Genomic DNA, 144,179 nt, shown 5'->3' with positions numbered 1-144,179 from the left:
CCACCAGGTTAAAGATGGCTTTGAATTTACAAAAATGATTTGTTCCTACCTGGTTATGCTTCAGTAATCTCAACAATATTTTAACCTGCCACTTGGGTACTAAATATATGGTGTATTTAGCTCTGTGTGATCCCACATTATCTTCTCAGACTATATTTTATTTATTTATTAAGAGATGAATACTTTTACTGATATCTTTCTTTGTAGCAGGCTATACCCTTTGGTTCTAATCACAAAAGAATGTAATATCTGAGAGTTTAATAAAAATATGAGATAACATGACATTAGGACACAACTCGCTTGTGTACATCTGGATCAGATTACTGAGAATTGGTTGAAAGGAGTGATTATACAGTTAAAACAAAACAGTGACAAAACAGTAACAACAACAAAAAAACTAACCCAAAACTCTACCCTTCAGATTTTTTTTTCTCAGACATATCACTGCCTTCTCAGTGATTTCATTTCCTGGTGATTAAATCTTGAAGTTATTGCACATGATAACACACTACCTTAAACTCCACAAAATGTGCAGAGGTGAGAAACACAGATTGCTTTCAGGCTTTACAAGATTCTGCAGTTGGGATGAAATCAAACAGAAATATTTTACCTCATAGGGAATACAAAGGAGTAAAAGAGCAGAAGTTTTCAAGGTCTTGTAAAAGTTTTTGCTCCCATTAAAACCAATATCCTCCCGTTGCTGTATGACATCTGGGAAATCTGAAGAAGCCTCCCCATGGATTCATTTGAAAAACACGCTTATAATGGCTTCACTGTTCAATGCAGCAATTATGAAATGTGTAGAATGAGATCTGGGGAAGGCTTGGGAAGGCAACTTGATGTGCACAGCATCACCAAGAACTCACTGCTTCCTCCTGCCTCTCTCGTAGGGCAGTCTTGCCCTATTATTTTAATTTCAATTTTTGTTTTTATTTTTATTTTTATTTTTATTCTTTCACGGAGAGGAGGAGAAAGCAGCCTGACTGTTCCCAGAGATTGGGTCGCCCTTGGGCCGGGCTTTAGCCACTGTTAACTGCCGGTGTCCCTCTCCGTAGGGCCGCCCCGGGCGCTCTCCTTGGTACCCAGCTCACGTCGCCTCCGCTCCTCCAAAGCAGAGCCCAGGGCTCCCTCTGTAGGTCAAGCGCGGAATTGAAATCACCTCCGGGAGCTGCCTCGTCCTCGAAAAGGAGGGAATGGGAACGGCGGGGAGTTGGGTCCGGCCCCGGAGGTCACCCAACACCAGCACCACTCTTCTCCCTGCTTCCCACTGCATCCTGGGGGGTTTACTTATTTATTTATTTCCTGTTTTCTCCAGGACTCTGATGGGTAGAACCATGCTGAAGTGTACAGCAGGTCTGGCGAGCTCTAGGGTGTGCGAGCCACATCAAGCCACTGCCCCAGGGGACACATCTGCTGTGTCTCTGCTGGCCTGCCTATCAGTCTGCGGGTGTAGTGCTGATCTTGCCTAGGAAAATGTCTTTCTTTAAACTCCAGATGTCCTTCATTAGCACAAGCTGTCTTGTTCCAAGATGAGGGGTCACAGCACATCTGAAGAAATAACAAGACGTCTGTGCACCTACAGCCCTGTGGGGTTCTTGCATGATGCTCAGAGCAAGTGTGATCCTGCACGAAATCAAAGAAATTACCAGAACAGTTAACTGAAAACATTGCTACCTCAGGCTTGATGCCTTAAGTTTATGAAAAAGTAAGACCAAGAGATAAGTCATGCACTGCTGGCCCCTAATTGCTAAAACAACATTGTCAAAAGCATATCTCGAAATGCCACAGTAGTTGTCAGTCCTGGTGAGCTAAAAGAACCATCCTGACTCTGTCGAGTAAAAAAGACGTATTGGAAAATCAAATCATTCACAGATGGGAGATTTTCTGTACAGAGCTTATAGGATAAAGAAATATTCATGATTCCTATAAAAAGGATTTGTTCAAAGATAATTTTGCTACTGTTGCTAGGACCAGAGACCAGCAAGTGGAGCAGAGCAACTGTTTCCCTGTGAGTGCACCAGTGCATAAAATAAGACTCAGAAACAGGCAGAAAAAAATACGGAGGGGCTTTGCAATTCCTTTTGGCTTCACTTCATAAAACAAAGTTTCTGCCACTTTCTGGCTTTGACTGATCTCCTTGGTCACCGATGGGGTGTATCTCAGTTCAAACAGAAGGAGAGCTTTCTCTGAAATCAGGGCAGAAAGCTTCTCTGCAGTTTTCATGCTTCTTCTGTGAGTAAAACTGGGTGTTGAACTCAGAAACAGGCCACCTGCACATGCCATTTGGGTGGTTGGTAGCTGAGCAGTCTCTGAGATAGTCTCTTTTAAAAAAATAAATACTCTTGGCATTGTACTGTTTTCTAAGAGGAAGGAAAAGAAAAAAAAAAAAAACTTCATAACACAACTTTAATCCTTCCTTATTGATATCTCTGTAAATGTTTTTTCAAATGCAGTACTGGCAGTACTAATTGATGTCTTTCAATCTTGCAAAACTTATCAGAGATTCTCACTGATCAGTGACACAGAGGGGGAAGAGAAAGGTTGGTCATTTGTGCCTTCTTTTCTTAAAACATACAGCTGGTGCAGTCTGGTATGCCAGGAGTAGCTGAGAGCTGCCCATAAGTCATAAAATCACAGAATGTCTTGGGTTGGAAGAGACCTTAAAGCCCACCAAGCTCCAGCGCCCTGACATGGGCAGGGTTGTCACCGTCTATGTCAGGCTGCCCAACGCCCTATCCAGTCAACCCTTAACCATGCTTCCCTCTCCCCATGTGACACTGAGTGATTTCTCTGAGCTTCAGTTTCTATACTTGTAAAGTGAGAAAAACAGATTTGTTCCCCCTTTATATATGCAGTTTATGCGCAGCTGAATATTATGCACGTTTCTGTTGCATTTGCATTCTCTATTCTCTATTGAACTTTTATTTATTCCTTGTACTACAGTCTGTTCTTTTTTTTTTTTTTTTTTTTTTTTTTTTTTTTTAAATCTGAAACACTCGTTTACTTGTTTGTGGCACACTGGTAGTTAATTCTATGCGAAAGAATAAAATAATCTTCTTTTATAACAAAATCAAGCTCTTTTTTTCTTCCCATCCTTCATCTCTTCAGATGGAGGCAAACTTGTCTATTTTTCCAAATTAACAGTTGGAAATATTGTACTTCGTATTCGTATGGTGCCTGAAAAGAAAGACTTAATAGTCTCCTTTTTTTTTAGTGCTCGTTCAGCTTCAGATCAATTGAGTGTGAAGGACAGTGGGAGACAAGACAGTGAATTTAATGACTGTGAGTTCAATATCACCAGAGAAAGGCTAAAGAAACCACCTTCAGAGGTGATGGAAAAACAGGTTGGAAAATATAAAACTAACATCTCAATTTCAGAATGCAAGACATAAATGAAGGCAATGATCTGAAAAAGACCTTATTATTGTCTTTTCCAAAGCCTCTAGATGAGGAAAGATAGGAGCAGATTGAAAAGTAGGGATGTCTGAGCCCCTAGATCTCAGCATCTCTGACTCACTATGAAATATCTCAGTGATGTTATGCAGGCACAAAATCATGGAGGAGGCTGAGTTCCGTGTTAAGCACTATCAGACCCCTGAGTGACTGGTTTCTGAGTGCTTTGTTCTTGGAGGCTCAGTTAGACATAGCAGAGAGAGGTCTGAAAGTGAGCAACTACTGAGCAATGCTTTGTTAAGATTTCTTGAAGCTGTGCAGCAGAAAATACAGACATTGAAATCATAGAATCACAGAATCCTAGAATCATTAAAGTTGAAAAAGACCACTAAGACCATCTAATCCAACTGTCAACCCATTACTACCATGCAGACTAAATCATATCCCATCAAGTGTTCCTGAAATATTTGTCCTACATCTGTCCATGTATGTTGCAAAGAGCCTACTGTATGGGTGCACTGCAAAAAATATATGTTCTATGAGCAATTGAACTGCTGAGTGTTGAATTGTAAGTTTTGCATTGATATATATTAATTACAGCTCACTCCATCGAAGTGTTTATAGAATCCTAGCACCATTTTAGGACATGATCTAACTTCCTGCAAAGTCAGCACAAAGAAATGTTGATATGCTTATTTGTAGATATAATAAATAGTTTTTTGGTAGAGTAAGCACACCAAAGATCTTCCTACAGTAAGAGTGATACTGCTGATCCAAGCATAAGGTTGCTAAAAATAAACCATTGCTATGAGAATATTTTATTTGTAATTCAGTAAAACATATTGGATTGTAGCTTTCTAGAGAAATACTTATTTAATTTAAAAGTCTTTAGAATATTGTTTCCCTTCCAGGTACTATGGACTCTACAGAAGAAAAAAAAAAAGAATAGATGCAGAAAGCTCTTGTGGTTCTTATGACCAAAAACTGAAAACAAGCAAAACACTTTCCCTGTATTTCAAAAAATGGTTATATGACTGCATATTCTACAATGCCAATTAATCAGCACATACATTGATTTGGAAAGTCTAGTTTTAATCCCCAGCAGCCAAAGCTGAATAACTGCTTTTATTACATGAATATTCCCAAAATGAAAAAGCTGCTGAACGTATATGAAAGATTTCTAAATCACATGCACACAAACCCAGGGTCAGGGCAAGACAGAGGATTAAATAACCCTTCTCGTTACCCTAAATGCCTCCAAAATAGCATTACTATGAAAGAATAGTGAAAAGATACTGCAGATTATCATAAGAATGCACTTGGTACTTTGTCTGCGTTCTTGAGAAAATATTTCTAACTGAGATGTGTAAACAAAACCGCAGCAATGGCAAATATTACTTTAAATTATATAAAAACCTATGAGTGTTTAAACAAATCACTTTTTAAAATCACCCTCTGTACTCCGTCAAAGAATGTTCGGTCAGTAAGAAACCGGATGAGGTTCAACAAAAGCAAGTGTAGGGCCTTACACCTAGGGAGGAATAATTGCATGCACCAATACAGGCTGGGGGATGAACTGCTGGAGAGGAGCTCTGCAGAGAGGGACCTGGGCATCCTGGTGGACGACAGGGTGGCCATGAGCCAGCAGTGTGCCCTCATGGACAAGAAGGCCAATGGCATTCTGGGGTGCATTAAAAAGAGCGTGTCCAGCAGGTGGAGGGAGGTGATCCTCCCCCTCTACTCTGCCCTGGTAAGGCCTCATCTGGAGTACTGTGTCCAGTTCTGGGCTCCCCAGTACAAAAAAGACAGGGATCTCTTGGAAAGAGTCCAGCGGAGGGCCACAAAGATGGTGAAGGGCCTGGAGCATCTCCCCTATGAAGAAAGGCTAAGTGAACTGGGTCTGTTTAGCCTTGAGAAAAGAAGACTGAGAGGGGACCTGATCCAGGTTTATAAATATCTGAGGTGTGGCGGCCATAGTGGTGAGGCCAGTCTCTTTTCAGTGGTACGTGGAGACAGGACAAGGGGAAACGGACATAAGCTGCAGCATAGGAAGTTTTGCACGAATGTACGTAAGAACTTCTTCACGGTGAGGGTGACGGAGCACTGGAACAGGCTGCCCAGGGAGGTTGTGGAGTCTCCTTCTCTGGAGATATTCAAGTCTCGCCTGGACGCCTACCTGTGCAACCTGGTGTAGGGAACCTGCTTTGGCAGGGGGTTGGTCTCAATGATCTCTAGAGGTCCCTTCCAACCCCTACAACTCTGTGATTCTGTGTGATTCTGTGATTCTGTAAGTGAAAACCATACTAAGACATACAATTAATGCTACTAACAATTAAAAAGTAAACAAAGCCAAGTTGCATCTTTATTCTGACAGGATTACATACACAAATAAAATATTTAAGTGTAAAGTTACAGTTAAACATGCTATTTTTTTATTCTACTTCTTGAGAATTACTTCTTGTCTGATATACAGTAGTAGAATAGTGGTTAATGGAGTTAAGTCCAGCTGGCAACCCATTACAAGTGATGTCCCCCAGGGGTCGGTACTGGGCCTATCTTGTTTAATATCTTTATTGATGACCTAGATGAGGGGATTGAGTGCACCCTCAGTAAGTTTGCAGATGACACTAAGTTGGGAGGTGGTGTTGATCTGCCCTTCAGAAGGATCTAGATAAGCTGGATCACTGGGCTGAGGCGAATGGGATGAGGTTCAACAAGGCCAAGTGCCGGGTCCTGCACTTTGGCCGCAATAAGCCCAAGCAGCGTTATAGGCTTGGGGATGAGTGGCTGGATGACTGTGGAGAGGAAAGGGATCTGGGGGTGTTGGTTGGTGCTTGGCTGAACATGAGCTGACAGTGTGCCCAGGTGGCCAAGAGGGCCAACAGCATCCTGGCCTGCATTAGAAATAGTGTGGCCAGCAGGAGCAGGGAGGTAATCATCCCCCTGTACTCAGCAGTGGTGAGGCCTCACCTCAAGTATTGTGTTCAGTTTTGGGCCCTCATTACAAAAAAGACATTGAGGCCCTGGAGCATGTCCAGAGAAGGGCAATGAAACTGGTGAGGGGTCTGGAGCACAGGTCTTATGAGGAGTGGCTGAGGGAGCTGGGATTGTTCAGTCCGGAGAAGAAGAGGCTCAGAGCAGACTTCATTGCACTCTACAACTTCCTGAAAAGAGGTTGTGATGAGGAGGGTTTTGGCCTCTTCTCCCAGGCAACAAACAGGACCTGAAGAAATGGCTGCAAGTTGTACCTGAAGAGGTTTAGACATAAGAAAAAACTTTTTTTTTTTTTCAGAGAGTGGTCAGGCACTGGAATGGCTGCCCAGGGATGTGGTGGAGTTGCTGTACCTGGCAGTGTTCAAGAGGCATCTGGATGAGCAGCTACAAGATATGGTTAAGTGGCTTGTGGTAGCAATGGTAATGGGAGGATGGTTGGTCTAGATGATCTTGTAGATCATTTCCAACCTTGTGATTCTATAATTCTATGATTCTATATTTGATGATCTATTTCTTTGTTTTTTAAAATTAACATAAAACTGGTCTCAGTTCTGCATTTAAAACAATGAAGGCAGACTTTTAAGCCCATGTGGCTAGGTAAGTTCTGTGCTTTTGTATGAGTAAAAGCTCCTCCATTAGGAGTCTTAGAAAATCATAAAAATAGCTGTACAAGAGGGATGATGAATCACAGAATCATGGAATCACAGAATGGCCTGGGTTGGAAGGGACCTCAGGAAACATGAAGCTCCAACCCCCCTACCACAGGCAGGGCCATCAACCTCCCCATTTAATATTACACCAGGCCACCAAGGGCCCCCATCCAACATGGCCCTGAACACCTCTGGGGAAGGGGCATCCACAACCTCTCCGGGCAGCCTGTTCCAGCACCTCACCACTCTCTCTGTAAAGAACTTTCCCCTGACATCCAACCTAAATCTTCCCTCCCTCAACTTAAAACCATTTCCCCTTATAAAGAGTTGACTCCCCTCCTGTTTATAGGCTTCCTTTATGTACTGAAAGTCTGCAATGAGGTCACCCTGCAGCCTTCTTTTCACCAGGCTGAGCAAGCCCAGCTCCCTCAGCCTGTGTTCATAGGGGAGGTCTCCAGCCCCCTGATCATCTTTGCAGCTCTCCTCTGGACCCTCTCCTCTGGACCCTCTCTGTCTTTCTTGTACTGGGAGCTCCAGACCTGGATACAGTACTCCAGATGGGGCCTCACAAGAGCAGAGTAGAGGGGGACAATCACCTCCCTGTCCCTGCTGGCCACCCCTCTTCTGATGGAAATGAGTGTAGTTTATTTAGAGGACTATTACAAACACATATTTATATGCATGCATCCGTATATACATACAGATACAATCTTTTTTTCTTCTCTTTTTTTTTAATGGATTATAGTGATTCTGGCTGGAATGGAGTTAACATTCTTCATAGCAGTCTGTACAGTGCTTTAGTTTGGATTTATGACCAAATCAGAGTTGATACCACACTGGTGCTTTGCTGAATAAAACTTGTACAGTGCCAAAGCTTTCTCTTTTTCCCACTCTGTGCCCTAAGTGAACTGAGACAGCTGACCTGAACTGGTCAAAGTGATGTTCTATATTCTATAACCTTGGGCTCAGCAGCAAGAACTGGAGATATAGTTAAGAAGTGCAGGTGGGATGGTCTTTCAGGTTGACGATTGCTCAGAGGCAAGAACTGGACATTGGTCTATTTGTGAGATGGTGGTGAGAGACTGCCTTTGTGTTTCTTATTTTCTTCTTCCTCTTTCCTTCACTTACTAAGATGTCTCAATCTTGATCTACAAGTCAATACCTACAAGCTTTTGCATATCGTATTCTGTCCTCCATTCCACTGGAGATGGGGGAGTGAATGAGCAGCAGCATGCGTGCTTGGCTGTTGGCTGGGGTCAGTCCTCTACATAGACAAATAAGAATTTTGTTAATGATAACACAGATGTAATTTTCAGAGGGCATAATTAATACTTCGGTAATTCAGTATAAACATCTTCTTATTGAGTTAAATACTCTTGGAATAATAATGCCCGCAAATAAAGGAGGAATATGAAGCTTTATCAGCGTTGGAGCTCCCCATAATGGTGATATTAAGCCTGAAAAGATGTTCCCTGAATATGGGTGAAGAGCGGCCACAGAAGGTAGGTGTAATTGAATGAATATTTCAAAAGGGGAAATCCTACTTCAAAAATGTTTGCTCTCAGAGAATGCTGAAGGAATGACTTATCACCTGTTTGTATTCATTTCAGATAATATTAATTTAATTTCTAATCAAAAGCAAAGTTTGAGAGCTGTTTAATAGAGGCTTTGGTTAAAGATTTTTAATTAAAGTTGAATAGTAGGTAACAAACTACTGTTATTAGGGCTGCTGACCTATGTGAAGATAATTTAAGGACGGGCATGGGAATGACAATTTATATGGGCTAACTAAAGAAGGAATAGAGCAAATGTTTTCTGTTTAAAAATACGTGTATTCTCCTGGATCATTCTGTAACAAATTGCTTTTCATAGCAGAAAGACGTAATTCAAGCAGCTTAGAACAATGAAAAAAGAGAAAAATATGCAAACTGCAATATAAATGAACAGTGATCTGGGACCAGTAAGTTATTTTAGTGGATGAGTTAGGATGCTCTTTATCCACTACTCAGATAGCTAAAAGCACTGCAGAAAGGAGCTACATTTTACCTGCAAATTCTTCTAAATGATATTCTTTTTCAGCTTTTAGTTACATTATGTGTACTTACTTGAAACAGGCACTTTAGATTTTCCTCTTTTGAAAACTGAGATGATTTTTGAATTAAAACCATGGGAGCAAATGCTGACTCTTAATTTCAGATGTGCTTAGTGGAAAGATGTACTACTTCAGAAGTTCTGAGATTCCACATCCAATCAAAATCTCCCCGAAAGCCAAGGCATTTTTAAGTCTGCTTTTTGGATAAAATGCATTTGTGCATGAATTTTAGTCTAGAATCACAAGGTTGGCCCATGTCATTCACTGAGCATCGCTTTCCAAAGTCACTGTGAAAATTAGATTGCTGTTAAATTGACTGTTATTTTTTTTTTTCCCACGCTTTCAGTCTGCTTCCAACTGTGTATATAGGTACAGCTGAGACCAGAGAAAGGATAATGGAACTTGGTTGTTACCTGTGTTCTATCACAGTATCAATCATACATAGTATTTCGTTGTTGCAGGTGACAGCATATTTCATTAAAGGAAGTCAGTTCACCTGAACAAGCCAGTCTGTGAGGTATGACAGGTGAGTGGCTGCATCATTTGCAGTTGCAACATTCCAGCTGAGACTTTCATTCACTGAGGGAAGGGTGGATGAGTAACTAGGATTAAGAGCCACTAGCATCATCCCTGGGGAAGCGGCTGTCACCTTGGAACAAAACCCTTGGCTTGTTTGAAGCATATACATAACATTTAGTTTAGGCTGCTGTAGTAAATTATCTTAGCTACTTTTCAGAGACCAAAGGTAATAAGTGAGGCTGGCAATTTCTATGTACAGCCAATGACAAGCAGTAGGATCCTCCAAGGGGCAATTCCGAGCATGCAGCTAAATTGGCTGAAAATGGATGATGTAGTTACCTCCTTCCGTGCTCATTTTCTTTATCCATTAAAGGGAAATAATCGTTTTCTTTTTTTTTTTTTTTTTTTTTTTTTTTTTTTTTTTTTTTTCCCCTTTCTCTTCCTCCACTCTTCCCTTGCAATGGATTGTTTTTCAGGTATGACTTCCTCAGTCTGCACAAAGGCAATTTTAAATCCTGCATTTCCCATATGTTCACTGTGTTCTACAAGCCAACATATCCTGTAAGCAATGTATGTTAGAAAAGAAGAACACTCTAGTGTTTTTAACTTTGTATATCTCAGCATTGCTAACACAGAATAGAAAATTATTTTCTGTTCCCTATTGTTATATTGATATGTCAGCTATCCTGTTTGACCTTAATCATTGAACCAATCTCTATAGAGATTGAACTGATCTCTGTAGAGGACGAGTTTATTTCTGAGATTTGTTATCCATGCATATAACCTATAAAGACCCAAAAGAAAAACTCATGTATCAAACCCACACCATAAAGCCCATATCAGTGAGCTCATCACAGGGGTGGAGGAATCCATTCTTAACAAGCTATACCAGTGCAAAACGGGCTCAGAGTAGGCATGCTAGCTACTATGGCAACAATCTAATGAAAGCTGGGAATCACCTGCTGCCTAGCCTGTCGGCTGGCTTGAATGCAAGGCACTAATTGCTAAACGACTCTGCTTTCACCAGATGCCCAAGGGCTCATTAACGTCAATAGGATAACAGAGCCATTAGCAGGCTTGTCTATGGATTGTCCACTCAAGGTTTATGGAAACCTATATTCACCCATCGCAGGTTAAATTATGTCAGAGAACCCCAAGAGTGTTTGGGAAAACATTTTTCTAACTTCTCTCCTATCACAGCTCAAACAGGTTTTATGAGGCTCGCAAAGAACTTTACTGTGGCTTAGCATGTCAAGAATGAGGTCAAAGTGCATTTTTCTGGGGTGACAACAAAAAGAGGGATGCAAATTGCGGTTTGGTAGTTTTTCTTTTGATATATTATTTTTTTTTTTTTTCTCTGTCTGTTTGAAATATTGGCTGAAATTCCAATGAGAACCTAGAAATGCATGAGATTGCTCTTCTATCATTTCTCAGATGTAGAGTTGGCCAGGCTGAGTTAGGAGAGGACAAACTGAGGGTTAACCATTGTATAGGAATGTGAGTAAGGAGATGACAAGACAAGGGTTAACCATTGTATAGGAATGCAGGTAAGCAGGATGTGAGGCCAGGTAAGAAAAGAACATCTCAAAACTCTATTGTAAACTTGATGAAACATTACACAAGGCAGGGGTCAGGATTGGATTACTTCTGTTGAAGACAATGAGCCTTCATCTCATGACCACCAGAAGGAGACCCCCATGGCACACGTGCAAGAGTTAGGGACCATATGCTGATGGGTTCTTGGAAATGTAATGAATATGTATACGAATTCCGGGAAAATCATTGATTATGTAATAGTTTGGCCTATAACTGTACCAAGTTTTGCCCTACGGTCTGCAAGTTAGGTGGATCTATCCCCTTGCACCCGGTGTCTGTGCAGCACTGAATAAACCATACCTGCTTTGTAATCTTACTTGGGTTGCAGAGTTTGATTCTGCACATCAAGACAAGTTTACTTTAAAGCCTATCGTGAGGTATCTTCATTCACTGACATTTAGGATAGAAGCTGAAATGGAGGCAGGATTGAAAAGAATCTTAGACCAGTTTAAAATCATGATGATAATTCTATTTCATCATGGTCTCTGTCTATCCTGATTCTTTTCCTCCAAAGGATACCAAGATTGTAGTTCTCAGAGGTTGAAATAAATCTGGGCTGTGTGAACAGCAAGAGAGAATAGTTTTAAACTTAGACAAGGGAGGTTTAGGTTAGATATTAGGAGGAAGTTTTTCACACAGAGGGTGGTGACACACTGGAACAGGTTGCCCAAGGAGGTTGTGGATGCCCCATCCCTGGAGACATTCAAGGCCAGGCTGGATGTGGCTCTGGCAGCCTGGTCTGGTGGTTGGCGACCCTGCACATAGCAGAGGGTTGAAACTAGGTGATCTTTGAGGTCCTTTTCAACCCGGACCATTCTATGATTCTATGAACTGAGAAAGAATATATTGGTGCATCTACTGGTAAGGGCCTGAGGCTAAAGCCTCTTTTTGGTTGCTGATTTTGGTGCAAGTCTGAGAAATGAGCAATAGTCAATTCATTATAGAAAGGAAGATTGTTTAACTAGAAAAATAAATTGGCAGATTCCTACTACTTGCTGCAAATGACCACTAAAACAAATATTAAAATAAAACTTGTATGAACTCTATTTTTTTCCCTTTAATATCTAGAAAAAACTCTTTTTAAATGATGTCATTTTGGCTGTCTTTACTCTCACTTTACAGAGAATGATATGGAGAAGGGCTAAGCTGGGCAATCAGTGCAGCTGCATGTTCAGAGTTTCTTTTGGGGAAAATGGAATCTCTCAGTTACTGAATTCTCGGATATGTTTTGGCTGCTTCAAAAAAAAAAAAAAACAAACGAAAAACAAACAAAAAAACAGTTCTGCAAGGAAGCATCTGTTTTTTAGAAGCTTTATAGAGAGAAAGATCTCATCTGCTTAATTTTGGATGTCTTAATCAACCATGCATGCTTGGTTTGGAAGCTTTCCTGCCATTCTCTGGTGAATGTATATGCAACTTAGGCACAAGCTTAGTAGCACTCCCTTCACTAAGCACCTGGAGCTAGAGAGTGAATAAGATGTTTAAAGTGGGCAGATTGGCTCTCAGCAGCTATTGTCTGCTGCAGTTATCTTTTGGACACATGGATAGAGCTGCCCAAGGTTAGGTTACGATTTATAACCTAATGCATCCTAATGTAGCATATTCCATTGCATTTTTTCCCCACCATCTGTTAATCACGTCAGTAAATCCAGTGCAAGTAGGAGGTGCAGAATCCTTCCAAGGGTGTTATAGAAGATGATATCTTTTGCAGACTTAACGACAGACTTAAGGTGAGTGCCCTGAAGTTAAAGGGAAGCTGTTTAGAGGCAAAAAAAACCCATAAAAACCCAGGGTAGGTGTGTGGTATGTTATAGGAGGAAACCATTGGCTATCTATATACTCCTAAGATAGGTGGTGGCATGATATTTTCCTTGTCTTGGCACTTGACCACCATTGTCAGAATAGTCTCATGAACAGTTTTTGTCCCTATCCAAGAGCATCCTCTCACATAATTCCTAGGGGAATTAACATGTACTGGGTGTCATTTCCAAGAGGCATTTTGTGTGCTATGTTTGGGAGAGCCAGAGAGCACAACTGTGGATATTGGCCTTTTTATACCAGCCAACCTGTATACCTGAGACCAATCTTGATTTATTGGAGCAGACACAGGCTCTCAGTGACTCCAAGTTCTGTTGTTGACCTCTGTCACTGAAATAGTGCTGTGCTGTAGTCCAAAGAACTGTACTGATACCAAAGTGACTCATTAATTTTGCAATAAATTTCAGAGCCCTTCACCTCTAATGCTTGGTTAATTTGTATTTTGTGTTCATGCATTGGTATACTTTTAGAGCATTTGCTGAAAAAAGTCTCCCTGGAACTGTCCACTGGTTAAAATAGACATTTAAGATTAAATAAATAAATAAATAAATAAAAATAATAAGTTAGCCAAATCCATGAGAAATTTTGAAACAGAAAACAAATAGTACTTCAGTCAGCTGATGTTGCTTACGAGAAGAAAAGTCACTTTGGAAAAATTGTAAGTAGTCATTTCTCCTATTACATTTTCTGGTTGACATCTGACCAAGTCTGTTGTTTGAAAAAGGTAGTTACATATTTCTTATACTGAGATATTTGTTTAAATGTACCTGGTGGGAAAGTTGAGAAGAAAAGTTTTGTTCTCAATCTTACGCAAAACCAAATACACATAGGTAAGATTATTTGTGAATGTTACCATCTTCTCTCAGAAAGACAAGAGCAGTCCTATGTATTAAGAAATGTGTCTGCAATAGTCCCCAAAGTGTAAACAATAGCTGTGCTCTACCCTTTTAAGGAGATGGCTTGTCAACCCATTGATTTTTCTCAGCTCCTTGAATGATGGCATGAGAGGTTTTACTGTATTGTAATTAACCAGGGAAAAAGCAAATCACTTTTAAAGTTAGCCCATGCACACACTTGCTATTTGTGATATGCATGAAAATTAATTACAGTTTGAATTTACTCAACACAAAGAGATGCTAGTGAATCACAATTTGCAGTTCATTGAATAAATGTCAGTTATTGATTTCTGTGGTTGAGCACTAGTGAGGTAATGCCATGTTTGCTACTCATTAGAGGTGGCATAGCACAATATATCATAAAATGTAATTAGGGGAACATCAATCATTTAAAATATGCAGCTAAGATTAAATATATTGCTATGCACAGAGAAATGAAAGGGCTCATTAACAACATACTGTAATATGACGAGAAGAGAGCGCTTGATTTTCAAAAAAGGAATCTTCCACTGTGTTGAAGATCACGACAAGCCTCTTCTTCATATTTTAATTAAGGTTTTAATCTGATTTTCTTGTGCTGCTAGAACAGATGAACTTTCATGCTTAACATTTTGTCAAAAAATATTTATGATAATGTTCGTTAAATGTTGATTAGTAGAGCTTCTCATTAAGGCTCTTTTAAGGCTGGGCAAATGTCTTTTTGAATAGGGTATTCAGTTCATCTTTGCCAAGATCTGAAATGCAATTGCTTGATCACAACTTACTCCAGCTTATCAAGTGGTTTTTGGTATCTCGCATATGTGAAGAGGCATCGAGACGGGACAATGAGAAGCAGGGAGGGAGAGAAAAATCAAAGCTTTACCTTGCTGTGAGGGAACTTCTTTAAGGCGCTGGTAGCAAGGTGAAAAAAATAAAAGAAAAGCTAACATTCTAACACTCTCCTTCTTCTTTCTTTAGCAATGCTAGTAAAATTTCAGTCAGGGTGGTTCTTGCAGCTCTGTAAAGCGTAATTCTACTCCGTGAGCTGTTAGGAATGCTTGAAAAGTTAAAGGCCTGTAGAGAAGGCTAATTTTAGCTCTCCATGCAGTGGAAGGATTCAGTTCTTGTGAATGGTGTGAAAATGATCTTTTTACCCCTTCCTGCAGAGTCCCTCATCAGTTCTGTCCAAGGCTGTTCTTTCATCTGAGCAGCCAGGCTGAAGCAACAGCTGAGAAGAGAAGTCTCCCAGGAGGAGGAACACTACCAAATAGCTGGGTTAATTCTGCCACTTCAAAAGCTTTAAACATTTCCTTACCTGACGGAACACTGGATTTTATAAGTAATCTAGTTTCGAAAGTGTGGCTCTTCGAGAAAGGGCCTCATTATGCCATGTGCTGAGTAGGAGGCAGAGCTTCTGTCTAGCGGAGATTTTCTCTGTTTTTAATGATTACCAGGTATTGAGACCCTGATTGAGAAGCAAACCATACTAGCCTTTCTATTCACATTGGAAGTTTTTATCTTTCAAATATCCTTACTTGTCATCCACTTCTCTAATTTTAAGGAAAAAAAGAAGAAATCTGTCCAGAACAAATCAGCTAAAACATCATCTCTTTTTTTTTTTTTCTTCCTCTCTCAGGGCTGGGGCTGACACCTTAAGTTATTGAACAACAGAGTTTCTTAAAAGGTTTTCGTGATTGCTTTAATGTCCCTACCCCCAGAGTCCTGTACTCAATTAGAATATAAAGCCAGTGCTAGGACTCCAGCATTCTAGAAGTTCTTGATCTTTCAGGGGAATCCAGGCTCCCTTTCAGAGTTCTTATGTAGATGCTGGAACTTTAGTCCTAAACCAATTTATCTCTAGATCATGTTTTGCTTGCATGAAATTCAGTCCTAGAAGCTGTATTTGTGCAAATACATTTTCCATGAATTCACCATGCCTTTTCTCCATCATTTTCAATGAGCAATTTTCCCATCTCTTCTGCAATACGTTTTCCAGAAATATGCTGATTTCCAGCAATATACCTATGCTTCTGAAAAGGATGTCAACCTGGTGTGGGAGCAGGACTGTAAACTGTAGAAGGCTATAGACTGTAGGATTGTAGGTATTTTCAGTTCATTCCTGGTCCAGCAGTATTAGTAAGAAACGATGAACATCATTTCCTGGTTTCTTTTCTAGGGCACCAGGATCTCTGGACTATATTGATCACACGTTTGACTTTATAATTCTTGGCTATAGATCTATTAACTCAATAACTAATAACAGTTCCGTCTTGTGTATAGACTTACACAGAGGATCCATATGTTGATTCACCTGAATGCACATGAGTGCATTATGTTGATTTAGTTTGCTTAGATACCCTGCTTGATTTCCACCTGTCACTCCAGGGAGTAGATATCTTGTAACTTTCCTACATCTTATCTACCTGTTCTTTGCAACTACCTATGATACCCTGAGGCCTCCAAATTGGCAGAAGATGCCTATCTATGGAGAACAAATTTCCTTGAGTCAAGATGAACCTGAACCATAACCAGCTCTCTACTGTATTAACATATCCATCTGAGCTTAGTCTTCCATAATAGTCACAGGAGAAAGTCATCTCAGTCATTTTAGTTTTAGATGTTTACTTGAAGTAAACTTTGGAAAAGATAAGTCATATCCTAGCAGTACCTGTTTTCCACTAGAGCCCAAAAACCTGGCTTATGTATATGGTCCTGTGTGGAGCCAGGAGTTGGATACAAAGATCCTTACAGGTCCCTTCTAACTTGGACCATTCTATGATTCTGTGGTAAAGCTTATGTAACACTCACCTGCATTCATCAAGGGGAGTCCCATGCCAAGTGCTTCTTCAAGTATTGGTTGTACGTGACAAGGTTTTGGTAGTGTGGTTGAGGGAGCTTTAGGGGTGGCCTCTTTGAGTTCCAACTAGCTCTAAAAGTGGAAACTCCTTCCTCATTTCCATTCCTCCTTAGAACTTACCTTGTACGTGTTCATATCCTTTTATACAAAGGAAAAGTAGAAGAACAGAAGTAAAATTCCAAATTCCAGAAGGTTTGTTTCTATTTGGCCAATCTTATCTTGTGATAAGACATATACTAGTGATATTTTGTCCTACATAAAGTCAGAGCTCAGCTTTAACTTGTGACTCTTGTGACTCTTGTAATAAGATTACACATAAATGATTTTCCCTGAGTATAGTTTGTTTGTTTATTTGGCTGTATTTCTGTTTTTTTGTTTGTTTGTTTTTTGTTTGTTTTTTGTTTTTTTTTGGTCAGATTTTCTGGAATATGTGATACTAAGGCACTAGAGAAAATTTTAAACTATAATTTTCAAGTTGAATAGAGTAGTAAGTTTTAATATTATAAAGTGCTTTAGAAATAAAATAAATGATGTAGACTGCGTTGGTAATGTATCTACAATAGTATTTTATGTGCATGTGTGATCCGTGGTGTTTTGGTCAATAATGGGGGAGAAAGAACTAAGTAAATTGATTGCCTACATAAAGTCAGACCCAAGACAGTAATTGTATAATTAATGTGTATTGCACAGCTTTAGCCGAAAGCTTACAAACCTCATCTACTTAGCAATATACATTTAAATAATGTTTCAGAATTCCAGGGAGAGACTACACTGTATGAATAAAATAGCATTAATCCACGTCTAGTTGAGCAGAAGGCACAGCCAGAATATATGAATTTATACAAAGCAATCCACGGATGTGCCCCAGTGCTTTCTTACAAAGTTAGCCATGTAGAGAGCCTTTGTTAGTTTCCTTTTTATCTTTATTTTCAAATAAAAGGAACAATTAAAGCATTTAGCTAAACAAAGAAGAAAAGGCGAGGTAAAAAGAAAAAAAGATTGTGAGTCAGCCAGTCTTTCTGTATCATTCAACAGGCAGCATACGGAAATTGGGAGCGGGCCATCTTTCTCTGTAGGTAAAGGCAACTGTCTGAGCTCCACTGAACAATGACTTTTCCTAATGCATCACAATTACAGTGACAACTGTGCTAAATAACTTTCTATTGGAAAAGTGTGGAAGCTTCAAATGTGCTATTAGCTTGCACATTTGTTCATTTGGTGAGGTAGTCTGCTGGTTGAATGTTGAGCCGCAGTGCAGTGGAATGTATGCAGTCGGTCATGGATTTCAAAGAGAGTTTTAAATACGTAGCATGACTTTCTGAAGGTTTAGTATTTCTTAATGCCTGTTTCCTGTATTGGCAAGTAGAAAAAATTTAAAGCATTCATTCAAGTGATATGTATAAGTCCAAAAAGTGAGAAGTGTCAAAAGAGGATTTTCCAAAGTGCAGTGTTAACTTTGATCTAAGACCAAGAGCTAAGAACGTGCCAATGTCATAAAAGCAGAGTTCACAGGATAATTCCGCTTGGGAGTGACCTCAGGACATCTCTAGTTCAATGGTCCTAGGTTGGTGATTGGGGACTGCACTGTCTTCAAAAGCCACTTCTAGTTGTATTCAAAACACTTGAAAATCATCTTTTTGTGCTCTACTCTCTTCAACTGTTGCACCTGTACTGCTGTTGTCTATTCATACAGCAGAGTTTTGACCTCTTAAGCATTTCAGGCTTTCCAAAGGCTGAGAGAAAATATTTATACGTACAAAGGCACATTACCAAACATTCCTATGGTAAATGTGACTTCAGAAATGGATGGACACATTTTGAAGGTAAAGGTGACTGGAGTCCACCTTCGACATCAGGATGAGATACCAGATTTCAGGGCTTCACTGAATGCTGTTTGTTGCCTCTAATGGAATCTTAGACAATAACTCTATTTAAATGTCAGTATTTCAGTGTGATAATCCAGAATGAAATCCAACGTTTTATAATTAATCCAGCTGTCTAAATGTAGGTATATGGTGCCATCTGATATGTTAGTGCATGTTCTATGTGCCGTCTAGCTGCCTGTATCGATGACAGTAGATCTCCTATGAGTCCTGTGTCACACCTGCCAGCTCCATGTAGATATTGTGGATATGCTAACACCCATCAGATGACATCAGCTCCTATGTTCAGGTGGCTAAATCAAGACCTTAGTGTCTTCAAACAAACTAGCTGGATAGCAATTTCTGTGTCTGTGGTGAGAGTAAAGAGACAGAAAAAAAGAGTTATTGACATGAAGGTTGTCAACATTTGAATATTTAGTGTTTAATTACTATTTTTTTTTCTTGCTTTTTTTTCTTGTTGAAGTTTCAGAACAACTAGATTTGAGACACAATCAATAAGTCTTGCAATTGTATTCTACAGTCTCTCTCCTATTCTAGTCAAAGTGAATTTGGCAACACATATACATGCTTGATATGTGTTAAAAAGACTACAGTGAATGGAAATAGTAATCTGTGTACTTTCTCCATTTTTAGGGCACCAGTGTAAGAGAGTATTCATTCTGAGTTTGAAGATGCAAGCTTTACATGATCATGTGTCAGATTTGCTGAGTACCGTGCTGAGGTGCAGACAATTATTTCTGTTATATGATGGAACATAGAGGGCCGAGGTGAGAGTTTTTGTCTCACTGATATATTGAAATCTGAGCTCAGTGACAAGTAAGTAATGTTTGCATATCTTCCTTCTCAGCATGTGGATTTTCTTTTTTTTTTTCTTTCTTTTTTTTTTTTTTAATTTACTTTTAGTTTTATTTTCCCTTCCTGTTTCTCAGCTAATAACACATTGTTTATTTTATTTAAATTGAATGACAGTTTGCCATGAGGAGATATTGATATCACCACCTTCAAAAATTAAGAATAATAATTCACAAGTTGGGCTTCAAAACCCACAAGAATTCATTAGAGGAAAGTTTGCTTGTCATTGAAAAAGCCTAGGGTGACAGGCTTAATAAACGAGTCTGTACTGCAGACGTATAAAAACAGATGTTATTGATACCACCTCTGCAACTTCCAGGGTTTTTAGGTCATTTCTCTTTTCTTATGGCACTGGATGTAGGGTGAAGGCACCAGGAATGATCAGATGAGTTCATTGTTTTTATGAGAGAGGTGAGAGGAAGAATCAATAAAGCTCATGTGATGTTTGTTCTAAGGAAAAAATGTTAGAACTTTGAAGTGGTTAAGTTAGATTCTGAACTGATAGAGGAATAAATGGCCAGCTCCTTTAAAACCAGAGGCAGAGGCAGGTAGGAAATACACATGGGAGTCTGGAAGCTGGATCAGCGATCTTGATGTCTTATCTGGAAGTACTAAATAACTAAGAGCTGATATGATCGACCTAAAGGAAATAAGAAATGCTCTTCTCTTTAAGCATAATTAATGAAGATAAGCAATCATGTTGTACTGGTGATTGCAGTAGCAATAAATGTAAGCAATCACATCTGAAGAAACTGCAGATGATTTACTTGGCTGAACCTGGAGAAGTCACTGGTATATTTTCCCATTATTTACTCAGCTTAGCATTTAAATGAGTAAAAACCTCAATGTTTTTCAGCCCTTCAGGAATGTGGACCATTAGCAATTTACCAGTAAAATTGCAGCTCCAGTACTAGAAAGATAAGAAAAGTGGGGTACAGATCTGGTTAATCTATTATGGAAGAATTTCCTCCTTCTTTTGCACTTTCTAAGAAGTGATCCATGAACATCAGAGCTCTGGAGGAGACTACCAACATAATAGCTTGAGTGAATTGCTTATTTGTTTACCTCAAAGATGCTGTCATGAATGTACAGCTTTAAGATGTATCCACACCGGAGTTTTAAGTTTCATACTGTTTCAGTCTATTTAAATTAGGACATTTGACTCATGGTCTAGAACAATAAAGAATGCAGTGAAGTGAGATAATATCACAAAATAGAAAAAATAGTTCTCAAGGATGTAGGAGGAAGATATACTCTTTTCTCATAGAATCATAGAATCATAAAATAGGTTGAGTTGGAAGGGACCTTAAGGTCACTGAGCTCCAACCCCCTGCCGTAGGCAGCTCAGCCTACCCCCTACCCAGTAGCTCAGGCTGCTCAGGATCCCATCCAACCTGGCCCTAAGTACTTCCAGGGATGTGGCTCCCAAAACTGTTCTGGGCAACCTCACTGCCTCTGAGGAAAAAATTTCCTTCTAGTATGTAATCTAAATCTCCCTTCTTTTAGTTTAAAGCTATCCCCTCTGGTCCTATCACTGTTAGACTGTGTAAAAACTCAGTCACCCTCCTATTTATAATAAGTTCCCTTCAACTATTGAAAGTCCAGAATGAGAGGTCTCCCAGGAGCCTTCTCCAAGTTAAACAAGCCCAGCTTCTTCAACCTTTCTTTGTAGGAGAACTGTTTTTTCTTTCTTTCTTTTTCTTTAAAGATATTTTCTCTCTAGTCATGCACTTGAATGTTTTTTTTTTGTTTGTTTGTTTTGTTTTGTTTTTTTTGTTTGTTTTTTTGGAACCACACATGTGTTCTTCATCCCCAGATCCACAAACATATGAGCAACAATGGGCAAGCCCTAGTCCTCTCATATTACGCCTGACATAACAGATCATGATGAAGTCCAATGATAACTCCTGGAAAACTCAAGGACAGAAGCCGTAGGCTCTTATGTCCCTTTGCTCAGTAGCATTGGTTGGTTAGACAAATATATATACTTACATATGAGAGGCATCACAGAAGTATTTAAAAGAATTAAAATGAATTATTGGACAGGCAAGTATGAGAATAACTGATGTAATTGATGTAACTGATGAATCTCAGCCATGCTGAAAATGCAGGAGCCATCAAATCTCCATGGAAATCTTGTAGCTGCATTTTGAAGCTCATGCACGTCTCTCATGCATGCAATTATTTAGGTTTTACATTAAAATAACTGGAAAACTTACAAGCATGGCTCCCAAAACAAACCTGGCAGGTACTCTCAGCAGCTGGGAGGGCGAATGTAAAATAGCATCTTTTCAAATCCATAAATTGTGTGAAATTCAAGTGCTGAGGAGAAAAACAGGGCCTGATGATTAAATGTAGAGAGCTGTCATTGCTGCATTATATTAAAATAACTTGCTTCTAGCAAACCACACACTATTTCTTTCTTAAAATCTGTCAGTTTTCCGGAGTCTGTTACTCCGGCTGGCTGCATCAGTAGCTTTGGAGCTATGTAAGTTTCACAGTGAAGAGGGGACTTACAGAAAGATTTTGCATGAACGGTGGAGGACCCATTAACCAGTGAATATCCACTGCCATGTGCAGGTCATATTTCCCTGTGCCTTAATGAGGCTCGGTACAATCAGAAATTGAAAGTAGAAATAATTCTCAGATGCATTTTTAAGTCACAGCAAAGCTCTGGGCAAAACAGAATTCATTTGTTTATGGATTGTTATCATTAATAAACAGATCAGAGACTTATTACTGCCTCAAGCACAGCACTTTTAATAATGTCCAAGGCAGATAGCTATTAAAGCCGCAAACAGCAGCACAATGGAGCTGGCCTGAATGAGCAGAAGGAAGAGAAATAGCACATCAATGGCAAAGTCCCTGACACTCGGAGAATGAACAGAGGTTTCTCATTATAAAGACTGCTCTTTCTCTGTACCCTTTTTCTCCCTGAAACAGACTCTGGTGTCCTCCAATAGATCTCCATTAAGTTTGTGCTTTTTCTTGAAGCTAGAGGCATATTCTCTTCTACTTGACCTCTGGGATTTTTCTTTACTCCACAAAGGGCAGCTTTAATATGTCTCTGCGAGAAGTGATTTTCCTGCCCCATGAAATTTTGTGCCTTAAAAATCGAACAGAACTGCCTTTTCTTTCCACAATGATTTATTTTATTGGTGTGTTTTTCACAACCAGACTATCAGGTAATTTGGAGATAAATATCTGTATGGTTTTTAATAGGTGTGTAATAGTATAATATATACTCTTTCTCTCTTTCTTTTTCCCCTGTTAATAGGGCTCCCCAAAATTATAGAAGACTATAGCTTTTTCTTTTTCTTTCTTTTTTTTTTTTTTTTTTAAAGTGGATCAGATAAATTTTCAGTTGCCGGGTTAACTTAGAGATCAAGGGGATTCGAACCCAAGGCTCTCATCCAACTAATCAGACCCATTTATGTGGCATGGAGACTGAGACAGGCATCCTCTGTGCAGATTCTCTCAATTTCCAGAGATTTCTTGCATCTCATCCCCAAAAACAATCTGCTTCCAGATAATGGTGTTCTGCCTCTGCCTATATTTCCCATTGAACTGGTGGGTGTACAAGAAGCACGTCTCTCCTTCCAAGCGTGCAGATTTCTTCACAGCCTGGAGCTGGCTGAATGGCTGTGAAAACCATGCAGGTAAAATTGAGTCAATGTAGAAACCATTTGTGTGCATTCTGAGGGCATTTACATGCTTGATGTGTATTTGTGCTTGTGTGAATGTTTGTTGCATGGATAGGCATGTCACATTCGTTTAGGTAGCTCTTCTTTCGGAGGGAGCTGTGAAATTAAGAGCTTTTAGAGTTCACCAGTCCAGTTAAGGAAAGGCTAAAGAAGGTAAATGCAGGAAAAAGAGACCTGAAATGAGAAATAAGGGGAAAAGAAGAGGAAGAGGCAGCTCTTGAAAATGTGTAGGACTGTATGGTAATGAATAAAGCTTGTGCAAGCTTTATGATAGGGAACAGGGCCAAGGAGTGAGGTGAGAAAATCTGTGAATTTATCATCTTGTAAAAGAAGTGAGGTGAAGGCTTTTATCAGGGAGAAACTGCACCTCCTTTTTTTATGGCCTCCTTAGGTGAGACTGTGCACAGATGAGATGTGGAGCAGAGAGAGGTCTGAACTATAGGCCAGCTGCTTCTTTTTCTAGACACCTTTGTGTATTTTCCTCTCGTGAGAAAAGGTGATCTGAGCAGGGTAAAGCAGGAGTTGTAATTGCTGAGGATATGGTATCTTACCCTCAGATTGTGTAGGTAGAAATAGATGAAAAAATGCATCCTCTGATAGTTCTATTTCTCTGGGAAACTATAACTAGTCCCAGCTACTTGCACTGTCTGACTAGCAGGCTATGACAAAATTTTGGAGGAATAAACATAAGGAGTTAGGGATGGGTACAAAAAGAAAGGATTTGATAAGTTCTTCTCATCAACAGCTATTAATGCTATTAATGAATTAATAAATGAATTAAAATGAATTAAGGGGTGGGGAGAAAAGGAAGCATCCCAGAAAATGCTGAAGGGTGGGTATGGTATTACTTGTCTTAAAATAGAGTGTACGTGAAATAAACATAATACTTTTCCTACACCTTCAAAATCAATTTTATCTGAGGACATTTCTCATTATATTTGATCTTCTTAACTATTTGAGTGCTTTGCTTGCAATTGTTTTCTTTGCAATAGATATCACTGCACAGCACGTGCCTTAGCCCATGTTACATAACTCATTGGATGATGGTAGTAGTGGTTTGCAACTAATTGATGTATCTGTGTTGTATTTTCTGTAAAATCATATCCATCTGTGTAGATGATTTCAGTGAGTTTTAACAGGGTCTCTATAAGATGTTATTACTTCTGTCATGCAGAGACAACTATATAATGATTTGCATAATTATAGATAGAAGAAAATGTTAGCTTGCATATTTAAAACTGTTATATACATTTCCACCTCATTAAAGAAAATCACTGGAGCTAGGTGGCATACTCAGGTTGGAGATCAGGTGGCAAAGCATATAGATAATATAATCAAATTTTCTAGTGCTAAAGAGTTCCAGCTGAACAAAACCAATAGAACTGTCCTTGCTAGCTAAAAAAGTTGCAAAGGAAAACTCATTTAAAGAGTGCTTCTGTGAACACACATTTCTTTCTGTCACTGTAACTCTAACCTTGGGGATCAGTCACTTTGGATGTGCTAAAGAGATGCTTTCATGAATAAGTGATGATAGGCTTTAATATAATTAGGGACCTTAATAGGCGATGTGGGAAGAAGGTTACAGTACTTGTGGTGTGAAAGCAAGGGATTTCAATCTGCAATTCAGATATTTTCTTCCTCTGTCTAAATTTGGTACTGTTTAAATTTTTGCTGGTGAGCATCCATGGAGTTGCTCAAGCTTATAGATAGCTCTGGATGTTTCAGTACATATTACATGCCATGATCATAGCAGATATAAAAGGAGGCAGATTCTTCTGACCTCATGCTTGTACTTTAACCCTTATCTTCCAAACACCTCAAAGCATTTCTGAAGATGGTCCTACCTATGAGAAAGTACATGTGCTTCTGCTGTGCTTATTCAAATTGAATGGCTAGAATACAAAACTAATTTAGGTAAGATGCTTGCCTTTTCTCCATTTTTGTTCAATAACATCAGTTGAGAGTGGATCTAAATTAGTACATAAGAGAATGCCTGGGAACAAGTGTAAGAAGTAAACATTGATATTTGTTAGCTTGCTCCCTAGATCTGTCCCAGGTTATTTCAGCCAGTTTTTTGAAGGAGTGATCTCTTGCAAGAGGTTGATCTGGGGCAGTGTGTATGTCATCCTTAGTCTTGGAACAAAGCATGCTTCATGCACAGAGTCAACTTAGAATCGCTGGAAAATTACACTGTAGAAAGAACTCTTACAGGCTCTAGGATATACAGCCCACTTATTCTCATAAAGTGGTGTGAGTGGGGCTTACAGCCATTGAGGAGATTCTGATCTGTGTGAGGTTCTATGAGAAATCCCTAGCAATACCCTGATTTAGACAGGATTATCTAAACTCTGTTGGGGTTTTTTCCAATTCTCTCCACAATTGTTTTCACTGGATCAGTAAGATAGAGAAGATCCTTAGAAGCAGAGAACTCTACAATAAAATAACACAGTGTATCTCAAGGCTGGAAATCAGTGCTAAACAGCGATACATGCTCTGGTATCAGAACTGTAGCTTTCTGAAGATGGTAGTCTATCTGGGCTTCTATTTGGATGTCTACCAACAGTAACTGAGGGTGCTGCATTTCTGTTTGGGGCCTCCATCTTTTGATCACTAGATCTCATAAATGTTTCTAAATGTCATGTTTTTCATACAGTTCTACTTACATCAGATGGATTTGATATGAGTGCGACAACAAGTGTTTTTGAAATTTGCAAGTTTTGTTGTGGGGGTGTAACTGGTATTCGAATAAGCCATGCAAATGAATATTATATAAACTTGGTGAATCATACCAAGGTATGAACTGCACAACACCTAACTTATTATACCAGGGGAAAAAAAAAAAAAAAAAAAGTTAGAAATCTTTGACATGAAGAATTTCTTTCAAAACACCCAATCATACTTTCTAACCAGTTAGTATACTTTGTGTATGCATCACTTAAGTATTCTCTTATATGCTACTAGGTTTTCAATTACAGAACTGTAAAAGGAAGATTTTATAATTGTTCACATGGGAAATGTAGCAAACACCAGCGCAACATATTGATGCAGAGAAAATCCAAGAAGTGGGGTAACATTAAATTAATCCTAGCCCCCTTTGTTTTCTAGTAGCAGTTTCCCTGGTGATTTTAGCTAAGATGTGGAAAAATCATGTCACTGGAAGGCAGTGGTAATTTTGTCACTGATTCACTACTATGAGATTTTCTCTGTGATACTTATCATTAGATAAAAGCACTGAGTAGTGGCAAACTGATTGATCAAGGTCATTGTAAAAGTACTTTTTGAAATGCAGGCAGCAATGTCCCAAAATGGCAAGCAAGTTCTAGTTCTGTCATTTAGATGCATGAGCAAAGCTTCAATAAACAGAAGGAACAGTGAACATTTATAAAACTCCTGCTCTCGGTCTGCTAGATGTAGCCTCGTTTGTCAATCTGAGGCCCCGAAAACTCAACGCTAAGATGCTTCCCAATGAATTTTGATTCTGCAAGGAGTTACTCACCACAGGAACAATTTGTCTTTAGTCTGACTTTCTCGGATTTGTAATGCTTCACCTTTTCATTTTGTATGCTGGCCCCAAGCGAAAATGTGAGCAATTCATTGCTGAATCACCCTATCTCGTGCAAAACCTGTTTGAAGACAAAAGAGATGATAACATACATTTTTGGGAGAAGACTATGTGCATTGTGAGTTGTGTGCCAACCTCCTTTTCATTTCAGAATATTCAACAGATATCGATGAACTTGATGTTTCCATAATGTCCAGAATGACAATTTTATATCTATTGATTCATCAAATGCTCCCCTTCTGGCTATTTCTGTTTAATATTAATATTTGGAAACTCTTTTCAGGGTCATGGCTTCACATATAACACAAACACTTTTCTATCTAAAAAGGCAAAAGGAATTGGATAAAGTGAAATGGGAAGTACAATATGACAGCATGATAAACTTGAGGAGATCTTGAAGATGATCCACAAAAGGGGCCTTGGTAAAGTCTATGAGAATTGTTTCCCAGTCATGGAGAAGAGCAAAGATGAAGAAGTAACAGCTCCTCCTTGAAAGTGCAGAAAATCTATGGTGGAAGATCTGAGGTTGGATATTTGGCAGGATGGTGGTGTCTGATCAAAAAGTAGTAGTGAGGGATGAAGAATGCATTTTACTCCTGTTATGTCCTGTCTCAGATGAGACTCAAGCTCTTCATTGCTGCTTCTTCTGATCTTCTTTTAATCCTGAAGCCTTCTTGCACATCTAGTGGTGCAACAATAATTAAGGAGCCTAATTCCTTGTGTTTAATCCTCACTGCCAGAAAGTTGGTAATGTCCCCAGACTTGCCAGTTTGAGGGTGTTTTTACCCCTAGGTGGTGCAAAGACCTTTCTGTGAACACACTGGTTTTATGAAAGCTCTGGTTCTAGTGGGTCACTGAAGAGAGGCAGGAATCACCATGTCTGTCTGAATGGATCTTTAAGAAAGGCGTCTCTTGTTGATCTGTTTGCAACAAGAAGCAAGCATTTTGGAATTTCTGGATCGTTTTCTCCCTATAAGCCAAGGATCTATACCTGATATTAGACACAATCACAACTCACTCAGGAGTCTCAATTAGTTGCATGGCATCTGGACTATCACTTTCTGATGAAACACTGTGTGAGAACCTGAAGCATGCGGGAAAATTAATGTGTATTATCATCTTATTTTTGACGTTGCTTACTACTGTATGTACAAATAGGTTTCCTCCTCAAACAATGAGTTACTGATGCAGTTCACCTCTCTTATTACTTGATCATAAAGTTCCTATAGTCCATTTTGAATACTTTTTACATTTGAGACCACGGTTTAAATGACTCTGCTATGTTACCAGTTCAATAACTGCATGACAAACTTCAAATTTGTGTATATCAATCAGAGTGAAAACACTTCCAGGGATAGGAGTAGTAAGGTGGATGAAGAGCCCTTAGCCCAATCCTGCAGTGTTGTTAGATTGGCTGCTTTTTGTTGTGAGATTGGTACAGAAATGTTTTTTACAAGTTTGTCTTTGGAAGATCTTTGCTGCACTGAGGTAGAGAAAACTAATTCCTTTGCAGCTTGAATTCTGCAAAAGCTGGTGAGTTTTCCACGGGAATGGAGACAACAAACCACATAAATTTTTGCCTCATCCCACACCCTGCATTATTTAGGTGTCAGAGTTTTTTAAATGACAGTTCTGTCAAGCCCTGTGAGTTTGTAATGTCTTTCTTTCTGATGGTGGAATTAAAGACGTACGTTCGTTTTATGTTGCATGAAAGTAATTTTTAACGCTAAGACAAAAAATGCATTTTTTATTGTTCTTTGACTTTCTCAGTGAGCTTCTACAGACATTTAGTGTGTTGGATAATTCCTGCTGAGGGAGCTATCTTGTTTTATACTGCGTGCATCCAGACAAATTTATTACAAAATCAGTTTGATTGAGATTTAAGACTTCAGACTTTTCTTTCTTTCTTTAGTCTTTCTTCCTTTCTTTCCTTTAGGATTAAGTTTTTCACTCAGTGGGTGGTGACACACTGGAACAGGTTGCCCAAGGTGGTTGGATGCATTCAAGGCCAGGCTGGATGTGGCTCTGGGCAATCTGGTCTGGTGGTTGGTGGCCCTGCACACAGCAGGGGGGTTGAAATTAAATGATCACTGTGGCCCTTTTCAGCACAGGACATTTTATAATTCTATGATTCTCTGATTTTTCTAGCATTTAACTGTAATTAACAGTTATCTCAAAACCTCATTATATCAGATCCCTGAGTCCAGCTCTGAAAGAATTTGGAAAGCAGTACAACTATTCCAGGCTTATGCTGAAAATTTGTTAAGAGCAAAATTAGTGTCACTGTTTCCTGGCAACAATTAGAGCAATGCCCAACTGTATCTAGAAAGGGAGAACTTTGCCTGATGAGTTGTGACTGTGCTTCCTAACCTCTGGGGGACTTTTCTCTATCCTCTCTCTGATTTTAATGGGAGGTAGCATGCACTTTTGAGGCTCTATTCACTTCACTTTAAAGGACACTAACACTATCTCAGCTATAAATGAAAAAATGCCTGAAAAGCATGTTTCATTAACTACAAGAAAAACTATGAATGAATAGGATCAGCTGAGAGTTCTTTGCAAGTCTAAAGCTAAGGAAGATGAAACCAGTGAAGAAGAGCCCTCTATTCTCTCAAATTTTAAATGGAACTCACATGATTCTTTTGTGAGCAAGGAGAGCAATGAGCATAAGACAAAATAATGTGAACCCTTTATGTAACTCTAAATCAATGCATGTATAAAAGGCTGTCTTCAAATTTGATTCCACGAGGAAACATTTCCAAACTACATTTGGCTTGAATCATGAGACGTGCATCTGAGTTTGTTTGCCCTGAAGGTAGTTGGCCCAAACTTTAAAAACGATTTTGAAGATGAGTATCTGAAAATCCCAGTGACTACCTCGCTAATTCCTTGGGCGCTTAGGTGTCCAATACCAGGGACAGTCCTTGTCTGCAGCGATACCTCTTTTTCCCTGTCTTTTTTAACAGGGAATGTGAAGCTGTGGGACTTCAGTGTAAATAAAGATTAGCCTCAACGTGACAAATTTGTGATTTGGAAGCAACATTCATCAAGGAGTGGAAGAAATATGAAGTTAGTTAGGCACAGCAATGGCCACTTTTTAAGTCATTTCTTTTCTTTGTTGTTATTGTGAGATAGTGCAAAGGATCATTTGACTTCACAAAACATATTTGCTTTGTAAAAAATAGAAGAGCTATCCTTCTTTTAAACAAGCTTAAAAAAAATCAAAGTTTAGAGGATCCAGTAAGTGACTGATTAAAGTAGAAACAAACAAATAGTATTAAAATGAGAAAGAGTGAAGGGTGCATTTAACCTCAAAAGCAATTTGCACAGTGCCTTGTCTGTTGGTGCTGTTAAAATAAACAACGACACATCCAGGTTTATATGTCACCTCATAGGACAGCTGCAAAAATCGGTGTGAAGTCGCAGGATGTTACCTATTGAATCCATTCCAAAAGTAGCTTGTTCCACAGCCAGCAGCAATAGATATTTTGATAAATATTTGAAAAATTATTTTTTTTGTTTTTGCCCTCATGGTCCTGGAAAAAGCCACTAGATGGCACTGGCTTTTCATAGCTGGAAAATAAGCACTGTTTTGCCAGAAGAAAATGGAAAGCTCTAGTTCCACTGAATTCTGCTTTATATCAGTAGGTGGCAGATTTGTACTATTTATGGAAAAAAAAAGAAAAAAAGAAAAAAAGAAAAAAAGAATCAACACCAAAGGTTTAATGTTCTCTGCTGTATCTTGCAAAACTGTTTTCCTTTATTTTTCTCAAGCCTTCTGCATGTAACAAATAATATAAAATAAAAATTATGAGTGAAATGAAAAGGGACTGTTACTTAAAACCTTTGTTTCGTCTTTTCAAATTAGGGGCAGAAATACACTAGCAAAAAAGAACATATTAGAGCCATTAATAAAAAGGAAATTAAAACATAAATGAATGAGAACACAGTTCTAAAAACAATTCCCAATTAAAGTTTCAAAGTTAATCTAACTAAAAGTTATCTAAAGTTCTAAGACATACAAATTATTGTAAGGCAAAATAGAGAAATGCCTCTTGGTTTAAGAATGTATGACAGGGATACTTTTCACTTCTATGATGCTTCCAATCTATCTCAAAGCCATCTTTGTGTACGTGTGTGTGTGTGTATGTTACTTTTTTAAATAAATCTGCGGAGCTGAGTAAGAAAAGATGCAAAAAAATGATAACCTCAATATTGGCTTCATTTTTGGATGTTTGCACTCTCTGTAGTGAAAGAAATCTGGTAAAGAGGTGTGGCTCCCCTGAAATAAATACTGAATTTTATCACAAAAGAACAGTTTTCAGCTTAGCTGTCCTGAGAATCCTAACAATCAGATCTCAGATGAGTTGCTGGGAAGGAGTATGCCTACATGGGACAGGTACAGCTCCAGCTGAGACCTGGGCTTTCTCCAAGACAGCAGCAGAGTTGCTACAGTTGATGTAATTCTTTGTCTGGAAATAAGCTTTTGAAGGGTTTGAGATAATGCTGTTTGCAGGACCTGAGCTTTTATATCTGCAAGAAGGGTTCTGTGAACCAGCAGAGACAATCTGAGGCTAGGAATGAATCTTCTCTCTCCCCCTGACACCCTACTAAAGTATGAGGTACCTCCTTCTACTTGGAGCTGAGAACTTTGCATTTTACCCTCACTGCACTTTTACATTTTTCTCCTAAAAGCGGTGTGCAGTGTCTGCCTCTTTTTATTTTTGTCCTTTTGCTTTAATCCAGAAATGCTGTTGGAACTGTGCCACCCTCTTATGTAACAGGCCAGTGCAGTCACCCAAGCAGCAACAGCTGGTGCTCAGCTCCCACTTTCCCTGGGGAGGCTGCAATCCGTGTCTCACAGCTCCCAAGAAACACCAGACCGTGGGATGCTGGTGTACAGGAGCTCTCTTTTCACTCATCCTGCTGACAGTGCACAGAAAAGACATTATTGCGGTCAGTGCAGAAACATGAGTGCATCCCTGGAGGGACGTGGGCTTGGTGCTCCCTGTTGCTTTGAAATGGGTGCATGCAAGGCCATCTGGTGAGGCTGCTTTGTGCTTTCACTTGCTTTCTGCTCCCAGCACCAGCAAAATTATCTCTTTCCTATGCCATGGAAAAAACTTCAGAAAGATGCTGAGGAACAGAAGCAGTCAAACATCTAAAAACCTGCTTATTTTCAGAGCCTCATTTGGGAGATAGCTGTAGCCTCAAAACCCCTCGGATGGTACTGGGGATTGAATGAAGGTCTCTCTGTGATGCTGTAACAGGACTGTTGTCACTGCATGAGGGCAGGGGTAAAGCCACATCCTCAGTCTGCCTTTCCCAAGAAAGCTGTGCAGACCACAATATGCAACGAAGGCCCAGATTATGTAGGTGTTTTGGGCAAAGAAAATGAAATTGGAGGGGAGTTAGTGGGTTTCTGGATGCTGATTGGACTTGGGCATTACATGGAATACATCAGTGCAGTTCGGACTGAAGGTTTTTCTGTGCACATCCGGAAGGTCTTTAGGCAGAGAGGGAAGTATGAGATACCTTTTTGGGACCAGGCGTGTCTGAACAAAGGTTTCATCTCTGCACCCTAAATCCCATGTTTTCCTCTTTGTTCTCTTCTACAGGGTTCCTAAATAGCCTGCAAAAGAACTCAGAACAAATCAATCGATATGCTTGAACAGAACTGAGCAGATATATTTCATTCCCTTCTATAACTCTGGAAGCTCAACAAGCTTCTGCAAACTCCGCTGGGGCCTGAGTTGAATAGTCTGGCAGAAGGATAGCAGAGATTAGACCATTGTATTGCACCTAGAGCAGATATAGTCCCTCAGGGATGTGTGTGTAGGATGGATTGGGGAAAACTGGATCAGAAACATAGAGTGCACAACAACTCCAGGCACATTACACCGATGCCTGCTGCTTGGGCAGGATAAATGCAATTAGTTCTACCTGCTGTGCTAATCCTGCAAATCTCATCCCAGCCAATTCATTGAAATTGCATTCTCTAGCTTTCCCTTTGTTTGTCACGTAGACGTTCTCGTGCCTAATTCTGTGAGTTTAACCAGGGCACCACTCTGCTCACAGTTGCTGGAGGGGATCATAGCAGGAGTCTTGCTCTCACATGTTTTGCTTTTTAAACTTCCAGCTGACACCATCCCCATCTTAGAACAGCTATGAGCTCCTGCAATTCCTGTCAAAGCCAGTTCAGTATCCTGATTAACACAGGCATGAGATTAGCCAGCATCTCTCAGACTTAGCATAGGAGTCATTTCTTTCAGCTTTAGCTGCATAAAAAGAACATACTCAAGCTATTCTTCTGAGCAGCCTTACTCTAAACAAGAGAAACTGTCACTTCCAAGTGATAGTGTCTATCCATTCCCCCACCATTGACCTCATCTTACGACAACATGAATTTCCCATTCTTTCGTTTGATTATGGAGGAAACTGTGAGAGCTGGCTGAGACTGGAAATGTAAATTGGAGGGTCCCAGTACTAAATTAGGTGAATACCTCATCTCTATGAATGAATCCAAAAAAATCCTGAAGCTGATAGCTGTACTCCAAGGTTGCAGGCATTTCTCTAGTGCAGCACTTTTTCCTAATCATCACAAGAGAGAATCCTTCTGGAATTTGATAGGTAGGCAATGAAATCATAGAATTGGTCAGATTGAGATTGGCCTCAGAAGGTGTCTTGTTCAATGTACAGCTCAAAGCACGTCCAACTGGGGGTCAGAATAGGTTTCTCAGGGCTTTATACATTTGAGTTTTGAAAAATAACAGTGGAAAACGTGCTCCACTGCATGCAACTGTGAAAACTGTTTTCCTTATACCCACTGAGATCTTCTTGTTCCTATGTCAGGTACTTCTGTGAACAGCCTGGCTCTGTCTTCATAATTTACTCCTCAAAGACACTGGAATCTGCTGCATAGTCTCTCTCATGCTACCTCATCTCCAGGCTGAACAAATCCTAATCCCTCAGTTCCTCCTCACAGGGCTCCAGTCCCAGCCATCATGGTGGTCTTTGCTAAATTTCTTGTACCAGACCAGATTTCAGTTAGTTCTCCCACACCAGCCTGCAGAATATCACTCACACACCCCATTAGGATCTGCCTCAAGCCTGGACTCCTAGTAACTCCACCTTTGAGGACCACCTTGGTTTCATGGAAAAGTTGTGGAAGAACAGAAGCTGACAGATTAATTATTAAGGTGAGAATTTCAAGTCTGTTTCGTAAGACTGTATATTTCTGCCCCAAAATGTTCAGGCATGTAAAAGAAGGCCAGCTGCTCTCTTGTTGCTGTGTGTCTCAGTTGAGAGGAATCACGACTTTGGCCTTGAGCAAGATGAAGGTTTGGGAGCATTCTAGTGTCAGGCATCCAAAATGGTTAAGAAACTAAAAAAGAAGATATAAATGTACCTTGTGAGCTCTTTGACAGATATCCATGCCTAATCCCATTCAACTCTAACTCTGATGAGTTCAAATTCCATCGTTCAGTGAACTATATGCCCATGTACATACTCTCATGTTTTTTGTTGATTCTGGATAGCCTCAGATACTTAGAAACTATTATCTGTAGAAGAGTTTGACATTCATGGCATCTCTTCTGTGGTTCAACAAGCTGATATTTTTTCCTGCAGTTGATCTCATTTCAGTGAATGGAAGTATTGTGCCTCTCCTTTAGTATTTGATACAAAGCAGTGTGGTTCTGACATGCCCATGTTTAAAATGAAGCAACGTCCAGCCATTTATGTCCATTTATTAAAGAAGCTGCAGTTCGTTCTTACCACTAGAACATGAAGAGTTGATTATAGTCAGATGGCAGATGAGATTCCTGGATATAAGGAAAAAGTTTTTTGCGATAATGGTGGTGAGGCACTTCAACAGATTGTCCAGGGAAATGGTGAATGCCCCATCTCTGGGAGATATTCAAGGTCAGACTGGATAGAGCTTTGAGGTTCTGCAGAGATCTGCTGCAGGTGTTCCTGTTCATTGCAGGGGAGTTGGACTATAGGGCCTTTAATAGTCACTTCTAGCTCAATCAATTTTATGATTCTATGATTCTATGCCTGAATTGGTTTGTTTCAATTTAGAGGCTACCTTGATTATATTGAGGATGTTAGATCAAGTGTCACACTCATGTCTGCTGCCTCTGTGGGTAGAGTCACTAATTGAAATTCACAGTTGCACTGACCTCATGTTGTTCTGCTCTAGACTATCCTACCTCCATCTTCGGTTTTAAATTCACACACTTGCTCTAGGCTTTTTGAGAAATGTTGTATGCCTCTGTGTATGTACTGTCTTGGCTGGGGCAAAAAGGCAACAGTGGCTTTTCTACTTGTTTCCACAAGCCTCTTATCATAAGAGGACAAATTCCTCTCCTCCTCTCCTTCATCTGTTATTAAAGCAGTCCCAGAGTAGGATGTTAACAAGGACTGGATCTCATCTCAGTTTACGTTTTTTTTTTTTTTTTTTTGACAAATATGGGATTCCTTTACTGCCTTGGCATTAAGCACTTTTTAAAATGTAAATTTCTCAGCTGCAAGGAATCACATTAAAAAAAGTATTCAAAAAGCAACTGTCTAAATCAAAGACTAATTGGCTGCCAAATTATGGGTTTATGCAACTCCCTTGTTGCAGCTTGTTTTGCCTTTTTTTTTTTTTTTTTACCAGAGGTAAGTAAGAAAGCATCAGAAAACACACAAAAAATATTTTTGTTTTCCTTCCATAATAAAACATGTGATGTCAACCCATTTACTTTGAAAACTGCTGCTTCATGCAGTGAAATTCCTGTCTACCCGAGATTGTCTGTCCACCTTCAGTTTGCTTCCACATGGAAACTGAAACCACTCCCATGATCAAATCCTGGCCAAGACAAGGAGCATAATCACCAGCAAGATACAGGGTGAGTCTGGATTGTATGTAGACACCTCAAAGACCTGGCCATTATTTATTTTTTGCACAGAGGGTTCAGAGAATCATAGATTCATAGAACCATTTAAGTTGGAAAAGACTTCTAAGATCATCTAGTTCTACCATCCACCTTCCAACAATATTGCCCATATCAATCGTGTCCCTAAGTACTATACCTAGCCTTTCCTTCAACACCTTCAGTGGCTGTGATTCCACCAGCCTTCTGGGCAATCTGTTCCAGTACTTCACCAGTCTTTCTGAGAAGAAATTCTTCCTAACAGCCAACCCAAACCCCCCTCTGGCTCAACTTATGACCATTCTCCCTAGTCTATTGCTGTTTCCTGGGAGAAGAGGCTGACGTTCACCTCACTAGAAACTCCTTTCAGGTAGTTGTTGAGAGCAATTAGTTCTCCCCTGATCCTCCTCTTATCCAGACTAAACACTCTCAGTTCCCTCAGCTGCTCCTCAGAAGACTTGTTCTCCAGAACCTTTGCCTTTCTCCTGACACACGATGTTGCTAAGATCACCTTCCTCCCATGGCTGTGGCAAGGGACGTGAAAACATATGGTCTTCTGTAACTCAGATTTTTTTTATTCTCTCTCTGGTAGGGCTGTTTAGAAGCTGAATATGCAAGTGAAAACTCGAAGTGCAGCAGTTGGTTAGCTTTATTGTGCAGGTCTGGATGGTGGCCTCAATCTTACACCCAGGGAATTTAATGAGAGGGTGAAACTATTTCCTTTGCAAATGTTTGCAATCACATAAGTAAAATGCTCTGAACTAAGACCCACAGGCTCAGGAATTAATGCAGTACTTGAGGTACATTTTTTGGGTCAGTCTCTTTGCATTTGACCCACAATAGGCATGAAATTCGGAGATGGTTGTATGGTCTCCCTGGGATGTAACAAGAGTCAGATCACATTTTCCTTTCTCCTTTCTTTCTCTCTGTGACAGTTCCTCATCCTGCCTAAAGCTCTATTCGTGCCAGCCTTTCAGAAACATCATATGCAGCAGACTACCTGGATGCAGTCATCTTCTCTATATGACCTTGCAAAGATGCTATTTTTCTCCGACTCTGTGCCAGGATTTTATCTTAATCCTTTGTTGCAATCTCAGTATAAAAATTCACACTTGCAATGAAGAACAAGGATTTCAGGCAAATTACAATGAAGCAATGGGAGTTTCTAGTAAAGCACTTGCCTTATTTCTTCAGCTATAATGCTTACCTTTTCCTCTAAGTTTTCCCACTGATCTGTGTTTAGCAGGATAACCAATCCATGGCCACTGGGGAACTGTACACCCGACGCTATGCTGCAGACTGATTAGACAGGAATTACCATTAGCAGTGGAAACACAGACCTGATTCTTCTGCTTCAGCTATATGGTACCTCATTAGTGGATTAGGGGAGGTTGGGGTGGGGTGGTGAATAGAGTGTCCCTGTTTTAACAGTATATGTACTCTGAGAAGTAATGAGGATTTTATCTAGGAAAGGGCTTATGCTGTGTATGTACATACACTAACCAGGATGGTGACATACCTTCACCTTTGAAATATACTCTCCAGTAAATAATAACTTAGAAAGAGAAGGATACAAATACTATTCCAAGAGCTTTTCGAACCGTACTGCATCTTTGCTGTGTGAAAAATAAACTGCAAAACGAAAAGATGAAGAATGAGCCTACCATTTTGCATCCTCACCTTTTAAAATAAAAAAGTGGTTTTAAAATGCATAAAAATGTTCTGCCATGATGAACTGCACATTTATAACCCTATTTAGTGAAGTATTTTACCTTTGTAATTTTAGAACTGTCATTTCGACAAAAAATATAGATGAGCAAGTTGGCCTTTCACATTTAATGTTTTCGTTCTTATTTGCAATTCACCAGGTTCAGCTTTGATTAAAGAAGTGGTATAAATGGAATGCATAATGGTCAGGACTTGAAGAACATATTACTCTGACAGTGCAGGATAAGACTTTTTTTCTTTGTATAAGCAGATTTGGATTCTTCACCTTAGAAACTTCTTGAGCCCAGGCTGCTGCTGGCTTTATCACATCTGAAATGCATCTCGTCTTTGACTTCAAATTTACATAGAAAAAGACTCTTGATTTAAAGTGGAAAAGACAAAAGTCGGTGGATAGGCATATTTATAAACCCACACTTTATTATAGCAGACTTTCAGTGAGTGAATCATCTTTTGCAATCTGACTTTGACCTGAGATGGGCTGTAGCTGTTGCAAAAGATCTTGAGGCCAAGACTAGCTGGTGATTTAAAGAGGTTCTCCTCTGAACTTGGTATCTCCTGTTGATGGGGAATTTCCTCCACATTGGCTCCCATGGATGCTCAGGATAATATGACCCCGAATTACCTTACAGGAAATGTTCCTTTCTCTACTTTACAACTCAGAGAGTTGTTTGCTGCCTTCAACTCATTTTCTTTGAGAGCTTCAGTTCTTCCAGGTTAAGTTTCGGTTTGTAGAATAAAACAGCAAGATAATCTGCTAGCAAAGTTTGCTTTTTAAATACTCAAATGCATTTGTGACTGTTGTTTTGGTAAATACATGTTAAACATAAATTCTATCCCCTATGTCTTACTCCAATTAATATATTTTGTATTACAGTTTAACATGTAAATATATATATATATTTCTAATGGAACCACTCTGTACTCATAGTCAGTAACTGAGATCTGAAAATCCAGATGATCCTCCTGAAAAGACCTTAGCCATGTAAATAATTTAGTGATCATTAAGGCCAAGTACCAAGGAATGAATTAGGCAGCCATTTAGTGGCTAGTACCAACATCACAAATTTATCTACCAAGAGTATGATACTACCTTTGCTATGTGCTGGAATTAGTTCTGATTTGTGCCTTTTGTCTCATTGGGTTTAATCAGATGGACTTCCCCTCCTCAAGAGTCTGTGCGAGAAGAGTTTGTTTTAGGGGCCATATCAGTTTGGATGAGAAGAATATAAATAAATAACTAAAGAGGAAGACAGATGTGAGAAACAAAGGAGATAACGGAATTCAATTACAGTATTTGGAGAAGGGCCTGACAGAAGGCATGAAACATCTATGTATCTAGGAAGGCCAATTTTAGGAACTATAGTACTGGTACACTGAAGCATTCACTCTTCGTTTTTAATTTCATTCTTTGGATGCTGGTTTGCAACAGACCACTCGTCAGCATCTTTGAGCCAGCAAAAGATCTGACACCTGGCTTCCCACTCCTATTCCAGGGAATTTCATAAGTGGTTTAGGCAAAGCTGAACAATCTTGAGATAGCCCATCATTTTACATAATTTACCCTGTATTGTTTAAGAATCTTTCTTTACAGGTAGAAACTGGAGATCTGAATCTCTTTTAAGAGAAATTCAACATTTTCTGTAGTTGGTTTAGTGACAACTGAGGGAAAGATGGAGCTCTTTCAGGTATTTTTTATGCCAGTCTAGGTTTGTGAAAGTTTCCCAGCCAAAACTATTTGTCAAATTAATGTTGAATTCACAAATTGTTTTGGAATGGATGAAATTGCTTTTTGGGGATATGAATAGTTCATTCACAGGAAGAAAAATGTGCCCAGCTCTGGTGTATTATAGTGGCAGAGATACACCCAAATATTGCTAGAAATACCTTCCTGACTGAGAAAGGGTGACGAATCCCACACTTAACCTTAAACATACACTTAAAAGCTTTCCTGAATGCAAACTATACTCATCTTAATGGAAGTGCTGAGCCTTAATTTTCCACTGCTTTATGTGCTCCTGTACATCTGGGCAGGCTAAGTGCTAAGAGAATGCAATATGCAAGTTGTTTGCAGAAGTGTTCACCACATCCTCACCTTTTTTCCAGAAGCATTTATGCCTATGCAGCTTTCTTTGACAGCAGAGAAGCAGGTCCAGTTTGTTAAAATGCCACATTTTTGTATTGCTCTGTCTCATTTGGTTTGCCTGTGAAGATTATTAAATGAAGAGTCTCAAAAGAGATAAATGAAATCTTTTGCTAACTGCACCTTTTCACATCAGGGCAGTGAAAGCATTTAAGTCAAATACAGCTCTTCCAGGCTGAGTGTGACACCTCTGCTGCACCTTTTCTTCCTTCATTGCCACTTATCCCACTTAACGGTGGCTTGATTAGCTGACTAAGTGGAAATACTGAACTGTAGCTGAAATTCTCTCTTTCCCTATCAGTTCTTGAAAGGCCAAAATGATAAATGGAATTCAAATCTCAGAGCCTCACTTGCATCACGAAATGTCAAACCAACTGCTTTGTCTGGGTTCAGTGTTTCTTAAACTCTGTTCCCTGCCTACTGCATCCATCTTCTTATGTGTTTGTATATGTGCATGTGACAGAGCACATATACATAATGTAAGGTCAGAATTTTTTTGTGTTGAGATGTAGGTGCAGAAGTATTACAGATTTTAATATCTGTATATTAAAATGTAATATTAAATAAATATTATTATAATAAATATAATAATTAAAATATCTTCAGTCTCTCCTGCTCATTAATTTTCAGCAATACAAAGGTCTGAAGCATAAGGCAAGAAAATGAAAGGAAGGGAAAAAATAAAGGAAAATATTTTGAAACTCCAGAACTATCTGAGTTGTCCCTATTTAGAACATGTGGAATTCAAGGTTTCTGTGAAACAGAAGCCTAAGTCTGTGAATGAGTCTTATGTTCTTTTAAAATCAGAAAGACTTCTTGTTACCTTTTTCATAGTGTGATGGGACTACAGGCAAGTCTGAGGTTTGTATTCTGGGCTGGGAGGAACTCACCGAATTTCCAAGCCTTTTTTGAATACCTTTCCTTGGAGAAGGTCCTTCTTTTCTGACAAAAAATTATGTTCAAGGTACAATTTGAAGATTTTTGACCTCTATTTATTACAAGCTTCTTATTATCTCTGTGATAGATATAAAAAATATGTGGAATGCTTGACATGGCATCAAGTCCACTTGAACTTTCTGCTGAGGATAGCCAAAAAGCCATTTCCATAGCAGAAAACATCGGTGCTCACTTCCATATCAAACTATGAACCAATAATAAAAGATCAAAAGATCAAACATGGTATAATGTACCTTTGGAGAAACCAAGTAAGACCATGTTCAAATGTCCCAAGACCCTTTTCAGTCCTGGGAAGCAAAACTTTTCTCACCATGATGACAAAGGCAAAGAGCCTTAAATACCTTCAGATTATCAGTTTTGGACAGATGTGCCTACCTGCCCCTGAATCTGGGATTGTTTGCAGTCTGAATATGTGAATGAGACACAGTTGCATAGCAACTAAAACAGATTAGTATTACAAAGAGCACTAGTGTGTCTGTAACTGCAGAATCTACTATCCTGGACATTACAATGCTGTTGTATCTTACAATTACCATTTTATCACCTTGTGTGTTGTGCACCTGTTTCAGGCTTCTAATTGTACAAAGCTCATTCTGGTGAAAGGATCATGAGCATTTTCAAGCAGTTTATAATGAGGATGTCATTGGTTTTCATAGTGTTAACAAGATTACCATCATGTGTTCATGAATACTTAAGCACATTCAGTAAAAAGGATGGGAAGTGAAGAGGATGAACTATTGCAGCTATAAGACTGTTAATCAAGGCTGTAAATTATCTATATCCTTTAAATTCATGGTGGGACAGCATCATCAAAGCACTGTTTCTCCAACCAGCTGCAGTCTGAAAACATACTCTCCTTTTTATTTATTTATTTATTTATTTTTCAAGAACATACCATCTTCTGCAAGTTTTCAAGACAGGATTTTTTGCTCAGAATCCCAAAGCACATCTCTCTACGAGCAGTGTCAGAACTCAAAGGAATACTACTCAATGTATTGGATCTAGGGGAGGATGTGACAGTGGTCGGATGCTTTGCTATTCAGGCCAATAGTGCCTGAATATGTGCAGCTTTCTCTTCAGGCAGCTCCATCCATTCATTTACTGATTTTTCTATCGAACCTCCTTCTGCCACCTAATTCATTATTGTTACTGCTCTGGAATCTGCTCATTCACACTCCCTCTGTGACATGGAAAATTCCCACTGCTGCACTACTCTGGGGACGCAGGACCCTGAATTCATAGCACTGATGGGTACTGCATGTGATGTAAGAACACGTGAAATTCCTTGGATACATCAAAAGGGATAAAAGAGGGGGAGGATCTGATTTCTGGCCCAGAGATTGAGTGACAGTGACCAGTCCCTGTCAACACAACTTAGGACTACCCCCATTAGTAGAAAATTCCTGTTAGGATAGTTGTGGTCCAACAGCAAGGGATGACTAATAGCTAAGTAGTGTGGACAAATTGGTGTTCTCTCGGACTCAGACATTTTTTTATTAGTGGTTTGGACAAAGTTTCTGAATAACAGCCATGTTTACAGCTCCATTCTTAGGTCTCTATCATGGGAACAAATTGTCTGTTAGAATCTCTATAGGGCTACAGAGGTTTCTGGTGAACTCTTCGGCTCTGAGTAGTACCAAACTACCAAAATTCTCACTTGTTCCTTACCTTTTCACTTCCCAACAATAACTCCGAAAGATTTTCTGTCATCCTTAAAACTAAAATACATTGCTGCATAATTAATTATTGTTCTGTGATATTGTGATAATTCCCAAAGGCCAATTATTAACTGGAAGTTATTGTTAAGATTTAAACGTCTGCTTAAGTGCTTTAGATACATAGAGGGTGTGTTAAGTTCTGGGCTCCAGTGAATAATCCATTTTTAAAATTCACTGTAACACATCAGAGGAAGTAGAGGCAAGGAGTTCCCATCTATTGCGTGACTCTAGCCTTTATTAGAGTTTAATGACCATTTCATCTTTTAGTTTCTTTATATCCCTTGAATCTTTCCTCCTAGCTATATGGTGGGGCACTGTGGGCAAGTGGAAAGGCCAGTGGTGCCAGTCCTTCTCAGCATATTATGTCACTCAGTAGTTAGTACGTGCCTGTAAAATGTAGAAGAAAGAGGTGATTCTGAGTCTTCTCTGGCAGAGAAGCAAATTAAAACTGGATTCCAGTGTGGCAGCTAAAATGACCAGAATATTGAATAAAAGGTTCCCACGTAACTGGTGATGTTTGTTCAGTGCTGTCAGAGAGTGTTAGGCATGTTCTCTCTAAGTATGCTTAATTTGCTATTGAGCAGGATGTTGGAAGGCACATTGACCTTGTTGTGCCCTGAGGTACTGTGTTGAATTTAAACCTATGCAAGACTCAATTAATATAGGCTTATTTGTAACCATCTCAGAGACATGTCTTTCATATGACACTCTACCTGATACTAGGGAATACTGTCTCTAAACCACTTATCTGCTGTCTCAATCAGGTTGGGTGTCAATGTCAAGTGGCCACATGAGGAGGAGATGTTTTTTGAGCTTTTGTCTTTGTTCCTGATGCTTCCAACATTTCAGCTGATACAAACAGCAATGAAAATATTGGACTCTAGCATTTACACTAGTTTCCTCTAACTTGTGATAGCCAGTGGTTGGTCTAAGGATCACTTATCACACCTGGTGATACGGCTGGAGTTGGATTCTTGTTTGCCTTTAAGGAGTAGAGTGAAACAATAGAGTAAGCAAAATTTGCAGTTAATATGATGGAGTTATACAATGCAAACCTTTGACAAACTTAAACAGACTGTGTTAGAAACAGGCTTTGTACGTAATTTCTCCTAAAGTTGACATGAAAACACACTTCTAATCAGAAGGCTAGAAAACAAAATTCTTTCATGTTATTATTATACTATGTCTTTTTTATCTTTTTTACTTCTTTATTTTTTGCCTTAAAAAAACCTAACCAAAACAAAAACAAAATGCTGTGCTGAACCTCTAGTACCATAATTGAGCAGAACAAATATTTTTCATTAAACACCATGTATCCTTTCTGTTCCCATTCTCAGGTCCCTTTGAAACTCCCAGGAGTAGCAATCTCATTTGCCTCATATTCAAATCTTCCATCTTGAGAGGACAGTAAAAATAAGTATGATTGCTTTTAACCTTAGTTGAGGTAAATGGAAGGTTCAATAACTTCATCAAATAAAGCTTGAATTTTATGGTGCAAATGCCAGTCTTCACAGTTCAGTGAACTTTTTCAAATAGTACACAGTCTGCCTATATCAAATTTGTAGAAAGGGATTGATTTTGTTGTTATTGTTGGAATGAGGCCATTTCAGTCTCGTTGCATGCTTTCCTGAAATAATGTCATATTAAAAGATAAATGATAAACAAATCACTGTTTTTAAGGATTATTCAGAATGTTAACAACAAATATGACAGACTTTCTGCTGTAAACTTAAATGGCAAGCCTCAACCTGATTATTAAAGTTCTGATTTCCACAGTCATAGGATTATAGGGCAGGCATTTTTGTCTGCTAGACAGAAGCATTATGCTTTCAACTATAACTACAGACTGTTGTGATTATTATTTTTTTCCCCATCTATTTCCTTAGTTTTGTGGTGGTATTGATAAGATAGCTATGAGAGACTGCAAAATGCTTCCTGTGCATAGCTAATGCTAACAACTGTGGTAGCAGGAGTGTATGCAATAAAAGCAGACACATTTAGAACATTATCCATTTCCAGACTGATAGTCAGTGACAGGACAAGTGGTAGCTGTTTAATGAATTATTTTGAAACCTGTATAGTAGAATGAATTCCCCTCAGATTTTTATATCCATATTTTCTAAGGCCATTTATATGTAGCTTTATTTTTTTTCCTGTATTTGTTTGCTTTTGTCTATAGTTGGGTAATGAAAGGACTGCTTTTAGCAAACACAGGCAGCATCACATTTAACTGCATCTAAAATACAAATACACCTAAAATTTGGGTTAGGAAGTGAGTAGCAACAGCTCCTTAACTGGTGTCAATGTGCATAACTTCATAAAAGCCACTGGCATAGCACTAACACACCCAAGCTGAGCCCATGACTGTCCTTAAATCCCTTTCAAAGCAATACATGATCAAAGCCTTCTTTGTTTCTTCTCCCAAATAATTTGCTATCTAGCATTCATTTCTAATTGGTTTATCGTAATTTCCTTTTTGCCAGTGCCTTTTGGTGGCACTGAGAATTTTAAGAGCTGTGCATCTTGGGACTGAACAGGCAAAATTTATGCAAATATTAACATCTCACTGAGGCCCTGGACTCAATGGTGCATAGATTCACCTATTGAAGGTAAGAGCAGAATTATCTGAACCTTTCAGTATGGTCTGAGCCCTAAAGATGAGGTAGCAGGTAGTCTTGTAGTTTTCAGTTACCCAAGTAGTAGGTAATAACTAAAGGTTTTCTTGTATTAGCATAGGAAGGGCAAAAACCAGATAAAATAAATTTAGTCCTATAAGACAATAGAAACAAAAAATAAAATCTGTGATGGTGGTAAATCTCTCAGCATGTGTTCAAGTAAAATGGAGAAAATATCTGCAGTCTGGGAAAAACTACAAACAGAAGCTTTTGTCTTTTACTTGGAGACAGTAACTTGGGGCTAAAACTAATAGATACAGTAGGAAATGGGGACGTACTTTGCAGGGGAACATACACTGGACATATTTTCTCCTCCTTACTCCTTACATGTGGCACTATTAGGCAAATCATCTGTGATGATTGCCTGCAATGATGATTATTACTCTCTAATGTGTTTTCCTTGCGATCTTGAGGGATTTAAATGCCCTTGTCTGTAATGTACTCTTTGGGACAGTGGTTCACTTTTCTTGTTTCCTTTCAAGATCTGTAACAGTGAGAACTTAGTCTATGAATTTGCATGGTCTTAATGAAAGTAAAGCAGCATCAGATGAGAAAGAGGAATTGCACAACAGCTAGAGAAATCCAGGGTGCTGAACTCATGTTTTGAGAGTCGGATAGTTTTTTAACAATCAGTGGACAGATTAGTTCACTGAATCCTGCTGTACAACTACATGATATGAGAACTTAATGCCCTTAGACTGCTTTGAAAAGCCTAGTCTTAGGGTATGCTTAGTGTAGCAGGAATGTGATTTGTTCTGTTAAAATATCCATTAAGTCCTTGCAAACTTGATATCCTAGTCCTGACAGATAATTGGCGTTGACCTGCTCAGAAAGTAACCTGACCATAAAAACTAAGTCGGTACTCAATATGCATTGTCAAGGAAGAGGTAGATAAATATGAGGGAGTTAGAGAAAGCACTTCATTAAAAACACAATATTCAGACAAGGTTAGAAGTAAATTATAGATTCTACTTGCCTCTAGGTTTGTTGGGAACAAGGGCCTATGTGCTGAAATCTCTTGGGTATGGTTGTCATCAGTCATAAAATAAAATGTATAACCAAGGACTTATGTGGATAGTTTTTGTCAGACAAGAAGTGTAGGGGAAAAAGAATGATGGGAAAGCTTAAACAAAAAAGAACAGGGTAGAGTAAGAAAGACTGGTAAATATTAGTTAAAACAGTAGGAAATCGAACTTTGACCCATTGTGGAAGGTTGTCAAGGTGAAATCGACATTGCACGTTAGAATGTTTAACATATTCTGTGCGTCAGTATTTTGATTTCATATTCATTTGATAAATAATGCAGTGAGAACAGGAAAAGGTGCATATGAACCTTCTCTGACATTGGTTGTAACAGTGGAAAGAAATAGGCTTTCAGTGCCTGGAATGTCAGTTGCATTCTACACATACTAACACATACTAACAATTACACAGAAAAAACACTCAGACAGCAAAATGCAAAATTATCTTTTTACAAGTTACTCTACTGCTGTACTGGAAAGGCTTAAATAAACTTGCATTTCATTTGCACATGCTGCAAAGTGGGAAATATATCTCGAGTCTATTTGTTTTTTGGAACTGGGCATTTTCAAAACTAACACAAATGAAGGATGATCCTCAAACTGAGTCAAAATTTGTGTTTCTTATGTGTGTACACAGACAGGGAGAGGGAAGGAGAGAGAGATTGAAAATAAGAGCTGAATATCTGTAGCTTATCCAGGTCCCTGGGAGGAATCTCACTGGAGATGTGAATTCTCATCAACCACAAAAAATTGAGAGTGCCTTCCCTGACCCCACAAAAAGCTCTCTTTGAGAGTCTTTACTCCCTCCCTTTGGAGGTGCTTTGCCACTTCTTTTCTGAATGGAAGCAGCTAGTACTGTGAGAGATAAAAGAATTAAATCCATATTCAATATAATGATGAATCAATCTTTAAAAAATATGAATGAAAACCCACCCTTAGGTTTATAAAGAAATATGGTTGAAGTCAAAGCCAGCTTAATCAAAAGCTGATTTTCTATGCTGTTTTCATAATATATGTAGATAAGAGGAGTTGGAAATAGTTAATGGTAGTACTGCTTCTGCAAGGTAATGACTCTGATTGTTACTTTTGGCTTTTATTACAACTGGCAATCTGATTTAATGAGCAATCAGATATAGTATCTTGAATTCTATTATTTATTGCTTTGTTCACTATTCACTCTGCAATCTGGCCTTAGATAGCTATCATTTCAAATTATTTGGTTCAATGCTGCAATTAGGTAGTCTCCTAAGTAATACTTTCTTCTGGCACATGATAATAGTTGAAGAATAATTCTGTTCTCCCCATCAAGACAAAGTTGCCTGGAATTGTGCATTCAGATTTCTCCTACATGTCGGCTATTTGAGTTACTGTAGCTCCTGAAATTATGCAGTTACTTAACTGCAATAAAACTATTACAACTAAAGAGTATCTGAAAGCTCTTCTGATTAAGAGACCTGTTATTGCATTATTACTACGGGAAGAGCTATATGGGAACACTCAAGCCTACCAGCTTTGGAGTCCCATCAATATGGAGCAAAAATAAAGTTCCTTGGGTTCATTTGTGCTTGAATGGGATCTGGAACTGCAAAACACATTTTTTCCCCAGTGTATTCATTATATGAGGTAGGCCTGCCATCGAATAAAAGGTATATTATGTCAGATAACTAAATATTCAGGTGTTTAAAGGCTCTTACAGAAGAGAGACAGACTGTAAAACAAAAAGCAGTACTCAGATGACGTTAGCCTGCTGCCGGTTTCCATTTTTCCTATGGTCTTTCTGCCAAATCTAAGGGAAAAAAAAAAGAAAAAAAAAAAAAGAAAAAAAGGTGTTGTCAGATTCTATATTTGTTACAATTTTTTTTCCGCAGTAATGAAATATCAACATTTTCATGGTTTGTATGCTACATGAAATATAATATTTTGCTGGAATCTTTTGACCTTTTCAAAAACCTGTATTTTGATTGTCTGGCAATTCTGCTATTTCCCTGCAGGTTAAAGAAGAAAACTATGTTTTGTGAGGAGGTGAATTTACAATAGCATTGCACTGAGTTCCATGGCAGGTATTCAGAAACAGACTGGATATTCTATTGGAAATAGGGATGGTGGTGATTTGTAATGATTAGTCCTGCAAAAGGCAGTGACCTGGACAGATTTTCTTTTTTCTGAGTGTCATTGTAATAGGACCTTCTCTGATGAAAAAAAGAAAAAAAGAAAAAAAACTCTTCTCAGAAAATGTCCAATTACTGAAGATGAAACTCAAGTCAGGGCTCCAGGAGTGATACCCAGTACTGTTTTGCCCCTAAAGCCATCTTGTTTTTTCCCCAGCAACATAGATAAACACTACTTTATTCTCCAGCATAGATGCTTCGGGCTGACAAAATCTCCTGCATACAATTTCAGGAAAAATGTCAGGGTTTCGAAAACTGTTTTATATATAAGAATGAAAACACAGCTTTTCAAAATATTTTATTAAAAAGAAAAAGCCAGGTCCTTTATTCCTTAGGGTGATATTAAGTAAGCAAGAGAAATATACATGAGATTGAGACAAGATGTAGAGCTGAGCTGTGTTTTCATCTTCCTTTACAACTTCATGCTTCCACCTATTCCACCCAGACTAGTGACAGAATGAAACTAATTTCTCCTATCTGCTATTACAGCCCCTTCATGCAGCTGGCTGGGTCTTCTTGCCTGTTTCCCTGTTTGTCCTTTCACACTCCACATTGTTTTATGATGTTTACTCAGCTGAAGCATTCTCTCTTCATGTGTCCACTCTTCTCTTTTAAATTCCCCCATAAAAGCAGCTTATTTTTTCTTTCTGGTTTTGTGCATAGCATGCACTCGTATTTCCTGCTGTATAAAGGCCAGCCTCAAATCTATGGAAAATCTTCCTTTGCATGAAAGCCTTTGACTGAAATCCTACAGGCTTTGTTGGCCTTCTGGTAGGGTGTGAGACAAACAACAGCAGAAATGTTATAATCAGAGTGTTCTGGAAGCACAGATAGTAGGGTGTTTTTTTCCAAATGAATTTAAGTTGCAGGAGATGGCAAAATACACATATTGCCTTTATAGTTCCCAGTTCCAGTACCACCGCTTTCAGACCTTTAATGTTAGCAGTGGCAACCTGGGCACAACCTATGGAGAATGAATTTCTTCTTAACTACCATATGTGATTCAAACTGCCATCACACAATTTTTGAATAATAATTTTCCTGCTTTGTTATTTTCACATTTGACATTCACTTCAACCTTCCTATATTGTAAAGAAAATAACTCTGATTTAGGTAGTTATAAGGTAATTCAATGTTTGTGTCTTCATCACTTGGGCATTTCAGTTGTATAATATGTTGTCTTGCTTTATCCACCTGATCCCTTTTTCCCATCCATAACATTTCAGTAAAGCTATTAGAATGAGTGACCATTTGTCTTATCATTCTTGTTATGAAAACACACAAGATTTTCAGGATCACACACTACCTGTTTTGATGATAGTATTAAGTATAACAATGTGACTGATCTTAGAGACTTTGTAATAGATATTTCCTCTGTTAAATCAACCCTTTTGTTAGATACAATAATTTAACTTTGTTGCAGTGGGGAGAGAGAATCTGCTATATATATATATACACATATTTTTCCTAGAAAATACTGAGTGTATACGTGCAAACTTTAGTTTTAGATTCTTCATTTTCTCCGAGGCAAATTCTGTTACTCTGGGTTACGTGTGCCAGGAGATATTTATCCAAAATACAATTTCTTAAACAAAATATTCAATGTTAGAATTTAGAGATTGTAACAACGCATCTCAAATCTTGTTCAGAGGCAGAACTTCACAAATCCAGGCTTTACTATAATAAGAGTATGAGTTACACTGGATACTCACTAAGATTTCATTGTACATTGCTCTTACATGGTCTCCCATGAATCTCTTGTATAAAAATGCATTATTGAGTGTTGACCAAGCAGAGAAGCTTCTGGCTTTTCTTTTAGGAATTAATTGCTGGATCAGATTATATTGGGTCTAAAACAAGAATTGTTTCCCTCACTCCCTCTGGGAAAAACAGAATGTAGATTTCTCTCGCTACGCTGTGCTCAATGAGAACACAGTAGTCACATGAAAAATATTCCTGTAAGCCTTGCTATTACTGCCTGACCTCTTCCTAACATTTGTGAAGTGCTGTAAAAAGAAGAAATGCAATCGGTTTAGTCAATAAAAGAGAAATAAAGTCTTCCATGAGAAATTGCATCGCAAGCCTGTGTTTCCAGAGTTTGGGCTTAGAGGCTGCTTCATGCAGGAATGTTAGCAAGCTCCATTACTGCAGCAGCTTACTAAAGCTTCTCAGTACAAGCTTGGACACTATTTTTAAATGGTGCAGAGTAAACCCTTTCCTAATTTTTTCTTAAGTCTTCTGTGATTACCAGATAGATAATTGGTACAGTATTAATAAGACTCAAAATAAAATAATGGATAGTGTTCACTACATAATTACATGAATTTCAAACTCTAATTATTAATTGGGATAGATTCACATAAAAGTTTTAGTCTTGATTCTGTTATAGCATTTCCAAAGACATAAGGATTTTTTTACAAGATTTTATTTCTTGAACCCTGCGTTGGCACAAATGAGTTTTTAATTTACTGAATATTTCTGCATCTTCTTAATTTTCCTGGAGACTCATTTTCAGGTCCTTATACTCTTAAAACCCTTTATGGCTGTTTTCCCAATGCCAAAACTGACTGAGACTTGAAGATTTTACCCAAAATGTATTTAATTAGAGTCAAATTGCTGCAAAGCTTGAAATGAAAATGTAGTTAAATGCCTCCCTCCTCTGTTTTTTAATTTTATTTCTTATTTTCTGGGAAACTCTTGAACAGTGAAGGTCTGATCACAGGTAAAGGACAGCTGAGGTGAGAAGTATGAGCTAGTAGAGAAGAGCAGTCACAGAAAATTCCTCTCCAGAACCATCTCTGCCTGTTCAATTTCTATTCTGTCCAGAGGAGCTATAAAACTGGATAAAGGTGAGTAATAGATTTTCGAGACATCAGAAATATAAATTATAGCTAGACGTTTCCTATCAGGATTCCATGCTGTTAATGATAAACAGTCAATGAGATGTATGCACTTCTAACATTTTTATAATGAATCTATTTCTTCTATGACAGTCTGTTGTCAAACATTATGCTTAGGAATTTATAAATTTTGATGCCATATTAATAGATAGCCCAGACATTCTAAAATTTATCTTCTTTTTATGAACATGACACTTTCACATGTAATATACCAAATAGCTCTGCAAACAAATGCATATATAGAATTGTTCTCTATGTTAAGAAGTAGATAGATTGAAAAGAGCTGCCTCTAGAAAACAACCATGACCAGATTGTTGGCTTGGGGATTAAAATTAGGGACCAGACCTATAAAGGACATCTGGTAGTTGGAGTCTGCTACAGGCCGCAAGATCAAGGGGATCTTGTTGACAAGGCCTTCTTGCTTCAGCTGCAAGAGGCATTACGCTTACATAATGGGGGATTTAATCCTCATGGGAGATTTCAACCACCCAGATATCTGCTGGGAAAACAGCACAGTGAGCTGCAAGCAATCCAGGAGACACGGTGTCCAATGAGTATAACCTCCTTGTCTGGATATTGGACAGAGATGAAATGTTATTAGACCTGGTGCTCAGCAGTGTGGAAGAGAACATTAAAGAGGTCAAGACTGGAGGCAGTCTGAGCTGTGGTGGCCACACCCTGATAAAGTTTGTGATTTTGTGGAATATGAGCTATGTAAGGAGAGGAATCAGGACTCTGAACTTCAGGACAACTAACTTCAGGCTGTTTAAGGAACTGTTGGATGAGATACCCTGGGAAATTGTTCTTAGGGACACAGGGACAGAACAGAGCTGGCAGCTCTTTAAGGACACCTTTCTGAGAGCACAAGATCTCTCCATCTCTCAGCATAAAAATCAAGCAGAGGCAGAAAACCAGCATGGCTGGGCAAGGATTCTGCCTTTCCTCTTTTCCCTCTTATTCTCCCTTTGTCTCTCTTTTTTTCCTTTTTCTCTTTTTCTCTCTTTCTCTTATTTGTATGTTTACAGTATTATATACTAGATGTCCTCAAAAGCACTGAAATGATGTCTGTTCTGCAAGTGTGATTTCACTTTAAATCAATTCAGAATTGTTTGCCCAGGAATGAGAGATCAGACCAGATTCAAGACTCAGAAAAATGCACTCTGCTCACCATTGCCAGGAAAACAGGTTTTACCTTTGAAATTATGCTTGAATATCAACCTTTTCACTCATCAGTGTTTGATTCTGATTGTTTGTAGAGAAAATATTTGCATTAAAGCTTTCCTGCCCTTTGCACCTAGCTTAGCCCTAAGGATGCCATGATTTCAGATGACAAGAAATGTATCAGCTTTCATAAGGTTAAACACAATTTTATTTCTGCAGAGGTCTGGTTCTCCCCATGCTGCTTTTATTCCAGTTTAACTCCACTGATTTTATTAGCTGCCAAGTCAGGTGAAGTGCTCATGAAACTCTTTCCTTTCTCTGCACTGCCTGCCAGGCAGTCACTGCCTCCCCACCCTCAGACTTCTCTATAGTAGTGGCTTTCAAAGATGGGTCAGGCTCTTTTTCCTAGCTTTGTTATTGGCCTGCTTCTTTCTTACAGGCTCTTCTTTTTGTTGCTGTGGGAGGGATGAGGCCTCCCTCGTAGCAGAGAAGTTTTGGAAATGATACATGACATATTCAAGTCATGTCTGGCAGTGAGTTGCTTATTGCAAGATAAATAGCACTGAAGATCAAAATGTATGAGAATGGCAGGCTAGGACTTTTGTTTACTTTAGTATCTTATAATTTGAATATTAATCTCTTCATTTTCAACAATACCAATGGCTCACTCATTTTCTACAAATACAGTGAGTGTATTTTGAATACTGCTTTACATCAAAAGTCTGAGAAATTGAGAATAAACCTGGTGTTTTTTAACAGAATCTGTGCTGAAAAAAAAAAGTTTTCCTTTGTTTTCTAACAGAAGACTGGACAGTTTGGTAACATCTCGTTGTATATGCAGGCTTCATGTATGTTCATTATTTGGAGTCTAGGAAGGGATGCCAAATAGTGTAATTAGGATAGCAGTTGCAAAGGAATTGGTAGCTAATATCCAGCCCTCCAGCTGCATATGGCGTTTGCATATAAATGTGACAGCTGTGTGTGTGTGGTTATCCTACTTACTGAAGTAAGGATGTGAAAAAATGAGAACGTGAAGGGAGACCTTCACAGAAGGAATTAAAAAGCAGTATAATGCACAGGGTAAACAGCAGGGGTGGTAATGTGGCAGCTTAAAGGTAGGAGGGGGGAATGAGAAGAATTTGTGGTGATTGTTATGGAGTCTATAATCAGATTTTCAAATATTATAGGGCACTGTGAGCAGGGATGGGAACAACTAATAACAGCTGTGAGCAAATCAGGATGGAGAGTCCACTGGTGTATCAATGTTGTAAGACAGACTGCTTCTCCAAGAGATGCTTTTCCAAGCTGATGCTACCTTTCTTAAAGACTGGTATAGGCAAGATGACTGTGAATGGGTATATTGAAGAGGAAGCTGATAACAAAGACACAAGCATGGATAAGAGAGAGTGCAAAAAGAGAGAAGATGGAATGGAGAAGACTGGAATGGTAGCTGTTTGGAGAGAGGTGAGGGAGTGTAAGGAAGTCCAGAGTATGTCCTACATAACCCTACATGACAGAAGGAGAACAGACCTCTGTCCCTAATTCATCACAGGGACCAGACTGAGTTCTGTAATTTTGTCTTTTGCTATATTCTCCTGAAACAAATTATTTTAAAGTCTTCCTTCTGGTGAGTCTCTGAACACTTCATAACAAATCATCTCTTCTAGGACATCACTCATTATTAGACATAATGATGGCATGTTTGAATCTCTAAAGCAGTAATTTATGCTATTAGCTGAGTTGTCTTGATGACCTTCACTACACTAGTATTTTACTCTCTCTTTCATATTCCTGCACTTCATACATACCAGAGAATAATTCATATCCTTGGTAACCTTTGTAAATGATTTCCCCAGAGGTTTTTCTTCATCAATACCAGAGAAAACTAACCCATTGTCATCATCCTCTAAAAAGTAATTAGCCATGAATAATTGCTCCTTCCTGACATCTTTCTAACTTTAAACTGAATTGATTTTTTTTTTTATTTTTTTATTTTTTATTTTTTAAGTCGATCTATTAATTGTGGAAGCATTAGGCTGCTTTCACACTTTTATTCTCCCATTCCTTATTCTCTACTTTTGTTAAAAGTGCTCTGGATTATATTTGCTTGTCTGGTTTAATGTTGCTTGCACAGTTTCCTAGCTTTACGATACTTTGAATTCCAGACTGATAGAATAGATTTTTCTATACACTGTTATTAGATTCGATTTTGGAATACTTTTACTTTGTGAGTTATTTTCATGAAAGTCTTAGGCCAGTTTTACAGGATGCTTTTTCTCCTACTCACCCAATAGGATTCTCGGTGTGTCTCTGCCAAGATAGATTCATGAACAAAATATTTATCAGAATTGTGGTTCACTGTCTTTCTGTAACTGATCATCACTTGATGTATCTTGCTCAGTATGTGCTGCATGGGGTCTTCTGCTGCTCAGGACTTGGTAGTGTGGCACACCTGTGATGTGTTTATGTCTCACCAGTGAAGCCAAGAAATACATACCAGCTCTGCAAGTGTGTGACTGAACAACTATCTTGCCTGTGCTATAAATGAAGCTTCTAAAAGAAGCTGTCTAAAAAATAAAAATGAGGAAGAGAAAAATATGTTCACATGCATCCTCAAGCAGTCCCCTTGATGGGAGACCATTTTTTCATCAGCTTTGTCTGTGCTCCTCCACTTCCCATGGAAGACATTTTATAAAGGTAGTTTATACTGGAAATGTTTCTTCAAAGGACTATGAGGGAGAAATGTGCTTTCCTTCAGCATAAGAGAACCCTTCAACTGTACAGCTACACAGGGACAAAAACTCAGTTGTTTTAAACTGCTACAGCTCAAATGACTTTAATAACAAGCAATGATGGGGTAATGTTGTATTTTGTGTTTCATGTGTCTATTCCCATGCTTCTGCATAGGAGAAGAAAATCTCACTATTTTTCCCTAAAGGTCTGTCTGCAATCATCCTGATGTTGTTTGAGAATTACTGTATCTCCACCTTTCTTTCAGGTAATGAATTGGGCTCAAAATATGCTTCAGAAAACTTTGCATCTACCATAATTTTTTTTAACCTTTCTTTTAGTTTTCTTAAGAAATGTCTTCTTGGACATTTCTACATATTGTTTAGCTTTTGGTATTTGTAGGCATCTTTATTTGCAATATATCTTCATCCGTCCTCAATATATTTTATAGGTCCTCTATTTTTCTGATCAGTTCTCTTATTTTACTCCAGTTTGTTTGTTCTACACAATTATCTGACTAAATGACTAGATCTGTGTTAGTTTACTTTTCCATCTCTAATACAATAGATTTTTTAAAAATCTTCCACCATTGCTTGGTCTCCCTTAATTTTTCCTGGTAGCTTCTTGTTTTTGTTAGCCTTCTACATACCAAGTCCTTCTTGATTTCCATTAAAGTTCTTTTTTAGGATTGAACTCTTGCTTATTTAAACCTCCCAAGTGAAATTTTCCAGAACTGAAAATCTTTGCAGTGCTCATTTTTTATTCTGTTGGAGAGAAGCATTCAGTAGTCACTATATTCAGGTTTCTCTCTCTCACTTTCTTTTTTTTTTTTCCCACTCTGTAAACTTTACTGTAGACTGAGGACATCTTAGCTGCTGACTTTGACTGCTTCATGAATCCTAATGTTGCCTTCAAAATGATTTAGATATTTGTCTCTGTACACATTTCAGTGGAAATTCCTCCAGAAGTATGGCAACTTAGCATATTAGTCCAAGAATATTTCATACTTCCCTTTTGTGTGCCTTGAGTATATTTTCCTTTTCTGTGTTTATATCCCAACTTCTATCTTTGCTGTAAAACTATAGCTTGCTGAGGTAGTAAATATTTTCATGGACTACAATACCATGTAGTTTGTCCCTCCTTTTCTATTTCAGCCTTGGACTGCACTGCTTAGATTGAAAAGATGACTGTTTAGATTGAAATGATAACTGCCAGGGAGATCCCTAGGGGTAGAGAATATTATTCTATAGGGAAATTCTAGCTTTATGTAAGGGTTCTGGTTATACAGCTGCCACCCTAAAAGGGCTTCTGTATTAGTCATGATTTGTCACATTTATTTACATTTCTATACTTGAGTAGGACCTGCTGAATTTGGAGAACATTCAGATTATATAAACTCCATGTATGTATACAGCGGGAAATGGAACTTGTCTCAAACAATTTAAAAAATTAAATACGTTTTCCACTTTTTGTTGTTGTTGTTGTTGTTTTATTATTATAAAAATATACTGGGCTGTATTAAAATGGACTCAAATACAGCTGCGGCAACTTCACTGATTTGTATCCCTCTGGCATAGCTCAATCTACAAGATGTCAACAAACAGACTGTAAAGATTTTTCCGAATGCATGATCCTTTCATGCCACCACAGACTCTGAGAGACTCCTTATTATTATTTCTGATCTCTGTGGTTCTTGATATTATGAAATCCTTCTGTAAACTCAGCTACATGCACATTTCATCTGTACAGAAAACACTTAGGTTGGCTTTTCATTTTTTCCACTTTCAAAACTCTTTGTTCCTGTCCATAAGAAATTAAATTTCTCAGGGGAAGAAGGATTGAAGCCTCAGTAGAAGATGAAATTGGGAGGAAAATCCCCTATTGACTGTACTGTGTAACAAAAAGATTCACAGGCATCTCACCAGGAGTGTTATTTAACCCCAAATGCTTCTATGTTGCCTTCTAAATGAGCTGATATTTTTCACTTGGACTAAGTATATCTAATTATTCCTACAGAATTGTAAAATAAATGAGCATATAAATTATAGATTAGGAATGAGGATACTCCGGTAAGTATTTCATAGTCATAGATTATGATCATAAAATGGCCTGGGCTGAAAAGGACCATAATGATCATCTAGTTTCAACCCCTGCAATGTACAGGGCCGCCAACCACCAGACCAGGCTGCCCAGAGCCACATCCAGCCTGGCCTTGAATGCCTCCAGGGATGGGGCATCCACAACCTCCTTGGGCAACCTGTTCCAGTGTGTCACCACCCTCTGTGTGAAAAACTTCCTCCTAATATCTAACCTAAACCTCCCTTGTCTCGGTTTAAAACCATTCCCCCTTGTCCTATCACTATTCGTCCTTGTAAACAGCTGTTCTCCCTCCTATTCATATACTCCCTTCAAGTACTGGAAGGCCACAGTGAGGTCTCCCTGGAACCTTTCTTCTCCAAGCTAAACAAGCCCAGTTCCCTCAAACTTTCCTCAGAGAAGAGATGCTCCAGCCCTCCGATCATCTTAGTGGCCCTCCTCTGGACCTGCTCCAAGAGTTCCACGTCCTTCCTGAACTGGAAGCCCCAGGCCTGAATGCAGTACTGCAGGTGGGACCTCACAAGAGCTGAGTAGAGGGGGACAATCTCCTCCCTCTCCATGCTGGCCACCCCTTTTCAATGCAGCCCAGAATACTGTTGGCCTTCTGGGCTGCAAGTGCACACTGCTGTCTCATGTCCAGGTTCCCATCCACCAGGACTCCCAAGTCCTTCTCCACAGGGATGCTCTCAAGGGCTTTTTTTGCCCAGCCTGTATAAACACCTGGGATTGCTCTGCCCCAAATGCAGCACCCTGCACTTGGCCTTATTGAACCTCAGTAGGTTTTCATGGGCCCACTTCTCCAGCCTGTCCAGGTCCCTCTGGATGGCTTCCCTTCCTTTCAATTTATCGACTGCACCACTCAGCTTGGTGTCATCCTCTAACTTGCTGAGGGTGCACTTGATGCTATTGCCTGTGTCACTGAATATAGTTCAGCTTTTCTTTTTTTTCCCCTATTATGTTATTGGTTGAAGTTTGAAATGATATAATCCTTTTTAAAACTTCTTTTAGAATGGCCTGTATTATTTCTTCTTTGCTCCTTCTGAAGCCTCCATATATGCAAGACTATTTATTACACTATCACTTGCTAAAACTTAATAGGAAAAACTCTTGTGTCAAGGTATCTATAATAGGTACAAGTAATTATTTTGTTCCCAAAATTTGTCTGCTTCTTCTCTTTCTTCTTCTTCTTTTTTTTTTCTTTTCTTTCTTTCTTTCTTTTATTTTTCCCCAGAAGGTATGTCCTAGTGATATGAAATTGCATGTGCTCCATTTAGATGGATAGAGAAAAAAACACATAGTCAAACTTGTTAATGGGGGATCCAGGTGAAATTCCTTATCCAGTTTAATTTTCAGCTTATTCAGGTGAAATTTCTGTCAGCAATTAACTTGCCCCCCATATTGTTCTAGAAGGCATTTCAAAGTTAACAATGCGAGTCTCACTGAACCTAGAAATAGTGCCAACTCTCCCATGTTACTTCTGAGTCACAGTGTTGTCAGCTCCTGCTTTTAACAGAACCTCATTATATTTGTTGTTTTATACTTGAGGTCCCAGGTTCTGGGTACATGCCTCATATTTAATTTTTAAAAGTACAGGCTTATAGTTTTTGTGTTGCCTTGGAAATCTTTGATAACTTGACATGTGTGAACCCAACAGTCTTAGAAACTTAGAGTTAAAAACAAAAACAAACACAATATTTGGGAGACTTAACAATTTCAAGTTTTTTTCTGGCTAGTTTCATTTGTTGGAAACTCCTGTAGAGAAAATTCACGAGCTTTGAAAGCTTGCGGTTAGCAGTGTGGAATCATTAGTAGAAAAGAACAGTTTCCCTTTATTTGCATGAAAACATACCTCTCACTGTGTGGTTTGTGCTCAAAGCTCAGCAAAGCCCAAGTAGATATTCTGCCTTGCAGCTTTTCAGCATAAAAGCTGCTTAGGCCATCTAGGCATGGCAGTGGGCAAATGACGGACAGACGTTCAAACCACAGATATCCTCTTGGTTCTCTTTGTATCTACAGGCAAATCATACGTGACTTCATTTCTGCCATAAAAAAAAAATTGGGCTGATATTATTTTGCCCTTTCCAAAGCTGTTTCAAGGATTGATTCATTAATATTTGAAGCGTGTTACTGTGAATGGGAAGGAAAGTAGAGATAGGTAGAAATTGGCAAGCAAAGTATGCACTGAAGCGGAATGAAATATTACTACTTACATTTGCTGAAACTGTGGGTAAAACTATCTTTTACAGTACTTCCAGCTACACAGGAATGCACTTATAAAATATTTATATTTTACATGTTTCTATATTTTCAAATGCATTGCAAACCCCCTGGAGTTCAGGTGTAGTTCTCACAACAATGTGACAGGTGGCAGGGCTATAGCTGTTATTAATTCCTGAGGGTTAATCCAGTTCCTATCTGCAGGATTATGTAAATCAGTGTGGGTTGCAAAGACAAGCATTGCCTTGTGTTCCCCTGGCATGATCTGATGAGATATGGGGGTCTTTTGCGACTGCCATCAGTGGTTAAACCCAAGCAGCTGCACACACTGGTAGAATGGATCACATGCTGATTTACCTTCTGTTTGAGGGAATTTAGGTAGATAGACCCCAGGGGGAAAGCTATATGCTCTCCTCTAATCACTGGCACATTCCTAAGAATCCACTGTTCTCCACCTGGGCCACCTTGCTAGTGAGCCTGGGACTGCTCACACGCAGCAACAGCTGTGTTTTCTCCAAGGGGTTTCAATACAAAATTCTTCTTCAGAGACAACTCCAAACCCAAGGTGTTGTGATGACTGCATGACTTTCTTAAAAAACAAAACAAAACAACAGTATTACTTATCTTGGAAGAGAGAAAGTAACACGAAGAGGACCTTAAACAGTAAAGGCTTGTTTGTATGTCTTTCTTACTTGGGTTACAGCCAAATACTGACAGAGATACTAAATAGGTTTCCTCTTACCTGTCAGTCCTAATGGCAATGGTTAGGGCTACAATCTCTGTTTGTCTCCCTTACACACCTGTGAAACACCTACTACATTCTGCGAAGAGTCATATTTTATCATAGAATTCTTCTGTCTCCCCTTCCTGTATTTCTGCAAGTCTGCTGAGAAGTGTCTTTGCCTGAGGTTCTTGGTTTTACCCTTCCCCCTCTCCTCTCTCCCCTCCCCCCTCCCTTCTCCCTCCTTTCCCCTCCCTTCCCTTCCCCTTTCCCTTCCCCATCCTCTCCCCCTCACCCTCCCCTTTCCCTTCTCTCTGTCTTTCTCTCATGAATTCCCACATCATAATTTATGGCATCTGATGAAAAGAGTGGCTTTAACTGTTAAAACCTTGTGGCATGGTACTGCAAAATAACATTTTGCAAAACAAAGGTAAAGTTGCTAAAAGTTTTGAAATAGCATGTTTGCACTTCTCCAATATGCACGATCTCTTCTCTTATACTGAGAAATGTTTAGCCAAAAGTTTTACTGCAGCTATGCCCTGTTTGCAGTCTTGTGAGGCTATGCTGCTGCTGGAATCAGAAGCAAGTATGATGGGGGAAATTCAAGTCTGGTTAAAGTGCTGCCATGGACTTAAATTAAGCCAGGGCTTTGGCTGAAGTTTTTTCATAGCAGAAAGCCTTCTACAGGCAGAGAGGAAAGGATTCCACTGTAGCCTCTTTTTGACTGGGGCTGGAAGTCAGCTCATCTAACTTAAGCTGCCTGTAAGTCCGGTACCTAGTCTAAACCAGTTTTCCAGGCTACCTTTATAATTAACGGAAGGAGATAAGCTCCAGAGGGCAATTCATGCTGCTCGTCTGAGACATCTGCTTTAGGACTGGATCAATCAGTCTCTTCAGTGCTTTTCTTTCTTTGCTGACTATAGGTGGACGCCAGACAACTAGCTTCAGCCAGAAGTTTCTAGTTAGGGAGGTGAATAGCATGCTTATTATCTGCAGGGTGTCATGCCTGTGGAGTAGGAGTACAAAGTCTTGCAGGACTCCTGCCCTCTTGCTTTTTGTGATTAAAAAAGGAGTCAATGTTTGGGAGTGATTTTGCCCTTTGCTGTTTGCAAAATACTATCCTTAGCTGCGAAGCTGTAACGTCAGGCTCGATGTGGAATAAGATAGAAATTAAAGCAGACTTCAGACATGAAACACAAACACACAGCTTGTAACTAGCAATTCCTCTTGCAGTGGTTACCAAATATTCCTCTCAGGCACTGTGACTATTACAATAGCCACGCTCAGTGCACAAATCAGACTGCCAACCACTGTTAATGAGGAGACATAAACACAGCATCTTTAAAAGAGATGATTTCTGTGCAGCCCAGGTGAAACTGGGGAGGGGAAGCAGTGGCCACAATGACAACTTGCCCATTGTAGATGCACAGTAATAATGAGTTTGTAAGGCGAGACATGCAGTGTGTTACTGCTTTTTGTTAACAGTGGCATTTCTGGGCAGTTGTTTTTCTCCACCTTGCTATTTAAAGGAGAAGAACTAAAAAAGAAGACTCACAATAGCGATGTAAACCCTTGTAAGTGGTGAGGGGGCAGAGGCAGTGTCTACAAATGGCAGTTTTTGAGTTTGACAGGCTAAAGCAAAGTTAAAAACAACAAAACAACCAAGCCTCTAAGTAGTGTTTCTCTAACTACTTTCAAAGATGGCATTTTGAGCTTTATGTTGCTTTAGTCAGTGATGTGCTTTAGCAGAGAAACAACAGGAATCGCACTGAGCTCATCTCAAACACACATAAAATATTTTAGTATCTTTTCTTTTATCTCCTTTTTCAGATACAGCTCAGGAGGAATATGTTCCAAGTGACAGCATCTTTGACAACCTGTACTTTTTGTTCTACCTTTTGTTCTTGCTGTGAAAAGCCATGTGATGAAGATTGCTGGAGAACATTGATACCTTCCCTGCTTATGTTAAAAAAAAAAAAAGGAAAAAAAAAAAAGCAGAAATACTCAGAAATAACTGTGTACTTCCCAAAGGGTCAGATTGAGTCTTCAACAGCAACATACACTGAAAGGCTCTACATCTCTGAAACAGCCTGGGGAAGGTCTTATCCTTGTCAGGATGTATCAGAACCAAGCAGCAGGGCATGGAACAGTATTCTTTATTCTAGTGCTAAAAAATTTTTTCACCATAAGCTAATAAACCTATACAGAACCATACAGATGCCTTATGCTGTTTTTGTATTTCAATATTCTTTCTCCCATTTGCACCAGAAAATGATACTGTGATGTAGAGAAAGGCATATTCCAAGAGTATAGACTGTGCTTCTTTAACCCCATAGCTGTTGATTTCTTGAATTGGAACATTTTCATTTTGAGAATTTCAAACTTTTGAGCTTTGCCTTAATTGTACCTACATTCAAAGCCAGCAGGCACTTATGAATGTATTTAACTTTACTCATGTGACCAATGATAAGCTCAAATGCAAATAATTTTTGAGAGGCTTTTCCACTGCCCTTATCTCTGGTAGTGAAAGTTCTCACAATAATAATGAATTTTCTTCACGTATACCCAGTGTGATAAAGCAGTGCTATTATTCCATTGTACACTAGGAGAAATGACACAAAAATTAAGTACTTTTCTGAAAGTTCTCTTTACAGTAAAAAAAAAAAAAAAAAAGGTTACACGTCCAAAAATGTTCATTGTATTATTTTAAATTAATTGCTCTTGCTTTCCCAAAGATTTTTCTTACTCCATACATAGAGTAAGTGGTACTCGTAAGTGCTTGCAGTCATTTATGATGAGAGGACTTTGCTTGAAAATGAATAAAAACTATCTCACAATGTAAGCACTTGTGTCTGTGTGTGTCTAAGTGCTTATATTGGAGTTTATAGTTAATAAAATAAACTTTAGATACCCTAGGTTTTCTGTCAGGGCAAGCATTTACAAGAACACCAAAAGCACTAAACAAATAAATAGAGATCATTGAGAGGCACTGAAGAAATACACACTATATTTTCAAAGCAAGGTCATTGTTCATTAATATTTCTATGGAGAGCTTAGCTACACACTGAATTCTTCACAAGCTCTACTTATCAAAATGCTTGATGCTCAAAATCGTTGTCTGCATGTAGAGAAGCAAAACCAATCATTCACTTACAGAAGTGAGAAAACTGGCTAAGAGTGTAAACTCTGCCCTCATCCTGATTTTGTTTTTCTTCTAGGAAGTAAAATGACAGTTTTGGGGGTTGTATTCTACTAACTGCAAAAGATCAGATATGAGCTGTCTAGTGTATCTCTGGGCAGAATCCAATGGATTTTGATAGTAAACAACTGGAAAACAGAATGAGGAGCCCACCATCCACTTGACATCAACTACACCGACTGCTCTTAGACAAAATTTTCTACAGTTCAGAAAGATGTTCTGTGGAGAAGTGTCTTCTTACATAAAAGAAAGATCATTCTCAACAAAAGAATTAAAAATTCAAAAAAAAATCATCATAAATAGGAAAGGGATAGTGAGGGATATGGAGGAAGAGGAAAATGAATTCTGAATGAAACACAGAAGTCACAATAGTCTCTGATGTAGGAGGAGGAGAGGAAGAAAGAGATCCATGTAGGTGTTGGAACTGAGGGAGATGGAGAAGGTGAATGAGTATGCCAAGGGAGAACAGGGAATCTTGATAGAGAAGAGTGGAGATAAAGAAGCTATTACTTGCTAGAAGGAGAGCAGATCCTTAGTATAATGGAAAGAGATCTGCAATAAGTTATTTGAAATACATAAGAAAAATATTATATAGAAGGTTTCAGGAGAGGTGAAGGAAACAAAGACTGCTGGTGCCTACATTAAATCTGGGCTGCAGCTATAATAAAATGTTCACCAGTTTATGGAGCAGAGTAGCCTCTGCAATTTCTCATCTGATGGAGTGTCCAGACTATCTTCAGGAGAAAGAGAACTTTGTCATACCTTCTCACTATACAGGTACCAACACTGAGTGGGACTCAATTTCAATACCTTCACTGAGTGGAGCCTCGAAGGTAGGTCTAGATGGTAAATTTGGTGTTAGGTGCTGGGATCAGCTCTCAAAAATAGGAAACTACATACAGTATTTTTATCTCAGTGCCCAGGATTGATGATGAGGTAGTACTGTAGTTCAATGGAGAAGTGAGCATTAAAACTGAAAAGACTTAGGCTCTGAAGACAGCAAAACTTCTATTCTGAGAGAAAACTGTAAGATCAAGTGCTGTGTTACTAAAATTGCAAGATATTTGTTTATTCAGTTACTCAAGACCACCTGAATGGATTGCACAAGTCCTTTCTAGCTATTTAGTTAAACTTAATACCTGAAGCTTTCCAACTGTAGATTCATTTCATTACCGGCTCTTGGATGAAAATCACCTCAGAACAGACAAGAATCCATGATAGTTAAATAGTTTGCAGAAGCTGTTGAGATAAGTTTTTTCTTTCAGATGAAACCTTACCACGGAAACAGTACAAAGATGAGAAAGAAGATAAAGGTGATGTGGATGACTTGGGAAGGCCAAGGAGGATATTTTCTTTCTCAGTACTTTGAAACTTATTTAAAACACAGCTTTCAGCTACAAGAAAAAAAGAAAGAAAGATACAGACCATTAAGCTATAATGGAGATACATCTTCAGATCTCTTTGAAGTACAAGAGAAGATATATATAAAAACAATAGTTAGCATTTTTTTTAGTGCTTTATATCAGAGACCTTCAAAGAACTTTGAAAAATTAGACCTCACAGTCTCTCTGTGATTTGTGTATGAGCTGCCATTATCATTTTACAGAAGATTAAAAGGAGTCCTAGGAAGAACTCAGTATACCTCTCCATTTCCAAGCCTATGCTTCAACTCCATGACAGTCTTTGTGTTACTGTGCAATTAAACAGAAGTTTAAAATAATAGACACATTGCTACATATGCATTAAAAATACTTTAAAAATACATTTAAGTGTATGCTAATGACAAAATTCTACTTTGAATGCTTTTGTGTACTTCACACAGCCAAAATAGGGTTGATACATTGGCACGTTCTTAAATAGATAACATTGTGTAGCATGAAAAATTGTTTTCTGTTTGTTACAGTTGCTGAAATTGTCAGAACTCCCACTGAAGTGGTTTGCTTTTGTAGCCCTCAAATTCTCATCTTCCTCTGTTTTTCTCAATACTCCTGCACATTTCATGGATACTGTGGATTTACATGGATACTGTGGATTAGGACACTCTGAGTTAAAAGATTTTCATATGCTTACACTTGAACTGATTTTTGGCCTAAACAACTCTTTGACCACTTTTCAGAAGAAGAAATAATCAGTAGGACATGCAGCTGCTGTGTAGGGCCAGGGGAAATTAAAACGTTTCCCATAAGGAAACAAATGAGCAAAATACATATGCAACTTGATTAGAATTTGCATTGTAACATCATTAATTACTAGAAAGCCACAGGTGGGAATGACATGAGGCATGAAAATATGATTATGAAGGGGGAAATGATGATTCTGTGTCAATAGCACAGTTCTTACAAAGGGACTTCAAACTGGTGAATGGCTGAAGTTGTCCAAACAACTTCAAACAGAGGAAATGTTTCATAAGAAAATAGTATGAAACAATAGATTTTTCTAATACTTAATGCTTTTTAGTCCTTTACAAATATAATTTATTTTATTTTTTTTTTTAATGCATTTAACAGAAATAGGTGTAAACACTTAGCAATCTACTGGTCTTCTGATGACAATAACTAATCTTGACAGACTGTAATTTTACAGAAATGCTCAGAATAAGAAAACAAGTTTTTATCGCAAGTGAGATTGACAGCATAGGGATGTTCTGGCCTCTCTTTGATTGTGATTCATCTTATGCTACCCCATCTCTTTTTGGCAATTCTGTTTAGGCTCTTCTGTCTGGAAGCTTTACCATAGGGCTTGGCCACTGGCATAGTCCAGGTTTTAAAATATTGTTGCAATCTTAACAGAACTAATCTGGGGTCTTGTCACAATCTTTCCTTGCCACAAATAAATAAAAAAGTAAGATCTTTCTAGGCTTCTGAATACAAAGATCTGTCACCTTTCAAAGAATTCAGTAGTGGAATTGATTAATGAATTAAATCTTCCTTCAAGTCTCTGTGTTGCCAGCAAAATGAGTAATATTCAGAAAAAGAAGCCTTGCCAACCTTGAGGCTATGTTGAAAGTCTCCTCAAAGCGCAGGTCTGACAGAGAGATCAGTGATAAAGCATGCAGTGCTGATTCTGATGACTGAGTTGTGGCTACCAGGCCAAAGAACCATCATTAAATGGGGTCCCATCCTTCATCTGCTTGTAACATATGAGGTACAAAAACAGAAATTTTGTGAATAGGGTAATTTGGGTAGCTGACTCCAATGAACACAAAGCTCTGCTCTCTATTCCTGCAGGATATCTTGCATTAATTTTATGATGGAAAGTGATTTTGTCTGGAACAGCCGTAGATATCTCTATGTAATTGAGTTGGAACACAAATTCTTAAATGGGATGAATTAAGAGCATAAACAGAAGGCAAAATGATACTCATCAGCAGTAGCATATGACTGTTCAGGAATACGAGTCCTTGTATGTAAATAGCAGCATGGGTTAAAATGCAGCCTCTAAGGCTCAATATATCAGCATGAGCCTCAGCCTATACACAGTGCATTGAAGTCTTTTCCTGCCTTTCCCCACAAAACAGAATAAAAATTGTTTTCTACCCTTTTCATATTCCCTGAGAGGAAAAGCTACCTCCTGTGCTCGAACCAAACAGTTAAAAGTAAAACAAACAATCTGAAACAAAACCCAACACCTTTTGTTGTTATAGGATTGTTTCCTATCTCAAGTAAAGCAATAAAAATATTGATTGGTGGAAGAAAGCCGGAAAATCAAAATGATTTGTCTCAGTAGTGGTTCCTAGAAGAATGAGCTCCTCAGCTGCTGCTGTAAATTGTCCACCTTCCATGGATTTAGGCTTTAGTGCAATCATCACATGTGTGTGAAATGTCACAAGAACTATTAAGCATCAGATATTAGATGATAAAAGTAAATAGAAAATAACAATGTTTGTATTTGAACTCAAGTCCTTCGGTCATTTTCTGCCCTGCTTTTCTAAGCTAAGTAAAACTGAAGGACTTCACTTTATTCCTGCTACCACAAGTCACAGATCGCTTATAGCCATGGAATGATTTTGTCCACCAAGCTCCCCTCTATCACCACTGGAGTTTGGATCAATCAACCTTGTAAAGCACAACCCTCAGTATGTTCAGTATTATCAGCAGCAGCCAGTTTTCTCTCCCTGCTATGAGGCAGTACCTCAAAAAGAGGTGCTCTGAAAACCTTATGTGTCAAACATAAATTGTCAACTCTTCTGAAGAAAATGCAGATTCAGAGAAATTCATTTTACCGGGGTTTCAGGAACCATGACAGTACTGCCACACTTTTGCTACAGGGACTTGGGCAATCAGAGGCCAGCTGGGTGGGTTAATTGGGATCTTTCACTAAAAAGTACTGCAGGATTGCAGCTACTCATTTTAATTCTTCATCCTCAGGTAAGCTTCTCCTTCCTGGATTTTCAGTCTCATAATATTTTCATATGCACCATTTTCTCTTCTGTCTCCGTATTCCCTCCTGTCATTTTGTATGCTCTTTCTGTGTTGTGTGTCCTCTGTTTTTCACTGTTGCTGCTTTAGCATTCTGATTCTAAACTCAGTAAGCGTTGCCTGTGGTCTAATCATTGTGCCTGCTACGTCTTGCTATTAGAATTTGCCCTCTCTCTTCTCATCTGTTTCAGTAATTGACCTCTTTATTTGTTAGTTTAACATTTTCATTCCTTGCTCTAGTTATCGTCATTATTCTACTTATATAGACTCACTAGTGTTTAACTCCATAATCATTATATAGAGAGAAAAGCTGCAAGCAATTTGGAATAGTAAGTCCCTCTAAAAAGAGAAAATGCTTTAGAACAGTTTTTTTTTTTTTTTTTCTTCAAAAGATTCTTTTTCAAAGCTAATCAACTAATGCACCAGAATAAACTGCTCTGTCTAGAGAATCAACACATGCCTCTCTGCCCAGTGAGCAAGAATGAAATGCCTCAAGGAGAATGACGTTTTCTGCATTATCCACATTCAGAACAGAGATGGTGGCCAAAATATTGACTGTTGATAGCTATTAAAATTCTTCTTGATGGCTGAACTGGAGAATTTGTTTTAACATAGGCCAAACCTCCAAATCCTATTTCCTATTTATGCTGCCCCTGCAGTTTTAATTGGAGAAGTTATGCTTTTCCTCTTAAACTCTGTAGTACAGTTTTAAAATAAATCTGTCATATGTCACTTCAGAGACAGTGGCTTGACTCATAAATCTGGACTCAAACGACCTAGACAGGCAATATTAGCCATCCTTAGTCTCAAGGCAGGATCAGCTATGAATAAACTCTTTTCTCTATCATGTGTTCCTTTTAAAAAGCCTGTTCAGCAAGACTCCTCTATAAACTTAACATTAGAAAGGTTTTCTTATTGGTGGTATAAATCTTGCTTGAAACAGGGCAAATGAGTAATCTCTTGTTCTACCTATAATAAGCACAGAGATCAGCTTATCTCTGTTGTTTTTTTTTGCAGCAAATTTTTACATATTGGAAAACAGTGGCCCTTTATGTCCTTCCCTGTGACAAAATGGACCCAATCCTTTCAGGTTTTTTTTTGAAGTATTGTGTTTTATAGACCACTGGTAATTTTTATTTTCCTGTGGAATCTTTCCTTTGGACTCTAAAGATCACTGACATGCCATCATTTTGAGGTTTTCTGTGTACTGAGCAGAATACGAGGTTTACCTCTTATGCTTTACGTATAATTCTGTTATACATATCATAAGGGCTACTCTCGAAGGAATGCCTTCTATTTTATTATGTTGGCCCACAACATCAAAGATGGATGCTTGTGGTATGGCAAACGAGGCCAAACTTTCCCACAAATATTCCATTACATTTTGTTGTTGTGTGACAGATGGCAGCAGTGGGGCAGTCTGACAAAATGGCATCTGACATGGAAGTGCGTATGAAGCAAAGGTATGACACTGAATTTCTCTGTGTGGAAAACATGGCACCCATTAGCATTCATTGACTCTTGCTGAATGCTTATGGAGACCAAACAGTGGATGTGAGCACAGTGAGGTGGTGAGTGGTGCATTTCAGCAGTGGTGACAATGATGTGAAAGACAAGCCATGTTCTAGATGGCCGTGCACAGCTGTCACACTGTGAAACGAAGAATGTCTCAATCAGCTCACCCATGCAAATTGGCTAATGGTGGTGACTATGTTTAAAATAGTACTATACATATAAGAATTTGTTCTATCAAATAGTGTTATTGTGGTATTGGTATGTTATAGTTTCCAATAAAAATAAATAGGAGGCATTACTTTTGGAGCAATCTATATAGCATAGCACATATGGTGTGTTGTTTTTTTTTTTTTTCCAGTTACTAATTTTTTTTTTTTTTTAATATGTTAGAGTTGTTCCTTAATGGCAGCACTAACAACAACAACAACAAAATGGGTGGTGACCTCAAATGCAGAAAATCCTGCAGAGTATTATAAAACATGCATTTTAATGCTTGTCCTTCATTCCTTCCCCTGTCTCCCATTCAGGTGTTGCACAGTCTTTGACTAGAAAGAGACTTTGAGAGCTAACATATTGTTTAATTGTTACCACTGAGCTACTAAAAGAGAATTCCTCTTTTGACAAGGAATTAGCAGTAGTGATCCCTACGAAACTTACTCATTCTGCCTTCTGTGTACAAGGTTAAATTTAATGTTCTTCTGCCTCTCAGAGAGGAGTGGACTTATGCTTCTCTAGCAATTCTAAAACCCTTTTGCGTAGAAGTAGCTACTTTCAGAATACTGTAAAGCCTTAGATAATACTCAAGCTTTGTTAAAAATAGGCTTGATCTCCAAAGCTTGGGAGCTAATACAATGTAAAGAAGGACAGCACAGAAAGATATTTTTCTTTGCATACATCTTTCTTGTCTTCAAGCAACTCACTTTGTTATCTTAACTCTCATCTTTCCGGTTCTCTGCACGCCGAACTCTAGCTGAAGTTAATGGGAGCACTGCATGCAAACTTCCAGGTTCAAGCCCCCTCTCAAAATAATCTCTCCTACACTTGCAGATTCTTTGATATCATGAAAGCTTTACCGTAAGGTTGCTTTCCTCTTGTAAACAGGATCAAAGACAGCATGTCATTTTATTTTATTTTATTTTATTTTTGTCTGCTGTCTGGTTGCTGTCATCTCTTTCTTTTCTGGCTCATCGTGTATTGTACCTTGAACATTATATCTCACAGCACTTCACAGTTTGGTTCCACCCTCTTTGTGTGGTACATGACACGTTGAAGTGCTTTTTCTATCAATATGGCATTTTGTACGATATACACAACTCTGCTAAGCTAATTGTGATGTTGTGCTTCTAGATTCAGTACAAATGTCCTTTTTTTCAAGCTTTCTCTTATGCTTACATATCCTTTACTTTCTAAGCATGTAAGAACTCTTCCTAACTGATCTATTTGTGTGACAATTTCATAATGTAAACTGTTGCCATTTTCCCAGGGCAAAAATTAAAACCTTTTCTAGATAATACCTCAAAACTGTCTTGAATATGTCATATGGTTGTAAGTTTCCTAAAGTATCTCAGTCTTGCAGTGTTGCAATGTATTCAAATGGTACTTTTTTCTTTTAACACTTTTTCATAACCCTTTGGCAATACTAAGCAGCTGAACAGAGAGAAAACTCTTCTGAGCAGAGGAACCTCTCTCAAATTCCAAATTACACTAAAGAAGGTCATTCCTGCCCTTCTCAGGAACTCCAGGAAAGTAATTGCATTCCTTCAGTCAAAAAGGATCCTCAAAGCCAAGTGTATGCTGTGGGGTTGTTTTTTTTTTTGTTGCTGTAATTTTAGTTTTTATTTATTATATAGATATATATATAAAGGAATAATTGAGCAGATGTGATGGAGTGATTGTTCTTCTGTGCACAGCACTGCTAGGTGTATTGTGAAAAGATGCCATTAACTCAAGGAGAATGTGGAAAATCTAACAAGGAGAATAGCTTCTTCTATTTACTGAAAAAATGATTGAGAGGCAATCATTGCATTTATTTATTTACTTTTCACCAGATTTAGCTACTCCTCTACAAAAAGGAGTTCTAATTGCTGGTTTTAATAGACAGAGAAGGGCTCAGTTTGGTTGACCCACACCGAATGAAGCCGAACTCTGAATGTCAGAGTTTGGAGAGCTCGTTTGTAAATGACAAACTGTAACTTCATAGCAAAGAGCTTTAAATAAGATAAAGGCAATTTCTAACAATACAGAAGGAAACAAGAATTTTAGACCAGTTTCACGCGGGAAGAACACCAAGTCATGAAACATGGCAAATTCCCAGCCATTCCATCTCTGCTCAGCATATAGGGAGATGGCATGCATTGCCACTAATGAGTGCAATCCCATGTTCACTTATGTGAATGTGATGACATGCAAACAGAGTTTCATCTTCAAGATCTTGAAAGCTTTCCCGGAATGGGACAGATGGATTTGTAATTTTGCTGTCCTTTGCACCTTTAGTCAACTAGGTGAATTGGGAAGAGCACATCTTTGCTTTCATGGGGTATAAACAACCCTTGTGGATTGGTCCTCGACCACTGTGCCAGATTCGTGCACTCAGAAGCAATGGTGAGCTCTTCTCAATTCAGAGAGAGACTTCAGGTTTTTACTGCTATACAAGGGTACTGCATCTCTCTGTTTTGTAGCATTGCAAGGGCCTTGGGCATTTGTTAGAGCTCTGTTCCAGATATCTCTTTCTGATGCGCTTACCAGTTAGATCTCAAGGGGTCTGAATTGTTTTAATTTGAGCAAAGTTAGTGGATTTACTTACAAAGACGAAATGCAATGGCCTGTGATACAAAAGAGGTGACCTTCAGCTCTGATTTTAAATCCTGTTATGAATTCCTATGCATAGATATTGCTGAGGGAAAACTTTGGCACAACATGTATTTAATTTAAAAGTGGTGTTTATTCCAATTGTACAGAGGTATTCTAGCATGTATGAAGAGTTAAATCCAGAGAAAATCATTTTAACCAAAGATCAAGATGAAAAGCCAAGTTACATTATAAAGATACTTAAGCAAATGTACCATATTTAATCTGCTCTCACATTAAAGCAACTTCTAATTTGCACTTTCACTTACATTTCTAATGCAGTGGTATTTATTACCTTTTGTCTACCTTACCAAATGAGCAACAATCTCTAGAGATCTCTCCTCTCTGATTAGAAAACACTTGCTGCAAAATAATAGATTTATGAAATATACATGAAGAAACTTTTATTAAAATTACATTAATAGATAAATTCTGCGCACAATTACACTTGGCCATTGCAAAATCAATGAATTGCACCAGGATAATAGAGAGCAGAATTTGCCCCAACTGAATAATTTTAGCCGATTAAATACAGTGAAACGAGATATTAATATTGACACTCTCTGTTTGAAATATCCTGCTCCTGTGGACCCTGGATTCATGATTTAGGACTCTGTCTGGAGGATCAAAGCCACTCTGTCAGCCAGTTCTGTCAGCAAGACAATATATGCTCAGACAAATAGTCTCATATATAACTCCACTTCTGGGAGGTAAAAGGAGGAGAACCTTATTCTTTCCTTCTTTGCACCAGGTCAGAATTAATATTCACCCGCAGCACATGATGATACATATCTGAGTAAGCTTTACACTGCCTAGCTCAGGCACTGAAAGCAACAGAGCTGCAGCAGCATGGAGTTCAGCAGAGGCCAAGAGCCCAAATATTTATTCAGACTTCTTTGTCACTAGCTTGCTTTGGTACTTCTTTTAGGTTGGCAACGATATGAGATTGGCCGAGGTCCAAGCAGCAGGTTTATTACCTCCAAATGCAGAGTAGGGTTTATTAGCCTTGGTAGAGCACTGTGCTAATATAATATATATGATGTTGTATATATAGGGAAGTAAAGTGTCTTTAATTCTTCTGGTCTGCAAGCTAGATCATAGATCTGAATTGTGTTTTGTACTCCAAGGAAATTATATTCCCCATCTGAGGCAATGTCTGGCCTGGGGAAGGAAAAAAACATCTGGGGCTAATGACTGTGCTGAACTGTCTGGATGTTTAGTCAGGGCTTTGTTGCTAGAGTGCAGACTTGCGGGCAAAGGAACAAGATGGTTCCCATGAGAGATGCAGGCTTATACAAGGACTCAAAGAACAGGGGTGGTGTGGGAAGACATAGTTGCTCAAGGGGATGGAGCTGTGCAGCCTCCCAGTGGAGTGACCTCAGTGTTAAACACCTCAGAGTCACTTCGCTCTCCATTTGCACTGAACTGCAGAATTATGTTTTTGAGAGGTTTCTGATCTAAATGCTGCTTAACAGCTGTGAGATTCCAGTGTAATTTAGAGATGCCTAAAGGTTTTGCACTGCTGCTTTGTGTGGACTGTCTGCCACTCCAGTCACTAGATCTCAACAATTATAACAGGGAAGGTTCAGGTAAGATATTAGGAACAATTTCTTCTCAGAAAGAGTGGTGATGCATTGGAGCAGACTGCCCAGGGAAATGGTGGAGTCACATTTCCTGAAGGTGTTCAAGAACAGTGTAGATGTGGCACTGAGGGATATGGTTAGCAGAGATGGTGTTGTTGGGCTGACAGTTGGACTAGATGATCTTAGTGTTCTTTCCAACCTTAATGATTCTATGATTCTGCTTAGCATTGCTGGTGGATAGGAGCAGCACAGAAACCACTATAATTAAAAGGAGATGTAAAGGTGATGTTTGAAAAATTGCTCACAGCTTCAAGGGTGTTAAATGTCTGCTTCTAAATGAGCTATCTGACTGAAGACAAATACAGCAATAAAGAAGAATTAAAACATTAAAAAAAAAGTAAAAAAAAAAAAAAAGTGTGGGTATACTGTGGGTATACTGACAGGTTGGGAAGACCCACACAGAAGTAAATTAATTACACTTCAAGTAAGGCAGGTTGTTCTTCCTGACTGTTCTTACTCTTCTTGTGAAGAATCTGGAGAGAGGAAGGAACTGTAATCACAGAACAGAATCATAGCATCATTTAGGTTGGAAAAGACCTTAAAGGTCATCAAGGCCAAATGTCAGCTGACTTACCAACCACTAAATCCTGTCTCTCTGTGCTATGTCCAAGTGTCTCTTAAATACCTGCAGTACTCTCTTGGACAGCCTATTCCAATGCTTGACCACTTTTTTTTTTTTTTTTTTTTTTTTTAAAGAATAAATTCTTCCTATTTAATCAAAACCTCCCAGTTGCATGCTAAGAGCTTTTCATCATGTCCTGTCACTTCACACCTGAGAACAGAGGCTGACACCCTCAATCACTGCAGCTTCCTGCCAGGTAGTTGTAGGTAGCAATGAAGTCCCCCCTCAGTCTCTTCTTCTCCACACCAAGCACTGACATTCTCAAGCAATCTTTATAAATCTTATTTTCTTGTCCCTCCGCCAGATTCATTGTTCTTCTCTGTGTAGGCTCAGTCAACCCAAAACTCTTCTTCTAGTGGCGTGACCAAATCTGAACACAGTATTTGTGGTGCAGTCTCACCAGTGCTGTGTACTGAGGGACAGATGTCATACATGCCTACTCCTTTTCTTCTCTGTTTTGCACGATAGTTTCAGGTACTCTTTTTTCTTGCAGTGGACGAAAAAGCTGTGTCTTTATCTGAGGAATCTAATAGCTTCACCTAATTTGGCTTTGGTCACTGATCCCATATAAGAACACTTTTACAGCTGCATTTGTTAAAAAAGGACCTGTGGGTTGCAATCCCCAGAGCCTGGCTTGGGAGTAGATGAACTGCAGAGTGTGAAGATTTTCTGATCAAAACCAGAGCTGTCACTGTGGTCAGCCACAAACTGAGCACTTGCTGCCGTGGTAGGCTGGCAGACAGGCATCTCCACACAGTTTACGACAGGACGGCAGAATGGGACTGGGGAACAGGACCCCGCATCCCTCTCGTTGTGTATGCTGAAAAGAACAGCTGGATTAAGATGCCTCCTTCCTTCTGCAGCTCTTCTTATCCACACTGAAATCGCCAAGGCAATAATATGTTGGATGTCTGAGGACTTCAGAATGGATGCCCTATTATTTCTCCCTTTTGTTTTGTTATAATACGTGTGACCTTCAACTGCTTTCAAACACTTTTCACTCCACAGAGAAAATACCATGCTGAATGGCTTAACCGTGATTTCAGTACAAAACTAACCAACAAAAAAGCATCTGGGACAAAAGCAATAATGCGGGCAACGACATTCAGAAGTGTTAGAAGTAAATCTAACTGCACACAAAGCAGAGTTCAGCTAAGTGTCACTGCCGAAAAACATCCTCTGTTCTCTGTGAAATGAAGTTAGAAAAGAGCTAAATCGAGTACTAAAACTCATTGAATGCATTTAAAGAGCTGGAAGATAGGGGATATGCCTGCTGTGAGGGACTGTGGGCACCAGTTTTGCAACTCTGCGTATTTTACAGGTGAGACTGAGAAGGACTGGTCTTTCAGCTGGTGTAAAAGCATGGAGAGATTTGCTTACACATGAATCTGCTCCATGGCCTATGCTTATTTTTCCCAGGTAACTCTTTAGGTAGTCCCTGGGGTTGCTCAGCCCAGAGCAGAGGTGCTGATGGGAGGCCTGATGGTGGCTGCAGCTCCTCACAGGGAGCGGAGGGCAGCGCTGAGCTCTGCTCTGTGTGACAGCGACAGGGCCTGAGGGAACGGCATGGAGCTGTGTCAGGGGAGGGCAGCTGGGGGTTGAGGACAGGGTCTGCACCAGAGGGCAGTGGGCATGGAATAGCCTGTCCAGGGCAGTGGGCACAGTCCTGAGCTGTTGGCCTTCAAGGAACGTCTGGAAACCACTCTGGAATATATGGTCTGATTTTTGAGTGATTCTGTGTGGAGCCAGGAGTTCAAATGTGTCTAGTGTATGCCACAAACATGATGAGAGGGCTGGAGCACTTCCCTTATGGAGACTGCCTGAGAGAGTTGGGCTTTTCAGCCTGGAGAAGAGAAGGCTCTGGGAGGACCTTATAGCAGCCTTCCAGTGCCTGAAGGGGCCAATATGGGAAAGCTGAAGAGAGAATTTTTATACAGGCATATAGCAACATTATGATGGAAAACGGCTTTAAACTGGAAGACGGCAGATTTAAACTAGATATCAGGATGAAATTCCTTACTGTGAGGGTGGTGAGACACTGGAACAGGTTACCCAGTGAGGCTGTGGATGCTCCCTCCCTAAGCTTTAGGAAGATTAGGGGAGATTTAGGAAGCATTCAAGGCCAGGCTGGATGGGGCTGTGAGCAACCTGGTCTAGAGAGAGATGTCCCTGCCTTCAGCAGGGGGTTGGAACTAGATAATCTTAAAGGTCTCTTCCAACCCAAACCATCTTATGATTCCATGATCCTTGTGGATCCCTTCCAAGTCAGGATATTCTACAATTCTATCTTCTGTGATTCTGTAATCAGTCAGATAGCCCTTCTTATCTGATTTTGAGTGTGCACACGGAGGTGATGGGGAAAGGTTGAGGGAACTGGGTTTGCTTAGCTTGGAGAAGAGAAGGCTCTGGGGAGACCTCATTGTGACCCTCCAATATTTGAAAGGAGCATATAAACGGGAGGGGGTATGACTAAGGGTGGATAGTGATAAGACAAGGAGGAATGGTTTTAAACTAAGACAGGGGAGATTTAGGTAAAATATCAAAAGGAAGTTTTTCACTCAGAGGGTGGTGACACACTGGAACAGGTTGCCCAAGGAAGTTGTGGATGCCCCATCCCTGGAGGCATTCAAGGCCATGCTGGATGTGGCTCTGGGCAGCCTGGTCTGGTGGTTGACGATCCTGCACATAGCAGGGGGGTCGAAACTACGTGATCATTATGGTTCTTCTCAACCTCGGCCATTCTATGATTTTAAGATTTTATTTCCAAATCAATAAAATAATAATCTATTGTCATATGCTTCCCTATCTTCGCCCACTCTTTTCTCACAGTTTTAGTGTCATTCAGATTAGGTTTAGTCCTACATGTCAGAGACAGAAAATGTGTCCCGGTTGTGCTGCAGGAACAGGAAAAGATGTACAATTTATTTAACAAAGTTATGCTGCGGCACACGAGTTCTTTCAGACACAGGGGGTAATGCATAAGCTGATGTTTCATTTGCATGCTAAGGAAGGTCTGAATGTCTGCTCATTCTCTGCTTGGATCACAGTAATATGCATGAGTGAGAAAGGAGGATAATAACCAGTGGAAGGAGTTGCTTTTATTAACATACTTTTGCATTTCTTCTTTTAGATGAAAACTTTGGAGGCAAATATTTTCTTCCTTACTTAGGTGTATGGGTTTGTGTGTGCGTTCCAAATATTACAAATGGAAAGAAAAAGGTGTCAGTCTTGTTTATTTTTAATTAGATAAAACAAAAAGAGAATGTTCACATGGGTTTGATAAGAGATGTAAAATACTCCGACAGTAAATACTGTTTTCCTGTCAGCTTCAGTGAACAAGAACTTTGATATTTAGCACCAATTGAAATGGGCTTGTGCTGAGACCTTGGCCATAATTACAGAATCACAGGGGTTGTAAGGGACCTCTGGGGATCACCTAGTCCACCCCTGGGCTACAGCAGATTCCCTACAGCAGGTCACACAGGAAAGTGTTCAGGTGGCTTTTGAGTATCTCCAGAGAAGGAGACCACAACCTCTATGGGCAGCATGTTCCAGTGCTCTGTCACCCTCACAGCCCTGGCTGTATGGCCTCTACACCAGCTTGCTTTTGAGCATGTCAGCCTCATTAATATTTCTTGCTTATGTTATCGAGGCTTTGGCAGTCAACCAGTCAAGTAAAAAATTAAAGAACTGGTATTTATCTAAGGAGGCTGATTCTTCTTTTCTTTTCTTTTCTTTTCTTTTTTCTTTCTTTTCTTTTCTTTTCTTTTCTTTCTTTCTTTTCTTTTCTTTTCTTTTCTTTTCTTTTCTTTTCTTTTCTTTTCTTTTCTTTTCTTTTCTTTTCTTTTCTTTTCTTTTCTTTTCTCTTCTCTTCTCTTCTCTTCTCTTCTCTTCTTTTCTCTTCTTTTCTCTTCTTTTCTTTTCTTTTCTTTTCTTTTCTTTTCTTTTCTTTTCTTTTCTTTTCTTTTCTTTTCTTTTCTTTTCTTTTCTTTCTTTTCTTTCTTTCTTTCTTTCTTCTTTTTCTTTCTTTTCTTTTCTTTCTTTCTTCTTTCTTTTCTTTTCTTCTCTTCTCTTCTCTTCTCTTCTCTTCTCTTCTCTTCTCTTCTCTTCTCTTCTCTTCTCTATTCTTCTACTTTTTTTTTTTAAACTTACTATGTTGTTTTAAAAAAATCCGTCTATTTATTTAATTATTTATTTATCTTTTATAAACTTCAGGAATTCTGAAATGTTTTAATCACACTGAGGATTTCAGACTCTCAGAGACAAGAACGATTAAATTATATTGTCCTCTGCAACCTTTATATGCTTTCAGCACTGCATATTTTCCATCCTCAAATCCAGGAAACTTATTGCAAAAGAAGTATTTTGCTTGACACTAAAAACTTGGGATCAAGGAAGAACAGATAGGAGAAGTAAACCATAAAAATCATAAGGAATTAGAATACCTTGTTCATCTATAGTCTGCAACAGGAAATGAATATTTATGTCTCAAATGTTATGTTAAAACATTCTTCCTTAATATGTATTTATATACAACCTTCCACAAGAAGACTGCCTTCAAAAGCAGCAGGCACTGACATCCTGTCTTGCCACAAACACAACATCTAATCAGATCTCAGAAAGAATTTATACAAGACTTTGTGAAGTGCCTTACAAATAGCAGACATTCTATTGAAGAAAGCATCGCCATTTCAAGATGAAGAAGTAAATCTGTTCAGTGCTTTAGGAGTTTGAAGCAGCTTTAGGAGTTTAAAATGATTTCTTTAAAAAATGTAGGTTCCCTGCTTAATGTTTCTCCTGGACCCCTCTGGCTAACAAATGACTTGTTTATAACATTTCTAAATATAGATCCAGGTAACAGATTAAATCTCATTCAAAGATCGCTTCTCTTCTAAAACAAAAGTAATGAAAATCTTTTTTTCTTTGTTATATTTCTTTGCTTGTAAAGAAAGCCTCTGAAAAATTCCTTGTTAAACTGAACGTACTTATCATTTTCCTATAATCTGAATATATTTAATCCTTTTTTTCCAAATAAACAATGGAAATATTTTCGAGCACTTTTTTGTCTTTTCTGTTTTGTTATTGAAAGCTTTACCCTATTTGTCTAGAAAAGAACCAGCACCTCTGGCAGGATTCCTTACGTTCATATGTTTTATTACCTTTGACAGCTACATCCTTTGCTTTTTACTTGATTATTTTTGTTTCCTTCCTTAATCAGTTTCCTGAACTTTCTAGCTTCTAAATTTATACCCTTTTCTGTCATGTTGCCTTTTTTTTTTCTCATTACAATCACACTCACATGCACACACACAGATCACAAAAATATTTTAGCTTTTGCAGGTGCTTTTGTTCTCTCTGCTCGAGTTGTTTTATAACTATAATCACCTCATTCTTCATTTTTTTCAGATGCTGGGGTGGTAGTTTTTTGGCCATCAAATGAAATAATTAATAAGTTTATCAAAATTATTCATACCTCTCTCCAGTTATATCAGCCTGTAGTTGTTTTCAGCTCTGTGAACCTCTCTCTTTTAAATCACCAATCATTACTTATTTGAACTTTCTATTCTGACTGCATATAATGAATGTAATTAACTCATAATAACTTGCTCCTAAAACTATATTTGCTTTTAGATCTTAGATCAGTGCCCTTTTATCTGCCAAGATGCAATCAAATTTATCTTTGCATGACATTATTAATTTGAGTTAGAAAACTGTAAGTTTTTTTTTATTTTTTTAATTATTATTTTATTTAAGAAATTCTGAAGTTCTTTTTCTACTGATAGATCTCTGATATATATCACTTATGTTGAGATGTTGCTTCTTCTTTTTTTTTCCTTATGTAGGACAGGAGGTTTTTAAAAAAGTTATTCATAATGTTCTGAAATGTGAAATGATTATTTGAACCACTGGCTTGTGCCCTACCTTGTACTATATTGGCTAGGAAATTGATCTATAAACCTTCCTGATCACTTGTACAGCACTTTGTCAGTGGCTCATACATAAGTATTTTGTAGAATGTAAAACAGCTTCCTTATCCTTTCTATTGCAGACCCTGATTTGCACTATAGCTTGTTCCTCAGTGACAAGTTCTTCCTCTGATTCTGCAACAGTAATTTTTCCAAATATGTTTTCTCCACATATCCTTTCTGTATGCTATGTGGTTTCTTTTCCTCTGTTCCTCCTTTGTGTGTCTGCCTCCAAAGCTTGGCTGGAAAATTGTTTATATAAAAATTCTTGCTGCAGAGTCTCATTCCCTCAGTAATCTGGGAAGGCTTAGCTACTTGATGATTTCAAGCACTGATTCTGATCAAAGATCCGCTAGGCACAGCCAGATGGGTCCCACCGAAACACCGAAAAGACGATTAGGAGGCTTGATGGGAGATTGAGAGACTATTCCCACAGACTTCCCAAAGGATGAAACTTGAGTTCAAAATAGACACACACATGCATGCAAATGCTCTCCCAACTCACCTTTTCCAACTGTGCTACCAGTGAGCATGGACTCTGCAGCTAGCCTTTCAGAATCTCCCTTGTTAACTGCTCTGTTTGCCAGGCTCAGCTGTTTCATTCAGCTTTTTGATTCTGAGTAAAGTTATTTCAATGGCTAAGCAGAAGGAAAGATGCATGCAATGCCCTTATGGATTATCTCAAGTTATGAACTGTGCGTGGTGGTTCAAATAGTAATATACATGTATCACGCTGAAGTGAGAGATGGTCCCACTGATCACAACAGAAAGACAAAGAATAAACAAGCACCAGAATTTTCCTTCCTGGTTGAAAAAACATTTGATTTCTACTAAAGCTGAAAATGCCAAAGAATATTTTCAAACTTTTTGACAGACAGACGGAAATGTCTTAGGGAACCTGACGCAGAGCAATTATGAATGCTCAAACACAACAAAGATTTTGAACATGAAAAGAGAATACTAAAAGGATTTTTATACTTGACAGTTCATTTCATTGTATTCTCTTTTTATATTAAATTATTAAAGAGAGATATATCAACGTGTATATTTTCAGTCCCTTTTTGCCATTTTAGCTTACTGGAAAAGTTTTAACGTAACCCAACAAAATATTTTCATAATATTTAAAAAATGTTACAATTTGCTGATTTTCCTTCAGTAAATTATTGGTTGTACCATCTGACTGGCTATTATTCCTCTTTCAAATGAAGCTGCCATCTTAATTTATTAAAGTATTGAGAGTGGCATATGGATAAGAGAATTTGCTTATCATCTTTTAAGTGTATTTGAACTCTCATCTGTATTATACCACTGAATTTAACAGCACCATGATTTTTGGAGTATTTATGTCTGCAAGAACTGTAATACTATATTAGAATAAAATAGACACCTAACTTGGGTACCAATGATTCTTTCATGGTGCTGAGACAAAAATGCTAGAGTTTTGGGGGCTATTTTCATGCTGCTTAATAATTAGCATGTTTTTAAGTTTTTACAGAGAAGTTTCTATAATACACTGTGTAGACCACAGGCATCTATTCTGAACTGTTCATATGGGCACTGCTATAACACTGAGTCAGGCTCCTCTTTAGAGAAAGTAAGTTATCCCATCTCAGGATAAGTGTCTAAGTTAAGTACACTAACATTTACTTGGAAATACTCATCTCTTCATTGAATGCAGAAGCAGCTTGGAGACTAGATCAGCCAAGTACTGAACATTTAGATTGCTAAAATTAGGTGAGATATATCCCACTGCAGGAGCTCAGGCTCGCTGCTCAGTCAATGGAGAGGCAGGAGACAAGAGTCTGAATTAGGAGTCAGTGTCTCTCCATCTGCTCTATGAGGACTTTGCAAGTGTAACTTGGGCATCTACATGAGAAGGTGCAATCTAAATGCCTGGAGTGGGATACCTTTGTCATCAAAGCACTTTATCCACTCTACTAGGAGTTACAAAGAGGTTTACAATGGCACACTGTGCTGAAGTTATCCAATTCCGAAGGATCCACACTGTGCTTACAAGAGGGGTTTGCAATACATAACTACAGAGAGCCACAACAGTTAAAGTCAACTCAAGTTTTTATGCGATACTATTGGGGGAACAATTGTCTTCATTTCCCCACTCCGTGTGTTATTATCTTCTGCCTAAATGTAGATTATGTGCAGGAACCAGAACTTTTATTTGACTCAAAGGTGCCATGTACCTTCCTGGCACTACGATAATATACAGGACTTGCACGTAGCCAAAATGTTTTGATACTGCTAACCAATATTTTAAATTCTCTGTAAGAAGTCTGTATGTACCTTCTTCTCATCAGCACTCTCATCCCTGTCATACAGACCCCTTCACAGTTAACATGGCTTTAAGCAAGAATGAAAAAAAGCCTTGTTCTAAATTTATGTTTTCTTCTTCTAGCATCTTGGCCAGCTGCAGCTTCTGTTTACTGTTCAACAAACCCTTGGAGTACTGGAATAGTTGCTAAGCTATCAGCAAGAGCTGGGAAAGCTGGACATTACTGTAACTCACAATTTGATGTGTGCTCCCTGTGGACAGCTGTTCACTAAAGAAATTTTGGGTGAGATCTGTTCTATTTGCAGAAATCTTACCAAGGAAAAAAAGGAAATCTACTGCATAAAAGTCAAAATCTCACTGACTGCTTTTCTAAAGGAGTTCTTCTAGCTTTACTAGGAATTAATTGAGTAATAAACTGAGCAGAATCTGGCCTTGTTTGTTTGTTTGTTTTTAAGTAACTGATTTTCAAAAGGCTATATGATATGGGCAATATTTTTGTAGGAAAGAGCTGCAGATGAGCTTTCTTCCCAGTTAGAGTGCTGGATGGCAATTTATGTCATATATTACTGCTAATTTTCCTTTGATTCTGTTACCAATCTTTGGCCAGTATAGTCTGAAGAACTGAAGAGAGTAAAAGAGAAGAAAGGGAAGGCAGGAAGAGTTAGTAAATGACTATTTTTGGAGACTGAGGTGCAAGTAGAATCACACCTTCTGTGCCTGTCACCTAGGTAACCTTTTGCAAAGCATTTCACTTTTCTAAAACTAAATGTGTGAATTATTATACAGGATCACAGCTATCTGTGAGGGGCATCCTCTTCCCACCTGTTCCTTTTCCTTTTTCAACGATGGGTACTCCACAACATCTCTGGGCAACCTGTGCATATATTTGATCATCTTCAGAACAAAAATGTGTTTTCTTATGTTTGCATGGACTTTTATGGTATCTCAGTTCATGTCCATTGCCTGTCCTGTCACTAGACTTCACTGTGAAGAGCCTTGCTCTGTCTTCTCCAGTATCCCTAAGAGGTAAGGATCACCTACTGGTAATATTCTTCTTGCAGACTAGTATGTTCGTCTTTCTTTCTTTTTTTTTTTTTTCTTTTTTTTGCAAAGGCACAACGCAGGCTCGTGATCTACTCATTGCATACCAGATCTATATGCCCTTCTCTGTAAAGCTGCTTTTCAACTAGTCAATTCCCAGAGTGTACAGGTTCAGAGGGATATTTTGCTCTACATGCAGAATTTGACAATTGTCTTTGGAACGTGAGGAGGTTCAAGATGGTCTACTATTCCATTTTGGCAAGGCTCTTTTGAATAGCAACACAACTGTCTTGTGCATCATCAACTTCTCCCAATTTTGCACCCCTATAATTTTTTCTGAGGGTGCATTCTCTCCCATTGTTCTAGACAAGATGTCCCAAACCTGTGCAGAATTCTACACAATTTTGGAAATATTACTGTCCCCTTGGATATACTGCTTGTGACTGGCCTCCAAATAGACCTTATACAAGTGATCACACCAATTTAAAGCAATTAGTTTAGGCAGCTTTCAGTCTGCCCTACTTTCCATTTATAAAACCTGTTCTGCATTATTTTATCAGTAAGTATATTATGATAGACAGTCTTGAATGCCTTATTGAAGTCAAAACAGGCAACAAATGCTGCTTGGACCTGATCTGTCAAACAAGTCATCTGTTGGTAGAAGACTTGGTAAGATGTAAATTCCCCTTCATATAATCATGCTGACTGTTCTGAGACACCTTACATTATTTTTTTGAAAATATTTCTGGGATTATTTTCTCCATCCCCTCTCCAAAAACTGGGATGAAGCTGACAAGTTTACAGTACTATGGATCTTCCATCTTGCCCTTGTTGAAGTGACATTTATTTTGTTTCAGACCTCAGAAACCTTTGCCAATCACTGTATCATATTCAACTCTAAGTGTGCTTTTGTGTTTTCTCTTCATGGTTTCACAATATCTTCAAGTTCCCGCTGGGTCACTTGCTACTGATTCTATGACCTTTATGTTTTCCCTGTGTATCTGTATTTTGTTAGGAGCTACTTGGTCACTCCTGCAGGCCTCCTACTGCCTTAACTTGATTTTATTCTCATTAGAGTTGACCATTCTTTCCTAGACCCTTCTACTCCCCAGGATGATCTCCCATGATTCTTGCAAGCATATATCTGAGTAGGTCAGTGTCTTCTCTCTTGAAGTCCAGTATTATGATTCTGCTATTTGTTTTGCTCCCTCCTGTCAGGATCCTAGACTCCTTTATTTCACGGTCGCTGTAGACAATGCTGACTCTGACCATCATGGACCTTTACTTCCTTGTTTGTAATACTTGCAGAAATTTCCCCTCACGTCCTCGATTCCTTTTTTGTCTGTGTCAAGAAATTACCAGTGCACTCCAAAAACACCCTGGTAGTGACACTTTTGTCTTGCTTTAGTAGATCTTAAGTAGTATCTTTAGTAGATATTAGGATGGTTAAAATCCTCCATGAACACCAAGGTGTTCAAATAGGATGCACCTTCCATTTTTTTTTTGGAAGCTTCCTATAATTTTTTTCCCAGTTAAGCATCCTGTGGCAGATGTCAGCATTGTCCCTCTTGGTTTGGCCTCTACCTCTAAATCATAAGCTCTCACTTTGCTCATCACTGGTCCCCAGGAAGAGCCCCATGCATTTAACAAAAGGGCAACTCTCCTTGCTTTCCTACCCTGTCTATTTTAAAAAGCCTGTATCCACCCATTGCAATACTCCAGTCACGTGGACTATCTCACCACCTCTCTCTGATCCTGATGAAACTGCACTGAGAGGAGAAACTGTAGCTTCATGCAGATATCTAATGCTTCCAGTTTATTTCCTATTTTGTGTGTATTAATGTACGGGCATTTTGGAGTGGCAGGAACTGTTGTGTGGTTGAGGCTCAGCCAACTCAGAGGCTTCTTTGGACACAGTCTCATTTACTACTGCATAGTTCCATATCTGCGGGCAGAGTGCAAGCCTTCTTCTTGGTGCCATAAGCCATGAACTGCCAGCCTTTTTCATTTTGAGAGTCTCTATTTCCCTGACAGATAAGCTCAGACTTGGCTGTCTGTCCTTCAATGCTGCTGAGGGTTCAGGCTCTTGAAGCTGCAGGATTTTGGAGACAATCTGTTTAATCTGCTTTGAGCAGAGGGTTGGACTAGGTGATCTCCAATACTACCTTCCAACCTCAAATATTCCGTGATACTATAAAACTGCTGCACAGACTGCTGTGTCTCTTGGTTGCCTGTACTGGCTGTGGTTCCTATCTTTCCTTCTCTTCCTGCCTCCCCTAGCTTTGGAGGCTGTATCTCATCCAATGTATTCTTTTGTTTCATTTTGCAAATTAAATGGACAATGGAACTATTTGGTCCAAGGATTTCTCCATCTGTCTCAATCTGAAGCAGACTCGAGTATGAGGGGCTATGAACAGCCACTTCTTACTGAGTGATTGGTTCATTAATCTATATTTACTGTTATTATTTTATGAATTTTGAAATCTGTAGTCATATCTCATTCAGATAAATCTTCTACTGAAGTGAGCGGAAGTTTAGCTGTGTAACAAATGGGTAATAAATGAATAAGACCTCCAGGATTTGGCATGCTAATGATTATAATTTAACATTACTATAGCTCTTTCCAACTTCAAAGTGCTTCACGAACATTAACCATTCTAATTAATTTCATTTAGAGATGTTCCTACTGTATCTTTTCCTCTACTGAGCACTGTAGTACACTTACTGCTGTATTGTAATTCAAAGGTTGTTATGGTAAAGATTTTGACAAGAACAGAGAATCCCTTGTGAAAATTTGCAATTGTGCTAATTACATCAGAGATCAGATGTCAAGATTATCCTTGAAAAAGATCCCAGCACATACCACAGGTATACCAAGTCTCTCAATAGAAGAGCTAGACTTGGCCAATCTACCACTTCCTCTGGCATTTCCCTGCTGTAGGGATAAACAGATTTAATAACTTGCAAAATTGATTGAAAGCCATGTTAACATTCATACTCAGCCTCAGAAAATGCAGATGAGAAAACAAAGAACCTATGTAACTATCCTACCTCTACCAGTCAACTTGTCAAAGCCACATAAAGGAGGACAGAAGAATGACATATGATTGTAAGACAGTAAGGCATCTGTGTTTCATAATTTTCTATCCTGAGATACATTATTCTAAGTGTTATCTTGTTAGGCTATCTTACTGGGAGTTACAAAAGACAGTGTAATAGATACTTATCAGTAATTTGACAGATTGGTCCAACTTCCTCACTATGGGGAGCTGGCTGTCAGTTTTGGGATGTCTCTTCACAGGCCTTGTATATATAGCTGGAGTAGACTGTGAGCATAAACATTTGGCCACTCAGAGGTACAAGAGGGGTTGCCCTTCTGCTAAGCTTCACTGGCTGCCTGAACAGATTTCCTTCTTGCTGGCTTTTTTTTTTTTTTTTTAGACAATTCAGTAAGGTATCATCCCTTGGAAGCCTGACAGTTGGTGTATTGATATTTTAAGTTCCTGTTCTAGGACACAGTAGCACTGTCCATGGGGAAGTATCCATGAGCCTTGGAGCATTTAGTGATTTGGAAATTATGTCTGACTAGGATACCTGTAGAGGTCAGTATCATTTTGCAAGTATTGCTAGTGAAAGTGAGTTCAAACTACTGTTTTTCTTGTAGTTATTAAGAATATGAAAGGAAGGGGAACTTACCCCATATGATGTATCCATGATGTACCAGCAAGAAGAGAGTCTCGGACTATGAAAATGTTACTCCCTGAAGGCAGTCCCAAGACCAATGGATTTCTACTGCTTCTCAGTCACACTGTTCAGTACTAGCCTCCTTCATAGTCCCCCTAGTTGGTATGTTCCAAAATGGAGCAGTGGGATGAGCTAACAACCTGGGGACAATCACAAGGCGAATGTTGAGTTTCCCTCCCAGCTTTCTTATCTATAACAGTTTCAGCAACTTTTTCTAAGTCCTCCCATACTTTTTCTGACAAGTCCAAATTGAGAACTATGTTTCAGGCTGGAAGATATCATGAACCTTTGAGAGAAATTTTTGTAGAAATCACGATTCTGGTGGACACAAATTCATTTCAACACTGTATAATTCAGACATCTGTTTCTGTGGTAGTGAGCCGATATGTATCTGAAATGAACGAATGCAGAATCAGATTGTGTTTGTGTATCATTGAATATCTGATCTTCAGTTGCATATAACTGGAATTCATAGTGGCTCCTATAACAGTGCTTCTGATTTCCCTTTGAAAGATGGTTAGAGATTCACTGAGATGTTCCTGTAGAAAAAAAATCTGTATTTAGCGTTACTTTGAAATTATACAGTGGTACTTAACAGAATATTATATTCCTGGAATAGTGAATTCAAAATAAGAAAAAATCATTTAATTTTTCATTACTGTTAATAAATGATAGATGTTTTCCAGAAGAAAAATCTTATTACATTTCTAGAGAATCACATTATTTTAATTACCATTCATTTTCTTTCTTTCCCATCACTGTCGAGCTCCTTAAATAACGGTAGTCCCCGTTGCCAAGGATTTTAGGCTTCTTCATTTGGGACCTGAATAATACTTTGTTTATGATTTAACACCACAGTGCATTTCTCCTTTTTCATGTACTGATACTCCTCTGGTTGCAAAATATTACTCAGTCCCAGTTGTTTGTATAATATAAACTTCTTAGTCTATCTACTCTTTCTCTTGAGTTACTGGATGCTTCTTAAATGTGATTTTAAAGAAGTGAGGTTTTAACCTCAAGGCTGTGTAGCCCTTCTTCATTGAAATTCTACGTGCTTCTTTTCCAAAAAACACTATCACATATCAAAATCAAATGGCATAGTGGAGGCTAATGTTTAATCAGAGACATTTGCAGTTTTATGAATCTCATGCTTCTCTGTCCCAAGATAGCAGTGACCGCGGTTGGTAGGGAGATGAGATGGGTTGGCATAGCAGTCACAGCTGTGTGAGGCATGGTGCTAGTGCCAGGCTGTCGGGTCCCCAGAGTTTCCCAGATGTCTCTAAGTTTCTTCTTTTTCCCAGGTTCCATCTTGAATCTCCATTTTTGGAGTACCTCTGAAAGTTATTTATTTCCACTTGTAGTATTGTGTAAAAAATACCTGCCTGGTGACCTGTCTCTACAAAACTCTTTTTCTGACTTGCTGTAGTCACTGTTGGTGCTCACAGTCAGCTCTGTTGTTGCTTCTTACTGAGGATGTTTATAGACAAATTTGGACAAATTTCCACTTGATGGCCAACAGGTTTTTTCACAGCTTGACTTTTTATTTTTCAGGAGCACACAAATCATTCAAAGGTAGGATTTTATCTATCTATCTATATCTATCTATCTATCTATCTATTTATTTATTTATTTTCAGCAAGAGATTTGTCATATTTCATCTATTTCCGAAACAAAATGTCAGTTACAGTTCGTGGACTTACACTAACAGCTCTGCTAATTATGTCCAACTCATTTTAACTACTTCATGGGCCCAGAACAAGACTTGTTGTTGCCAAATTGTATGCTGACATATTGTATGACTTATCTAATGCTGTGGCATAATAAGGTAATGAAAAAATGGAATTCAGGGTTTATATTCTGCAATTTAGAAAATACAGACCAAAGAGAGAAAAAGTTTCAAAAGGTTACAAACTTCCTGCATGCTCTGGAGATCTTGTGATGCTGGAGAAAATTTGTGCTCTGGAATAAAACACAGATATCAAATTCTAAACTACTCTGTTGATGACTTTAAAGCAATGAATTTGGTCTATGTTAGCATTTTCCCCAACCTCCTCTATTTACTTGCACCAAGAGTTTATCCTTAGCTTATTGAAGGTTGCTGTCATATCCTACAGTGCATCTTGAGCAAAGGGAGCGCCATCTCAAAGGATTGACTGATCAATCCTAGCTCTAAGCTCAGTCCCCGTCATTGTCCCTTCAAGATCCCCAGGTGATTGGCATTTTAATGTTTCACTCTGATTCTTCTGAAGCTGTGATTTAGCATGTAGAAAATAAAGTGCAAAATCATGCTAAAACTGTAATAAAAGATGTTTACTACATTTAATTGTCATCAGTCATTCTATTAAACAGTGAAGGTATATTAACAAGGGATACGATAATATCACCATAAGTTCATATGCATTTTTAGCAGTTGTAAAATGTGTTAGAATTATTTAATACCTTTGCAACTGTTTGTGTTAGATAATTAATGTGAGGTAAGGAGCTGTACTGTTATTTCAACTATCTGAAAAAGGCAGAACAGCTCAGTTTAACCTGATAGTTACTAATGAGCAAGAAGCAAAAAAGTCAGACGACCTTTGCCCAAAAGCAAACGCTAATGCAGAAGTAGTCTACATCTTCCAAATGTACTTGTTTGTTTTGTCTCTACAAGCATATGGATTAGGCTACCAAAGTGTTTTCTGCTCAGGGACTGCATTTAAAAAAAAAAAAAACAACAAAACAAACTTTCAGAAACAGAAGAAGCAGGCTTTCTAATCCTCACTGCCTGCCAGCTACTTGCAAAATTTGTGTAGGAGAGAATAAATGGCTGGAATTGTAATGATTATGACCTACGAATCACATTTTCTAAGACATTTAGATGAGTGCTTAGGTGTGAAGCCCCATCATGGGCAGTGAATCTCCCTGCTTTTACCTCCTGCAAATCAAAACTGCTTCAGTACCTCTGTGGAGAAAAGGTGGGGAATCAGGCATCAGAATGTTCAAGATGAAAATCACTGCTCAGCTCTCACTCCAACCCTGAAAAGCCTCAGAAGCTGCCCCTAACAGTCTCTCAGTATTTAACTTTTAAACACTCCAAGAAGCTCACGTTCTGCTTCTGTGCCTGTCCAGAAGTACTCAGTATAGAGAGTGCAGGTGGAAAGTTTTAGTTCTACTCTAATGATGAATATGACAAAAATGCACTGGTGGTTGCTGTGTTCTTTGAAAAATGTGCAAAGGATAGCCTCATGTCTGAGCATTCATTTAGGTATGGGAGACACAAATTCAACTCACTTCTTTACCCAAAAATGTTCAGGATCACCTTCTTTCCCCTGCTCCTGAAAGAATAACAGAACTCCTATGTATCATCTTACCATTAGCAGTCATATGATCTAAATCCCATTTTCAGATACCAAATTCTTATTTTGAGTGTAGGGTTGAATGTTGAAATCAGTAATAAGTAAAAGTAGAGAAATGTCTGGTAATCACTTGTATATTTATGTATATTCATTTGTACAACTCATTTAAAATTGTTAAAGAGCTGCCTGAATGGAAGACGGTTTCTCTTGTGGTATCATCTCATTGAAGTTACTTTTGATTTCAAGTTCTCTTTTCCAAGCTAAAGAAGACTTCTCAAAGTGGGTATCTCAGTTATGGGCTCTTGACTCCGTCTATGCATTTAGAAATATCGACATTCAGAACTGAAGATCAGTTTGCTATTTTTGGTGTGTACAAAGGATGTGCATGTATTTGAGGGAGGGATATTTAAAGATAACAAACTCCCTTCTTTTTTACAGTGAGAGCCAATGCTTAATGGCTAGACAAGATGGAAGATATTTTTGTCTTTGTATGTATTCCTTGTGTTCTCTGAGCAATTGTGCAAGTCCTCTAGTATACAGAGGTATGTTTTATTTCATTATTATGTATGAAATAATTAAATAAAATAAGCAATATCAGATTACAGAAGAACATTTGTCAGTAAATGGTCAGTCTAAAAACCTTCTCCATTACTTTATACCTGTTTTTTTTCCACCAATGACATGTTACAACAGATCAAGTCAAAAATAAGACCTACTCGTTCTTTCTTTAGGGGCTTTCTGAAAGGACTGACTTTTGCCTTGTATGTCTCTCTTGCTACTTGTCCATGGCCAGTGAATTCAAGACAGAATTTGACCAAATGAATAAAAGATGATTAAGGAAAGAGAGAGAGACTTTTTATGTGATCTGACAGAGGTAGGACAAGGGGGAATAGTTTTAAACTAAAAGAAGGGAGATTTAGGTCAGATGTTAATGGAAAATTCTTTACTGAGAGGGTGGTGAGACACTGGCACAGGCTGTCCAGAGAAGCTGTGGGTGCCCCATCCTGCAGGTATACAAGGCTAGGTTAGATGGGACCCTGGTCAGCCTGAACTGGTGGGTGGAACACTGCCCACAGAAAGGGATTGGGACTGGATAAGTTTTAAGGTCCTTTCCAACCTGAGACATTCTGTGATTCTATAAAAGATGAGACTAAAGTCATCTTCCAGCCACCACCACCAGGGTCTTTCCTTTGCATGACATTTGTCTTGGAGATGCTTTGCTGATCCTGACACATCTTTCTCTTCCAGTTTGCCAGCTTGCCTGTTATTCAGCCCTGTAAGCCAAAACGGAATGTTTAAAGCGTCTGATAGAGCCCTTTGTAACAGGAGAGGGAGCTCTCACAACACCGATGGAAAGTTTTTGAGGGTGCTGTTTACCCAAGGAAAGCAGTGAAGGACAGAAACCTGTCTTTGTTTGTAGCAAAGAGGAAGAAGGTGCATGTACGTGCATTAACTCATGGAAGGCAGCTATAGCTTAGGCTGCCTATGCCACAAACAAACAAACAAAAATCCAAACAAAAAAAACTTGGAATTTCAGTGCATTTAGCAGCTACAGATTTCCACAAAACTTCTAACAGCTTGGTCCCCTGTCTGTGCCACAAAGCATGGGAAGATATCCACATATGAAAGGAGAAATCCCATGGCCTTTCTCTCTAGGTCGGTTGAGCTTCTTTGTTGCTGCTGGTCACGGTGGCACAATGTAATGCTTAGCACATGAACATCCAAAGTGAGCATCAACAGAGGAGTGAAACACGAATGGATTTGTTATCTCACTGATTTTGTTTTAGGAAAACTTACTGATATGATACTGGAAGAACTGTCAGTTCTGATCTCTGGTTTCACCATGGTCCAGGAAGTTAATTTTGCCTGTCCAGAATTATGTCATGTGCATTTTACATAAGTGGAGAGTTAACCTAAATAATTAATTAATATTTCCAATGCAATGTTCTAATATCTTTTAAAGAAAAATAAAGACAGAAGTATTTTATCTAGTAAAAACACCGTAGAAAAACTGATATAAAACACCTCATAGATTTTATTTCTGGAAATTTCCAAGGAAACAACAAAAAGCAACAATCCAAAACAATTCCTGATCTATGTGCTTTGAAGCATTGACAGAACCTTTTCCGAAATCAGAAACCTCTATGTCTTTAAAACCACATCAGTAATGAGCTACATTTGCTGTGCAATTATTGCTGTAAAGTTGGTAAGGAACAGTATATTTGTTATTGTTTAGTATTTTTTTATAATATGTAATAGTTGATACTGTTATATAACTTCCTATTATTGTCAGTCTTTCCATAAAACTTTACATATGTACATATATACATACATATGTTAGATCTCCTAGGTGATTTGGTAACTGCATGAAAACAGATGTGTACCTCTTCTCTGTTCTTTATTTACATCCCTTCCGCAGAAATTTTCTTGCACAATGTAGACATTATTCCTTTAGTTTTCTATTTGTGTACTGAAATGGCAGAGACAATAATGACAGCACAACTATAGGGAGATGAAAGCATAGAAATACATATGAACAAATCTGCTCTCGTTTGTTATGATGTAAATGCCACGATGCTTTGTTTGCTGCAGTGAGCAGACCATTGATTTAGGCCTTCAGCTTGCACCGAATTCAGAACATGTTAGACTATGCCAAAGGACATCATTATCAGTGTCAATGAGGCTCTCTTTGGATACCAGTGTTTTATCATGAGGAAACTCAGTATAATTTCCAGAGGCCAAGGAATGTGTCACTAGAAAAAGAATGGAACTAATTTGAGCTATCCCTTTTCTCTTATCTTTATAGATGACAGGGAGAGTAGTGACTCATAGTCCGTCATAAATCTGAGGAATGTCAAGAGAATTCAGAGGAATTCTTCAGATGGAGATCAAAAGCAGAAACTTTTTGTAGACTTATGAAGTACCCAGAAACATGATGAAAATGGCTTATGACCTTATGAGGAACAGAACTACATTTAAACAAGGACTTGCAGAAACAGAACATTGTTGTTATGAGTAATGCTAATTCTCATGTAGTTTTGGAAAAAAAAAAACTAGGAGAAAACCTGATTCAAGTCTCCTCTCTCATTTCTTCACAGGAAAAAAGATCTGAATCAAGGAGAGATCTTCATTGCTGCGTACTGAAAACAAATTTCAATATCGTCGCTTATACTTAACCAATTATTGGGATAATTCTCTAGCAAGGAGAGGAAGATATTCACCTGAGAAGGAAAGTGGAGCCCTATGCTAGTATTAGATTACTTGACTCTACAAGGACAACAAGATTGTTAGGCATACTTCAATTTCTTGGCCAATCTCATGGGTGGTGCAAAATATTGATTCATGTTTCTTCAAGTGTAGAAGGGATCTGAATCTCAATTACCAACACTCTTGACCTATACTCATATAATTTGTGATTGAACTAAAATAGAGAAGTTTTTTTTTTTTTCTGATCATTTTCTAGGTGTAGGCCATCATCACCTTAATTTCTCACAAGCTGAGGGAATGAGGTATTAGATGTTGTGAAATGAATATTGGATAAAAAAAAAAAAAAAACAAAACAAAAAAATCCAAAAACATGCTGTAAATCTGTTTCCTCTGGAATGCTTCTAATTCTTAAATATGCCTTCCCAATAGAAAAACTGGTGATTTCTGTGGCTTTAGTTTTGATGAGATTATCAATTCTTCCATGCAGATTCTCTTGAGAAATGGAGTTTATCCTGTTACTTTGTCTTAAAATTGATGTCTAGTCTTAAAGTAGAGAGCAGAGCAAAATGTAGAGCAGGTGAAAGATTAGAATTTATGTAGGCTTAAAACTGATTGTTAAGAGGGAATTTATTGAACCTTATAAAATCCTCAATTGCATGCATAATGTCCCTATACTTTACTGTTTCCTTTAATATAAACCAAGGAATTATAAGTATGGAACAGATGGTAAGAAACACGTTTTCCATACGGATAATTGTAAGTGCATCTTCCTGCAGAAAGGTTGTTGAAACAGTTTCTAGGACTGAAAATTCTAACCTGTATTTAATCTGTGTGAAAAAATATAGGTGTGAAGTTTTGATAATTGATTTTAGTATTAGTTTATGAAATGCGAAACCTAAGACAATCTACTAGTCCACTTGAGATACTCAGCTATAGAAGAAATAAGGAATTGCTCTAGAATTATTGCAGAATTTGACTGTGGTGAATGTCGATGCCCTGTGAAATCAAGAGAAAGGGTAAACATGCATAATGGAACCCAATGAGTAATCTTTTGACAGTCTTTATGGTTTCTCTTTGTTTGTACTTTTTCACCTACATAATTTCCCTTTTAGTGGTCCTGAAATCCTTTCTAACAACTAGCATCCATGCATTTGCAGATCCTGTTGGTATTCTTGTGGTAGCATATTCTACACATACAGAGCTGTCTCTGAGCTGCCTGCCTATACCTCTCCCTCATAAACCTTCTTCAGGACTAGTTTTGAAGAGATTTACTGAAGAATCCTGCTGATTGATGAACTCTACAGCATGTTCATAGGGCATAAAGAGAGGAAGAACATTTTGGGAAGAACCTAAAATCTACAAGATAGAAATGAATTCACTCTCAAAAACTGCATAATCTGTGAAGATTGGTAAATAATTCTTAAGGTTCATTTGTTCTTTTTAGGAGTTAAATTCTTTTCTGGAGGTGTCATTCTCTCTCACAATGTGTGGAGCCAAATGGCACAAAAATCTGTCAAGAATCCAAATCCTTAACTTATTTACATTGAAGTCATTTCAAAGTTGTGTTATGGTAACCAAAACTGAAGTGTTGATAATCAATACAACGCTTTCAGATTAAATTACAATCTAATGCTGTTTCTTCTGTTATGTCTGGGTAAGTCAGGAAGGTTTTGATAGTGACTTTGGTGTCATTGGCATGGATTTCAAGTGGTTTAATTAAGATTAATTGGAGCCTGTATTTCTGAAATGGGTATTGCACATGTATTTTGAATAAAGAAGTATAAAGAGGTATATCTCAAAGTCATACCCTTGTTGAGGATTCAATGACCATGTAATTAGACATAGATATCACATTTTCCTTTACTTAAATCATTCTTTACTGAGTAATATCTTCTTTATTGTTAGTGGCATTGGACTATTTCCCAGAAGCTTGCTTTACAGATACTGTGCCCAGTGGTAGATGCTCTACAAGCACAAAACAGTTCTGGTGTAGTGCAAAATACATGGGTTCAGAGGAAAAAAATTAGTACAATCTATATATTAGTAGATGTTAGAGATATGTAGATACTAATATCCCTTTTCATCCTTTGAAATGATTTAATATAATAGTTCCAGACCAGACAAATAAAACAACGTTCAGATAATGCCAGAGGATGTATTGACAGAACACAGTCATCTGGATAGTGCTGTTCTAACAGGTTTACATCTCTCTTATGGCTGGCTGCCTATTTGGAACAAGGGCAAAGCACACAGGATCTATGTACCCATTCAAAAGAAGCACACACAGTGAGGCAAAAGCACTCAGAATAGAAAAAAAGAGGTGTTCTTCATCTCTATTAGAAGATGGGGGAAAAGGATCATCTTCACAAGGAAAAAAGACTGAATAGTGTCATCATTCTTAAGATGATGATCTAAGAATGATCAATAGCATAACATCAAAAAGCAAAATTCCTTATTCTTATATACTTCGTACTACACAAATCCCCGCCATTCTCCCTTAATGCAAATGCTATTTACTTCCATGATATATTTCTCTTTTTAATTCCACTCATATTAGGCAGATTATTCATCTTTGCCTTACAGCCAGTGCCATAATTGCAAATCCTACAGGTTCTCGAACTGGCTATAAAGTAAAAGTCTTTTTAAGATTTTCAGCATGGTGACTGGTTGCATAAAGCAGATTATTCCTGTCTAGGGTTTCCAGGAAATTGTTGTATTCTACTTATTACCTGTCTTTGAAATGAAAACATCAAGATAGTTTATCTCTGAAATTCTATACTCCACAGTATACGAGACCAAAAACTTAATAGCATCATGAATTTCATATAAAATAACAATACATTCATCCAAGATAGCTTTCTCTCTATTCCACATCATGTAATCACAGTCAATAAACTTATACACCATTGCACCATATAAATGTATTAAAATCTCTGATTGACTGAACTAATCTTTTTTTTCAGAATAGGCTGTAAATAAGTAAGCATGGTGCTGGATACAAACATTGGCTATATGTCTCTTGTGAAGAGATGAATCCAGACGTGTTCTGATATTTAAGAATAGTTTAAGTGAAATGTTAATGGAGAGAATGTACTCTTGAATTGCCTTGCAAAACACAAGTAATCCAAGCAGTCCTTAATGGTCTTCCTATCTATTGACTATCTTTTTCTGTCACTTAGGTCTCAGCAATTACTTGGTCTGCAGCAGAGCTGCAGGGAGGTGTGGATTTAAATTATGCATAGACATAGAAGTATGGACTCAATTCTACTCAATTTAGGTACCTTGCTGAAATGCTGGAATTAGGAATCTGGTCATGGTAACTCCATACTCAATGGAAATAGACAGAAATCTCCAGACAGTGATTCATCTCTTATGTGGTCAGAATTACCCTCTGGAGGTCATTGTCACTCTAAGTTTGCTATAGAGAGAACCTTGGGCAAAGCTGCATTTTGCATGTAAACCTCAGTTAGGTTGACTTAATCTGGTCACAGAGCTTTTCTCATATAGTTAAATGAGCAAGCTCATCGAAATCATTGAGTTTACACTGATTTAAAATACTCAAGAGAGAAAACTAGAACCATGTATTTTAGGAATTAGACTTTACCATGGAAAAGTATTTCCTTTTAGCTCATAGAATCATAGAATCTTCTGTGTTGGAAGGGACCTTTAGAAGTTGTGTGGTCTAAGTGCCTTGCAATGAACACCTACAGGGACACCTACAGTTAGATCAGGGTGCTCAGAGCCCTGTCCACACTGACCTTGACTGACTCCAGGGACAAAGCCTTCACTGACTCTCTGGGCAACTTGTTTCAGTGCTTCACTACCCTTATTATAAATAACTTTCTCCTTATATCCAGTCTAAATCTCCCTTTTTTTCCAGCTTGAAAACACTTCCCCTTTTTGTATTTCAACTGATGCTGCTAAAAGGTCTGTTCCCTTCTTTTATACAGTCTCCCTTCAAACATCCAAAGGCTGCTCTCAGGTCTCCCTGGAGCCTTCTCTTCTCCAGACTGAACAGCCCCAGCTCTCTCAGCCTGTCCTCGTAGGAGAGGTGTTCCATTCCTGGGATCATTTTTGTGGCCCTCCTCTGGATGCTCTCCAGCAGGTTCATGTCTCTCCTGTACTGAGGACTCCATATCTGGATGCAGTACTCAGGTGAGGTCTCACTGAGACAAAGTAGAGAGGAAGGATCACCTCCCTCAACCTGGTAGCCTTGCTTCTTTTGGTGCAGCCCAGGGTATGGTTGGTTTTCTGGGCTAGGGCAGTTTGGACAGGAGATTAAAAAATTATCCCAGGGATGGAACACCTCTCCTACGAGGACATTTGAACACGGTAATTTAGGTGTTCCAATAATTAGGTATTTGGTTTAATATGGGTATTCCATTAATTAACTGACAACTACTTTTTCATGCTTATCTTCATGCCCTTCCAAAGTTCATTTCTGCCAAAATGTTGTGCCCCTGACCCATGTGCTTTGAAGTCACATCTCATTTCACTGACCTTTAACTTAGCTGATGCTGCAATGGCATTTGAAGATATAAACGAGCACAATATCTCTCCACTGAACCAGCAAGAACCCTGTGAAGTAACACTAAGCAGCAAACTCCTGAGCCTTGGTACTAGACAGCAAAGTTCCTATGGACTCCCCTGTGCCCAGGATTTTATGCAGTGACCCTGTAAAAAATACAATCACTGTTGTCGTTTTGTCTGTCTCCCATACTCATTTGTCTGCAATGTTGTTTGCAATTTCTATGCTTTAGAGTTTAAACATTTCATGTAGGGACCCTGCCTGAATATGTCTGTAAATCACCTATCACACGACTGATGTAGTAATACAATAATAATAATTAATTAATAATGTGCCTGTTCCTTAGAAGTGTCAAGAACTGGCAACTGACATTGATGTCAAACCCTCTCAGAGGAATCAAGTCATTAATAATAAATAATAGCAAGAAAATAATAATATCACATTCTGTTTTTTCTTAGTGCTGTGATGATCAAATCCTGCTTTCCATTTGCTAACTACGTGCATATGGATCAAGTTACAGAGAGCATATACTGTGAGTCATACTACTTAAATGTTCCTTATGAGCTTTGTGCTGTCTTCATACAATTGGCACCTCAGTGAAATTTGCAGAGCCTGCCAAATATATTAAAAGGAATGCATTAAAGGGATCAGAAGTCCAACCGTCCTGCAAGATAAGAAAAACAGCTAATTATATATAAGGTTGTTTTAAACTTATTTTATTTTAATCCCCAAATAGCTAATTTGAATACCACCATTTTCTCTCCCCCTTAGAGTTTGGCTGCTTTTGTATGCCACTGAACTTCCTCCTGTAAAGCCATGTATTCAGACACCCTTGCAACCTTGCAACCTGATCTAAGGCAGAAGCAACATAAGAAGGGCATTTGTTTCATCACTGGTCACAATGCACTTTCTCTTCTGCTGCACAGAAGACTTCATTTGAGGCTGCCAATCAGTCATCTTTCAAGCATAAAAATCACTTTGTAACGAAGTAGTTATTATCCACATAATTCTCTGCTTTTCTTAACTGTTGATTTTCTTAGTCCTTTGTGTTAAGTTATTACATCAAAGTTGATTGAAGGCAGTTAAATGGTAATCACTTGATTTTTAATGTTGCAGGAATCTCAAAGGACTGTGTTACTTGTAATTACAGCATTTTTCTTTACATTGCTTTGAATCTTAGGAGACAATCCTTTCACCATTTTTCCTGGTTAATCTGCCTTTAGAATGGCTTTATTTCTTCAGCTCATCAATTTTTGTAATGCTAGTCAATAAAAAACAAAACAGAGAAACCGCACAATGGTTCCTCTGCTATGTAGAAATATATATATATTTCTTGCCAAGACTGACTGAAACCTTAGACAGTTTCTGCATCTTTGTTTACAAACACGTGTGAATGAAGTCTCCGTTGCCTGAATTTTTAGAAGAACTGGCATTCTTATACTATCAAGTTAATGAGCACAATTATGAAAAGAAAAAGAAAAAAAAGAGAGCAAGATAATGCTAAATATGTTAGGAAGAACAGATTACAATTATGAAATTTTGGTTTAGGATGTGTTTTGTACTCCTTCAGTTATTCTGTTATGATGAAGGCTACTAAATTAATAAGCCAACATCCAGAAGAAAAGCAAGACAGACACAGCAGTGCTATACCACACACAGAAGCATATGCTGGGAACCATATTTATCCTTTGTAGTAACACAGAATTCACTCTAAATGCATTTACTTCAGATTCCATCTGCTCCATTTTTGAAACAAGAAACTGTTTTATCATCTTTAGGCAAAGTATTTTTTCTTTGGTACTAAGGCATTTAGACTCAACTGAAATATCTAAACATAGACATGTAGAAACACTCTGGGGGCTTGCTGGCCATTTGTTGTACTACCCATGGGCATGGACCTCTAGTAGGTCAGTCATATGTTCTATGTCTCTATGTCACTTGTGGCCATCTCTATTATATCAGGCATTTCAAGAGGTACAGCAGCTGATGTCTAGGCACTAGAGTCCTACCTAGTGTGCCATTTTACCTAGAACAAAGTCTTTCTGAAGCTTTTAATGCACTGTTAAATCAAGAAATAAGTCACATTCACAATTTTCACATTTCAGAGCACTTGTAACTTTTGACATTTTTGTGGATCCTAGATAGAGGAATGACTCTCTGTCATTCCAGAATTTGTATAAAGGCTTATATGTTTTATGGCCATTATTATCATAGGGAAACTGCAGATGTAGTACGTACTAAACTGGAAACTTCATACAAGAACTGGAAACAAGAGTACATGGAAGTTCCCATATACAGAATAACTTACAGTTTTTGCTTTTTCTGTTTCTATGCTGAAACATCAAGTAATTATGTTAGTATCAATATAGTTTCTTGTAGCACAGAAATGTTGCTTTACACTTTTCCTCTGCTCCTCTCCCCTTCCTTTCCCATTTCCCCTTTCCTTTCCCCTTCCCCTTCCCTTTCCATTTTCCATTTTCCCTTTTCCCCTTCCCCTTCAATTTCCCCTTCCCTTTTCCGTTTTCCCTTCCGCTTCTCATTCCCCTTTGCCTTTCTCTTCTTTTTTCCCTTCTTCCCCCCTCTCCCTTCCTCTTCCCCATCCCCCTTTCCCCTCCCCCCTTTCCCCTTTGCCTTTTCCCCTTCCCCCTTTCCCTTTTCCCCTTTTCCCTGTCCCTTTTCTCCTTTCCCCTTTCCCTTTTCCCCTTTCCCCTTTTCTCTTTCCCCCTTTTCTTTTCCCTTTACTCTTTCCCCTTTCCTCTTTCCTCTTTCCTCTTTCCCCTTTCCCCTTTCCCCTTTCTCCTTTCTCTTTCCTCTTTCCCCTTTCCCCTTTCCCCTTTCCCCTTTCTCCTTTCTCCTTTCCCCTTTCCCCTTTTCCCTTTCCCCTTCCTCTTTCCCTGCTGTTATTAGACCATGGTTTCCTGTAGCAGAGGTTTGAATTCAAATCAAAGTTAACTGATGGGAGGTATAGGCATCTCCTGGAGCAAGACCCAAACTCCTTCCTCCTTCTCCTCTAGTTATTGTCCTTTACGAAAAGGTACAAAAATAGTACTCACTTTCTGACCTAGAGAAGCTTGAGTCTTTCCCTGGATATCTACTCTTTATAGAGCTTTGATAGAGCTTAGTTCCAGAAAAGATCTTTTTACTGTTGCCTTTGGAGTATTGCTCTCTATAGCTGTGAAAAAATGTTATGTTCTGAATTTCTTCAAGAAAATTTGAGCATCATAGAATACATTCAAAAAGATTTCCACAACCTAAGATACCCTAATAAACAGTAAACAAATTTGTTTTGCAATGATAGCTTTATAGTTCATTTCACTGTATTTACTTCAGTGGTTTTTGTGAGGTTACAGTATTCAGTATGGGCTGCTTCTCACTCTCTTGTAGACACTTTCAGTAGATGTCAGATGAAAGTGCATAATCACTGTCACCAAACATCTCTGACTACAACACTCCCATGGAGGTCCATCTAGAGAAGATTTATCAATATGGGGCAGTTTGGGATGTTAGTGAATGATGAATCTTTTAATCCACAAACTGGTTCACTCTCAAAGGTCAGTTGTTGGCATACACTACAGGCCGTGTATATTTTTAGGGCTGGGAGAGAACTGAGATTTTGATGTATAAAAATGGTATGAAATATAAATATCATTCTTATTTTCCAGTTAATCCTTTATAATGATTTGAGTATTATGAACTTTTGGGCCATCATTCTCCTTAGTTATATATTTGTTCCTCTGAATGAGATTGTATCCATGTCCTGCAAGTGGAGATGGCAAATGTAACTAAGTGTAGGTATGACAGTTCTTGTGTCAAAGTGTGCAATGGAGTAGAGCAAAAAAGTGTATCCGAAGAAAGAATCTCCAGTGTGCTACAGCAAGTTTCACTGCTGCAAAGAGCAGATTTATCTCTGGTCTTAAGGTGGGCATTGAGTATTTGGAAGGGACATCAAAGGTGAGCTGTGAATCTAGAGTTGTCTCCTGGATTATATTGTATATAAGGTATAAGTGCAGGCCAGTTGAAATAAGGTTATCATGAAATTAGTCACTCGTTTCAGAAACTTTCCTATATAATTTGTTCCTTCCCTTGGCTAAAGTTACCTTCTAAACTCCTGGCTGTGAAACTGAATATGAAATGTTTGCCCATGAAATACTGCTGAATTGTAATTTTGTGTTTCTGAACTGTTTTATTCTCTCTCCCCAAATGCAATTCTCCTTGAAATAAAAGAGATCTGACTACGAGATCTATGTTCTCTTGTGCTTCAACCATTTATACAAATAATACTATTTAATTTTTCTTATATGGCACTTCAGTGAGACTTCTGGTGAGACTAAATACAGCTTGCAAGAGTAAGAGCTCTGAGGATCAAAGGATTTAAAATATTCTGCTCTTGTTAAGCTGCTGATGGCAGTCAATGAGTAGCACAAAAAAAAAAAAAAAAGACAAAGGGTTGCTTATGTGCAACCTTCATTTGAAAGCAGGTACTCTTGCAGTTATCCAGTAGAAGACTCAGTTCACAAGTTGTTTGTAGACTACAGAAGAAAAGAAGGTTTAATAGAAAAGGATCATCTCATTGACCCAGCTTGATCTGTTTCAAAGGCAAAAGCTGAAAGTGTACTACAATGAGCTTCACATATTGATCAGTAAAAGGAAATAATGACACAGCTCAGCCCATGCCATTGTCCCCTTTCTACTTTTTATCTCCTACTTCTTTTCAAGAAAAAAAAGTTGCAACTAATTTGTCTTAAGGAGCTTAGACTTCCTTCTCTAAATCTGGAAAAGATCCTGAGAAATCATGGGTATACTAAAGGGATTTATGTTCACTTTATGCATTTTGACTTCACAAAATAAATAAATATTTTTAAATGAAGAAGGGGCAAGAAAGGGATGAAATGGAAATATTTTTTCTTTACTTTTCTCTCCCTGTTTCACACACACGGACACATGCTAGTTTTTCAAACTGAAATGAATATGAGTATCACTGTGAATAAACTCTCAGCTCTTCATTTTCCATTTTTGTGAAATCAGTTTAAAAAGACTAACAACAGACTGTTTTCCCATGAGTCAAAACTAATTTTCTGATATGAATGAAGGAGTTTTATACAGTGAATAGTATGAAGTATTGGAAAAATTTTAATGACCTAGATTTGGATTGGTTGTATTGCTCACAAGTGGCAATGTATGAATAATATAGGTCAGCCTCAGCAAAACCAGATGTTTTAGGTACCAAATGTCCAATTTGCAGAAATTAGAAAGAGGAATTATAGCTAATAATGAGTTTATAAGAATGCTCCGGTGGAGCTTGCCTCATTTACTAAAGTGGCTCAATGTCAAACATTGTCTCAGCTAACCCATTCATACTCATCCATCTATTGGCATTTGCATCCCAATCATTAAGCCGTCTTGATGATGCAGGGGAACAATCAGTTATGCAGAGCTTGTGTCATAGTCAGAACACTGACAAACTAGTAAGTGTTCTAAGAAAGACACTAAAAACTTACATGATCAATACAACTACATTGGCTACAGCCAGTAAAAAGGATATTTTAAGTCTAGGTTGCATTTAACAAGCTGAACAGGGCCACTCAGAGCTTTTTCCCACTGTGGAGAATGCCCAGGTCTTTATCCTCTTTGTGATTTCAACAGCAATCTTTGAAAGACTGAGAATGATTCAGACTTTTACAACTGAGTGCAGGAGACATAAGAGTTGTCATAATACTTTCATATTTCCAAAGCCTAGTATGATGTCACCATCCTAATCAATTCTTGGAATTGGTTCAGGTTTTCTCAGACAAGGGCAGAGGTTTTATTACAATTCCCTAAGTCTGAAAGAGTGCTTCTGGTAGATCTGATGATTCCTTACAAAGCTGGAAAGGGAGATAGGCAGAAAACTGTTCACCATGGTCAGGACTAAGTTGTACTGGGTATTCTTAGAAGTAGAACTTTAGGTCTAAAGAAATTTTGCATATGAAAATGTGGGTGGATCAAAAGTTGAAAGACTACATGTATCTTCATGTATTGCTTAGGGACATGATTTAGTGGAAGGTTGTTAGACTTAGGGTAGTTTGGTTAGGTTGTGTTTGGACTCAATGATCTTTAAGATCTTTTCCAACCTGAGCAATTCTATGATTCTATGATTCTACTTGGGTAATAAGCACAAGAAATCTATATGACACATATTTAGATGAGATACATGCCAGTGACCATGAGATATTTTTACCTTTTTTTGAATCAGTTTGAGGAGCTATTATCTGGTCAAAAGTAATCCCAAAACTCTATAGAAAGATGTTTCCATAAATAAAAATATTGCTCTTTCTGTCTGTGATTTCATGTGGGGCAAATTTTCCCACCTGTGCAAAAATGCACTATTCTGTACATAGAAAAGCCATAGGAACAAGATATTTGAATTAAATGTTTCCTTCCTTCCTTCCTTCCTTCCTTCCTTCCTTCCTCTCCCTCCTTCCTCTCCTTCCTCCTTCCTTCCTTCCTTCCTTCCTTCCTTCCTTCCTTCCTTCCTTCCTTCCTCCTTCCCCTCCCTTCCTCTCCTCTCCTTCCTTCCTTCCTTCCTTCCTTCCTTCCTCCTTCCTTCCTTCCTTCCTCCTTCCCTCCTTCCTCCTTCCTTCCTTCCTTCCTTCCTTCCTTCCTTCCTTCCTCCTTCCTTCCTCCTTCCTTCCTTCCTTCCTCCCTCCTTCCTCCTTCCTCTCTCCTTCCTTCCTCCCTTCCTCCTCTCCTCTTCCTCCCTTCCTTCCTCCTCCCTCCCTTCCTCCTCCTCCTTCCTTCCTTCCTTCCTTCCTTCCTCCTTCCTTCCTTCCTCCCTCCTCCCTCCCTCCCTCCCTCTCCCTCCTTCCTTCCCTTCCTCCTCCTTCCTTCCTTCCTCCTTCCTTCCTCCTCCCTTCCTCCTCCTCTTCCTCCCTCCCTTCCTCCCTTCTTCCCTTCCTCCCTCCCTTCCTCCCTCCTTCCTCCTTCCTCCCTTCCTCCCTTCCTCCCTTCCTCTCTTCCTCCCTTCCTCCCTTCCTCCCTTCCTCCCTCCTTCCTTCCTCCTCCTCCTTCCTCCTTCCTCCTCCTCCTCCCTCCCTCCCTCCCTCCTCCTCCTTCCTTCCTTCCTTCCTTCCTTCCTTCCTTCCTTCCTTCCTTCCTTCCTTCCTTCCTTCCTTCCTTCCTTCCTTCCCTCCTTCCTTCCTTCTTCTTCCTTCCTTCCTTCCTTCCTTCCTTCCTTCCTTCCTTCTTTCCTTCTTCTTCTTTCCTTCTTCCTTCTTCTTTTCTTCCATTCTGCAGCTTGGATCCCTCACACCCTTTTTTTTTTTTTTTCCCTGTGATGTATAACTTGGCTTCTAGGTTTGCAGGTCCACAAATCTTCGGATGTGAAAACTATTATATTTCCATTCATAATTGTTTTATTTGGCTTATTGCTTGCAAAAGAAAAACAAAACTATGCATTTCAGTCATTATAAAAGGACATTATTAATTTATTCCCAATGTGCTAGAATTTGATAGTCTGTCTGTGTTCGTAAAATGCCTTTGTAACTTGTTCTTTGTTATCTCTCAGGCACGTAGTTTAATTAACGCATGTACATTGCTTTGAAGATGTAAAATGATATATGAATGCTAAAAGCATCAAATTATGGCTTTCACAGGTGAAACTGTGGGGCAGCAGACAGAAAATGCAACAGTGTTTGAAGGTATTCTTGCAAAGGGTGGGAGCAAGAATAATGCTCCAAATTTGCTGTGGAGAGCAAAAATACCAATGTCAGCCACTGGAAAAGCACCTGTTTTTTGCTGCCATACAAGATGCCTGCTGCTATTCTGTTCTGTAGCTCCCCTTAAATACGATTGATCATTTTTCATGATGATTTCGTGATGCAGTTTTGGGAATGAGAAAGAGAGGTACCACAGGGAAGCATAAGGCCTAGCATTTCAAATCCCTGTCTGCCAAATGTTAAAACAGGAAGAAAATGGATTCTATGAGTTACAGAATCACAGAACCATAAGAGTTGGAAGGGACGTCTGGAGATCATAAAGTTAAACAGATTAATGTCTATCAATTTATTTACCGAGTAATGGATAGGCTGCTGAGTTATATAATCTTGCGTAGTCAGAGCTACATCATGTCAGAGTTATTTTACACTGAAAGGTCAAATGCAGCAAAACAACTTAAGGACTTCAGCTAGGTCAGAAGCATTAGTTTCAAAATACCATAGTAAAATAACACAATAGCTTACATATGGGGATTTAAGGAGGTCAGAAGAGGGGAATGAACTTGCTGTTAAACTTGGACCCAGTAGCTTTCTGATAGTTTGCAGTCTTTCAGCATCCAATTTAAGGCAGCAGGAATGAAGTTAGTCTCATAAATATAGACACCTAGTGCCAATTGAAATGCTGAATTTGGACTAGAAGCTATGGTGCAAGCCTTATGGGATACTCATGACCTTCCAGAGCAGAAGCTCAGGAGAGCATCGATCTGCCTCTCCTGTCTGTTAGCCCTGTGTGGATATCATATGTTAGGATGTTTCAGATGGCATTAATTGCATATCTTTATGTAACAGAATCCTGTCCATGTAGCCAAATCTATTGCTTGGCATTAGAAAAAGTGTCATGGCTTCTATTCAATTTTCATGCAGTTAATCTCTCTTCCTCTGGAGCCTTTGCACGCAGCAGACATCAGACCTGTACTACAAATGCTTACTACAGACTACATTAAAAATATTAGGTTTTAACTAAGAGAAAATAAAATTGCTCATATGCATTTTTAGGTGGGCTTCCCTACCAATTCATAGATTCATCTCATTTAGGCTTTGTCGAGCATGTTGCAATTGCTATGATTTACAGCACCACACTACAAAGATCTGACAGTCAACACTGAAGACACATTGTAGATTAATATGGGAGAAGCAGTTAGTTTGTCTCAGCTGGAAATTGTACCCCGTGCATTTTATTGTGGACTTGTTACCTGATGTGGAAACATCTTCATTTTTCTATATGTGCTTTATCTTATTTTGGATGGAAACAGGGAGGAGTCAGAAAATCACCATATTTATCGCTCTGACTGACATGTTCTGTTCTGATGGGTTTTATCTTGCACATGTTTATTATATTATTCACAACAGGATCCCTATTATGAAGTGAATGAATGCTACTATTCATTCAGAACAGATGTGCATAAAGTGACAGTCACAGAATCATTGCCTTTTATATGTCAAGGAAATGAGTACAAAGTTGGCTGTCAGTTGACACAGTTACATCAGTCAGTTTGAAAAGGATAGCTATACTTCAGTAACAACTATACCATATTAATTTCTACAATATAGCTTGCTGTTGCCATGCTGCCCTAGCTTGGTTTTGTTGTTGCTGTTGTTATTTTTAAAAAAGCCACCAGATACTGTGAAGCAAAAGTCATTATCAGTTTTCTTAGGCTGCAGCACTCTATCTCTCTCTATTTCCATTGCTGATAAGCAAAGTGAATAGGCAGACAGGTTCATCTTTTATACAAGTATGTAAAGCTCTGTTGTTACTAGTCTTCCAGTTTTGACTTTCATTCTAATTGCACTGGGAAAACAATTTACAGATTTTAGTTCTGTTGTTTCTTTTCCTCTCTAGCGATGTGTAAATTCTCAAATTCAATCACCGTAATGATGAAAACATGTTGAATAAACATACTGAAAGAAGCATATACCTGTCATGGATTTTTTTTTCCAATATATCCAAGTAAAATCTATCCTAATCACTGCATCCATTTTTCAAAGGTAACAGAACAACAAGGCATTTCTAGAATTGGAGTTAATGATGACAGCTGAAAGATATAATGTTGTGTGAAAAAGCCTATATGTACAGTCACATTATTCTTTTTATTGCTAGTTCAGTGTATCTTGTATATTCTCTTGATGAGTCTGTGTAGTCTTAGTTTCTGTAGAGGTTTGAATGAAATTAAGGGGGTGCTGTCATGTTGTTATCAGCAAAAAGTTTAGATTTTTCTAAAAGAAAGTCTCTACATGCCAACATATCAGATTTTACAAAGCTTTGCCTTGCTGTCTCTTACATGACTGAAATTTGACTTTAGCAGTTCATAGATTTTTTTTTTTTTTTTTTTTTCTTCTGTAGAAAAAGAGAAAATGCATGTACATGATCTAAAACTAATCCATCTATATCGCCTACTGCCTGAATAGGTTGACTAATGATAACTGATGATTATCTACTTGGAAAATAATGGGCAAATTTTCCTTTCTGTAACTCCACTGACTTGAGGCTACACTGTGTTTTAATTATAGCATGTTCAAGCTAGACTCAACAAAGAACTAGCAGATGTGCTAAAGGGAAAAATCCTCCTTTGGTAGGGTGTCAGATTATTACTGTTATTTATTTAAGTGCTTCTAAAGTGACAGTCTTGACCTACTTGGTCTTTTCTTCTGCTAATGGCTGTGAAATTGAAACAATTCACTTGGCATTTTAGACTGTCATTAAAAAAAAGCCGAAGAATACCATAATGGAGACATTTTTTGCCTATTTGTGTCACTACAAGCTGCTTCAAAGAGTTACTTTGCTGTGCTGTTCACAGTGAAGAGGACATAAAGCCTTTTGCAACAAGTTGGAGTACAAAACCAAGGTAAATTTATTTACCCACTCAATGCATAGTCACTTTTGAAGATCTCAGAAAAAATCTTGAACCTTAACATCAGTTGAAAGCATCTTGTTCAGTAAAGTTATAATTGAATTCATAGTGCCCCTATCACATTTCTTTAAAAAGTCATGAATCTTCAGTGCCTGTGGTGAGAAACCGAGCTGATGCGATATAAACATTGAATAGCGCTAGGGTGCCTTGTCATGTGTGTTCAGGGATCTGTGTAGAGTACTATAGAGGGAAGCCACAGGTTCTGGTTCTGACATTAATTTAATGTAGGAATTTTCATAAGTAATTTTTCCTGCTTCTTTTTTTTCCTTCTTTTTCTTTTTTCTTTTTTCTTCTTTTTCCCCTCTTTTTTTTTTTTTTTCCTCCTTTATTGGCTTTTATTTTAAAGTTTAAAATTTTCACTTTTAAATGAAAGTGATCCTATTCAGGGAATTAATCAAGTATTTGTCAAGTGCTTTATCAATGAAATACACAGCATAAAATCTGTCTGAAACATATGTAGATCCACAGAAATAAACATTTAACAAAAAGTATAAGGCAGAGCCAGGAGCATAGGTACTAAAATTCTGCTCAGAAGCGCAAGAAACCAAAAGTAGGGCATCTGAATGCAAAGAAAGCAAAGGCAGTCTTACTGCTCAGTTACTCACACTTCTCCCATAGATCTCAGCTTCCTGTCAGACCTCCCTGCTTTTTTCCCACCCCTTTCCTCAGCCTCGCTTCTTGTGAGGGTCCCACTAACCAGTCCAGCTGCAGTCTTTCTCAAATTACAGATCTGCAACTGTCGTAGCTAACTGCTTCCTTTCTCACTCTGTCTGGAAAGGGAAGGTAAAAAAAGATTTATGCTCATGGCAAAGGAGCATGGAGAACAGCAATAGAGGCACTACTCCAATAGAAAATGAAATAAGAGGGTTTTTCTGCAGATTAACGGAGAGCCTGCTAGAATAGTCCCAGCAGACTGAATCTTTCTTATGTTTATCAACAAAAAACAGTGTCACGAGCAGCAAAGGTACCAGAAAAAACCTGTGCTCCACCCGAGTCTCTCATTCCCCTTGCCCATGGAAGCAGTTCTGTCTCCAACAGTCTTTTCTCCATTGACTCCCCACAGGAACAACTCTTCCTAACCAGTCTCTCCAGCAGCACTGACAATTTATCTTCTTTCTTTCCAGCCACAGCTACCAATTTCCCACTACCCAACTCTCTAGCAGCCACCTCAGTTTCTATCACATCCTACAAGCTTGCTGTTCACATCACTGATCTCTTACTCCTCCTGAACTTCCTGTACAGCTGGAGCACCATGTCCTGGCCTGGGACACTGAGCGTAAGCAGGAAGCAGAGTTGTTGGAATGGGCCCAGAGGAAGGCCATGAGGATGATCAAAGAGCTGGAGCACCTCTCCTATGAAGAAAGTTTGTGGGAGCTCTGCTTGTTCATCTTGGAGAAGAGAAGGCTCTGAGAAGACCTCTTCGCAGCCTTCTGGTATTTGAAAGAAGGGAGATTATAAGCAGGAGAGGGAATGACTTTTTACATGGTCTAATAGTGATAGGACAAGCAGGAATGACTTTAAATAAAAGAGGGGAGATTTAGGTTAGATGTTAGGAAAAAATTATTTACTCAGAGAGCAGTGAGGTACTGGCATAGGATGCCCAGAGATGTTGTGGATTACCCATCCCTGGAAGCATTCAAGACCGAGTTGGATGGGACCCTGCACAGCCTGATCTGGTGAGTGGCAATCCTGCCCATGGCACAGGGTGTTGGAACTTGATGATCTTTAAGGTCCCTTCTGACCTAAGCCATTCTATGATTCTATGGTTCTGCACATAAGGCTGGCCTTGTGGGCTACTAGATAGACTATGGTACTCATATTCTGACACTTGCGCACGTCCAGTAGGATTGAAGAATTTAGCATAAAGTGCAGAGTTTTTTACTGCTCAGAATAATTTTTCAGTTTATCCAAGCTGTCTTCTCTGCAAGTAAACTGAACAATTAAAGGGCATTCACTTATTTTTCATGCTCTGAAAATATGAATTTTTCATTACCTTTCAATTCACATTTTTTTCCCTCACTTCATTAACCATCTAGTATGAACTTCATTGTCTATGCATTCAAACGCTTTAACTGGCTGATGGGTTTGGGGGAACATTTTGCAGATGCTGCCTTCTCTTTTTCTCCCTTCCCTCCCAGCACAAGTCCTGTTATACTCTGAAAAGAAAAAGAGAAATAACAGGCAGAATAAATAATAATTTAAAAGCATGTTTCTTTCAGGCGGCAGCACTCAGCATTCCATTGCAAACCGTGCCATGTAGGATCTTGTAAAGCTTGATTGGAAACATATTATCGTATTAAAAATGTGTATAACTCTCCCTTCCCTTAGAATTAATGGTTTGCATTCAGTGGAGGCAGAACAAGGGTTTCAAGTGAAGTTTACACTGACAAACAGCTGTGTTCTCTGCTATGGAGCCTTAAAGAAGTGAGCTTTTAAGACCTTATTAAAGACAAAGTTGGAGTAAATAGACTGGCAGCGCTACAGCCATTTCAGGCGAAAAAGACAGGGTTTTTCACAGACTCCTCAGAGGGTGTGTAATGAAAACTATTTGGAACATATCGTCATCATGAATGCCCAGCTGCCTAACTCAGATCTATCATTTTAGTTCAGGGATGAAATAGAAAGTGACCTGACCCGATTAAACCTTCAAAGTGCCCTGCTACCAACAATACAAACATCTAACTGCTGCCCTCATTCACAGGCATGTGCACTGTTAATATCTTGGGCTGTATTTACAAAGTCATTGAAGTCAGTGTGATGTTGGACAGTGGCAGGAACAGCCTCTTCCAATCCAACACACAAAAAGACTGTCACACAGGAAGAGAAAGATTACATTTAGTTGCAGTGTAACTCTGAAAGCAGACTATTACCTTCTAATCCAGACTCGTATTATTATTTTTTTTCTTTCTGGAAAGCTACAGAGACATGGAATTAAACCTGTGACTGCCAGAAAAAGGAGAGCAAGCAGGGGTAACTTGACAAAGTCTCAGGTCAGGGTGTTGTGTCACAAGTGCAGCCATCCCTCTGGAGACAGTGACTGCTGCCCTCCAGCCTTGTCCACCTTGTAACACTAAAGCCACACAGGCTTATTTCAGTCAGACACAAAGCCCTTTGAAAGCCTAGCACTGTGTGCTAGCAAGTGAGGAGAGAGAAAGAGAAGAGCTCTGAAATGAATCTACGTGCTGAGATTTGGGCATAAAATATTTTCCTTTAGGATGATGGCGTCTTGCTAATCAGGCAACATCAGTGCTACAAAGACTTGGACTGTATGAATTCATCATGCATGTTCAGGGTCTGCTTGAAGAATCCTGAAGTCCTAGTATGTGCATAGTATTGACTGCATTTTAATGTTGGAAAATCTGCATTTTATTTAGGTATCAGCTTGACAAAAGCCTGAAGAGTTCATAACATCTTTTCCTCAAATGGTCACTTCTCCATTGTTTAGATGCTTAATAGTGCTGATTCAAGCTTTAATGCCTCTTCAAAGGAAGGCAGTGTTTATCCACTAATGCAAAGCCTTGTTTCTACCAAGTGCCACTTTTATCAGACATTAAGCAACTCCAATGACAATTCAGAGCAGTGACCTTCAACCACACACAAACCCTGAACTCAGCTCACCTGGACATACATTTTGAGTCACTGTTCTTCCCAGCATCTGAAACAGGTAACTTGAATCAAATTGTTCCAAAAACTGCTTATAGGAGTAAAAAGTTGAAGATGAAAAAAAAAAATCTGATGTGTTTTATTCCATCATAGTAATGTTTTAATAATTGTCTGAGCTAAGCTCTTCTCCTAGTCTAATGTCCACTAAATAAAAGAAAGCAGAAGGTGACAGTCACATAGCAAAGTTGCTGACTTTTCAGGTATTTACAATGGCATTAGCCTTTATTTCTTTCTTAAACATTTTGGATTTATGGAAGTATATGCAAATTAAAGGTATATTCTGTTTGCCAGCATAAAACCACACTTTATGAAGCTTATTGTTCTTGTGAAGAGAAATTATACATATTAGACAATATGATGAAGATATGGAGATCTGTTCTAGGTCTAGAACAAATTAACTACTTGTTACCTTTAATATTTACATTATCCTATGTAGACAACAGCCAAGATTCCTGGGCAGTCCAATCTAGTGCCTGGCAACCCTACCCTCACCAGGGGACTAGAACTAGATGATCTTTGAGATTCCTTCCAATCCTAGCCATTCTATGAAATAGGCACTGGAACTAGATCTTCTGAGCTTTCCAGGATCGTTATTTCAGTTCCAATGACCAATAAAACCTTTCCACTCAATGCGTAAAATCCTTTACAACCTTAAACAAACTCATATTTTAACGACTGATACCAGATTTCAGAGGGAAGGTGCAATACAGAGGGTGAGAAGAAAGAAAAACATGTCATACTAACTGGAAGTGTTCACCTCTGACATTTGTGGAGCCTATCTGTGACTAAAACACTGCCATGAATGAATGAGTTTTTACTATTGAGGCAGATATTGGAAAATATCACAGAGTATGTTGAAAAGAACAGAACTCTCTATGTGCGCTAAAGATGGGGCAAGAAAATTCTTGTGAGAGCTTCATATCTATATCCTATATCACTCATTCAAAGACCTGTCTACTGCAGGGAAGGGTTCTCACTATCCTTTCTGATTGATGTGTACAATTATCATTGTGTTTTTTTGTTTTGTTTTGTTTTGTTTATTTATCTATTCCATTGGGGTTGCTCAGATGTAACTAAAGGGAAAATTTGGATTACGGTATATTTATTAATGGGAAGAAATGCATGGAGTGGAAAGAAGGCAGATTTTTATTTGCAGACTTGTGTTGCATCTGCAGGCTGGCAGTTAGAACAAAGACATCTGTCTGTGCAAAATGAGTGAATTTCCTTTGGGTGTCTCTGAGGGAAAATAAACATGGAGACCTCTGAATCTTGAAGCTGTTCTTACATAGCCACTTTTTGAGCAGAAACACACTTTAACCCCAAACTGGTATAAAAAACCATGCCAGATTACATATACACTGAATAGAGAAGTTGCACTCTAATTGTTGTATATAAGCTTGACTGCCTTTGAATTAACAGTTAAAGCTGTATTCATTAATCTGAACAGGGAAGAGCAGGCAGACTGTCACAACATACCTCAGTTCAGTAGTCATGCAGAGCAGGTGAAAGAACACTAGCCATTTACAAAGTGAAGCAGCTGATCTCTATCAGTGCCATCACTTAATGATGAAGAGAAAAAGGCGACCATCTGCAAAATCTAGAAAAAGATTTATGATTTATCTAAAAGTCCAGAGTCCCAACAGGCAATATACAAGTTAAAATTACCCAGAATGATTAAACTTAATGCTTTTAAATGCTTTACTAGCATAAGAACTACTAAGGACATAAATGTATTTTGGTAATTCATAAAAGTATTTTGGTCCATTTGCAGTACATACAACTTTTGGGAGAATTATTTCCTTTGGGGAATAAACATGAAATTCATTACATTTGCAGAAAGCTTTAGGAATGAGAAAGATAATTCAGAAAGAAAAGGAGATGACCCCAAATTAGAGATGAAGTAAGGTGAGATGCAAACTGTCTCCAAACAGGAGCTGATTAAAAGAACAACCTGGGTTCGTGAAATTGGGCTGAACTCTACTTCAGTGCCTGCTGAATTTTTCACTTTATCTTCTATTTTTTTCTTTTATTCTTCTACTTAAAAGACAGGTTAAATGTTAATGGATTTGCCCATAAGAAGTCTGGATATTTGACTTCTAGACTTCTTTGCTGTTGAATGGAAACTGCTATTGTGTAAGAAATGTAACATAAAAGCTCTGGCAAGTCTTGATGGCATAATTTAAGATGTTACTGTCCTCAGTTGTCTGTCCTTCTCTGCCAGAGAACATTACCACCCTCGTGGAAGCTGGAACAAAGGAATTACCACTACTACACTACTACACCTGCTCAGCTTTACATTCTGGTATTTTAGTTAAATCATACTCAGCAGTCTTTACTACAGCAAATTAAGCTAAGAAATTTAGAAGATGCCTTCTCTGTTTTTTCCCCAAAATTTTATCACTGTGGTGATGTCTACCAACAGAAGGGTAGGGGTTAGAGTTATTTGAGTCAACATTTTAAACGCAGCCAGATTTATTTTTTTTTTCTTTTCTTTTGTTTGTTCCTTTTTTTTTTTTTTTTTTGTCTCAATCTTGTCTACTGACAATATTATGGAGTGGGAAACAGCAGAGGCAGCAATTCCATAGATAATCATTGTGAGAAGGAGCATTCATCTGAAAGAAATTAAATCGTTTCTGCAAGAGTATCTCAACTGGAAGTGTAGTTAGAATTGGAAACAGCTTGGAAATTGTTGAACATAACAGTCTTGTAAACATCACTTTTGAGAGGTATGTGCTGATGTGAGTTGCTCATTCAAATCTCCTGGGATGGGTCTTCAAGTGGTCATTCCATCATGCTACTGCTGATTCTCTGAGCTGAAGCAACACCTTTCAAGAATGATACATAGAGTGAACTGTAATAAAATGTATGATCATATGTAGGTTCCTGCCTGAATGTTCCTAGTTACCTAATCAGGGACTCTGAGCAGTACCAGCTGCATGATGCTTCTGTCATATTTTTTGTGAAGTTCACCTGGGAGGAATCCAGAATACTGGTGGAAATTACATGTGCTAAAAGATGGCTCTTGGCAATGAGCTGAGGAATGAGAGATCTCATACAGGGCAAAGTCAGTAGGATCAGCTATGCGGAATTAGCATTTCTTTAGTACAAATTAAATATTTTCTGTCTTCATTTTCCTTTACAAGAGAGGCTTTGTAAAATTTGCTCTCACAGACAGAACCTGGTTTAAAGTTTCTTGCTGTAGCTGGATATAGATAGCCTGGAGATAGGAGAAAGAAAGGAGGCTCTCAATCTATCTGAGAAAAACTTTCATGAGAAGGTCTATGCACCTTCATAAGAGATTTGGATATGTCTCAGAAAGACTGTGGAAATGACATAAGTAATATATACTGTGCTATTTTCTGTTTAGAGATTAATAACCCATAGTCAACATATAGCCTAGGATCTATTTTCATGCATAGAAAAAGATGCCTTCTTGCACAAAGTGCAAAGCATGAATAATCTTGCTTTTTCTTGAGATTTATTTTTACTTTTTTTTGCCCAGAAGCATAGAATTCACATCCTTACCTGTAAACAAAGTACTGAGCTGTAAGGTAGATTTGTTATTGATGTTCTGCTGTAGTTAATCTGGAATATCAAGCATCCCATGCAAGATTTTGTGGTCATTGGATTCACATTATCACAGATGTGCTGGCATTTTTTTTTTTAAATGAATTTCCCCAAATATCTGCCAAAACCAGATTTCTTTGTACTTATCACAGAAAACAGTTCTGCGGTGTGCAGAAGACAACATTTCTTGAACCACATCTCCCTAGAGCAGCTCCTCTGCTTATTACATACCACTGCCAAATATTAATGCTTTACTCTCATGCTCAACAAAACAGTGTTTTATTCCTTGAGTTGTCTTTTATATATCCACTGGGTACTTCAGAATTTTAATACTTAGACAGTGTAACTTTCCTTAAAGTTGGTAATTTAACCCTGAATATTCATACCACAATCAAAACAAAGTGAAGGATAAACAAAATGTTTTTGACATGTTAAATCTGTCAGTAGTCTTTATATGCTTTGCATACTTATTCATGTTTTTTAATTTTTAATTTTTTTATTTTTTTTCCAGAACCAACCTGTGGTTTTCAAGTCTTTCTTGTTTGTGGTACTGTTTCTGTTGTTGATTATTTATTTATTTTTGTGTTTATTTGGCTTTTTTGTTTCTTTGTTTTGCTTAGCGCTTAACTGGTAACAACCATTTCTCCTTCAAGCTTATAAAATGCCATTATGCATGGAATGTGCTGACTAAGCAATGTTTGCACCATAAAGACAAGGTTGGTGAGCGTGTCAACATCTGGATAATAATAGACAAACAAATTTACAAGTCTTGAGAAATACACTTACCATGTGTATGTGCCTTTGGTCTACATCACACTTGTAATCTAAAGGTATTCATTTGGCTCATTTGTGAATTGAATGCATTAAAAAAAAAAAAAAAAAGTAAAGCAGTAAACACATGCTTATTCATTTTGAAAGTAAAACAGATGAGTTAATTTCTTAACTCAAAGCCTAGATGCTCAGATGTACATCATATATTATCTTCATTAAACTACCTTTCCACAGAAAAGAAAAAGAGTGGTGAAACATACTTATTCAAAGCTCAGATACACTTCTTGATCATAATGAGTGAACACAGCATTCAGTGTTCCCATTTGTATTCAGGTCTGCTAGTTAGAAATCAAGAAAAGGGCTCGGAATGCTTATATGAGGACAGATGTACAAGCATCTGCATTGGGCATTGCATGATTTAGAAAGATGGCAAAAGATGACAGTGGTATTAGTCAAGTCTATACATGTATTCCTATGTAATTTTTAGAGATCTAGAAGCAAAATGTTGGTATAGGTTTTGATTTCAAAACTGAATGTCAAGTGGATGATGGATTCCATGCTGTTCTTGGACACAGTTCCCAGCTCCCTCCTACTCTGTGAGAAATGACTGCAATCATAAACCCACCACATAATGAAGACTTCAGTAGGAGCAGGAAACACTACCACACCAGGAATTTGCAGGACATCTGGTAAATCAACAACATCATCACAAACATCATGGCCAACAGTCTGAGCTCTAGCAACAGTATATTCATTTTCCAAATGTTCCAACTGAGAAAGCTACTCAGACCGTTCCCACTGTACACCAGATGGTTGATTGGTAAGCCAATATTTTCTCTATACACAGCAGCTTACTCTTCCATCATTACAAAACATTTTGCATAGGGAACAGATACTTTATTAGAGACAGGATTATCTGTGGCCTATGTTCTGTTGAAGAAAGATATACAGTGTACAATATACACACCACAGTATGGGTAACTGCAAGGTATTGGAAGTTTCTTGTTCATTTATTTTGCTAGAGTCCACAATTACATGAGTTTGTCACTATTCCATCTTCTCTTTGTCTGTGCCACAGCAGTAACTGTAATCACTGGACAGGTTCCTAGCTTCATCACTTCAAGCTTTGTCAAATGTCCTATACAAGGCAGGACATTCCTTAAAATATATCAGTCTGAATCTTGTTTCTTCTCTGAGACTAAAGAAACACAGTTTTTAATATGCATCTTATGCATAATATGATCTTTAAGGTATTTTCCAACCTGAGCAATTCTATGATTAAATATTGGAAGCATGCCATTTGCTTAGTTCTACATCCACGAAAAATCTCAGCTTGCACATACACAAGAGAATATCTGTAGACATTGAAAGTTACGTTCTCTGATGTGTCCAAACCTTGTGAGCATTATCATTCAAGCCTACATGAAATGGGTTGGATTCTTCCGGAAAATTCTCTTCATAGCAATTAGAGGAAGCAGGCCAATGGAACTGGATAATAAAGCAATATATTTCAGTTGTTGCTCGCACATTTGCACACTTAATCACAAAATATATGAATGGTTACATTTGCATCTATGCATTTAACCTATCCTTCCTCTCAACTTCCCACATTTTTCTCAGCTTCTCAATTTCATCTGTTTAAACCCTAACAGCATAAAGCTATATTCATATGCTTACTTTAGGAATAGTAATACTACTGAATCCAACAAAACTCATGCATGTAAAATTTTAACCAAGTATGCAGAACTGAGTATTGAAATCTGAGATCTCTGAATTTGGAAGTCTAAGAGATTCATTTCCTTTCAAGTGGAGATTAGCCTTATTTTCTTCAGAAATGGTACTGAACATGTTGCTGATTAGGAAGAACAGAGGCTTTTCTCTAGGTAAGGGCTGGATGGAAGCATGGTATTACTTTGGTTCCAAAAGGTGAATAACAGAGACAACACAGAAGATTCTCCAGCCTCTATCTGTTCAGACAAAGTATTTCAACTCCTGGTCTCAATAAAGTAAATGACAGCTGTGCCCTGTGACTTTTACTGTCAGTGAAGAGAAATGACTGTGTAATTGCCAAAATCTGATACTGAGCTGGTACCAAAGAGAACATTTCATTATTACAGAAACACTGGGAGAAAAAAAAAAGAAAAAAAAAGAAAAAAAAGAAAAAAAAAAGAAAAAAAAAAAAAAGAGGCCAATGCATAGAAATAGTGTTTAACAAAATTCTGATTGTAGTTTGTTTAAAAGAAAAGAAAAAAGAAAAAAGAAGATGTAATATAGTTTTCAATCATGTCATCTGAAAAGCAACTTTTCCCAATGATAGACTTGCCTACATCTATCACAAGGTAAACAATCTGTGCTAAAAGCATACAGACTTATTTTTCCTTTATTCTTATCTCAGTGAAACAGTCCACTGACAGAAGCGCCTTTTGTCTGGAAGAGATTTGGTCGTGTTTCACCGTAAACTAATGCAGAAATAGAAGTGTATTAGAGAAGTTTAGGCTGCCGCTGGCAGTGGAATTTATTGGCAGTTATTTTTCTAACTAGTAAACACAGCATATTGTTGCCAAATAGCCACATTTAAATTTGCAGTTACTTAAAGTTAACTTACTTATTAGGTTTATCAAGAGTTAAAATGTAATTAATGAAAAGTGCTTGCAGAAAGAAAAGGAAAAAAGGATAAAAAGGTATTAACATAGGAGACTTCATTTTGACAAAACTGAGTGATAGGCAAAAGTATCTCTGGAGGGATAAGTGCCAAAAATCTAAGAGAAGTCTTGTGTAGGAGTTGACAAAATGTAACAGCAAGCTGAAATCAGTGGAGTTGTATTTTAAGGTGGAGAGTGGAAGTGTTTTTTTTTTGCTTTATGTCTTGTGGAACTGGGTCCTTTCATATCTGACTTCCAAGAGCTTGGACAGGTGATGGGTAATGAAAAACCAAGGAAAAACTGTCACATCTTGATGTCTGATATCAAGAGTCTATCTTTAGTGACTGAAATCTGGAAGAACCACAATGGAACTAAATAGCTGAGTTCTTCTTGCAATAGTGTGAATGACTTGTAATAGTGCTAGTAGTGAATAGCTTGTAATCCTCAACTTACAGAGAAAAAAATATTTCTTTTGGTTTATGTCAGACATTTGCAGAATAAGCACACATTTACATTATTCTTTAGGTCCTTCTATTCATTTAAAAAATAGAGCTCATCAGTCCTTTGGAATCTTGTTTTGGTACAAGTGGCATGAGTCCCTTCTGTATTTGTATTGTACAGTGGCTTTCAATTTTACGTGGTGACTTAGAGAAAAAAAGTAAAATTTTCTGTTTGATAGTGTTATACCCCAATTAAACAATTGTTCACCTGAAGACATGTAAGCTATAGCATCACAATGATCCAAATTTTTAGAGGATTATTTTTTAAGCGCTTGACAGAATTGCATAAATCATCTGGGTACATAAGGTTAATATGATGTTCTCAGCACTGGAAAGAGCAGAATAAATATATTGGAGCCACTGATTTTTAAACTTAAAATATTAATTAACTTAAAAAGGAAAGCTGTGTTGGTAGCATAGTAGTAAAAATATTCATTTACTTTGCCACTCACTGTAACTAGGATGTTAAGGAACTGAATTCAAATCCTACATTTGTCCTTAGCTTAATTACAGTCTTTGACACCTTCTTAAAACATTCCTTATTTCTAAGCTTTCACGTCCTCCATGCAATATCTTAATTACTCTTTCAAAAGGAAGATAAAGTACAACTGCTACGACCTCATTTTCTCCCCATTCCTCACTCTCTTCCCGAAGCTTCATTACATTTCTAATCACATCTGCCCTTTTAGTATTCTGCCCTTTTGTAGAATGTTTTGTTTGTTCACAGTTTTCCAGTTCCGTCTCTGACTGCTCTTCTACTACCTCAGGATAAACCTACTCCTTTTTTTTCATTAAGCATAGGATATCCCATGGGGACTGATATCTCTTTAAGAGATCAGCCGAAGACAGAATTTCATTTTCTGTTTTTGCACCAGTCACTCATATCAACATCTTCATTGTCATCTCTTCCTTTATCAAACTTGCCTGCCTTGTCTCCCTTAAGTCTTTCTGTATGTTCAGACTCCCTTGAAGTGTAGTGGAAATAAAATCAAATTCTTTCCCTTCTGAAATTCTGCCATCTAGCAATTTCCTGACAGTGTCAGTAAAAAAACCTCATTGACTTCTTTTGTAAATGTGGAAGTCATTTTAGACCTTCCCTTTCTGTCTTTGCATGAGAAAGTATTATTCTCCATGTAACAATAGCAGCATTACAGCTGCTATTATAAAATGTCTAAGGCACTTTTTCTGAACAGGCATTCAAAACACTTCTCCATTCACATAATTTATACAGTTTCGGCTCTTGTAATCTATTGGACTATTTTGTTATCCATATGGACTATTTTAGGAAGCTTATATAGATGTATTTCTATAAAACACATGCTTTCAACAACAGCTATTTTCTAGCGTTTTGTTGACTCAGATCACTGGTTCTTTGCTTCTCTGCCTGCTTCAGACTTTTTGTTTTCCTAGTCGTTCCTGAACGTAATGTCATCTCAGATTTTAGAAGAATGGTAGAGGATGGGTAGAACACTTATTAGGGATTATAGGCTTACAGACGTAGCTGAGATACTAGCAGCCAGGTCTCCCAGTTTAAGGGTGGGTGATATAAGAACCTGGACTGAAAAAAGAAAACACTGAGGGAAAATTCTTAGAATCATAGAATATCCTGAGTTGGAAGGGACACATAAGGATCATGGCTCCACAATGGAGATGGCAACTCCAGACTTGGAGACTGTAAAGGCAGGAGGCAGTTCTGTATGGAACCAATTGCTCCAGTAGCATGATAAGGGTGTCTGGGAGACACATTCCTGAGACACTGCCAGCCTCCTGATGCTGTGTGAGAAGGACAGAATTTGGGTTGATCTCATTCTCCCCTTCAAATCTTTTAAAACCATTCCCCCTCCCCCTTCCCCCCCCCCCCCATTACAGCTACTTTTAATTATCTGAAAGTTGTTTTCTAGATCGTGGTCAGGTCTAGAAAGCAGAGACAGAGATGGTGTACACTGGTAGATGATTAGCTATGCTGTTTAGCAGATTACATTTTGACTTGTGTCACTTAGCGTTTCCCAGAGAATGCCCACAGAGGGCCTGTTCCTAATATGCAGTGCTGTGCCTTGTGTCCAGGGCCAAAGCACTGAGATGGATCTGATTTCTTTTCTGACACACCTATGGACACATCTAGCTCTGCTAGCCCTTCACAGCATGACATCTCACAGACAGACTATTAATGATCTTGTAAAATTATACCACTATGTGCTCCTGAAAATTTTAATGTTTTTAACTATAGACAAATCCATTTTCCATGGGGAGCTGCAGTTAAAATAAAATATTGGTACTCAAGGTATAAATACCATAACGTTAGATGATTACATGTGGGAATAAAATTTTAACTGTTGAAAAATTGCATGAATGCTAACAGCTTGTAAATTTAAGATGAAGAATTTGTGAACAATATCAGAAATTTCCCTGAGATTCTGAGGTTTCTCTGAAAACCTTAGTGGCAAATAGGTATGACTTACTCATCACAGAGCAGAATGTAGACCCTGTGATGGCTAACTAGGAACTTACATTCATCTGTGCCATCAAATCACTCTTTTGTGGTCTTGTTATATCTCTTATTATCATTAGATTGTAGGGATTTTTGTATCTAATTGTCACTTGTTTTGTGAGACAGTGTAATTGAGGAAGATGATTTTGTATGAGACTGCACAAGAGAGAGGGAGGAGTGACACAAGGAGATTATATTCTTTGGAAACTAAGGGAGAACTATGAGTTTTTCTTATTTAAGACTGAGGCAAAAAGGAAAAAAAAAATGATCCCCACTCTCTCTCCATGTACAATAGTCATCTGGTAAAGAGTTTTAGGAAGTTTCATTAACTCAATTCTCCTCCAACTAATAACATTTCTTGCAAATAGCTTAACTTGTTTTTGCTAAACCAAATGTGAATAACTTCCAATAGAGTCATTTGGAAGGTAATTCTAACTGCCTTTATTTATATTTGTATAGATTGGCTTCATGGCAGGATCTCTTACAATAAAATGCAGCATAATAACTATCTACTAATGATACCTTGACTTGAAATATCGCCAGGAAGTTTAAATTGGTATCCACCTATTTTTAGCAGAAATAGCTGAAAACGGTTCACAAAATAAGCCCCAGCTGTAATAACAAGAAAAATTGACATAAACCAAATGCTCACCATGGGTGAATTTCCACCTACTCTTCACAAATAGAATGAGATCATAAACAGTGGGAGGCTGGCCTGTCTCTAATTTTAATTGTTTTATTTTTCAGTTTATAGCCTGATTAGATTGAGAATAGTAGGCAGGTATAATTTAATTTTAGCACTGACCCCCTACAGGATGGATTGCAACAGCGATGAGCCCTGGTAAGAATAGACTGTTTAGTGGTTCTTGTGCATGCAAAGAACTTGTTATACAATTTATCTGCTGCAACTTCTTTTTGCACTGAAACTTCAGTTGAAAGTGGAATTCAGCAAGTGCCATAACATAAACCAATCATGGATATCAGCATGCAAATATTCTTCAAGGATTTCACAGCGATCCAGTAAAATTTTACCTTATGTACTGTGCAAAGCATTCATATTACTGGCACAATCTTATGAGTGGCTTGTTAACACACTTTATGGACTGGTTAGGGAAATAAAATATAGGGGACAATGGTCATTCCATAGTTGAATATGAAATGTAATTTCCTCTGCAAATCTGATTTGGAGCTTCCATTCAATTTTGTAAACAAAGGACTGCCTGTCTGAAAGTGAAGCTAACCTGGAATTCTTTCTTTCAAATTTGAAAAAGGTTTTTGTTTATATATTCTTAAATATATTATAACAAAACCTATTATTTGTCTTAAACTTAAAAGTAGGAAGAAAATAAATTTGATTCTAAGTACAATGTAACATTTGATACAGTTTAAGCAGTCTTTTGGTAGTTTACTTTTTTTGACATTTCAGCAATGACATGTCGTTGTTTTTACTGGGTTTTTGCAAATGGTGATACAATACTAGCAGTTCTATTTCACCATGTGGTTGACTCAGTACCTTCACCATCTGACACAATTCAAAGAACATATCCTTCTTCCAGACCTGGGTGAATTTACTGAAGTCCAAGAAATGACTGAAAACCATGGATTCTATAGAGGTAACAGAAAAGGAGTGCATGGAACTTCATTTGACAAGGCCCTTAATGTTTTAAACCCCTGCTAAACAGAATTTCTATATTTGAAAACAGAATAAAGCTGTAGTGAATGTGATAACTACTGTGACATTTTTTTTATTTCCGTCCACTTCTGACTTGCTGGAATCCAGCCTTGAGCACATGACTGATCACATATCTGCCACTAATATCAAATTTGTCAACAGATAGTTACTTACAATTTTAAAGAAATACTTTAGAATTACAACTGTTTGAATTAGAATTAATTATGAATCCCCAAGACACCTTAGCTAATTGTAAAATGGTAACTAAATATGTAAATTTTCATAACTGGATAACTTATCTGGGTGTGCCTAAGAGTGGAGAATGAAGGAGGTGAAGACTCAAAAATAGAAAATGCTCAATACCTACAATACCTCTGGTCGGTGAATTGAAAATTCCAGCTGGTTTCAGGGATCTGCAGAGCTAAATGCCAATGTCTCAAATAAAAGCTTCACTGGAAGTGTTGCTACAGTGCACAGATACATAGAAGGAGAAGTCATCAATAAGCATATGCTGTTTTCTTTTCCACATTCACAATTCACTAAAAAGGGTATCCTTTCCTTTCTATTAACTTGCTTACCTAATATTATGGAACTTCCACCAGGACTCATGTCTGAATTTTGTTCCTCTGTTGTTTCCTCTTGTACTTGATTTTGCATTTGTGCAGTAAACAGCCCTGTTTTCACCTCACGAACTACTTGGCAGAGAGAAATGAGAGTGATTTTACACAGTAGCAAAGTGAACTTCTATAAACATTTGGTTTCATTTGAGATATTTCGATATCCTGGATACACAGCTATGAGAGCTGTATTAACGGCTGAATGTATTGCACAAGAGCTGAAATGTAAAGATGAGGTTGACAGTATGCTCTAACTTGCACCTTTGGGGAAATGAGGTCCAGCATGATAAATAGACTTGGGCTATATTTTCAATCTCCTTGGAAACAGGCATTCAGCAAAGAAGCAGAGGAATGCCTGCATGAAAGCATGGGAGGGGAAAGGACTGTTAACAACTGATAGCTACACAAAAACAGTGAAGGTTAAAATATACAGACTGGTATAAGTTGAATGAGTTTAAATTTCTTTACATACTACATTTTCTTACAGTAATTCCTCCATTAATACTTAAATGTGTCCCTAACTGTTTTAGAGACATGCCAACTGGTATAGACAGGAACTGGTAATTTCTAGTTATTTGGATTTGGCTTACATTTTCTGTATTTCAGCTCATACTTTCTCTTGATGTGTGCAATCCTAGTCCTAGGGTCGTGGTCTCCTGATCATCCAGGAAGTCTTTAAGTACATGGCTGTCCCCACCCAGGACACATGTCTGGCTTTCCTCTGAGTAGGGAGAGGGAAAGCAGTCATGGTAGCATGGATGTGAGCCCTTCAGGAACATGCCCCTGGAGTCCGGGTTCACTTGCTGCCCAGAAGAGAGGTGCTCTCAAAAGAGACTAAGAATGGAGCCAGTCACAGGAATAACAGAATCACAGAATGGCCAGGGTTGGAAGGGACCTGAAGGATCATGAAGCTCCAACCCCCCTGCCACAGGCAGGGCCACCAACCTCCACATTTAATACTAGACCAGGCTGCCCAGGGCCCCATCCAATCTGGCCTTGAACACCTCCAGGGATGGAGCATCCACAACCTCTCTGGGCAGCCTGTTCCAGCACCTCACCACTCTCTCTGTAAAGAACTTCCCTCTGACATTCAACCTAAATCTTCCTTCCCTCCACTTAAAACCATTTCCCTTGTCCTGCAGTTATCAACCCTTTCAAAGAGTTGATTCCCCTCCTTCTTGCAGGTTCCCTTTAGGTATTGAAATACTGCAATGAGGTCACCCTGCAGCCTTCTTTTCTCCAGGCTGAACAAGCCCAACTCCCTCAGCCTGTCTTCACAGGGGAGGTGCTCCAGTCCCCTGATCATCTTTATGGCCCTCCTCTGGACACTCTCCAACAGCTCCCTGTCTTTCTTGTACTGAGGGCTCCAGACCTGGACACAGTACTCCAGATGGGGCCTCACAAGAGCAGAGTAGAGGGAGACAATCATCTCCCTGCCCCTGCTGGCCACCCCTCTTTTGATGGAGCCCAGGATACCATTTGCTTTCTAAGCTGCAAGAGCACACTGCTGGCTCATGTTAAGTTTTTCATCTATCAAGACCCTCAGGTCCCTCTTCACAGGGCTGCTCTCAAGGACTGTTCCTTCTAGTCTGTATGGATGCCTGGGATTCCTCCAGCCCAACTGCAAAACTCTGCACTTTGCCGTGTTGAACCTCATCGGGTTCACCCGGGCCCACCTTTCCAGCCTGTCAAGGTCTCTCTGAATGGCATCCCTTCCTTCTACCGTGTCAACTGCACCACTCAGCTTGGTGTTGTCAGCAAACTTGCTGAGGGTACACTCGATTCCGTCATCGATGCCATTGATTAAGGCGTTAAAGAGCACCAGTGCCAAGACAGACCCCTTGGGGATGCCACTCGATACCGGCCTCTACCTCGACATAGAGCCATTGATGACCACCCTCTGTCTGCGGCCTTTCAACTAATTCCTTATCCATCGAGTGGTCCACCCATCAAATCCACAGCCCTCCAATTTGGAGATAAGGATGTGGTGGGGGACCATGTTGAAGGCCCTGCACAAGTCCAGCTAACTGACATTGGTCGCCTTCCCCTTGTTCACCAATACCGTCATTCCATCATAGAAGGCCACCAGATTGGTCAAGCATGACCTTCCCCTGGTGAAGCCGTGCTGGCTGTCTCGGATCACACGCTCATTCCTCATGTGATCAAGTATGTCATCCAGGATGATCTGTTCCATTATCTTCCCAGGCATAGAGGTGAGACTCACCAGCCTGTAGTTCCCTGGGTCCTCCTTGCTCCCTTTCTTGTAAATGGGAGTGACGTGACCCTTCCTCCAGTCATCCAGGTAGCAGACCACTACAAGCAGATGCAGTGATTTAAAAAGGAAAAGAAAGGGGCTTTGCTGACAATACCCAGCGATATCATTTGAATACCACTGAAAACGGATTCTGCTCACACAAGGCATTACTCACCCAGAACCCTTCTGGAGCAATGTGAAAGTGGGGTCTTCTGGGATGAGTTTTGCAAATGTGTCCAACCAGACTGGAAGAAGAGATGGTGAAATACCTGACCAGGTAGCAGACTTTTGGGATTTTGTTTGATACACAAAAGGAGCTGGCAGATCATCTTCAGTGGAGTATTGATTCTGAGAGAAGCGTTCAACTTGCTGCAGAAATGATGATTTTCCTAGAAGAATAACTACTACCACAGGACACTGTAGCAGCTCTGCTCCAGGCACCAGCCTTCACATAGCTTTTGCCTTCGAAACTGCTATAGAATTGCAAAAAAAACAAAAACAAAAACGAAAACGAAAAAAGAAAACAACAACAAAAAACACCTTTGGGCTTGAGGAAACATGGCTGATAGCATCTTGCCTGTTTTTATGGAGCAAATTTTAAACAAATGGATTGATTATCTCAGGTAAAGATCACTTTCTGCCTCTTGTTTCTTACATGTAGGATCTGAATTCCTTGTAGCACTGCAAAGATATATTCTTCAGGATTTCATGAACACATTTTGAAAACAAAATTTTCTTCTAATTTAGGATCTATTATTAGAAGTTTTCTTTTCCCGGGGTAAAAAAAATGCTACCAAGTCCACCAGCATATTCTCTTGCTTCTCCTTTTTGAGGGCTTTGTTCAAGCTGAACTTCGTTACTGTCAATCTTGGCACGTCTGTGCTCTTTTATATGCTTTAAGATGCTGTTAGAGAGGCATTATTTCTGATGCAAAAGCCACACTTAACAAGACAAAGGAAGACATTTAGGAATGGGCAGCACTGTTAATTCCTAGGCTTCTTTTTTAAGGAAGCAGCTGAACACACCTAAAACATTGCTCATTAATTCAACAAATATCAACTTCCATGGAGATATCAGTGAGTATCCTATTAATATCAGCAATGGGCTAACCCAAAGAATAAGGGAAGTATTCAATCCATGCAGTTGTTGAAAGGTCTCCACATTTGGTTTTACCTGTCTCCTTTGTAACTGTTCAGAAATAAAACTTTGAGAGTTTGGCACTGCACTCTCTACATGCTGCATTATATCAGTTTTTTGACTGTAAGTAGTCTACACTCTTTTCATCCCAGATAAAACGTGTTAGACTTTAAAAAAAGAGTCAATTTTAAGTGTGTTCATTCTGCTGGGGGAACTTTTTATAAAGCCAGGCTGAACAACTTGCAAATGTGAACTGCTGCCTCTCTTTGGAGCTCAGCAGGCAAAGTTTGAATCATATTTTTCTGCGAGTGATAGCTTTGAAAGGAAAGTATTGAGGCTTTTTGTTTTCTTGTCCTTTTGTCCCATTGCTAAGGAGGACTCCTTCAGCCTATGCAACACAGCAATATGAGAGAGGTGAGGTACAGTGGTGTCAGCATGAGGCAGGGGGCCTTGAACTCCCGCTTTCTAATCCTGCCTCTGAGAGAAATCAAACCAAATTAAAAACATCTCCAGGCAAGATAGTGCATAACGTCATTGCTTTGGCTTAGAAGTAGCACTGAGGTGTGCAGCCCAGCAGGAGCTCCTGGAGGCAATGTGCTGTCATTCAAACCAGCACAGATGCTGCTTAACTCCATTTAGCAGCCTGACATGGGACTCTGAGAATGGTATGGGTCCCGGTGGCAGCAAAACTGCAGCTGCCTTCTCCACACCTTAGGAAAGAGAACAGCATGTGCTCTCCCCAAAACACTGCATTAGGCATACTCCTTTTAGTACTTCTTTCAGTACTCCTTTCTCTTCCCTTTTCCTTTTCTCACCCCTTGCCTTTATCTCCCACGACCTGTAGTTGCTTACGCCCACACGGTGGCTTACAACACTGCTTACATTGCCCTGAAGTTTGAGCTTCTGCTTCAGAACTTCTGCTGTGGCCCAAAAGCACAAAGCACATCTGAGGATTTGGATTGAAAAGGAGGAATCGAACTACTCATGCACTCCCTTGATCAATGGTTGTTTAAGCGCCTGCCTAGTACCCTTGGGTACAGAGAGCGGTCTGCAGGCAGGCAGCCTTAACTAACATGCAGCAGATGCCAACAGCAGCAAGGGCAGCTGGACACTGTCAGTGCATGGGGAGACCTTGGAAGCCACCCAAAACTTCTCTGCCAGTTGTATGCCACTGGAGGTTCTCCATCAGCTCGGGTGATTTTTCTGCATGATGGCTGCAGCAACAGCCAGGGTCTAAAGTGTGTTAGCGGTCCTTTTCGTGATTCTGATGTTACGCTGTATTACACTAAACAGCTTTAGGAGACAACAGGAAGATTCAAGAACATAATGTTACATCATGTATGTGCATGTAAATGCGACAGGCAGGGTTCATCATCAAAAGGACAATGTTGTTGTGTTCTGAGTTCTACTTAGAGAGCAATAACATGAAATGATTGTATATGTTGCACACCTACCTAGAAATTTCAAGGGCTGTGAGTGCTTACTTCTGTTTACAAGGGCTTAATTGGCCACTATTTAAATGGAAACCTGAGTACGTAAACATACATTTGCAAGAGTGAATTCAGCTCTGTACTCATTTGGGTCAAGTTGCTGTGCAAGGTAAATAAATCTAATAACTTCTAAACAGAGAAACTGTGAGGTTGTAGAGTGCAGGAGGGAACAGAATATATTTAGGAATCTGCTTCTGAATTCAGCTTAGAAAAAAATGGACAGATATCCCAACTTCAAATAACACGAATTTTTCATGAATTAAAACTGTTATATATGTCATAGAAATTACACATCTGTATTTTTATAGATTCTATTATTGGCTTTAAGAAAAAAATAGAACAATCAAATTATATAGATTTTTTTTTTTTCTATCCTTATTTAGCTTATATTTGAATGCCAGTTTTGGTAAGATTAATTGCTGAGCATTACTAGTACTGAGTAAATTACTACAATTTGGCTTATTGAAACTTCTTTTAGTCTGAGTGGAGTCAGGGCATTATGATATTTCAAGAATAAATTTGCCAAACTTAAGAGATCTGGTTCGTTCACAAGATAGAGATGAGCCTCTAGCACTGGCTGATTGAAACTGTGAAAATTGCCTCTTAATCAGTAATTTTGATGTAGTATTAGTAGGAAAGAAAGTGTTCTTACTCCTTTTTCTTTAATGCAGCATTTTATGCATACAGTTATTTAGATTCCTCTGCTACAGAATGAGGTTGTTTACCTGAATCCTACCTTCCCCAAGAGCTTGTGCTGACCTGGTTTATATATTCTTTACATTTAGACCTTGATATGTAAGTCTAAATTGACTTGAAAGCAATGTGACAGAGTGGAGGTTAACCAAAGTGATTTAAAAAAATAAATGAGTACAACTTAAAAATCTACAGCCCCGGGCCATTTTATCTCAGCAGCACTTTCATTATTCCAAGACCCGTCCTCAGGGGCTTTCCCTATCAGCGGCAGTGACTGAAGCTGGGTTGTGAGCAATGAATTTTCTGAGAATATTCTGGTGGTCATGAGCGTAAAACAGTACCCTTTTGCCTGCTGGACACAGCAGCCACACCACGTGGAAGGAAATAGCTTGCTTTCTGCTGCTATATTTATATCAAGAGATTTTATATAATGAAAGCTCTTTAACCAAAGATCATCTCATTTTTCATGCTCAGAGAGTTCTGTTTAAAACTCAAATGTTTCCGATGAATCAGTTTGATGCCTCTGAGGTTGGAAATAATTTGGTATCACTTATTACTACTGGGGAAGAAATCTGTGCCTGAATCAAGAGGGCATGATGTGGTGCTTCTGTGCTAACTAAAATGATTCCTATCACGTGAAGGTAGTTTTTATCCTCTTCCTTCAACTTATCTTCATAAAAAAATTGAGAAACTTACATATGGACTCAAGATCCTTCCATTCCTACTCAGATCTAAGAAATATTTTTATTTCCAAGCAGGCTTTGTGAGAAGAAACACACATTTCATCATACATCTCTGACTCAATTTTCAAAGTAAATTTTCAGAGAGAAGTTGATATTTCAAAACTTGCTTTGTTTAAAAACAAAACAAAACAAAACAAACAAACAAAAAACCACCACCGAAAACCTTGCTAATAAGGCAAGGAAGGGTTTGTTCTGCCTGACTGAAAGGCAGGGCAGCAAACTGCAGCATCAGTTCATGAAGACAGACTAAACTATTAGAATAACAGTATGGAGGATTGGAAAGCAAACAGCTTTTTAAAAATTCAAATCTTCGTGAAATTTCTTTGACTATTCTATATCCAAATGAAGGCTCCCACTTTAGGAAGATAATTCAGTGTATCTCCTGAACTTGAGTTCCATGGCACTGCCCAAACATCTGAAATGAGACTAGTATTTGAAGAGCATGCTGAATCAGGAAAAGAAATATAAAGCGGTTTGCCACATGTTAAATTAAATTGCTGCAGAGTCTGTGGTACCACTGAGAATGTTTTCTAATAAGATTGAAACCCCTTCTCCCCCTCATTCATCCATTAAAAACAGAGGGAATGTTATTATGCTGCAGCCTAATTTTCCAATACACTTCACAAAACATTTATGTGATGTGTTTCTTACCATTTTAACCTTTGAGAGCACAATGGGTACCACAGTTTCTTCCCTTTAAACAAAGTCTTGCTATTAAACACACAAAAGAAGATGAATTTTTTGTCCCTTCTCAAGAAATAAGCATGGGAAACCGGTGAAATAAATTAATTTGCTCTCAATTAGCACTCATTAAGAAGTGTTCTACGCAAACCAATAAACTTTTCCTTTCTTGCAGAATAAAAAAAATTTATAATGGTAAATGAGCAAGTAGAGATGGTGTATGTCACCAAATTACAGAGCTATGTGAATGGCTCTAATAAAAAGCATTTTCACCCTCCTCAGAAATGATGGATTTTATTCTGCTGAACTTGAATAATAGTGTGCGCTGCAATGCACTCCTCTGCCCCCTAAGTGGCTAGTAAAAATTAATCTTTGACAGCAATGAGCAGTACTGGAGTGATTTTTCTGCTTTAAGCTTGAATTACTCAGACTTTAAGTTGCTGGAAAAGGGAACAGAATATGCTACATCCTGTTTACCAGGTGTTTCAGGAGCAATCAGTATGAAAACACAGAAATTCAGTCATCAAAAACCATGAAAGCATACTGTGAAATACCAGGGCGACTTTTAATTCATAGCATTAATTTACGTTATTTTTATTATTATCCTTTTGTGCTATTTTAATAGTAGAATAAAATTGAAAATGAAGCAACCACTCTTAGATATTTCCCTACAACAGTTGCTAATATGGGAGATCTTTCACATCTTCTCTTAAAGAAGTCGAGGGTGATTTTAACAAACTCCAGTCTCACAGACCTGTACATACCTTCTAAACAATAGTTTAGAAGTGCTTATTTTTTCTCAGTATGTGGAGCTTAGGAGACCTCTGCTCCTGATCCAGACACCTCAAGATGCCCATGACTTCAAGCATAGAAGAGAACATAAGCAGTGATTCTGGTTGAAAGCCTCCCATTGCAGAATAAAATAATGATAACTAGACATTATGTAGTGGATATCAAAATTATTTGCTTTTTTTGTTTGTTTATTTGTTCTCTTTTGTTTTTGTTTTACTGTTAATTTCTGTGATATCTTAAGTGGTGTATATACATTAGAAGGAAAAAGGAACTGTCTAAGTAAGGTTGTAGATTTTTTAAATATATTTAGACTTAGATGTCAAGATTCAGAACTTGGTTGCACTGTGTTTGTTTTTTTGTGTGCAGAGATTTTCTGGCTTACACAAAACTGCTGAATCTGAGTGAACAACACTTAGCTGATCAGCATGGGAAGGCCAAAAGGAAGAAAAGATGTGAAGAGTTATGCAGTCAGAAAAATGGTTTTCTAATGGCTGCATGTATAGAAGAAGGGTACATAAGAAACTGTTAAGTCCCTCTGTGCTCAGGTATGTGAAAGAGAAAGAATTCAGTTAATTATAGGCATTGCTGTTTTCATCAGGTTTATTTTCTCATCTCTCTTCAACTTAAATACCAACATCAATTACAATGTCAAGCTAGAGGTAGGAGACACGAGGTTTTATTGTTGAAATGGTAGCCTTTAGGAACAAAGGATATGAATCAGATTTAAAAACATATAGAATTATAAATATTCTGCTGAAAATCAGAAAAAAAATTCATCTTTCATATGAAGAAAAAAACCGATCTATGAATGTGATGTCTTATTAGCAGTGTGTGATTCAAAATTTTCAGTTATTCTACTTCTGATCATCATTTTTTAATTCATTTCTATTAAAATGTTCCCCTTCTTACTTCCTTTGCTAAAATAAGGGGGAGGTGGAAGGTGGAGAATATATGAATGTTCTCAATTTTTTAGAAAAGGCTGTGTCTTCTGTGCTCACTGACAGTTATTGTGAAACGCTGTATCTATCACGGACTTGTTCCAGAACTTTCACTGAGATGGTCCAATCCTTAATCCCTGCTTTAAATTGTTACTTTTGGCGGCACATCACAAAATTAATCTTTCCATTTGCTTTGCACCAAACCATTTAACAGTCTGTGAATTCATACAAAGAACCACGAGGCAAAGCTTTTGATAAAAGTTAGTGAGAACCAAACCAGCTTGCATATCTTATTTGGGAATAAGAAAATAAAAGCTTCAGGGGTGACAGGTCTGACTACAACTTTTAGTTGATCCTGTTCCTTGCCAGAGTGCATAGTCCATTTAATAGTTTCTTCTGGTTTCAATTTTCTTTCTGTATAATCAGGTGTCTTTAAGAGATGACTGGACACTGGTCATTTTGGACATGTGCATTTCAGTGATTTGAAATAGCATTAGAATAATGATGTTCCACTTGCAGAAAAGCAATACCATTAGTGAGATTTCTTCTGAGGATCTGGCAGGTTTAAATGGCATGTTATGTCAGTATTTGTAGAAGTACATTGGACAATTGTCTTCGCATATAAGAACTTGGACAAATTTTATCATCACTGCAGTCAGATTGCTGTGCATGTTCTAAAACTAAGTATGAAGTTAGAATTTGCTTAATGTAAGACAAGAGAGTTAATCTTATTGGCTGCATCTATTCATTTCGTACCTTGCTGAGGTACAGGAAGAGGCTGCCAAGGGAGGTGGTGGAGTCACCGTCCGTGGAGGTGATCAAGAAAAGTGTAGACATTGCATTGAGATGGTTTAGTGATGCAGTGGTGATGGGTTAATGACTGGACTAATTGAACTTAGTTGTCTTTTCAACCCTAATGGTTTTAGGATTCTAAAGGATTCAGCAGCATTCCAAGAAAAATCTGGGACCTAATCTTCTGTTTTTCCTTTGCTCCACTGTTTTGTCATTATGAAAGCCCTGCAGGAGCTTACAGATGTTTGCTTGTTTATTTGTTTGTTTTCCTGATGTACTTCAGAACATAGTCACATAATTTGGTACTAACAGTAAATGAAGTAAGCAGAAATGCTGAGACAGCCTGGATCAGATGTGTTCTGTGGCTACCTCTAGAAGTCCAGCTTCTGGACAGAAATGAAATGTGGTCTTGAAGGTATAACTGGGTCCTGGGGGAGGAAAACTGGCAGGGAAAGGCAAGGCAGCTGTATTTATGAAAGACACAACTGAGTTATATTTAATTACAATTTTTTTAATGTTGTTGGTGTATGTTTCTAGATTTTTATCTAGGATAGCAATATATGTTTTAAAATTCTGAATTTCTCCTGTTCAATTCCAGAAGCTGGGATCCCCTAGGTCTTATGATAAAGTATAATATCTTAATAAAAATAACTAGAATTTGAAGCAGTACTGCAGCACTGAGATTGGGAAGAATTGAAGTAAGCTTCAAAAGGATTTTATGTGAATGTCTAGACTGATGCTATAATTTGTTTGATCTAACTTAGTATTAGGAATCCTTCACTAGCAGAAAGCTTAAGTTAGTGAGGGAAATTTCAGCTCCATAAAATGGTGGTGTTTCTTAGATGCTCTGTGTGAAAAAGAATATATCAATTCTTAGGTCCTTTTTAGCTCTATCCTTACAGATGCTAAAGTACCAGTGAGAGATTGCTGGAAAGTGCTATATTATATTATTTTCTATTTAGAAATAAATGTACATAGTAAAAGTCCTGTCTGTTGAGCTGAGAATGAACTCCTTGGGGCATATGTCTGATGTCAGCAGGAATGAGTAATTTAGAATTGAAGTCTGTACTTCCTCCCCGGAGTATGAGGCACAAATATGAAAGGATTTTAAAGAACACCTTTCATATTTGCATCAGGAGGAAAATACAACAGGTCCAATTTATTTGATTTGTTCATTAATTGTTCTGCTAATGCTTGGAGAAGAACAGGGACAAAATGTAGCTATGCATTCGCCAGACAGTTTTGTGAAAATTTGAGCTACCAGGGGAGAGGATATAACACATACAACGTATTGCATATAAAATAAAAAATAAATATGAAAAAAAACCAAACAACAACAACAAAAAACCTCAGTATGTATTTAGATCTGCAATCTTCATCAATATTATCTCCATAACATATAGGAAGGAACTTGAAAAAGTTTGTGTATGTGGAATGGGAAAGGAATAATTTTATGAATATTTCCCCTCGTCCCTTAACATCATAAAATGTATTTGTTCCATCAGCAATTGTAACTAGCAAACTTCAGACAATTTTTTTTTGATGTTGCTGATCCAATCCAAATGTGAGATCAGATGTGAATCAACACTATCCAAGCACATAAGATGGACTTATTAATTCATTTAAAACAGTAATGCTAAAATTTTCTTCCAGATATTCCACAACTGAGTTTTCAAGCCCTCCCTGTTGCTTACACTGTTTCTGCCAAAACATTTCCATTCGTTTGCAACAGCTTAGTCTGGGATCACAACACGCTGGTTTAAAGACCTTTTACATAACGGTTACATCACACAGATTAGTAAGCTGTTACCTGCATGAAAAAATAATGGAAACTCTTTTAGTTATGATTTTTACTGTTGGTTGAAGTGGAAATCCCACCTCACATGAGTATGTTTTTCTGAAAGAAATGTGTCTCATTTTTTCCTTATTTGAATGGAAACAACATCAGAAACAAAAAGCACAATAACAGTATTTGACAGAGCAAATTGTCATCTATGAAACACTATTTTTCAATATAGTCACCACCATTAGCTGTGCATATTTGCCAACACACTGAAGCTGGTATTCAGCTCTGTACATAGTTTCCTGATTGTAATCTGCTGAGTCATGCATATGTGGTGATGGAGACACTCTTCATTTTGCAGTGTGACAGATGTGCATGGCTATGTGGAATGTGGCTTGTCTTGCACACCACTGTTGCCACTGCTGAAATGCACCCCCCAGTGTCTCACTGTGCTCACATCCACTATTTGGTCTCCACAAATGTTCAGCGTCAATGATTGTCTATGGGTGCCACTTTTTTTCCACATGGAGGAATTCAATTACACACCTTTTCTTCATCTGCACTTCAGTATCAGATGTCATTTTGTCAGACTGTCCTTCTTCTATCGTCTGTTACATGGCAACAAAATGTAACAGGATATTGGTGGAAAGGTTCAGTCTCCATACATTTGTGTTATGCAACATGCTCACTTTGTCTCAGCTGTCTAGTCACTGGTCTTGGCAACTGGGCTACTACTTGACCAACTAAAAGCATGTCTCTGTATTTTTATATCTTAAACATTTCTTTGCTTTTCCCCAACTATGATATCATTTTGTACTGAATTATATCTGGAAAATAAATTCATTTATAAAAATATTACTTTTTTTAACAATCAAAGGTTGTCTGACATCATCTGCCTTTGGTTACTGTGGTACAAATATCTCTCCTTCAGTTTGTAGAATTATTCACAGTGTATATAGTCATCCCAGAGACACAAAGGACAGAATAAAAATAAAGGACAATTAACATCTTCATGTAAATTGAGCTGTACATCTGTGTGATGAAGGAATGAGTTTAAATATTAGAAATTGAATTGAATTAGAAATGTCTTGTACTTTATTTTTATTGCATAGGGATAGTTCAAATACACCAAGGCTTCAGATGTTTTTCTGCGAGGGTATAGAAAAGTATATAATCATCTTCTGATGAATAACTTTTCCCCTATTCTCTTTCTCAGAAACAGAAAATGGCCTCTTCTGCAGATATACTGTGCTCATCTCTATTCTAAATGAGAAGGAAGCATCTTTCAGACCCTAGTTGCTTAGATACTTAGTTTAAAAGTTTTGGTCAACAGTGTTTCATCAATCATTTTGCAAAACTTGAAGTCAAGGAGAAAATTTATCTTAGTTACAGGCTGAGCATAAGAAGTTTTTACTCCCCTTTGTAGCATGGGTTGTGGTCCATTTCCCAGTTTCATCTGGACACGGTCATTTATCACATTCCTGGTTACAGAAAGGGCCTAAGACATCAGCAGCACATACATTTGCTTTTTATTCTCCCTGTAGGTTCAAGACTTCTGAATCCCTATCTGTGTAACTTTGGTGTATTTTGAGGATTGAGAAAGTAGATTGGACCTGTATTAGCCATCCTGTGTATCTAACATAAGTGCTTAATGTTTTAGATGGAGGTTGAGAGTAATCTCACTAAGTCAATGTAGCCACTGTGAAGACAGTGCAAAGAGAAATCCTAGATTTCTTTTAGTCAGTGGAGAAAACCAAGAACCGTATGGAACAACTCCTCTTGTTCTACTCTAGACACCTAAAACTGATCAGATACATTATTATCTGCCACTTTACTATAAAAGAAACATAAGATGACTTTTGGACACTACAGGAAGGGATTCTGTTGCTCATATGTCGACAGACCCCTATTTATGTACTGTACCACTGACAGTCTATAGATTATCCAGAACATCCACACTGGCTATATATTTTGATACGGGTTCTATTGGAGGCTCATAGCATTACAGTGGAAGCTTAGGCCAGAGACAATAATTTACATAAATGAGAATGAAACAAAATGGCTCTGATTAGTAACTCAGACACAGATCTTCAGATATGTAGCAAAAAATTATCAATTCAGTATAAAGATGCTTTAATCCAATAGCTGAAGGTAATCTGGCAAAAAACTGTTATTGTATCCCATTATGCCCAGGAATTACACGTGTGCATTTTCCAGAAGCAAATCTTCTCTTTTTACCTTCTTTATCTGTTTTAGACATTAAGCAAATAGAGTAAACTTTCAATAATCAAAGGAAAAACACAGGCTTCTCAGCAAGATCATTTGGCTTATCAGGATGTTGGGAATGGAAGTGTAAGGAAACAGCTATGCTGACGTGTGTCTTGAAATGGGCACACAAGCCTGATTCAATTGATTCTTACAAGTTTTGTTGATACTCAATAGACATGAATTAATATACCTAGAGGACAATTAATTGTATCCTAAAATAAGTGTATATGATAAATCAAACGAATCATCTTCTGAAAATGCTTATTTTCCTGTTGTCTCAGAAGAGAGATTAAAGGTACAACTAAAATTTAAAGCATAGCTTTTAGAGGTCTGGAGTTAGTTTGGATTAATCTCAGTCTTCATTTTTGTATCTCTGGCTCTACAAAGACCTTAGACAGTTAGCTTTACATACTTAATATTTGAGTGGCCAATTTTATACTATCTGAATCACATTTAAATTGAAACAGAGATTTTAAATGTTTGGTGGATCTTTACTACTTATAGTAGTAGAAATTAGAGAAATAAGTAAATTTAGCCTGTTCCATAATGTTTCATATCATCACATTGGAAGTCATGCCATGATACATTTTATAATAAAAACATACATCTTTAAAATATAATACTATAATGCACATACGACAGATGATCTGAAAGTAGTACTTCCTATTTTATTGTATTAGAGGTGGATGTTGGTGGTATGGCAGTAGGGGTTGAACCTACTTGCCAATATTCCATTACTATTTCTTGCCATGCAACAGATGGCAGAAAAGGGGCAGTCTGACCAAACGACATCTGACATGGAAGTGGATATGAAGCAAAGCTTTATTATTGAATTCATCCTTGTGGAAAAAAAATGGCACCCATAGACTTTCATTGATGCTTGCTGAACATTTATGGAGACCAAACAGTGAGGCAGTGGGTGGTGCATTTCTGCAATGACATCTTCATAGCAGCTATGAAATTGTTGGTCACCCTTGCTGATGCATATTTTTATGAGCAGTGGCATGCAGGCTCTTGTCCATTGCTGATGAAAATGCATAGCTAATAAGGATGACTATGTTGAAAAACAGTGCTTTGTAGATGACAATTTGCTCTGCCAAATACTGTTATTGTGTTCTTTGTATCTGTCATAGTTTCCATATAAATGTCTATTATGTTATACATATCTTTAGATGAATGTAGTGAATATTACCTGTATCCCACGTAAGGTTTTGTTCAAAACCAAATCCTTATTCAAAAATCACCCAAACTGGTATCCTAATACTAATATTTATTAGGATGTGCACATCTATAACTTAATAATAAGTGTTTGACATTCAGACACAGGAGATGAGCATTCTTTTTGCCTGACAAGAACTGTGCAACATATAGTAAGTTCAATATCTCAACAAAATAACTATAAATTTTTTTTCATTAAAAACAAATTAAATCTCCATTCACAAATTTATAATTTGTCCTGATACCCCTAACATAGCTTAACTTCTGGTCAGTGAGATAAATTTTAAAAGAATGTCTATTGGCTTTGGTTAGGTCAACAGTCTTCATTTCTAAATGACAACCTGATGATGAGTCTGCCATCTTCCTAGCTTCCACCAGGATTTCAAGTCAGTGCTATTCCTTTATTCATTTGTTTGTTTGTTCATTCCTTTCTCCCTTCCTTTCGGAGGTTGGAGGAAGGGAATCTGACACAATAAGCTAGAAAAATCCGTTCTGCCAAATTGCATGCCCTGCTGCTTCATCACCATTATTATACTGAGGTTTTACATTAAAGTACCCTGGATTTTAAATTGAAAGTCAAATATAATTTGCTACTAGAAGCATGAAGTGAGTGACTAGAAAAGCTGATAGCTAAGCGCAGCATGACAAATTGGTATCTATCTAATAATGAGTCTTACAAGGTCATGGATCACTACAAACCTCTCAGTTTTATGTAAGTAGAACTGGACTACATTGTGTCATTTGTTGTTTCGGGGGAAAGGGCAATATATTTTAGATTGGCCCATACATTTTCAGTGCTAATACTAGACAGATACAGTAAGTCCTTTTTTTGAGAGTGAGAAAGCCAGAGAAAGTAACAGAGAAAGAAAAGGAAAGAAGTTTTGTTCCACACACTCATTCTTAGGATAAATTTTGGACAAATAAACTTTTCCATTGTGTGTCTTTAAGCTTTAGAAAGGAAGAAACCCACAAATTTATATATTATTAAAAAAAAAAAAAATCAAGGAAGTGATTATTTAATGGGATTTTTGTGTAAATCATGGAATTGTTTTGATGTCTACAGCTGTATCAACAAAAACAGGAAAGGAACAGCTGTGTTCCTATACCAGGAAAAAATGCTATTAATAGAAGACCATTATAACATTTGAAACATTCAAATCACTTCTCAGCAAGTAGTAATCAATATGTTCCTGGTGGAGTTAATAAAGGTATGACTATTTGTACCACAAGGTAGATTGTCTTATAACATCATCCCTTAATGACATATCCACAAAATTTGTGCAGCTGGTAAATGTTGTCATTTGAGACTTACACTCAGCTGAGATCATTTATTAGGAGTTGCTCTTCTGGGACACAAAGACCTTTATCAGCTTGCTTTATGACATTATTTTTATGCACCTTTATGAGACACTGTGTAGGATTCATGTACCATAACTTTGGCATCTCAATGTAGTTCATAGTTCTCAGTTCCTTCGTCATCACTATAGTAGAATAGAAGGAAATAATCTTTTGGATATTCTGACAGAGATTATTTTATTGCAGAATAGGTCTCTGGGATAGATCAGATTGTCTGCTAGAAGGCAGGAGAGCTTCTGGCAATAAAAGAGCCTAAGGTGAAAATTTGGGTTTTCATCACTTACTCTTCAGATCTCTAAAGTTGAATAAGACAGTTCCTAGAAAATCTGCTTCCTTTTGTATCTGTCTTCCCTGAGGGGAAAAATGAAAATAGAGAGAAATGTAGACTTATGGCAAAAGACATGTATCAGTGAAGGACAGTGGCTAAAGGGTACAGAGTAGGGTCCGAGATATGGCAGTCTGGGGAGAAATATGTTTTAGAAAACTGTAGAGCTGACAGAGATTGGGTAACTACTGGTCTGATCCAAAGTGGAGGCTGGAATTCAGTAGAACTGACCCAAACTACATACATGCCTCATCCAATCAGACCAGAGGCCATACTGCTTTTTAAAAGAAGACTTTAAATCTTACTGAGAGATTAGTCATGATTTACAGTTCCTCTGTTGTCTTAGAAATAGGGTAGTAATAGCATTGCCAAAGCAACATGCAGTGAAGACAACTCCCTATAAAGATGCTGTCTACTGAAAAACAGAATGCTGAAGACGTGATCATGTTAACAGTTCTATCTAGGGAGTTTGGCTCTATAAAGTATCTTGTTTAATCTATTTCTATGTTGGAGGTCTCTTGTTTAATCTCTCTTATGTCAGCTAAAACTGAGTTGACTGCAACATCAATAGTCATGAACAACCTACAATATATGCAACAGTTTGAATCGTATTTCCTGTGCAATGAACCTTTCAAAATACTAGGAGTCTGTTAGCTAGAAGTGGCTCACATTCTCGTTTAAATCACAAAAGGGACATATTGTGCCCTGTCTCTCAATTCTAGTTTTGCTAATATTTTTCCAACCCAAAAGGAAAACCACAGTGTTATACATAATACATGGTAGAAGCAAGCCAATCATTTGTACAATGGTCTAATCCAAAATTCACAGAGATTAAGAGAAGAGAATCTTCCTGATGAGTGCTGGATCAGCTCTTCAGTTTACTCACCCCAATAATAAAATGCTGCTCAGTAAGTTTTACTTTGAGAGGGCAAGCTGTCAAATCAGTCATTGTGTGGAAGGACTGTCCCTTGTAGGCACAGCGTGGCCCATGGAGAATAACAGAACAATGACTAATAAGCAGCATGGATTATGAGAATAAATCTTATCAGAAAAATGTGATTGCCTTTTCTGATAGCATTACAATAAGTAAATGAAAGGAAAATAGCAAACCTAGTTTGACTTCAGTGGGGAATTTGATATAGTGACCATGAAATCTCATACAATTAATTCAAATTGGCAAATAGGAGAACTGTCACATGGATTTAAGATGAACTCAAAGGCCATTTTGATGGATTGAGTTGAAGAGAGATACATAGTTATTTGCTATGATGCTGGTACTAAATCAAGACTTGTTTAACTTCTTCATTCCTGATTTGGAAAGAGAAATGAGTCAGCTTATTAAAAAATCAACTCATTACATAAATTGGGAGGGGCTTTGAATGACCTAATGGGAAAAGAATAATACAATACGTTACAGATAGATGTAATAAAATAATAAATAAATGATAAAAGTGCAAGGGAACTTCTCTGGTGTAATTTGAAATGAATATTAAACAAGTATTTAATAATCTGGAAAAGGAGAGAGAATAAAATACAATTGTGTCAGATAATGGACATAACTTGGAAGAGTCATGAAAGTGCAAGTGTAATTATAGGTGCATATGTAGAATTATTGCCTCATGAAACAAGGTGATATATCAGAAGACTAGATTAATTCTGAGCATAGAAACAGACAGGGTCTTTACAGCTCTGGCACTCAAAGGATCAAAGAGTCTTTCTAGAATTAATGAAAGGAGCTGTAAGACCCTGAGGTGAAAGCTAAATGACCAGATGCATTTTTTTAAAAATGAAGAAATATTAAAAAAATGGATAAACTATAGACAAAAATCTCTGAGTTTGTATGTGTATCAAAATACCTCACATTTAATGATGATATGAAGACTGTCCGATAATATAGATCTTCATGTAAGCCTGACTAATAAATAGAAGGGAGCCTGGAAGTCTCCAAACATCAACAGAGTACAAATCTTGAGGCTGGTCAGGAATTCTGTGTGATGCAGGAATATGCAAACAAGAGCAATATAAGGGAGACAAGAAATATGATTTTAAGGTGATTAGAAACAATGTTTACTTGCTATACTATAAATGAATCATGAGCAAGACATATTGCATGAGTAAATATATAATATATAATATATATATATATTTCTTTGCCTTTCGCCTTTGTGGCAGCATAAAAAACTTGCAATGAATTTTGCTTCTTAAAGTTTCCTTTAATGGAAAGTGTGATAGAAGGATAAAATATTTGGGACAATATCATCTCCCATATGCAGAGTCTTTACCACCCCAGATGGCATACCAACTGCCAAGTTCTAGAAATGCTACTGAATGATTACCTTCCAAATATGAAGCAGACTAAACCAATGCTGCATATAATAGATCCTCCCTCAAGTGCTTCCAAAATTAAGACTAGGTGCCTCTTTTTCTATACGAAGCCCAGATGGTACATACAGACCAACTGTGAACTACATTGCTGGTGCAGCTTTTAAACCATACAAAAATATATGCTAGCATAACAGATAGCCTTTGTTTGCAAATAGGAGAATGAATAAATGAAAGAGATGTGAAGTTTTCCAGCTTGTACTGGAAATAGGCTTTGGCTATCACTCAGTATGGCCTTTCATACATTGAAATTAGGTACAAAACATGTTTTATGTGAGTAGAAATATTTGAAATATAGACCCTGATGTTTGCATTTGTGAAAGTTTGACTTAATTCTTATAGTCAGAACCCATCTGTAGAGTGACCATTCAGTACATTTGAAATAAATATCTGCGTCTTTTAAGAAAGTAGAGGAACAAAGAGTAGAAGAAAGGAAATGATTTTCAAT

Source organism: Meleagris gallopavo, chromosome 1, assembly GCF_905368555.1.
Source record: "Meleagris gallopavo chromosome 1, MGAL_WU_HG_1.1, whole genome shotgun sequence".
Classification (NCBI taxonomy): Eukaryota; Metazoa; Chordata; class Aves; order Galliformes; family Phasianidae; genus Meleagris; species Meleagris gallopavo.
This window is presented reverse-complemented; position numbering follows the sequence as displayed.